Source organism: Culex pipiens, chromosome 3 (genome assembly GCF_016801865.2).
Source record: "Culex pipiens pallens isolate TS chromosome 3, TS_CPP_V2, whole genome shotgun sequence".
NCBI lineage: Eukaryota > Metazoa > Arthropoda > Insecta > Diptera > Culicidae > Culex > Culex pipiens.
In genome coordinates, this window is record NC_068939.1 from 80,421,669 (window position 1) to 80,543,374 (window position 121,706).

Here is a 121,706-nt window from a genome sequence, read left to right on the forward strand (position 1 = left end):
CGCTTTGCTATGGCTTCTGCCTGCGATTTCTGGGCTAAGCAGGTCAAGTGCATGGGTTTTAGCGAAAAGCTTGTCCATTTGCGATGTGCCAAGATGAGCAGTAGCGTAACAAAAGATCTAGAACCACAAAAGGAAAAAGATCGGTGTGATAGTGGAGCTGCCAATTGGAAAACTGCACTACAGATAAAATCGGGAATTTAAAGATCATGTGAAGGGTTTTTGAAATTAAAGCTTGCTGGCATTCTGTTTGTTTGATGAAAACATTTACCAGAGACTCTTTGGGCAAACCATACATGACGTTTTTGAGAGGGGGAAAACATGAAATATACCCAGCATTTCCTCTAAAACGATCGACTCGACATCAATACAATTATCGGAGCAGGCAAATGGCAGTTTTAAGTGATCACTGGTCACTGTGGTTGGTAGGTACTTGATAATTACGTTCGTAAAAGGGAACGCAATGCATGTGCTTTTTCCAAAAAATTCGGATAATCGAATCGCGAAAAAAAACTGTTTGTCGCAGTCTTGTTTTCAGTCTCAACAACTCAAATATGAATCCAAAAATGCTCCAAAATGAACCGATCTTGGATTCGATAATATGTAATCCAGGATTCAATTAATTTGGAACCACATAACTCAAATTTGATCTTAACAATTAAAAGTCAAAAAGCGTGTATAAATAAATGTATACATTTTCAAGATTCGATTATTTTGAAATTTTTTCGAGGACCTTCGAATAATCGAGACTTCGAATGATCGAGTCTGGAATGTTCCGTAAACCGGGGTGACATTGAAAAGATGAAGATTTTTTACAGAATTAAATACGAATGGAATGGTATGAAACTGTGATGTAACTGTACAGAGCCTTGTGTCGAAAAGTTCAAATTTCCTCAAGAAGAAGTTTTCAACAATGAAAGCATTGATAAAAAGGATCATTTTCAAATACTCAAAGCGTAATAATTTTCTCAATAAAAATGAGTTCGATTCGGAAAAAGAACTGCTTAATCGGATTTTATGGGCAATATACACACCAAATTTTTTTGCCGAAATTCAGTAAAGTTTTACTGAATTTTCATCTACTGAAATTTCAGTAAACGATTCAGTAATTTAGATTTTACTGAATTCTCAGTTAACTGATATTTGTCACTTTGACAGATGATTTACTGAAATTTCAGTAAAATGGTTGTCAAAACAACTGAAATTTCAGCAAAAGAAACGTCAAATTATTTTGCTGAAAATTCAGTAATATTCTTGTGGCAGTTTGACAGATCATTTGCTGAAGATTCAGCAATCGTTGCTGGTATAACAGTTATCAAAATTTGTTTTGCTTGTCATTGAAAATGTTTCCAGTACTGTTATTTATACATTTATTTCATCAATCGTCCAAACCTAAAAAACAGGTGGTTAGCATCGAGGCATTTGTTATTAACATTTTTCTTACCTTGGTTTCTAAAGATCACAATACAAAATTAAAAAAACACAACATGTTTGAAAGAGGTTTTCTCTCGGCAGCATCCAAACAATAAGTCATAAGTGACATTTCGGTTTGACGGATATGCAGTTACTGATTTTTTCAGCAATGATTTTGTTAATTACCGAATTTCAGCAAAAGTGATGATTACTGAATCGCATTCAGTTAATTATTTTACTGAAATGGCAATCCAAAATTTGCTGTGTACACGAAGAACAGATAAAATTAAGTTTTTAAATGTAAGTTGATCATTTTCTACCAACTCACAAGAAATCGTAAAAAGTTGCCCCGCCCCTCTTCGATTTGCGTGAAACTTTGTTCTTAGGAGTAATTTTGATCCCTGATCAGTGATCATGAATCTGAGGTTAGTTTTTTGATATCTCGCTACGGCGGTACGACCTCTTTCATTAGTGAACATGGGAAAAAAGACGTGTTCTTCAATAATATGCAGCCAGAAAAGGAGAAGATATGGAAATTTCTTGTCAAAGGGATTTTTATGTAAAATTGGACGCTCGAGTTGATGGCCTACTCAGAATTCTGAAAAACGAATTTTTCATGGAACAAAACTACAAAATAAATTAAAAATTTCCGGCATTTTTCGTTTTGTTTTGAGTTTTGATCATAGACCAAAGTTACCCCTTTAAACATTTTTTCACGCAAATCGATAAGGAGTCGGGGCAAATGCAGTGTGAGTTGACGGAGAATTACACAAGTTTTATGTGTTATTTAGATTGAATTCATCAATATCTTCAAATTTATAGGGCAAATATGGAACATTTTGTTTTTATTTTCTTAACCTTAAATTTATCTACGCGGTTGTCCACGCTCCATATAAAAAAGATTTTATTTTATTTGAGATTTCAAAAAAAGTGTCTAAGTGGTTTGTGGATGGTCCCTATGGCTCGAAAGATGCCCTTTGCAGTACCATAAAATTTTGAAAGTTAAAAATACTTTTTTTGGAAATTCAAGCTAAATTATGTAAATTGTCCAGAGCCGATGTGGAAAGAAAGAGTCTTTCCTGCTCGTTGCTGAAGTAAATATCCACTGACGTAAGTAGGACAGACTGTTTGTTTTCGCTTCGGCTTTGGCCCATTTCACATTATTTTGCTTGAATTCAACTTTTAGTAATAGAAAGCTATAAACCAAAATCGGATTTTTCCATGTATTTTTTCCGAAAGGTTCTAATCATACCCTACAGCAACGGCCTAATTTTGGAATGAAAAATCTCCCTAATAGAATAAACTCTTATTTAACCCTCTAACGCCCATGGTTACTCCAGAGCACCACTTATTTTTGTCTTCAAAATTGAATTTCTCTGCAACCATGCATTTTTTCAGCCTGATTCAACCTATGTTAGTTTATATAGAATGTTAGCTTATAACCATTGAAATTTCATCCAATTTGGTCGATCCAGTTACAAGTAATGGTGAAAAACGTAAAAAAATATCGATTTTGGATTGGGCTGGAAGGGGTTAATGTGTATAGTTTATTTGATCTTTTAAAAAAATAAAAAGCTATTTCCACAAGTTTTTTTTTTTTGCTTTTTGAAGAAACCAATCAGATTAGTTTAGGTCTTGTTAACTTTGCATAACATTTCTACAGAACCTAATAAAAAAGTGGGGCTCTAACTGTTTTCAATTCAGAGTTATGAGTTTTCGTAAAAAAATCGAAGCAAAAAATGTTCGCCTGTAGTGGATCCTTAAAATTTCGTTCTCTTTACGAATACTTACACACTCAGTTATTAAGAAAATGAGAGAACAGGGTTGTTAAAATATCAAAATATCAGCTCTCAGCAACTACAATTATCCCGCCTGAATATTCATGCCTCAAATACAACTGCTCTTCTCTCCTTATTGAAACTCTCAGCGCTGAACATAGCCGAACACGTTTTCGTGTTTACACACTCGCGATTGACATTTTCCTTTTCTCTCTCATGCTACCGCAACAGCGTTTAACCACGAAAGCCGCCACAAAACCAATTTTGCTAACGCAGTTTAACGGGACGTCATGCGTGGTCTCAGAGAGAATTATCTATTATGTATAGAGGGTGACGAGCGGGAATTCCCGGGAAAAATTTCCCGGGAAATTGACCATTTTTGGACCTCTCGATTCCCGGGAAATTCGGTCGAGACTCCCGGGAAATTTAAACTTATAAATATCGAAGCAAAATTATGTGAACTAATCAGAAAAAAAACATTTAAAAAATTCAAAATTGTTTAGAACATTGAATGTCCAATGTTCGATGTTCAAGTTCGAATAAACCAATGTTTCTCTAATCTTCTTATTCAGAAAGTGTAAATTTTAACTTGTCAAAAATTCCAATAACTACAATTTAGAGAAGCCAAAAAAAGGTGGACCCAAAAATTTACCTTAAAAATTATTTAGCAGTTACACCCCAGGTATGAAATCAAATGTTTTATTTTTAAATATTATTTTTTCTAATTATTTGTAAAAGGGAAAAGCTTTTTCAAGTTAAGTTCAATTTCCATATCTTCTCTTGAGCATAGCAATCCAATCTAGTTTTTTGTGAACATTTGGGTTTTCCTGATAACTGTAAATATTTTTTCAATGAATATTTAATGTTGAACTAAAAAATTAAAAAAAAAAACAATTTAATTTGTTGTTTTGAGTCGTTATTTATCATAATGCAAAATTCCCGATAGTGGGAAATTATATATAAGCTATATTAGTTATTTTTTTACAAAAATCTAATAACAAGTTTGTGAACCTTTTGAAAAATCACTCAGTGCGAATTAAGATTCGTAAATATTTTAAACTACAATTTTGAGTCTTAAAAAACTCAAAAAACGATTTAGTTTTTGCAGATTCAGAAAAAAAATAATCAAAAGTTTTATATAGTTCCTCGAGTTCCTCAAAACAATGAGGCTGTTTAAACTAACGTTTCATAGAATTAGTGTGAATTAACAGTAACTGAATTCATTTAAAAGAAACACATTTATTACTTTTTATTTTAAATTTTTTACACTGTTGGCGTAGTAAAAAAAAACTCCCGGGTCCCGGGAATTCCCGGGAAATTGCCAAGTTCAACTCTCGATTCCCGGGAAATTGAAAATCTCGAGATTCGTCACCCTCTAATTATGTATTGGCTTTACTAAAAAAACGGAATCGACGTAACACCTTATAATGTGGCCCTCTTAAACCTTGCGGTTTCGTCAACGGATGTATCGTTCTTTTTGCGACAAGACTCTGGCCTCCCGGGTCTCCTAAGTGTGGAGGTATGGCACGGGGAGAGGGCACCGAATACCTAAGGCTACCAACTCTTGCTGAGCAAAAATCCGTATACTTTACCGACATGACACCATGGTATAACAAAAAATGACAAGGAATAATTTAGATAAATTTGGAATTTGGTAATTAGAAATATTTTTGCTAAACGTTTAAAAGTTTACGAAATATCAAGTTTGCTTTTACGAATAATATCGTTTTTTTTTTTTTTTATTCTATAAGCTTATTTTTATTAGGTCCTTTTAGACATTTACACATCAGGTTGGGACCGAGGGTCAATAATTCAATATTTTTTCCTAAATTCTAACTGTCAAAGCTGATAAACTCCAAGAGGATCGAATTCTCGGCATACTGTTTACCGATTGCTCGAAAGAAAGGTACCAGAGGTTCCACCATTGCTCTGGTCGGTCCGCTCATCGTCGACAGAACCAGCTCCACGATGCTGGAAAACGGAATCCGCATGCCGGCGGACTTGATAGCCTCCTTTTGTGGAAAAGGAACTTTCACTTTGGCCATCTCCTGTTGTTTCCTTGTTGACCCTACCGGAGGGAATGCTTGGTTGAAATCTTCCTTGTCCGCTAGGAGGGAAGTATCCTTCAAAACTTTTCCAGTTTTGTCGAGTTGGTTGCGAGATTGTTCCTTCTTCTTGCGATCTCCTCCTCCAGGGCGGAATGTCAGCTCTACACCGGATGACTCCTGTTCCGGTTCTTCGTCTGAAAGGACAGCGTATCGATTCTCGTTCCTGGTTGTAGCTGCAGCCGATTTGACGATCTCCGCGAAAGATCGCTTTGAGCGCCTCTTCAGTTCCAGCTCCAACTTGTCCGAACGTTCCCTGTACTTGGGACAGGAACGAGTTTCGTGCGGAGCCCCTCCACAGAGCAGACACTTGTTTTCCACTGCCTGACATTGCTCGTCCTGATGCTTCTCCCCACACTTGCCGCAGACCTTCTTGTTGTAGCAAAAAGACTTCGTGTGACCCAATTTCCGGCAATTCGTGCAGCTCATGACCTTGGGGTGGAACATTCGTACTGGTAGTCGGAGTACCTGGTCAATCAGCAGGAAATCCGGCAGTGCTGTTCCGGCAAACGTAACTCGGTACGAACTTGATGGAATGAACCGTTTGTTCGCGCCCTCGCCCTCCGAAGTTGCCATCCGTCTGACTTCGATGATCTGGACTGTCGGCAGGTTCCTTCGCTTGAACTGGCCAACTCCGTTCAGAATCTGTTTCGCTGTCAGTCCTTCCTCGCTCACCACTCCGTCGATTTCTACCGAACGTGCTGGAATCCATGCCCGGTACTCGACGCAGAATCGCGGATCGGAAACGATGTCGTTGGCTTCCTTCACGTTGGTCACTCCGGGGTAATGCTTCCACAGGTCGGCTGAGATCCGCATCGCATTCAACGGTTTACACTTCGGCCGGAAGTAAACAATCCATTCATCCCCTTGGCCGGCCAGGTACTTGCGAACGCGGGGTGTGACATCCGGATCGTCATCCCAGTCATCCTTCTTGTCCGTCGCCGGTTGCTTCTCTGGTTCAAACCCGTCCGGTTTCTCCCACACACTTTTGTTCGTAGCTTTGTTCCAATAGAACAGCCTTCCTTCCTTGGTCTTTTGGACCGTCCAATCACTTCCCGCCTCCGCGGCCGCCGCCATGGCCGTCGGCGAAGGTAAACAAAACACCGCCAGAAATCGCGCTAAAAATCACGACCGCTCACTGCGAGCGCTGACGAGAGAGTGAATAATATCGTTGTCAGTGTTTTCACGAAAACATTTCTAGAGCTTTTATTGGAAAGGTCCTATAAATACAAGCACAAAACAAGTTTTTCACAAGCTTTAGAAAGCTTTTATTTGATAAATATGTTTTGTAAGGAATTTGAAAAGAACAATTATTGACAATTAAGTTTGAACTGAGGAAAACCCGGAAAATTATGCAAGTTATCTCTTTAAAATCAAACTGACAGTTAAATAAAAATGTCTAATTAGCAAAAGTTTGACCCTATCAAAAAAGCCATGAATTTTTTGAAAAGTTGTTAAAATTCCGTACAAATCCGTATTATGCGAAAAATTCCGTGCAAAAATTCCGGCCTGTTTAAATCCGCGGAGAGGCTCGAAAATCCGTACGGTAAGGATAAAATCCGTACAGTTGGTAGCCTTACGAATACCTATATTAACACTTACACCCAGAACTGGGCATCGGCATACGAGAGGATAAAGAGCACGATTCGGTAGTAAAATGGTACTGTGTGCGGACGGAGAGGATAAATCCCGAAATTACCGATAGTACTTTACTCATGGGTTCATCTTTAAAAAAAGTTCATCTATCATAAAAAAAGGATCGGTACCGAGACTCGAACCCAAGACCTTTGGCATATTGAACCGTGCCTTTGCCGTATGGGCCACCATGGTTCGATGTCTAAGTGGCGGTCATTTGTCCATATAAGCCACTCAATAGGATGAACTGTTCCAATGAACGAATGAACACGCGAGAGGACTATACTCTCGCAAAATAGCACTTTCCTCACGTTTCTTTTCGTGAGGACTATCCCCTCGTTCTTTAACTTTGGGTGTAGAATTTTTGCGTCTGCCTCGGGATTCGAACCGGCGACCTCTGGATTGTGAGTCCAGTGCGCTGTCCTATTGATCCACACAGGCAGTTTGGCATTACTAAAGAGTCTCCATAGCAGGCTCAGGAAAAATCGCGCTTATAATCAAAATCACTGTTGTTTGAAGAACCATGAACAGTTTATGCAGACGCATGGTGTTTCTTTTTAATGACTTTGAATGTAGGAATTCATGGAGGCGCATGGTATTTCTTTCTAATAATTCGCAAGTCCGTCTCGATTTCAAAAAAATAATTTATTCACGTTCTACGCCTCCTCCTGCTCCTACCAGCCTCCTTCTAATCAAGCGACATCAACGAGTCCAGGCTGGACGCGCTGCCGTCCCTACTGGAGGCCTGCGAGTTCCTATTGTTCCACCGCGGTCCGCCAAGGTAGCTAATCGGGTTGGCAAACTGGCGCCGGTCCGCGTCCAAAAACACCGGCTGGGGCCTGCGCCACTTGACCTTGGGGACTTGGGTGGTGGAATCGACTACATCGACTTCAGCTACTTCGGGCGGTGGTTCGTCCACCTCTACGATTGTTTGATCTGCAATGTTAGGCTGATATGTATAGTAGGGTGGTCCATTCGCCGAGGACGGATTCGTCGAACCGGAAGTGGTGGCGGCAGCAACAGCTTCTACGGAGGCCAGGCGATCTAATGCGTCCTAAACGGGTGTGGTGAGGGTGGGTGTACGTGGGTTTGTGTGGATTATTTTTAGAGTGTGTGTGTTTGAGGGGAAAGGAGTGTGAGTTTAGAAAAGTACGGCACTACGGGAAGAACTTCAGGGCTTGTGAGGCAGTACAGCAACTCCCAAAAAAAACATTTTAATGAATTTTGTTTTTCATCGAATTCCATTCCTCAGAAAAACAATCGTTCAAACGACATTTATTATAATGAATTTATCAGAAATGTTAAAGATTGTTAAAAGAAGTCGACATTTTTTTAAGCAAAGTCATAAAAACAAATCCTTTCAAACACCAGTGCAACTAATGCTTCTATAAGGGTTTTAGAGGGTTTTATGGTGTTCCATTGCAATAAAATAGAATCGATAAATCGCAAACATTGAAGCTGCCAGGCCTACTGCGTAAAGTTAACTGCAAAAATGATTCGTTGAACATGGTTGAGAATAAGATAGTTTTAAGTTTTTCAGTCTGAGGAATGGAATTCTGCATTTCAACCAAACATTTTATTTTTGGAAAACTTGGCACTCACTTGTCACCGGCATCGAGCTGAGCTGAGCTGAGGTTTTGGTGTTAGTCACAGTTGACGCAAAATGAAACACGCACGTGGTGGATGTTGTTTACAAATCTTCTTTATTTGATGTTTTGTTTTGGTTTTTTTCTAATCCTGGGGCTTTGTATTCATAACGTAACTAAAAACTAAAAGTAAAGCACAAACACAGATGAGCATCAACCACCCCGATGTCTTCATAAAACCATTTTATGACCACGTGCGAAGGCACGCACGTGCCGCCTACTCGGATGGAACTACAAAGAGATCACAGCAACACACAAATACGCGCGCACACACACAACAACCTTACCCAAACATGTACAAATATCTCACTACCACCAGCAAAGCATGTTAGAAATGAGCTTCTACGCCGGTGATTCGGGCGTTTCGTCGATTTTGTACGGCAGCTGGTTCACGCTGGCCATGGCCGGTGGCGGAGGTCCCCAGGACACCTGGCGGGCGCCCCGTGGCCGGAGACCGTTGGTCAGGGGTGTGGATGGGACGGTTGCCGGTTCGTGATTGTTCAGTTGAGTCGGCGAGTCGGCAAACAGAACCAGTTTCGGAGGTTTGCGGGTGCTGGGTTTGGCCGGAGCCGATTCCTTCACCTGTGTTTGCGGATGATTGTGAACCCGTGAGCGATGATGAGCTTGAACGGTGTTGGACGATATGGGTCCAACGGATACTGACCATGCACGTGCTGGATGGCCCACCGCGGGTGGGTATCAATACTGATTAGTTGGTTTTTATTTAAATAAATAGGTTAAAATACAGATGACTAATAGTTTCAGAGTTGTTACGAAAGTTGTAATGTGCGTTTAGAAAAAATATGAATATTTTTAATATTTTTATCATTTGGCAAATCATCACCAAAATTAATCACAATGTGTAGAGCACTTTTTTGAAAATATTGTAGAAGGGTTTTCTAGTGAAATTTTATTGTAGAAGGGTTTTTTGTAAACCCAAATAATGATAAAAAATCGATATTTTGGCACATATGCTCAATTCTGAGGATTCAGATTCAGCGGGCAAAATAACATGGAAAAACATATAGTTGGACAATTTTAGAATTTCGTAAGGGTGGTATAATACCCCTTTGAAAATTTGACATTTTCATATGTAGATATCTCGAGTTTAAAGAAAAATACCGCTGAAATTTTTCAGCCGATCTAGATCTCCCCTTCCGAAAGGAACCTGGTCCTTAAAATTTAAAATTAGACCAAATTTAGAGAAAGCATTTTTGTTCGGAAGCTTGCTCTAAATTTGGTCGTAGAAGGCGTAGATTGTGAGATAAAATGTTGGTGTCTTCGACAAAGTTGTTTGGATTGGAAAGCCCATAAACTTTCTAGAATACAAAAAAACCCCAAAGATATTACTGAAAAGTTTGATTTTCAAATTAATTCTAATCGTGAACCACCCTTTTTTCAACCAAAACCAAAAGTTGCCCCTTTCTATTTGGAACAACTCTTCTGAAGATACTAGCTCCAAAACTTCACCCTTGTTGGAAAATCAATTTTCAACTTAATTTTGCGATTTGAACCACTGCACAGTGGTCCAGATCGCAAAATTAAGTGGAAAATGGATTTTCCGAAAAATGGTGACGTTTTGGAGCTTTATTGTCTTCAGAAGAGTTGTTGCAAATAGAAAGGGGCAACTTTTGGTTTGGTTCAAAATTAGGGTGGTTCACGATTAGGGTGATTTTGAAAATCTAACTTTTCAGGAATATTTTTGGGAATTTTTTTGTCTTCTAGAAAGTTGATGGGCTTGCCAATCCAAGCAACTTTGTCGAAGACACCAAAATTTTATCTCGTAATCTACGCCTTCTATGACCAATTTTATAAAAAGCATCTGAGCAAACCTTCAAAGATCAGTTTTTTTAACGTGGCAATTCAGGGTTAACTTTTAGAGAAAAGTGATATTCGGAGCACTTTTAGAGCTCTACAAAACAAACATTTTCATTTTTTGACATGTCAATTTGGACTTAAGGGTCAAAAGTTACAGCCATTTTAAGGTAAAAAAGATGCAAATTTAAAACTTAAATATCTCAAAATGGCGCAAGCGAAATTTTAAGCACTAGGTTGCATTTGAAAGAAGAGATCTAGCACTACAAACGCTGAAAAAATCTCAGGGGTGTTTTTCTTTAAACTTGAGATATCTTCATTTGAAAAAGTCTAATTTTCAAGGGAAAACCATATGGGACCACCCTAACGAAATTCGAAAATTGTCCAAATATATGTTTTTCCATGTAATTTTGCCCGCTGAATCTGAATCTGCCCTCAGAATTGAGCCAAAATGTCAACAAATCGATTTTTGGTCATATTTTGGGTTTAAATGATAATTTTACATGGAAACCCAAAATATGACCAAAAATCGATTTGTTGACATTTTGGCTCAATTCTGAGGGCAGATTCAGATTCAGCGGGCAAAATTACATGGAAAAACATATATTTGGACAATTTTCGAATTTCGTTAGGGTGGTCCCATATGGTTTTCCCTTGAAAATTAGACTTTTTCAAATGAAGATATCTCAAGTTTAAAGAAAAACACCCCTGAGATTTTTTCAGCGTTTGTAGTGCTAGATCTCTTCTTTCAAATGCAACCTAGTGCTTAAAATTTCGCTTGCGCCATTTTGAGATATTTAAGTTTTAAATTTGCATCTTTTTTACCTTAAAATGGCTGTAACTTTTGACCCTTAAGTCCAAATTGACAAGTCAAAAAATGAAAATGTTTGTTTTGTAGAGCTCTAAAAGTGCTCCGAATATCACTTTTCTCTAAAAGTTAACCCTGAATTGCCACGTTCAAAAAACTGATTTTTGAAGGTTTGCTCAGATGCTTTTTATAAATTTGGTCATAGAAGGCGTAGATTACGAGATAAAATTTTGGTGTCTTCGACAAAGTTGCTTGGATTGGCAAGCCCATCAACTTTCTAGAAGACAAAAAAATTCCCAAAAATATTCCTGAAAAGTTAGATTTTCAAAATCACCCTAATCGTGAACCACCCTAATTTTGAACCAAACCAAAAGTTGCCCCTTTCTATTTGCAACAACTCTTCTGAAGACACCAAAGCTCCAAAACGTCACCATTTTTCGGAAAATCCATTTTCCACTTAATTTTGCGATCTGGACCACTGTGCACTGTTCTAATGGAATTTTCACTTCTAATAGCTGATTCTTAATCGAATGTTATCCGATTTAATTCGGTCATTTGATCCAACAGTAATTCTACATTGATTTCCACCAAAGTAGGTTCAAAATAAATGCTTGTTTCAGAAGTAAAACCACTAAAACAATTTTGTCAGTGAATTCCATTTCCATGCCACAACCTGAATTTTTAAGCAAACTAGAATTCGATTGATTGAAAATTCATTGGAGAGTCCAAAAAACAATTTTACAACGGCATGGATTAAAGTTTTTTATTCACTGTACTAAAAAAATCAATAGGATGAATTGATAAATTAGGGTAGGGTAGTCATCAATGAGACACTTTTGGTTTTCAACTTTCAACGATTTTTAAATTTTTTTCATCAGCATTTTTTAATGAGCTTTTTGTTGCATTTTCTTTCTTTTAATGTGTTCTAACATTGACCAAAATATGAGATCGATCTGACATCTACAGCCAGAGTTATTCAACTGTCTCATTGTAGACGCACTTGGCAGGAACAATGAGACAGCTGGGGAACAATAAGACACTCTGCGAAAATCAAAAAATTTCTAGTAAAACATCATGTTTTTGTATTGTTCCTTTGCAGGTGACTTGCCTTGAACATTTTAGAGCAATTTTTCCAACATGAAACTTTAATTAACAAAAGTTATACTAAGAAGTATTTAAATTTTGTAAAATCCATATATTTATACCAAATAACTTTGTATTTTTGGTTAAATGAAGTTTAAACTCTATAAATATGCCAAAAATCACTTTTAATTTATGTTTTGAAAGATTTGCATAGATTGTGAAAAGTTTAATGAAGAAAAATCAAAGTGTCTCATTGTTACCCATGGGCTGAAATAAGTGGGGAACAATGAGACAGCCCTGGAATCTGGGTATATTCTAAATTTTGGTCAAACCTAATGAATAGACATTGTAGCTCAACTCAATCCCTATGGAACGTCGAAAGAAATTTGAAGAAATGTTAGTTTTGGTGTAAATGGCAGCCTACGAGCGAAAAAGTATTTTTTGTCCATAATTTACTTTAACACCACAGAATCAAACATTTATGAATAACTTTTCAAGGGAGCGTCCATAATTAAAGCCACTATTATGGCGGACGTGTGTCCAATTGACACACCTTTCCCCCAAATCTGAGCCTGATTGGTTGAAACTACGACTTGTGAGAGCCATTTTATCATTGTTCCCCGTGCCTCATTGATGACTACTCTACCCTATTTTTTTATTCTTTCATTGCAAATTTATTTTTTTTGTCCTTCAAAAATTTCACAACAATCAGGGTAAACAAAATATTGATCGCTAAATTTGAAATTTCCATTGAATAAACTTGTACAATTGATTATTATTTATTTCAAATGCATTGCTTAACGTTTATTTTTGTACAAAAGGCATTTTTAGTTTTTTTTAAGATTTTGAATTTTGTGACGAACAGAGACATACAAGTCTATGAAAATGAATTTATTTTTTTAGTTTTAAGTTAGGATTAGTTTTTAGTACCTTATTGGAAATTATTCTTGAGATCTTTTCTGATCAAATGCAACAAGAATCAACGAATTTGTTGTGTTTAAATTTGCATTTTGCCCCCTCATGGCTGCAAGCGTTAATCATCTCAAAATTTTATTTTGGAATCAATCAATTTAGTTTTCTCAATATGTACTTGAAAATAAACGAAATATTTTGGTCTGAATAATTATAAAATGTCAAATTTTCATATGAGACAACTATGCATTTATGGGAAGTATTAAATTGTGCGTTATAATTTTTACTTCAAATATAGAAATGTTAGTACAAAACACAGCCAAAGGTAACCGCAGGTAAAAACAAATCAATTTTAAGTTCTAACCCTAAAATCAATTAGTTCTTCATTCGAATGCTTTTTTAGATAAAAAATTGGCTGAAAATGGATTTTTGAAGATTTTTTAAGATCGAAGCCTGTTGAGGCGGGGTGGGGTTGTAAAGGGTTAACAGACATTCGAAAAAGCAAAATTCAAGTAAGCCAGCTTGCTCTGTTGTTTAAAAAAATATTTAAATTTTCGAATTTTCGAATTAAGGGGATTTCACGATCTGGAATTTAAACGATTCCATAGTCAAAGTTATTTTGTTGATATTTTGGAAAAAAGTTGAACAAGCCGCCGGTTGAAAAACTGTATAATAAGGAATTATAAGAAATTAAAAAAAACTAAAATGTTCAGTTGAATTTTCTTGAAGTACCCAAATCTTCCTAGAACATCGTATTTTTACAAAAACTCAAAAGTTTAGTTAATGCAACACGGGTACAAATGGTTGCAAACATGTAAAAATTTTCGATAGATATTGTTTAATGTTATGAAAACATCCAAAATATGCACGCTGCAAAAAAAAAAAGAAAAAAAAATCCTGTTTTTGATGTGTAGTTTTATGATCATGTTGTGTATTTACAAAAAAAAAAAACTAAAACTGTCAAATTGTTTGATGAAAAACTTGATTAGGATCAATTGTTTTATTTTCAGATGTCAATAAATTATTTAAAAAAAACAATGTTCTAATGATCTTGAAGAATTTAAGCTGTAAAGTCTACATTGAAAATAATTTTTTTGTGATACTTTTTTATCAAGATATGTAAAAATTGGGCTTCCTGACCACGTTCCTATCGTTAAAATTACGTTCAAGTGCATTTTTGACCAGTGCAAACGGCATTTCTGACTAAATTTTTGGGAGAATAAAGCTGTTATTCTCTCATTTCCTTCACAGTATCCTACGTGATTTTTTTCTCTCAGAATGGTGCTGCGTTGCTCTATTGTTGAAAGATCAAGAATGGTTATTTTGCGACTTTCCGTAACAACTCTGACGTGGTCTGATGATACAGATCGATGTGATAAATATCTAATCTCATAGGATCTAATATCGAATAGAAATATAAGTAAGTACATGATAAGATTAAACGAAAAAATACTAAAGTTTGTGAAAAGCTTTTTGTGATTAATGTACGAAATGTGGTTTAGTTGCATAGTTCAAGCATAAACAGATAGTAAACAGAACCAAAAAGACAAGACAACAGAGAAACACAGAGCAGTGGAATGTTTGACTAGAGGCAGAATGGAGTTGCGTGCGGCTATACATCGAACTCGTCGCGATTTAGTTGCAAGTCGCCAAGATCCAGCTTGTTTAGTGTGACCTCGCTGATCGAGCTGAACGGTGCGAGGCTTCGCAGGGTCATGCTTACCGGCTGATCTCCGAGCTCGGCATCACTGTCCGAGTGGTCGTCCGAGTGATGGCCGGTGGTTCCGTTGGTGGTGGTGCCACCGCCGTTGGCCATCGTCGTGGCCGGTACACCGTTCGTGTCGGGGGAATTTGGAACTAGCGCGTCGGTCTCTTCAGCGTTCAGCGATTCCCACTGCGGTTCGTGGTCCATCAGTTGACTGTCTGTTAATCAGAAAGTCAGAATATTTGAGATTTTTGGATTAGCCGATGTAGACGAACCTCGAATTCCACTGAGCAGTTGTAGCTGACTTTCGCTCGGAACCAGCTCCGGACTCTTCTGGACGGTGTCCCCGTTGGCCGGAGGAGTTGCATTACCATTCTTCAAAATGCCGACCAACGGCTTCGTGGAACCGTTTTCCTTTTTCTCATCCAGCGCAACCGCCTTGTAGTTGAAACCCTTGGTAGCGTTGGCGGCGTTCGCCGACTCAAAGTGCATTTTGGCCGCTTGTTCTTTCGACAGGATAATATCTTCGTCGGTTTGTCGCTCCAGTCGCTTCTTGTACTCCCGATCGGAGCGGTACACCTCGATCAGGCAGCACACCACGATAATTACAAAGACCGACGTCAGCGCGATGAACACGACCTGCGTTTTGTCCTCCTCCTTGGACTGGTTGACGTTGATGGCTTCGTACCGAACGCGAACCGGGGCATCTACGACCCATGTTTTGTCGATGGTCTACCGAAAAGTAACCAAAAGTCAAATTAGTAATTACAATCAACGAAATCAAGACCACCCACCGAAGTCATGTTCATGTGCATTGGTTCGTTGAACGCGGTCAGCTTCGGCATCACGTCGAACTGTTTGCACTGGGCCGACCGGACGCCCTGCGAGTTGATCACGTGGATCATCTCCGCCTCGGCCTTCGTGAACAGCATGTACTCCTCCAGTGGTTTCATCGTGTCGTTGTTCACCTGGATGAAGATGTCTGCGGATGGGACGGAATATGAAATCGCAAGCCAATTACATTTTTTCCTACGCAATTTCTATGCAAAAAAAAAAAAACAATTTATGTGATAATAAAACTTCAAACCATAAACATTATGAAAAACTTTTTGTTTTTTTTTTTTTTGGATTACTAAACTGCCGTTGTGCGCATAATTATCTTATTTTAGAAAAATTGCAGCTAAGAAAAACTTGATATTGGTAGCCTATGCAACAAATTGCAAAAAGAGGATTTTTTCAGCACGAGTCGTACATTTATCCATCGAGGATCACCGAGTGGATAAATACGACGAGTGAAAGAAACATCAAGTTTTGCAACGAGTTCCATACAACATTATGTGCAAATCCGAAAAAAAACCCTTTGAACAGAATTATAAGTCAATATCAATATATTTGGTAAATAAACCCCTTATACTATTTGAAATTTTTTTCTTTTCCAAATAAGTGATGAAAAGTTCAACTTTTCAGCATCCATTCCAGTGCTGAAAAGTAGAACTTGTTAGCATTTGTTTTGAAAAGTGTTGATATTTGATTCTGTTATTTTTGGTAGATAAAAGAAGGCTGTTTCGGCGTTCGAGAATGACAGGAAAAGTCATTAGTTTCACGGCGCAATTATGCAAAATGGCGTCTATGGTTCTAACTTTTTTCCTTCGGTAGGTTTACTCGATTTTATAAGCACTCGCAAACTCTGTTCCCAACTTTAAATTAATAAGCTGTTGAAAGGTCCACATCTCAGCTTAGGATAGTAAATTCACACAAGTAATCCTGAAACAACAAATAAATGAAATGAAAAAAAATTAAAAATTTTAAATTTTAAAATTAAGTAAAGGTATCTACAGCTTAATAATTCATAAAAATGTCAAAGCAAAAAAGCAATTAAATTAAAAAAAAAATATTATCATCATTACATTTCTTAAAATCCGATTTATACGAAAAATCCAGCTTGTAAAAAATCAGCAAAGGGTCGAAAATTCGTTAGGTTCGTTAGGTTAAATTTTTAAATTATTTGTATGAGATCAGAGAATTTCTTATTTTTTTCGACATTTTTTCGTTGTCTCAATTTTAATGGTCGAGCCTAAGTATGACCCATAAACTGCCCATGTTCGCATAAATGTCCCATATGCAAAAACAGCATGCTGAGAAAAACGCATTTGAAGTTTGTCCCACACATAAGGCTACGTGTTAAGTTTTCGCGAAAAAACTGGATTTCCTCTAGATTTCTAGAACAAAGTACTTGATGTTGTAGGCTTTTCTGAAAGAGCACACGATTTTGAACCAAACTGCATCATTAACCTAAAATCGATGAAAATGCAAATGGGACATTTATGCGATCAGGGGCAGTAAACTACTCTAAAATGATTTAGAATCCAAGATGGCGGCCAAATACCCAAGATGGCGGCCCGGTGACAACATATTGAAAAAATGCATTTTTTAATTTAAAATGCAATCAAATATTCAAATTTGACTGAATGGGGTCGCAGATCTCGAATTTGATATTAAAGAAAATGAAAAAATACGATTTTTGTTAATTTTTTGGTTATGATTCGATTATCCAAATTCCCATACAAACCTTCGAATAATTGAACTTCGGATAATCGAAATTTTGGATAATCGAGGCTCCGGATAATCAAGTACTGAGTACTGTGGACTGTAATTGTATTTGATTGCAGTAAGCATAAATTTCATTCAATGTATAACTGAAATTCCGCGAGTACACACAAATTTGAAAAATTAAAATTTTAAGTGGCATTACTACATTTTTTTAACTTACTTTGGATTACAAACATTCCTTGACAAAAATAAAAATAAACTCTTCTTGTGGTGCTGTGCATCTTAATTTCAATATTTTGTAAATATTTTAATATGATGTCTATGACAAATTTCAACATTTTTGGAAAAGATTTGTCCCTGTCCCTGATAAATTGGCATATTATTATTATTACTTTATATTTTAAATCTGAAAATTATTCTGAAATTCTTAAAAATCTCAGTTTTATTAAAATTTTCTTAAAAAAAAACAATCACTTCACTTCTTAGAAAACGTAGTAAAACATTTACAAAATTCTATTTAGCATTCTTTTGTTCTTTTTTAGCCAAAAAATCTAAAAAAAATATATTTTTTTCGACTTAATTTATCAATCAAATAATTGATTCCAAAAATATAAGTTTTGAGTTGGTGAGAAAGAAATTAAAACAAAAAAAAATGTTTTTGGTTGGACTAGGTACAATGATATTTAACCACAGTCTGTGATTTAACTTTAGAAAAGCGAAATGAAGTAAAAATAAAACATTGAAATTAGTAACATTTGATTGTTTTGATAAAAATAATCAGGGGTTTGAATGGGAAAATTCTATCTCAAGCTTATTTTTCTGAATTTATCTCATTTTTTTTCAAAACTTTATGAACGGCATTACGGCAATGAGGGCCAGTCATATTATAGGGGGAGAGGGGGTAATATGCACCCCCGGGGCAAAATGCACCCCCTGCTTTTCTCGGTATTTGGAAGAATTTTCCGGGGAAAAAATCATAGAATTTGGAAGCTGAACATTGCTAAACCATGCTGGAAAAATTTGAGCATCGCATTATAGAAACAGCTCAAGTTATTTGCAAAACTTTAAAATGTTGTGTTTTCATCTAATTTTCATTGAACCTTCATCATGGTTTTTAGACAATATAAAAAGCATTTTTTGATATTGTAAGTATATAGTTTTTGCCATAATCTTCATTATTCTGTAAAAACATGAGTCCAAAAACATCAAAAAATGCACTTTTAATTAAATTTTCTGCAAAAAGCGTGGTCGGGGCAAAATGCACTGCTGTGAAGCTCCTTTGTAAAAACAGCGGTGTCATCTAGTGGTGACTAGTGAAAATTGATTTTACCCGGTGCATTTTTCCCCATGTTGTGGTGCATTTTGCCCCGTTGTTGTAGTGCATTTTGCCCCAATGTTGCGGTGCATATTGCCCCGCATGGTTGTTTGAAATGAATCAAAAATGTTTTTAGAAATTTGATATTTTCGAACAATTTCGAGGTTTTTAAGACTTTTTTCACATGGATGACGAAGAATAATAGTTGTTTTAGAACATCGAACAAAATTCTTCCAAAGTAATGCTGTAATGGTTGAGAAATCACAGTTTTCCCTTAGGGGGTGCATATTACCCCTCTCCCCCTAATTTTCAAAAGCTGTCGAGGGCAGGATCCGGCCCGCGGGCCGTAGGTTGGGCACGCCTGTTTTAGTGATAAAAAGTAAAAAAAAAATCGGAATTTTTTTTTCCGTGTGCTTTTTTGTCTTTTAACATCAATCCCTTCCCAACTAACCCCGAGTAGGCCGCGGGTAATCGGCTCCCCTCCCACTAACATTTACATACAAGATCCTCTGTAATTACTCTTAGCTTTAAGAGCGAGTCCACGAACAGGGCATACCCCTTTGTATGGGACGTCGTTTGGATCTAACCAATCTGCCTGAAATTTTCAGGGGTTGTTTGTACATATAAAACTAGCATCTGGCCAAAATATGAGCACTCTAAGTCAACAAGAAGTGGGGCAAATCGGGACACAAAGTTTGAAGGTTCAAAAACGTCAAAAATCTTACAAATGCTAAAACTTTGGCAAAATTCAATATAATTTCTAAATTCAAAATGCATCTGAAAGGGCTTAAAAAATGCAACAAAATGCAGGGAGAAGCATCCCAATTGATTAAATTTAAAGGGAGTTATTGGCATTTTAGTGAAAAAATAGCATAATTTTCAAACTCAAATAAAAAAGTGTTCCATCCAGATATCAACTCGGTTCGACCTGCAGCTTGTAGGGGACATCTGGGACTACCATCTGAGACTGAGAACGCTTTGGGTAAGGCAGTTTAACATATTAAATAGACACTTTTACTTTTTGTGAATTTTTTGGTTGTACATTTTTGCTCGGGGGACCCCTTAGATCCCATTTTCTGGTGATAATTTTATCATATTCGTGTTTCTGAGACAATTTCACAATAGAAACATGCACAAAAATGTTTATTTTCATCCATTTTAACCCTTTAAAAATGAAAGTTAAAAAAAATCTTCGATTCACATTTATTGAAAATCAAGTTCGTTTCCAAGGATACTAGATGACACCAGAAAAAATGCAGCTTCTTAATTTTTTTAACTTTCATTTTTAAAGGGTTAAAATGGATGAAAATAAACATTTTTGTGCATGTTTCTATTGTGAAATTGTCTCAGAAACACGAATATGATAAAATTATCACCAGAAAATGGGATCTAAGGGGTCCCCCGAGCAAAAATGTACAACCAAAAAAATCACAAAAAGTAAAAGTGTCTATTTAATATGTTAAACTGCCTTACCCAAAGCGTTCTCAGTCTCAGATGGTAGTCCCAGATGTCCCCTACAAGCTGCAGGTCGAACCGAGTTGATATCTGGATGGAACACTTTTTTATTTGAGTTTGTAAATTATGCTATTTTTTCACTAAAATGCCAATAACTCCCTTTAAATTTAATCAATTGGGATGCTTCTCCCTGCATTTTGTTGCATTTTTTAAGCCCTTTCAGATGCATTTTGAATTTTGAAATTATATTGAATTTTGCCAAAGTTATAGCATTTTTAAGATTTTTGACGTTTTTGAACCTTCAAACTTTGTGTCCCGATTTGCCCCACTTCTTGTTGACCTAGAGTGCTCATATTTTGGCCAGATGCTAGTTTTATATGTACAAACAACCCCTGAAAATTTCAGGCAGATTGGTGAGGTCGATGCGAGATGGGTATGCTTTGCTCGTGGACTCGCTCTTAAGTGAAATGCAATTACAAAAGCCGACTCGGTCCTTACAAGGTCCCAGCACCGAAAAGGACCTAATAAAAATAATGAATTGCAAAATGCAAATTTTGAAATCGCTCAATAATTCAAAGTTTATGCCCCCCCCCCCTTTCCCTTCAAAATCGGTCCGAAAAATCAGGGGCATTTTTTTTAAACTTCAAAATTTTAATGGAAAAGAAGCCTAATGAACTCAAAACAATCTAAAACTTGATTTGGAATGCATTTTCCTGCGTTTAAAATCATGTTTCATCGGGACTGGCAACACCAGCCAGCAACAGTCAACTGTTCGGAGCTCCTCAAACTTTTCGATTTTTTCGCCGTAATTAACCGTGTTTACCCGCGAGTTTGCTGCTCCAGCATGCCAAGGGCCGGCCGTGGCCGTGGCAGTTCGAGTGCGGCCTCGAAAAACCCGCGAAGCTCATCTACCGGCAGAGTGCAGAAAGGTAAACACACCAACGCTGCATCGACCGCCATCGCGCACGGGAGCGTGCCCAGTGACGTCATCGATGAATCGCTATTACACGTGTCATACCGTTCACGTGAGTCCCCAGTACGGACGAGACAATCCACCCGGGCATCCGGGAGCACTTCCGGCCAGCAGCAGCAGCAGCAGCAGTCCACCAGCACTACGACAACAACCACTTCCAACGTTCCCACCAGCAACGAATTTGAGATGCTGAGTGGAGAAGAAAACAACACCGCCAGTGACAGCAGCAGTACTGGCGACGACGATGATGATGATGAACTTGCGCGCAAGCAAGGAAAGCAGAAAAAGTGTAACTCTCCGAAGGAACGACGTCCACCTCCAATTTTTGTTTTGGATACGTTGGCTGACGATGTTGACGAGTTGCTTGAGGGACTCCAATATTGTCTCAAAATCAGCAAAACTTCTGTGCAAGTGATTACCCACAAGAAGCTGCATTTCGACTTGGTGGTGAAGAAGTTGAAGTTGCGAAACTTCAAATTCTTCACATTTGATCCTGCAGAGAAGGTCCCAGTGAAGATCGTCCTTCAGGGATATCCGGACCGCCCGATCTCCGACCTGGAAGAACACCTGACGGGCGTCAAGGTAAAGCCTCGAGAGATAAAGGTGCTCTCAAAATCGACTACGGTGACAGGTACGTACACCTTGTACCTCCTGTACTTCGATCGCGGGTCCGTCAAAATCCAGGACCTACGGCGGATCAAAGCACTGGACGGCTTCTTTGTGACGTGGCGATTCTATACGAAGAATCCGGCCGACGCAGCTCAATGCCACCGCTGTCAGAAATTCGGACACGGATCCAGAAATTGCAACCTTCCACCCCGGTGCGTAAAGTGCGGTGAGACCCACTTCACCGAAAGGTGCAATCTTCCGCGGAAAGACCAGCTGGGGGAAAACGCCCAGCAGCACAAAGCGCGCGTCAAGTGTGCGAACTGTGGTGGAAACCACACGGCGAATTTCCGTGGCTGTGCCGCGCGGAAAAAGTACCTCGAGGAGCAGGAAAAGAAGAAGAAAGCGCCAGCGTCCCGCCAACCTCCAAAGACATCGAGCTCGAACGCTGCAGCAGCTGGCGGCGGAGCGGTTCCATCGACCAACCCAGCGTTCCCTCCCGGTTGGGGAGGTTCGTACGCTAGAGTAGCCGCTTCTGGGAGTGGTACTTCACCGGGACAAGCAGACGTCACCGGAGATGACCTCTTCACGCTTCCCGAGTTTTTCGCTCTTGCTGGAGAGATGCTCACGCGCTTCCGTGCCTGCCGGAACAAGGCAGAACAATTCCAAGCTCTCAGTGAGCTGATGATGAAGTACATCTACAATGGATAAGCTGCCTTGTGTAGCAAAGTTTTCGACGTCAATGGACAAAACATACTGTGATTTAGTTTTAAGCTTTTCTATTTCTATCCTTTTCCTTAGTAAATCTAGAAGGTTTTTTTTTTTTAATTTTTCCTTCTCTTGCCAAATCCATTGTTAGAATATCCAATTACATCAAAATGAATTATAGTTCAAATCATAGTTGAAAGGAACTCCAAAACTCTATTAGGTTATAAGAATTACGAAATTGTGAATTGATTATTTACTAATAAAAACTAATTGAATTGAAAAAAAATCATGTTTATCATGTCTTGGATCGATCAACACTATATTGAATTTTTGTGAAGTTCCGTTGTACAGTACTGCAAAAAATATTTTTTTGGTGAAGAAAAAAAAATTCATCAATGTTTTGATATTTTGAAAACTAAAGATTGCAAAACGACTGGGCAGGTGTAAAATGCATTTTTGAACACTTTATTCATTGAAATATTGTAACCATTGGGTTGCAATTTCAATTTTTATGTTTTTTTTAATTTCTTTTCCTCCCCCCCTTGACTTTGGACAGAGTCGAGGGACATAAACTTTAAAAAAATATTTGAGACGGTCTTACTGCCGTTCTACGCATAACTGTCCCATGGGCAAAAAGTGCAACTGAGAAAAACGCGCTTTAAATTATTCGACCGTTTTTAGTGTTTCTACGCATTGTCCCGTGTGTCTCTATTCACCCCATAAGTCCCTAATCATCCCAGTTAGCAGTTTATCACTCTTACTAGTTATCTTCTTGGTATACAACAGTTAAACAAGACACAATACTCCGTCAAACTAATGATTTAGTGAAATAAAATACTTGGTGGGACAATTATACGTAGAAGTACAACGATGGGACAAACAGATTTGATATTGTTTTCAATGAGTTTCCGAACAAAGTACTAGATTTTTTGTGTTTATCTTAAAGTATACGTTAAACTAAACTTGAAAATGTCAAAAAGTCAAAATCGTCAAAAAATGACATGGGACAATTATGCGTAGAACGGCAGCTTAATGGACAAAAAAATGAATCATTTTTTTATATTTCGTCAGCTGTGTGCTATCTTGTGACATAGACCATTTTGGTCGAAAATTAGTTAATGATGACGTTTTGCTATACTTAACAAACACTACAAGATGCTTTAACCCGATTTTGGAAACTCGCTTCCGTTTCCCGGATATCGAAATACACACTTGTGACATAGACCAATTTATCATCAAAATGATCGTGCACACTTGTGACACGTCATACATGTTGTTGGAAAATGTGGAAAATTTGTCTTGTTTTTCACAAATTTATTTTGATACACACTTTCTGAAGGCAATGCAATCTTTTATTTTTGAAAATATACTGATTAAGTCGGTTAAACTATTGATTTAAGCTTATTTTAGTTTGTATGGGAATTCTGTGCACACTTGTGACACGTAGTACAATTTTACTTTCGAAACACACTTGTGACACGTGCTTTTCAGATTTTTGATTACATAATTTACTGTATCTTTTAACTGGTGTAACCAAATAAGTTGAAACTTGGAGCGTTTGTTAAGCGATAGTATACGAACCAATTGCTCTAAAAAGTTTGGCTCTATCATTCATAGTTTTGAAAATATGTATCATCAAACTTTAAAAATCGATTTTCTCGAAAAGTGCTAAATGGTCGTTGTCACAAGATAGCACACAGCTGATGATTTGTCAAATTACAAAAATAAAACTCAATAATACCTGTCAGTATAGAACATAATGTTACTCAATTAAGTTAAAGTTTTCAGTGATTCATCTTCGGCGACGATTCGTAACTGCAATCATAATTAAATGCAAAGTTTCCCGCAAAGCCATGCCTTCCAAATCACATGCCCCGCTGGCATTTGATTAAATTTCCCCCAACTTACTCGACAAGCACCCGTCGTAGCTCTTGTACACGGCAAAGCGCGGATCCGTCGTGTTGACCCCACCGACCTGGACGTGGTTCGCCCCGGGGTCCTGCACCTGGACGAGCGCTTTCGACTGCGTCTGTTTGATTGGAATCTCCACGCGGTCAACGAGCAGTGAGCTGTCGTCTCCGTTCCGCGAGTAGTAGATCGAATGCCGAGCGTCGTCCATAAAGTTCTGCTCGATACGGGCCTCGTAGGTGGCGCCCTCGCGGTCCTCCTCGATGTGCAGATGGTTGTCCTGGGTGATGGCCACCATCAGGTAGTAGCTGCGGTCGTTCTTCGACTGGAGCAGCAACATGACCCGGTTCGCCCGGCGCATGTCATTGCTCGAGAAGGCCAGTTGGAGGCGCACCCGGTCAACCCGTTCCGCCAGGACCATCTTCCGCTGCAGGGTCGCCTCGCCGCTGAAGCTGGCACCCTTCTCCTCCGAGCAGAACTCACCGAGGAAGCTGGTGTGCTCGCAGTTGCAGGTGCTCTCCTGTTTGACAAAGTTTTCCGTGCAGATGCCACCGTTCTTGCACGGTTCCGCGTCGCACTTCATCTGGCAGTCGTCCAGCACGCCGTTTGTCACTGTTTGTTGAGTGGGAGAAAGTGGCGAAATTAAAACGTTTTATCTCTTGAATAATAGAGTTCACGAGATGGGAACTTTTTATGAGCTTTGCAACTCACCGTGGGCGTTGTTCTGCAGCGACATGTTCTTGAGCGAAATCAGGTGGTCGCCAATCTTGAGTCCTCGGATGCACCCGATGTAGCCCTGCAGCTCTTCGACGTCCGGGTTGGGGCGGAGCAGGTTCGCCGGGTCGTACCCACCGATGTTGAACTGGAAGTACTCGGTGGGGCGGGCTGGCGGTCGGTGCGGGGACAGGACCTCTGGTGGAGTGGAAAGCATGAAAGTAGAAGAAAAATTTCATTAGCACATTGCAGCAAATTGTTGCATAAGAATTGCATGAACTATTTCATGGAGACGCATGGTGTCTAACAAACCAAATCACTCACCCATCTCCGGATTGGTCCACGGTTTGTTCGAGTACTCATCGAGCAGCAGGAAGCCCCGCTCAATCGTTACGTTCCGCTCGTTCACGTACAGCGTCGTGTTCGTTTCCGTCCGTACGATGGCGACCTGGATGCTGCGCCCGGCATGCAACGCCGGGTGTTCCAGCGTCAGGTTGACGATATCGCTGCCGTGGTTGTACAGATACACCACCTGGTTGGCGTTCGTCAGGTACAGATGGATGAAGTTGTTGTGGTGATCGTTGGCGTACAGCACGAACGCGTGCTTGTCGTAGGTGCGCAGATTTATGAGCAGCGAAGAATTTAATATGCCCAGCAGCTTCTCCCGCTCGACGCGTTCCTCCTCGGTGTCGCTGATGTAGTTGCGCTTCAGGTAGGACTCGCGCGCGATGAACGTCAGCGCGTCCTCGTTGACATCTGCACAGAACAAAAAGTTAATTCATTAAAAAAAATGTCTTTTTAAATTAACTTCAACACGACAATAAAATTCAAGAGGATCAAAATTTCGAATTCAGGAAACATTTCCAACTGTGCGCCAATTGCCAAAGAACACAAGACAAATGACAATCATTAAAGGAGTGCGCTCCGCGGAAGAAACTTCAATTGATTGCGATTCACGACGGCAAGGACGGGGCGAGTTTAGCACAAACAATGAGCTCCAGGATTAAGATTAATTGAGCGTAGCGAAACGTGCGCTGCCGGTGCTGTGTCCTGTTGATGATGATTACGATAAAACTAAATGCTGTTGGATAACTTGCGTGCAGGTGCACAGTAATTTTGATTGCACTTTTGTGAGAAAAGCGGACATTACCTAAATTGTAACAGGAAGTGGAATTTTCTTGCTTGATTTTTGTATATTAAATTTCGTAGAAAAATTTTAAGACGATGGGTCATTTCAGAAAAAAAGGATCAGTACTTGTAATCGAAGGAGATTTTTCAAGAAATTCACAAAAAACTGAAACATTAGGGTAAAGTAAAAAGGGAAAATCTGATTAGATTGTACCAATAGCACCTCTTGGTTTACACTCGATCCAGTTGTACTTTTTTTGCGTAGGATTGAAGTGGAATGATGTATTTTTTTTTGTGGAGACGCATGGTTATTAACTTTTAATAAATGGTGCGCTTCCTTTGGAAAAACTATTTTAAATTAGGCCGTTGTAGATATTTTTTGAAGTTTATGTCCCTCGACTCTGCCCAAAGTCGAGAAGGGGCCGAACAAAAATGAAACTACTAGCCATGATGGCAACATTTTAATCCAAAAAAGTGTTTAAAATGTGTTAGTTGTTCTACAATAATTAGTTTTCAAAGTATCTTAGTATTGTACTCCGAAATTCCACAAAAATTCTAAATGTTGTTTAACGACCCTAAAAATGCCAATTATGTTAATTTACGCAGGAAAAAAATATATTTCAAATTGATTTCAGTTTATTCGACTTAACCATTTCGACCATTAACATTTCGAAGTTTTTTGAAAAACAAAAACAAAAATTTTTTTGCCCCCCGATTTTGCGGACCGTGTTAAAATATAAAAAAATCTCATTTTAAGAATCTGTCCTAATGGTTATGATCAGGAAAACGTAAACTCGTTACTATTCTAAATAAGTATAGTAAAATATCCCCTTTTTCAGTAGTTTTGCTCAAGAAATAAAATATTGAATATTTTTTGGTCATCGTTGGCTACAAAATTATGTATTTGAATTAAAATATTATTTTGAAAATTAAAAATACAGATGATTCTCGTAAAAAAACATGTTACAAATTGACTAGATATTGTTTTCCATGAAAATATATCTAAACGATATTAAATATACATTTTCAGGGTGACCCGAAGGAATGACGAAAGATTAAATACTGTTTAGACTGCTGCAAACATTTTTTTGGGTTTTATCCCTTATCCCCGAATCCCACTTTCCCGAATGTGTTATCCCCGAAAATCATTTTCCCGAAAATTCCATATCCCCGAATGTCATTTACCCGAACTGTCGTTTTCCCGAATTTATATATACCCGAATGGTAACTTCCCCAAAAATTAAATTGTTCCTGATGATAACCTAGATATAAAATTTAATAAACCTTAATATTAAATTCTCCTACGTGTGTTTTTAAATATGAAAAAAAAACAAACAAATAACCGTAGAAGGCAATTTATAAACCACGATAGGTATCCACGTGATAAGGATTCTGGACTGTATTTTGATTTTAAACTAAATGTATTTTTTGTGGAATGATCAATGTATCAAATCGACGCTGTCTTGCTATCTTGTCGTATGTCGTTTTTGACGTTCCGAGAAAAACACGTTTTAATGTTTGACCTTGAATAATCGAAAAATAGAGCACGCAATGAAAACAATAACAAACAGATTGGTTGACCAATCTATGCTTTGTCCTGAACTTTGGTTAAATTTGGTTGCCGAGGTCCCGAGCTATATTCAGGGACCATCCATAAACCACGTGGACACTTTTGGGGTGGGGGCGTATGGCGATTGTCCACGATCCATACGATTTTTTTTTCTGCATGGACAATTGTCCACAGGGATACCAGGTCAAAATTTGAAAAATCTGGCAAAGTATCGAATAAAAATCTGGAAAAATCTGGCAGTCAAAAATCTGACATTTCTGAATGGTGAAGTGGAGGTAGGATATGGTTTGATTCAAAAGTTTGTAGAATTCAGATGATTAAACTGATTTTATGACCTCAAAAATGTTTTACTTACATTTCCTTCAAGAAAACACATTCTATATTTTAAGATTTTCAATTACATTCGTTCATTTTAATCAGAAAGTTGTTCAAAACGGGCATAATCTTAAAAAATCTGACAAAATCTGTCATTATCTGACACAGAGAAAGATGAATCTTTATTCTGGCTGTCACTTGAAAAATCTGGCATTCCCAGGTTTATCTGGCAACCTGGCAACCCTGATTGTCCATGAGGGGGGGGGGGGGGGGGGGTTTGGATTTCCAAAAAAGTGTCCACGTGGTTTGTGGATAGTCCCTTACAAATGTTTACGGTAGTCGAGCTCTTACTTGTGTCAAACGCATTCTGACCTGAAATCCCTTTGGCCAGTTGTCGCACTTACATCAATTTTCCGGGTGTGTCAAGTCGGTTTTTATTGAATATCTCAGGACTGAAATCGAATTTAGGGTTTCTGTGTAGGTCAAAAGATGAGGCATTGTGAGCTGCACAAAATGGCGTTCTTAACTCAATTTGGCTCAAATTCGACGTACGACAAGCGAGCACGACAGCGACGAATTGTGAAAAATAGGCAACTGTATTAAGCGGCACGCTGCCATTTAGATTTGTTCATCATAAATATGTACTCCGTTCAAGATGTTCTCATTCTCTACATCATTTGTCATAGTCGGAGTTTTTGTTGGATTCGGTGGAGTCAGTTCTTTTTGAAAGGCAGTTGGAGTAACTAAATCTCAGAATCCGGAGTTCAAATTCTTTAACTCCGCAAACTCGGAATTTTTTGAACGTTTAATTGTGCATGATACTTCATCGATCGCTACTTCCCCGAACCCGGTCAGGCGCGCGCGGTTCTGGGCAACGGGCATGCCCGCCTGACCGGGTTCGGGGAAGTGGCGTTCGGGGAAATGGCCGTTCGGGGATATGGTCATTCGGGAAAATGATTTTCAGGGATGTGGAAAATTAGGGGAAGTGGCCATTCGGGAAAATGGTTTTTAGGGGAAGTCGCCATTCGGGGATGTGGCCATTCGGGGAAATGGATTGTTCGGGGAAATGATTTTCGGGTAAATGACATTTCGGGAAAGTGTCTTTTCGGAGATGTGACATTCGGGGAAATGTCTTTTCGGGAATGTGGGTTTCGGGGAAATGTCATAGATTCCTATTTTGGGCCTACTAAGCAGAGCGCACTTTTAATTTGATGTATTCTCATAGGCTGCTATTGGCAGCCTAGTTTGTTTTACAAGAATAAGTTGGTTGTTTAATGCTTAAGCTCGTACATTATCAACATTTTGATAAAAATACCTTATATCGCTGTAAAAGCATGAAAAACTAAAACACTTTTGCTCCTATTTTGGGGATATTGCTCCTAGCATACGAACTTCCTTGTGTAGATTTTCGGCCTACCTTCTGATTGGTTGAAATCTCGAAGCACGTGGCGAACTTTTTTGACGTACGGTTCAGCCCCAGCTCGTACAGTACAACCGCACAAATTCGATCGACAAATATGCTAAATCATTGTGATGTTTTAAGCCACAAATAAACATTAGAATGATTGATTTCACTTGCATTAAGTGCATAATTAGCTTGGACATGATTTATATCATTCTTTACGAGTTTTAAACATAATTAAACAATTGTTGCGTAGCCAAACAACAAGCCCGTAATATGCAAGAAATACTGTAACTTGTGAAAAGCGCACACACACTGTCACAATTTGTAGAAGTGTCAAATGGACTGAAAATAGAGACATTCTCTTCGAGAGACTTTAATCAGTTATTATATTGATTTGGTGGCAGTTTAGTGATTGTTTTTGCAACGGGATTGTGCAACCCACCAATAAAAACATATTGCCGGTGGTTGGAGATTCGGGGGACGGCTCTTATTCGTGTGCTGAGCGATGAACGCCTTGACGCTGAGTGTGGTGGACCCAAAATAGGTACTAGGCCCAAAATAGGGACAAATACCCTAATTTAAAAATATTTTAAGTTTTTGTAAATTTTCGATGTATTTTTTTGAAAAAAAAACATGTTAAAACAGAGTTTTTTTTGAAAACTAATGATTGAAACTTTTTGAAAAAATAAAAATAAGATTTTGACCAGTTTTGACCAGTTTGTTGAAGTTTTCAGCCTAAAAACTATATGATGCAAACCCCATATGGGACCATCCATAAACCACGTGGACACTTTTTTGGGAATCTCGAACCCCCCCCCCCCTTCGTGGACAATTGTCCATACAAAAAAAATCTTTTTTGTATGGAGCGTGGACAATCGCCATACCCCCCCCCCCCCCTAAAGTGTCCACGTGGTTTATGGATGGTCCCATATGTCTATGAATCAAAAAATTTCTCTTGCCTTTGTTAAACAAACAACAATTCCCCACGAAAATAGCATGATTCGAAAAAATAATTTGTGCGATCGGGCTCAAAATTGGATTGGGTGTTCCTTGGCCGAAATAATAAAACTCGTATTTTATAGTTTGGCCCTTAGGGTGACCTACACCGTATTAGGGTGGACAAAAAATGGCATTTTTCGACGATTTTCGCTAAACCACATTAAAACCGATTTAAGCTCTCTAGGACGCAAATGGGAGGTAATTAATTGAGCTTTTAGAGAAAAATAGTTTGGAGTATCAAAAAACTAACCAAATATTTGAAAAGGTCGTATGAAAACATAAAATTCGGTTTTAGAGGCCTCTGGATCAAAGAGCCTACGTCTGAAAATATTTTAATTGGAATCCTCGGACAATTTTAAAATGGAATGAAACATGTAATTTTCGTAAAATTTTTCACAAATATATTCGCGAATGATTCCAAATAACATATTTCATCAATATTTGACCACTAACAGTTTGTTTCCAAAACCAAATTTTATGTTTTCATAAATTACATGCCATTCCGTTTAATTAAACGTTCATAAGAGGTTTGACATGGCTCAATGTTCTTGTTCCCCGGGCAGACGGTAATAACAAAATTCATGCCATTTCAATAACAAATACTGTTAAAATAACAAAAAATGTTATGGAATATTCTTACAAAATCCATTTTTGCATAAGAGTTTAATAACAGTTTATGTTATCATAACAAAATTTGTTATTGGTCTGGTATTAGTTAAAAGCCAAAACAACTTGGGAATAACATTTTTTGTTATGGAAAAATAACTCCAACTGTTATTGGGATTAGTTGTTAAAATAACAAAAAATAATAACTAAGATTTGTTCGAAGAATAACTCAAAATGTTATTAGTCTGTTATTACAATAACAATCCAATAACAAAAAAATCATAACGGCGAATAACAAAACTTGTTATAAATAACATAAAATGTTATTGGCCTAGTATTTTCAAATATCAAAAAATGTTATTCCCACGTTATTTCCGTCTGCTCGGGTCAACATATTTTCCATGAAAATGAAGATAATTTCAGACCAGGACAAGGACCAAGACTGGGGGGTGACTATGGGTCAAAAAACGATAAACCTCTCTAAATTTCTTAATAACAAAAACAATTTAAATAACATCGAAAATCTATCAAAGTAGATTTGTTCTTAGATAGTTTACTAGAATTTCCCCAAAATATGGTGGATTTTGATGAACACTACTTTAAATGCCAATAGTTTGAAAATTGACCCAATCTCACCCCTTAGAGGGGGTGACATTGGGTCAAATGAAACTAATATTGAGCATCATACAACGATATGGTAAAAACAAGTCATCCAACAGCGTTTCTTGTTCGAGGGAATCGTATTGACACGCTACAATGTTTGAAGTGGAGATTTTCAAACATTTGGGTAGTTTTCGAGCAATTCTAACAAAAATATTAGAAAAATGATTTTTCGAGAGGTCATTTTTGGCCAAAAACGTACCCCAACTTTAGACATCTGCCAAAATAACAGGATTTATTCTAGGAACGAGATTTTTTCAGCGAAGTCATCTTAAGATGTCCCCTACACAACCCTTTTAACAGAATTCAGTTTCATTGAGAATAACCTGAAAAATGGTAAAATCCGTAAAAAATCACTTTGACCCAATCTCACCCCCCAGACCCAATGTCACCCCCACTGACGGTAAAAGAAAATACGGTACTCACTCGTTTCGCAGTGCTGTCCCAGATGGGCCCACCGGTTCTTGCACACGCACTCAAACGTACTCCACAGCTCCCGGCAGTACGCGCCATTCTTGCATGGATTCGGCACACACGACGGCTTGCAGTCCTTGATGATCTCGGACAGGTGCACCGACATGAAGCTGTAAATGTCCAGGATCTCCCCGTTGACGACCAACCCGCGGAAGCACCCAATCAGGCCCTGCTTGACGGTGTACTTTTTGGAGATTTCACTGAAAAAAGGGAGTCGTTACGTTATGAAAAGTTTGGGTTAGATGATCAAGCCTCACGTGGGTGCTCCTCCAATAAACATACTGCCCTCGAACGGTCCAAACTCCTCCTCCGGCTGCAGGTCCACCATCCGGGTGTCGGTGTTGATCATGAAGCGCACGTGGTGCTCGTTGTAATCGATCCAGATCTTGTGCCACTCGCCGCCGTTCAGTTTGCGGTTGGTGTCGATGACCAGCGTTTTGGGCGTTCCCGTATTGAGGGTAAAGTTGAACGTCAGCTGGTAGTCCCCGGTCAGGGCCACCATGAAGGACGGGTAGTTGGAGCGGATCGGGGGTTGGAACAGGAGGATCGCCTTTTCGCCGGTGGTTCGGAACGAGAACGCGATGTCGCCTTTGCGCCAGCCGGGCACCTCGATGAAGGATTGTGACGTGGTGAAGGTGACGACGTACTTTTGGGTGTCTGAAGGGATCAAGGTTCAATTGTGAAACCTGAAAAGGATGACGAGTACTTACTAGTTTCAACACACTCCAGCGGACCCAGCGTAATACGACCCTGCGATTCTTCGTCCAACATTTCCTTCTGCTGGAGGAAGTACATTTGAGTGATACCGAGGTTTGGAGGTTCCTTGAAGTAACCCTCGTCCGATACCCAACGGTTCACATTAGCATCACAGCTACAGCTGTGCTTGGATCCTTCGCAGCTATCCTTCAACGCACAGGGACAGGTTCCTCTATTAAATGATTCTAGTTAGAATGTTTTACAGCAAACCTACGAGATCTCAACATCCGCCGTTACCTCTTTACCTCCCCTAACGAATCCACGGTATTGTTGTTGCTTGAAGACTTGAACCACGTTGCAGAGTGCAGTTCCAGCGGAGCCTTGATGCAGTCGTACTTGATGTACTGTGTGCAGTACAGAGAGTGCGAAATGAGTTCCTGCAGCATCGCTGCGCTAAACTCCCGATACTGAATGTGGAAGCTGAAGTCCTCATCCTTATACGATCGAACATCCACCTGCGATGGGAGATTGTGCTCCACTATCGTCTTCGTAGCATTAGCCAAACTCTGGAAGTCACACTTGACCCGCGCCGGTGGAAACACCCCATTACCATCAATATCAATCGAGTAGACGTCCGACTTGGAATACCCCAGCAATGCCAACTCCTCGCAAGTCTTCCTGAACTTGGTAAAGTGACAGTTCTTCCCCACATACCCAGTGTCCTTGCACTCACACTGAATCCCATCGTCCTTCACCGAACACTTCCCGCCATGCTCACAAGTATTCGGCTTCTTACAAGGATCCACGTACTTGCAGTTATCCAACGACACATCCCCAACAACCCGCTCACTCTTCACCAAAAACCTCGGCTCGATCTCAACCCCGTTGATCTTCAAGTCCCGCAAACATCCAACCAACCCGGAGGCCGCCGCCTTCAAGCTACTTCCGATGATCAGTTTGTCACCCACGTTGAACGACAACCCGTAAAGCTGCGTCACCTCGTGCCGGAAGTCCACCACGAACTTGATCTCGTTGTGCTCGTACGTCAGGTGGATCGCGTGCCACGACGTCGGGTTGTCGATCCGGATGTACGTGCTGTGGGTGATGTTGCTCGTGACGTCCGGGCACAGCTCGAAGCTGAGCCGGTCCGTGGCGAGGCGAATCTGCGGAGGGGAAATGAACATTTTGAGATTGAGATGAACACAAATTGACACATTTTATATTCGAGGTCCGACAGGAAACTATTTCCATATACAGTGAGTCAAATATTTGTCCGTACACCCCCCTAACGGAAAATGTTTGTGATATAAAAGTACATAAAATTCGACTAAAGTACCATGTTTTATACATCAATCGACGTGGTCAGATAAAGGACAAAAAAACCCACCTCTTGCAATTTGAAGCATCCAATTTCGTCCACTACAGCCCGATTACGAGTCCCTAATCTGAAATTTGAAATTTTCAAATTCCCCAAGCAAAACATTCTGACCCAGGACGGTACAGAAATTCTCGGCACGAAAAGTGAAAATGTCAAATTTCAGACTTGGGACTCGTAATCAGGCTGTAGTGGACGAAATTGGATGCTTCAAATTGCAAGAGGTGGGTTTTTTTGTCCTCTATCTGACCACCACAAAATTTCCCCTCGAGGGGTTAAACCGGTTCCGGGACAATCCGGATTGTTTACCGGTATTGTTCCGAAACAGTAATTCTGGTCGAAAAATATCAATAAAAAAAGATGAAAACAATGTATATTTTGAACAAATATTGTTGAAACTTGTTCAATAGAGACTCTTACAACATAAAATAGCTATTTTATAAAAATAGTTGTTTATAAACTAATTTTTTATAAGTTTTACCTAAAAAAACTAAATTTAAACCAATTTTTAATATAAACTAACTAAACAAAGTTATCAGAAGTTCAAAGTTGTCACAAACTGGCTAGAGGTGCTAGTATTTGACACAGAAACAACATTTCATAAATTAATTCACTTAAATCGATCAGATTTTGTACTTTTATTAGGGGTACGGACAATTATTTGACCTCTTTTTTTGACTTTTTTCAGTAAACTATTTTTGTATTTTTTTAGAAAAAGTTTTTTGCAAATCCAATGACAGTGTCTTAAAGAAGACATTCTGCCGCGTCGATTGATGTATAAAACATGGTACTTTAGTCGAATTTTATGTACTTTTATATCACAAACATTTTCCGTACGGGGGGGTACGGACAAATATTTGACTCACTGTACAATAAAGTTTCAAAAGAGATATCAATTGAATTAAAGCAATTCGACCGCGAACGAAATGTTTATTTTTTTCTGATCGATTTCGAGTCTTTGGTAAAGTTGAAGGATTAGGAATTTGTTGTTGAATGTTTTAGTTTTCGATCCTTTTTTCCAGTTTAGGATACTACAAAATATTTTTGTGCAGCTCACAATGCCTCACCTTCTGACCTTCACAGATTTCCAAAATTCGATTTCAGTCCTGAGATATTCAATAAAAACCGAAAAAACTCCGTGCATTTTTATCACTTTTCATATGAAAAAAGTTTCAATTATGTCGTGCTATCTTGACACAGCCTGAAAATTGATGTAAGTGCGACAAAGGGCAAAGGGATTTCAGGTCAGAACGCGTTTGACACAGGTTTCGACTATTTCGAATACCGTAAACTTTTTTGCCTTCCTCACATCAATGAGGAAAGGCTATGAAATCACTCGAAAAATTAACTTCTTTATTCGACCTTGAAGACCCACCTTCACGTATACCTATCGACTCAGAATCAGATTCTGAACAAATGTCTGTGCGTGTGTATGTCTGTAAGTCCGTGCAGATCTGACAACTCCATCAAAAGTTATGAGCACTTAAGTGTTATTTAAACACTTTTTGAGGCCGGATCTAAAATATTTTGATGAAAAAGTTGTCCGGATCTATCATGCGACACATCGTTGGATAGGTAATCAAAAGACCTTTCCAACAAGCCCAAAAGATTGAAGATCTGACAACCCTATCAAAGGTCATGAGTACTTTAGTGTTTTTGATACACTTTTTTCGAGGCCGGATCTCGAATATTTTGAAAAAAATAAGTGTTATTTATACACTTTTTTGAGGCTGTGTAGTGTTTTCACTATGCGAGGAAGGCACCAACCACCTAAAGGTGGATTAAGTAACGTTTTAATTATAACACGGTACTCCAGCACCCAAATTCAACATAACTTCGGTCAGCAAAACAAAACGTGTTTGTTATTAGTTACATTGCGTGCTCTCGTTTTTGTTTATTTAAGGTCAAACACCAAAACGCGTTTTTCTCGGAACATCAAGCTAGGAAACTTGAAGCACAGTCTTTGATAACAGGCTATCGGTACCGTAAACCGGGGTAACTTTGATAGGATTTCAATTTGTTTTTAGAATATTTTCCAACAGGTATGGTTTTTCTCAAGATTATTATTGTTAAAACATGTACTGGGGTAGATCACACAAAGTCCATGCACTATTTCGGAAAAAAAGTTTTTCACTAATGTTTAGAAAAATAGTTACGTTAAAAATTCTTAGTTTTAATTCCGGGGTGACTTTGATTTGATAGTCATAGTATTTCTTGTTAAAATCATATTTAAGATGTTCAAACTTTATTTGTACGTTAAATGTACCATCACTAAAGTAGCTGATATAGTTTTAAAGAAAAAAAACAATGTTTATATTTAGTTAACTAAGTGTATAAGCTTTTTAGCAAAATACATATAAATTTTAGGTAAAATTGTTAAAAAGTCGGAATTTTGCCTGAAATTTGCTAAAACTAGTTTTGTTTGTAAAATTATCGATTTATATTGCATTTTATACTGAATTTGAAGCACGAATCACAAGTTTTCACATTTTACATGAAATTTGTTCAACTGAAATTGCCTTTTAATTTGGAGATTTTTTTAAATTGTGTTTCAAAAACGCATATTATTTATTATTTACAAACTTTTTTAACCTTCTTCTAGTGGGAAATTGTCCAAAGAATCCGAAAATGCATTCCGTTTTCCGATTAAAAATCATGTTCATTGAGAAAATCAAGACACTTTGAGAAGTTTAAAATAATGACTTTCATCAACATTTTCTCAACTATAGTTAACTAACTTTTTAAACTTGTCAAAATTTTATGAAAAGTTCTTCTTGAGGTACTTTGAACACTTCTCTACCACGGTCAGTATGTCTCTAACCCATTCCTTACGTATTTTAATTGTACTCTTCATTTTGCGGAAAAATCGCAAACCTATCAAAGTCACCCCGGCTATCAAAGTCACCCCGTTTTACGGTTCTAATAAAACAACAAACTACAAGTTTAAATAAAATTGCCTACCATTTTTTACATTGTTGTTGTTGCCTCTTAAAGTTTAAATTTGGTGAAAAGAAAATCTTATGTTCGAAAATGTCAAATATTAGTGCCCTTTTGCCTTCCTCGCTGCGGTAAGGGGTTGTTCAAATATTGCGTCCAGGGATTTTCGGCATTTAGACCTCCATAATGAAGTGTTTTTAATTGTCAAAAAAAATCTGATTTTTTTTCAAGCACCAAAAATTTAAATTTTCTTTTTGAGTGTTTTTGAAAGCTCTAGATTAAAGACTCTCTCTAGTAAACATCAACTGACGTGAGCAGGATAGCAGATAGACGATGTTGATATATTGACTATTTTCATTATTTTGTTTGATTTTTTAAAGAATTTAAACCTAAAATGCCTTAAGCATGAAAACGGACCACCTTATAAAAAAAGAGGTGTTAAGTCATTTTTGACTGCAAATTTGATTTTGCTGATTTGTGTGCTTTCATTTGATAATATTTTCGATATTTAAAAATAAAATCACAACTTCATATCTCCGGTAGCAGATTTAAACCATAAAAATGCGAAAATAAACTTCTTTAAATATTAGTGATTGAAAATCATATCAAAATAATGATATTTTCGGTATATCCTTTTCTCTGAAAATTCCTTATCATAAACTAGCACTTTACTGAAGAATCTATCAGAAAATTACTTCTCAAGATATAGATTTTCTAATATTCACAAGCTCAATTTGTATGACCAACCCGAAAAATTTAATGGAAAAGTCAATGGTGCAAAACGGCCTCTTTTGACATAGGGAATTCATGGATAAAGTTTTATTTTAATTTAAAAAAAATATAAAAAATTAAAAAAGCCAAATTCTAGAGAATTACTCAACTATAAAGCAGCCACAATACCAATTTTACCAACGCAGTTTTACGAGAGGTGAGAGAACAAAAAAATCTTCGATGCGAGCGCGTAGACGAGAAAAAGAGAAGAACTGATAGAAAGAGAATGATCTCGCTGGAAATCAAGATCCATAGAAAGAGAACTCACAATCTACATTGACGGTCGCTATACTCTCCGACATTTTGGAGCAGGAATAATAAAATGATAGTTTGTTGTTTTCAATACTGATTATTTGGAAAATAAATCACATTAAGGACATGTTTGTGAATACGGGGAAGTAAATCAAACACAGCCTAGATGGCAACGTGTTTCAAAACAGAGCATCATTAGTTGCAAACATTCTCCTTCTCAGAGTCTGGTAATAAAATTACTAAAACATGATAAGAGCATTTCCGGACATCCTCGTCACACAGCTGAAAGTTGATTTTATGATGACATTAAAACGAGGAAAGAGTTTCGGTGTGTGTGAAAGAGTGTGTGTGGACCCGGAAGAGGAACGTTAGGTTTGAGCTATTTTATGGTCACAGCGGTGGTTGAATGATTTGTGACACATTTAGACAAGTTTTCTGTGGCTCAAATCATGCAGTCAGCAATGTACTTAGACGAGCATATTGGTTTGGCTGAAACTTTTCTCTTCGACCTCCAACTAGTTTACATGAAGATAAACGAGTGTATGTGGAGGACACAATGGATTAGTTTTTCTGAAGGCTTCCTTCTCTTCATGGTTTACCATATTTTGTGGAAGAGTGACCATGGAATTCCCTGCTGGCACTGCTCGTAGTAAAATATGTAGCATTTCCATTTCAGTGAACAAGCAAGAGCCACAAGCAAGTATGAGACGGAACATATTGATGGTTTGCCCCGAAAAATCTGAGCACGTTTTTGAATGTTTTTATGGTCACGCACGTGGGGATGAATGTGGCTTCCTTTTGGGAAAATAACAAATTTTATTCCTACCTCCCAGAATCCGAGTCCCTCGCTGGTCTTGACCTCACTGTACGCCAGCACCGCCGTAGCCTTGCTGCTCTTGAAGTCGAACTTCAGGTCCAGCGTGTGGACGTTGCTCATGGGCCACCAGATGTGGGACTTGGCGTACGAGAACGTGATTGGGATGACGTTCACCTCGGCCTCGGTGAACTCCTCCTCCAGGACGCCAATGTAGTGCACTTTCGGGTTGCCCTTCTTCAGCTCGAACAGCACCGAAATGTCGTTGTAGAAGACGTACTTGAGCGAGCCGACAAAGTTGTTGTTCGAGGCCAGCCCCTTTCGCTTGGACAGATTTGGGCCACCTCCGAAGTAAATCTCCGGATCGAACAGCAGATTGTGCACCTCCCCGGGGATTTCCATTATCTTCAAGTGGTCGTCCAGAATGGCCGTAACCTGGTTCCGGTCGTGGAAGATGGTCAGGTTGTGCCAGTAGTGCTTGGTCAGGTCCTGCCCGAGGACGGCCGTCATGACGCCGTCGCCAAAGTCCATCTCGATGTAGGCCGAGTGGTTCTTGACCGACGCCGCAATGTACTGCGGCTTGAGCGATTCGCCGCTGGCGTAGAACAGCGCCGAGTCGTCGTAGTTCGTCTTGAACATCATGCTGATCCGGGTGACGGACGAGTGGATGCGGTCCTTCCAGTCGTAGATTCGGTACGACACGTAGCTGGAGCCACGCAGCGTCAATACTGTTGCGGCTGAAATTTTTATGAATTTATATTTGCTATGTTTTTCCTCAAGAAAATAAAGACTCACTGTAGATATCGCAGTGTTCGCCCTCGTACTTGGTCCCGAAGCAGTCGCACGAGATGTCGTAGTAGTGGTTGATGCAGCGCGACCCCTTGAAGCACAGGTTCTGCCGCGTGTGGCACATGTTCCGGCAGCCCTCCTTGACGTTCTCGTGCTTGGTCGCAATCAGCGGCGTAATGGGCAACAGGTCGGACGCGGCCTTGCCCGAGCTCAGCACCACGTTCCGGATGCACCCGACAAAGGACTCGATGATGTACTTGACCCCGTGCAGCTTCTCCTCCGAGCTGAGACCTGGACGGAAAAAAATGGGATAAAAAGTGTGAAATTTAGTGTGTGTGTGTGTGTGTGTGTGTGTGTGTGTTTTGAAACTAAAGGTCCGCCCTTAAATTAGACCCATATTTCTTCCATAGATTGACGGAGGGCTTCCCCAAAATGAATGTTCTACTTTAGAGTTGGCTTATCTGGGTAATTAATTTTCGCCATTTTCCTGAGCCCAACGAACATCCCTTTTTCGTTGTAGCACAGACAGGCAAAAGATACCATCAGCTGAGCTTCGCTGAAAGACAAGGACCATGTTCCGGAAAACTTTCCCACACTCAAAATTTGCTCCATCGTGGAACCGGAGGACAGTCACTGTAATGTAGTCTGGTAGCAGATGTTCCCACGTAATAATAAAATGTAACAACTGTTGACTTTTTTTTTAAATATTCCAGAAATTTGAAAATATAAAATTCAAATATTCTACAGGGTAGGGGAAATATACCCATTTTAAGCCTAATAAGCGGTCGTGTTTGAATGATGCTGGATAATCTGGAGTGTTCCTTGAAATTCACTAAAACCAAGAACACCAACGAGTAGAGCAACTTTTTGTGAACATTTCTGTTTATTTTCACTTTTATTAAAAGTTATGCTATTCCTCTAACAAGCATTTAAAAACAAATTTCCCAAATGCATTCTAAACAGTCGAGTGCATTGCCCCCCCCCCCCCTTTCCTATTTTCAGCTTAGTTCTTTTTTTCTTCCAGCGCTCTTTTGGGTCTGCTTAGTGCTGCCACAATCAATGAAATTTCAAGCGAACACTCACGAAAAGTAGCATTTATAGAGAAAATTTCCTGGCATCACTGGCTCACTCCAACAGGCGCTGCTGGTGGTGTTGGTGGCCACCCTTTGTTCTTCATTTGCCTTCGCTTCTCGTTCGGTTTTCTTCAGCCTTCGATTGGAATGGGTCGTCAAAATTCATACGTCAAAAGACTTAGCGCGTTTGTTTTTTTTTTTGATGGCGCTTGCTAACTATTTACATGTTTCTAACTAATTCCGCAAAAGAACATGTTGCCGGAAGTTGGAAGCAACTTTATATCTGAAGCGCTTTGAAATCGTTAGCGCAAGTTAAAAGATATTGATGGCTACTTTCGTTTAGCAGTTAACCTCTGATCTTGCGTGTAGATGTGTGTGCCACCAAAATGATAAGAAATGGTCTCGCAAAATAGAAATTATGATCAAAAGTGCATTAAATTTGATCTTTTTGGCCAGTAAATGGCATAAATTTGCGTGCTTACTTGAGGCGGTGCTGTTGCTGGTAAGTGTATAGCCTAAAAATTATTTTTGGAGCATTAATCGAGCATCAAACCCTGAGTGTACAAGTGACGGAGCGGAGAAAAGGAAACGGACATACCAGCGGACCGGTGTGCCAAGCCAATTCTTGTACCACAAGTGGCGACAAGGATGAGATTGCTGAATGAGGTCGCGACCGGTGGTTCTCGATTTGCAACTGTTGCCTCGTTTGTTGTAAAATTTTAACTTTTGTGAGTTTTAAATTTGGAAATACCGACGATGCGGCGAAGCAAACATCAAACGAGCTTTTCGAGTACGATGGGTCTTTTGAGGCGATGGAATCGAAAGTTGAGATAGTTTTGCTGGGTCGGACAGGTTTTTAGTTTACGCCAGTCAAAGAATTAACGTTGAGTAGATATTTTGATGCGATACGTATGCCATCTATGCTTTCGCTTTGTAAGCGAATGGTCCTGGGTTCGATTCCCATCTGCTCACAACGAGAAAGTTAAGGAAATATTAATCTCGAAACTCTGAACATGAACGAAAAATCAAAGTCGCTCGATTCGGGGTTCGATCCCCCGTCCTTTGGATTGGTAAGCAAAAATGCTAACCACTAGGCCATCACGGCTTGGTGAGCTGTGACTGGAATTAGGAATACTGTTACTATTAACTATATACGCGCTGGGTCCTTGTCCATTTGATAAGGGTTCGGAAGTTCTAAATAACGTTTGAATCCGATTGATGCAAACGTTCTTTAGGGCGGGGCTTGTCGATAAAGCAGAAGTACCTCGCGCTCGGCTAGCCAGCGTAGAAATGGGTCACGGAAGCTCGGCAGAGCTAACACCTTCCAAATGCCTATGCGAGTTATTTGCATGTATAGAATGTAGATCTAAAAATACATGGAAACAACTCAATTTGTAAGAAGTGGCCGCGTGGTCCCGTTTGGTTGGTTGCACACACACACACACACATTAATCGAGCATCAAACCCTCCATATGACGAAGATAGGTGTTGGATTAGAAAGGGTATATTTTCCCTACTCTCTGGTTGTCGATATTGAAGGGACCGTCGCGTCGAGAGCGGGAGGTATCAAATTATAGAACGTAAAATCAAAGCATGCTACTTCAAGGAACTTTAAAAAAAATGACAACTGGAGCAACATTGATATCGAGAAGATCGACAGGCATAGTGTTGACTGTGAATTCTACTAAAAATGATGACTTTAAAAGTTCCAGAATCTCGATCAAATTGATTCCTTGACCACCCCTGCCCTCGTTCCCTATAACATATGCCCTAAAATTACTTCAATTTCTCGTGCTAATCTTCGAAGCAGAGACAACCCGTCACCTCCGGCAACGACCCCCAGGATTTTATCACGTGCTTATCGTTAGTGTGTGACATGTGTCGTCCCATTGGAACTGCCGTCTTATCGTTCAACTCAACTAGGAGGTATATCATCTTGAAGGAGGACGACGGAGGACACTTCTCAAAAGTCTGAGAAATGTGTCACCTTCTGCGTGTTATTCAGAGTCCAAGTCGAACAGCCGGAAGGATTTCCCATGAAAGACCAGAGAGCCCGTTTCCTTCGGAGAAGCTATACTGTTTGCCTCTTAATTAAGAGCTTATTTGTTTTAAAACGAGTCTGGCTCGCCTCGACTTCTGTGAAGGGAGGACGCTTTCTTCTAGGAGGAGAAAGGACTCAATACTTGCAGCAGCAACAGTCTAGATAAATTAAATGTGATTAGATGAATATAGTCCGGGTGGAGAACCGTCGACGACTCTATCAAACTATACTTAGACAATGTACTTCGAAGCAGGGAAGCAGGGCGTTGTGTCCTGAGAGCTAAAATTGATTGCTGTAAAAGATGGCGCCGTAATGGCTCAGCCGATGAGTTAACTACTACGTGCGATGTACATTTGGAAGGTAAACAAAAGGCTTACGTGGGATCTGGCGAGGATTACACCCCCCGACAACCCGACAACCTTGCTGGGTCAGGTGTTGTTGTTGTTGCTTTGTGATTAAGGATGTTCCATTCGGATGAGCGGGTACTAATCAAAATGGGAGCTTGATTGAATTCTGTGTTCAAGAAGGCTTGTTCAAAAGGCTTGTGTGTGTGTATGAGTGGGGCCTAATTGGATATCTCATGCTAGACAGCAGAGGTGAAATTGAATAGTTGATAATAAATTGTAGGCAATTCGAGGTAATGGTAATTGGGAGGGTGTTGCCAACCACACAACATACATTACAAAAATCAATTTCCAAACATTTAAAGTCGGTTCAATGAATATCGTTATGTTGATATGAAAGTGAATCTATGCCATTTTCAGTTTAAAAATTAATTTGTTAAAAATATTATGTTCGAGCCTGAATCTGTCAGCTCGAAGAAATTTTTGGTTTTGATTTGGCAGCACTGCGCTTGCTGCGACCAAAACGAGAAAGAAAGTGGCAACCCAGCTGGCGTCGTTGCCAACAACAAAGAGAGCGCGCGCAACGAGCTGCGCGAGAAATCAAGCGTGTCAAAGCTGGCAACAACGCGCCGTTGACGACGGCTCGACAACGACATGAGAGAGAGGGAGACCAAACGATGCACGACGAAGGTGGTGCGAGAGGATTTGGCGCGCAACGAAGAGCAGCGAGCAGAAGTGAGCGCGTCGAGACAAGTTTTTCGCAGGCAGCCGAACCGGTCGGACGTCAATTCGAGCGCGTCGCGATCGTCGGAAGAAACAGCTAGAATTCTTTAAATTAGTCGTAAATAGAAAGTAGTGAGAGAAATTCTAGTGTTGTGTTTGTGTTTGCGATACTTCCGACCCTCCCAAGTGGTTCCCCAAGTCCGCCGGAAGTTTAAGTGCAAAATCTACAGTCCGCTCCGAACATATTATGTATGTATTTATACGACATTTTCAAAAATCACACGTAAATAATATTGACAGCGCCTCTGGCGGTGACTTCAGGAAACTGCATGCGTGTTCTTGCATTTGACAGCTCACGTTTTTATTTCAAAATCTTTATTTTGAATTTTAGGTTTTTTTTTTTCATAGAAAACAAAAATGGATTTCTGTATGGTTTTAAATAAATTCTTCTTCAAAAAATTATGGTTAAGAAGATGTTTGATTATTATAGACTATTTCTGAAAAAATAGTTGTACAAAAGTGCACTAAACTGCCAAAAGAATTTGACCATCATGTGTTATAACTTAAAGATGGCATTTTCAGTAATTGAAATCATCAAAAAATGGTAATTTTGCGCAAGCCCGTTTCATGTGCAATATAGAAAAATAACGGGTTTCTTTTTTCATTCTTTATTTTATTATGTTTTCCTTCAATACCTTCACATTTGCCGAATATGCAAAATCGATCAGAAAAAAACGTTTTTAAGATATTGTTTTTTTTTTGCTTTTTTGTATGGAAAGCTGCAAAAATTGTAATTTTTTGGTCAAAGAGAAAGTATTCACACAATTCTTGGATGTGAAGAGTGTTTGCAAGAATTTAGTAAATTATGAATTTAGGATCTTCTCTATCGATATGTTAAATTTTGAATATTAAAACAAGATAATTTTCAAAACGTCCTGAAAACAATTTTGTGATTTACAATCAGTTCAATATTTTGAATAATATTTTTATTCAAAAATATCACATTAAAAGTATTTTGCTACTCACTTGCCAAATAAAAAAAAAAATTTAAAACTTTCCGAGAAAATTTATTTTAGACTCGGGTTGGGTGTCCAATTTTCCGGGTTTGCAAAATTCTCGGGATATGGAAAATTTTCAACAAAATTCCCTAGAAATTTTAAATTTATCGAAAATTTTTCTGATCCTGGTTCTGTAACAAATATGTATAGCACAACAATTAGAATGGTCAAAATAAGTGTGAGGATCAATTATTACCTTGATTACTTGTAAAAAAATATATAACTTCAAAAATATATAGAAATTTTCTGAATCAACCTGTCTTTCAATTCGAACAAAAAATTAAGAAATTCCGAAAATCTTTGGACGCAATATTTGAACAAACACTTAGGGTGCTCCAAAAAATGACGTTTTTCGTCGATTTTTGCAAAAAAAACAACACATTTTCAAAAAATCATATCTCCGGAACGGCTGAACATATTCTAGAGCGCCATAATTCATAAGAATGGTTATTAGTTGGGCATATAGACAAAAAAAAATACGGGTCTTATTGTTTTGACCAAAGAACTCCCATGCCAAAATTCGAAGCAAATGAGAGCACTTTTGATATGGACACTTCCTGTTAGACGTGGAATAGCTGAATTATTATTACACTCAACAACATTTTGTTTCAATGTTCAGTTTGACTTTAGTTTAACTTTAAGGTGTGAATTTATTACCTTAGTCAACATAATTTGAATGCTGTTAGAAATTTCTCTTAACAAACTTCTAACTCTCGGGTGGTTTCATATATTTATAGACTGCAGAAAAAAACAGTTCTCAAAATTCAAGAGGGGAAACTCGCCAAAGCTCTCTATCTCTGGCAAAATTTAATATCCAAATTCTCGTTTCGCAAACAGTTGTCAACGGCAGAACTCCAAAAGCTTATTATGTTCGTCACGGTTGGAAGCGCTTCCGTTTTCTAGTAGCTAAGAAGAGCCTATCATTGCTAAGCTCTAGAAGATAATCCGACGGCGGCATCGTCCTCTTCCGAAGAAAATAACGGCATTTTTGTCATAAAACTGTCGGATTAATTTCCAACGAAATGGGAGCGAACGCTTTCGACGTGGTCCTTGGCAAACAGCAAACTCGAGTCTAGCTTGACCCAAAGTGGGCTTCCGGAGTTGACACCGGTAAATATGATCCCAACTCGGACTCGGAAACACTCATTTGGAAGGGAGGGCGGGGGGATTTAATTAATGAACTTAAACTTTATCCAATCTGCCATCGGCTGCTGCTGCTGCAACCCAAACAAAAAAAAAAAAGAACTTTTAACTCACCTTCTGTTTCCGGTCGCAAGCCAGCGGAAACAAATTTATTTCGTTAGCACCAGATGCTAATGGGTGTAAATTTAATTTCTTGGCAAAGAAGGGACTTCCGCGAACAAAAGCTGCAAGGAAGAAAGCATTTCACTGGGAAAGAGAATAAAAGAGTTGAGCGAACCTGTGATTTTTATTACCCTGTTCCAGGAGGAGCAGTGAGAATCCCAGTCGAATGAGCGGATTTTCCCCGAGAAGAACTTAATAAAAATTTCCCAACCACGGGGTGAGAAGGGTGGGAAAGTCTGTCAGTGCCACGTTTTGCAGCAGGGTTCAAGTTTTTCTCGAGAATCGTTATAGTTTAGTAGTTGGTGCAACGAATTAGCATTATGGGAAAAGTTGTGTTCTCGGGGTCCGTGCCTTTTGTGCACTTTTCAAACTGGATTTCAGGTCCAAATTAATGGAGCCATTGTGTTTTTGGAACAAAGTTTTTCGAGTAGGCGTAACATAATGAGAGATGACAAATTGTGTTTTTATTTTTTTTTTATTTTCAGAATGCATCTTTGAAAGATTATAAAAATATCAATAAGATTATTTTGGAAACGGGATTTAGTAACATTTTGGATAACCTTTGTTCAACAAAAAGCATAGCTTTTTTTTTCAACGCAAAGTATAGGTCCTCAGCTGATGTAGGGCATTCCAATATTGTCGTTTTAATGAAAAAGGTGTAATTATTGTTGAGAAAATGCAACGGTCCTACCACACTTTCCAGCGTCCTTAAAATCGGTCTAAAACGTGATTTTCGAGCAAAAAATACCAGTTTTGAACAAGCTGTATATTTTTTTTTAAGAATTGCAAAAAATAGCCAAAACCTCTATTTTTCAACTTTTATATTTATAAAACCACTGTAATTTCATAAGGATTGGACTTAGGACAGTGGTCAATATGGCGAATTTTAAGTAAAATTGTCTGAAAATCGGTTTTGGAAAAACGTTACTCTTAAAAAAAGAAAAAAAAAGTTGTTGGCTCAACATCAAATTTGACTTTCAAACATCAAAATCAAAAAATCTCATAGAAGTGGCGTGTTTTTTCTTTCAATGTATTTTTTTTCAGAAAGCCCGTAATTTCCTACAAGTTTGTCTTTGACCACTTTTTGATACGATGCAATGGCTACGAATTACAGCAATATTTAAATAACAAAATACAAAAATATTTAAAACACTTACGCCCTTCTCAAATGTCATTCTCGAGTGTCCAGACTCAATTATTCGAAGGTTTGTATAGGACTTGAAATAATCAAATCACGACAAAAAATTTTTTTTTAAATTTTCTCACTTTAAACATCAAATTTGAGTTCTACGACCTTATTTTAGTCAAATTTGAATGGTTGATTGCCTGTAAAACTTAAAAATGCGTTTTTTAAATACTTAATCATCGCCATTTTGACCTTCCATTTAAAAATTCTAAAACATTATAGAGTAGTTTATGAGTCATACTTAAGCTCGCTGTTCGGACATCAAAAATGAGACATCGAATTTTTTTTTATAATTCTATTATCCGAAGTGATTTTTTTCCGAGGCCTTCGGATAATCGAGTCTGGACTGTACACAAAAATGGCTTATATGAGCGTAGGATAACATGTCTACAAAGTTTCATTGAAATCGGAGAGGGTCGAGAAAAAAGTACCTGGAAAATTCCTGTTTTGGGCTGGAATTGCTCTATAACATTCCAATAAAGTATTTGGAAATCTGTATCTCCAGAAGAGATTTTCTGATCGATTTGGTGTCTTTGGCAAAAGTTGCAGGTTATGATAAGGACCTTTTAAAGAAATTGTTAAGGGAAAAAATCTCGATTTTGTAATTTTTACAAGTTTAATTTCCAAAATAATAAATGTGTTTAAGGGGACCTAAAATGGCATCTTTTGCGCTGGAGTACAGAATGGTGCAAAATCTGGTACCAGAGATAACATTTTTGAGAAAATTGTGATTTTTGGAAAAAAAATCTGAAATATTGTCATCGACAAAATTTCAAATATCAATTTAGATTTATTAAGAAATGCAATCGAAAATGACTTAACGTATTTTTTGATGAATTGCACTGTTTCCAAGTTGTAAGAAGGTTTTTTGTGTATAATTTATAGATAATGTTATTTTTTTGCAATTTAAAAAAGAATTAAAAGCAACCGTGCAAAAAATTTGTGATAGATTAGATTAGATTAGACTAAAAGCACCCGTGCATTTTTTTAATCTTATAAATTTCCTTGAATTCAAGTTAATTTTCAATGTTACACAATTGGTCCTCTTCTTTCAACTTGATATATTTTGGAATTAATTGTTTTGATATTAATTGTTGAAAATGAATCTTTTGTGAATGTTTCGTATTTTTTTTAATAATATTTGTTTTATAATAGTAATTTATGAATTTAAAAATCAAATAAAAAATATTTACAATTTGAAAAAAGTGTGCTAAGCCCTTTCAAAAATTAACTCTTGTTTTTAATTTCGAACCAATAGTTTTCGAGATATTGCTTGATGAATAGTGAGGGCATATTATATGACACTAAGAAAAACTATTTTTTTAACAAAATTTAAACGTAAGAAGGCTGTATCTCTGCAACAAGCAGTCTTATCAACAATAAAAAAAAAACAAAATTCTTAAAAATCTCAGATTTTTTGCAAATTTTTGCAGGGATGCTGTTCCTTCAAGATGCATTTTAAAATTGCTAAAAATTGAAATTTTTTATTAAAAACATTACTTTAAAATTTTACCAAAAAAATGTGTCCATTCATATTTGATTCTAAATTTTATTTTGTACTTAAAATGATTTCTGAAATTTGTTTTGACAATACACAGCAAACAAAGTAGTAATCCACCTGCGTGTAAAAGGGTGTAAAATATTTTTTGCATTATTTTATAAAATTCTGTGTAATATTACAACCTGAAATATGCAGCCCATCAGTATGGGAGACCTACTTGACCGAAATGTCAAGCTCACATCTACGTTTATCCTTTCCATTTTTCATCGGTCTGATGGCCGAGCGGGCTAAAGCGGCAGTCCTTACTGTAGGTGCTGGGTTTGAGTTGAGGCCCGTCGGTAGCAGCTTTTTTTGTGTTTACAAAAATTGTACATGCAGAGTGTCTTTTTTGACGAAGGTGATGTGCATGCTTTTGCTTGCGATTTTACCATCGGATTTTTTACTGTGTATTTTAGATTTAAAAAGAAAAATATATAAAAAAAGAAAAGACGATTTTGCGCCATGCTGAATTTAAGTGCAAAATATGCTGTTTAAGTTCCTTAAAATATGATAACCATGAAATAGATAAACGTTGCAGCTTTCTTTAAAATTGCCTTTCGTCAAAATGCTTCGGGTCAATTCCCGCTCTTTAACATCATAAATTTTCTCTCCCACCCAACTCTTCAATTTACATCGATCGCCACCGGAGTGGCAAATGCAGTTTCGTTCCGGGTTAACAGTCAGACGCCGTCGCCGGAGTCTATTGCACATCCGTCCGCTGCTCCTTCAACCCGCTATACCTCCCCACGGGAGCTCTAAAATTAACTCAGATTTCCTTCTCGACTCGGCATCTGACGGGTCGTTCTCAATATGGAACCGACTCCGGACTCATAAATCGTCGCATACACACTGGACCGGAAATTGCCCTCAGTGCAAACTCTCCGGGCAGCGCCAACACGGAGGACGAATTGCTTTATGAATTTCCATCAATATCGTAAATCTTCCGGTGTCTGACCCAATTTGACTGCAAATGTCTGGTGAAGTCGGAGCAGCAGCCGCTTTACAGCTTGCCGTTTCTTGCAAGACCTTTGAAACCGGTGTGGGACAGATTTCACGGAACTGACGTTTCCTGACATGGCCAGCCAGCCAGTCAATTTTCGATAGCATAAAGCGTTGACAAAATATACCCGGGAGAGGGCTTCGGGATTGATGGGACACATGCACACACGTTCGGTTTCATAACCTCGGCGTTTATGGGACAGTTTACCAACCCAGCATCTTGGATGTAGGAGGGGACATTGTCCCGTGAGGAAAGCCGGAAGCGGATGTGTTGGTGTGGTCTTGGAAAATAGGTTACCGAAAGGTGACGACGTTTTTGAAGTGGGGATGGTCGAAATGTAATTTTATACTTTCTCGTGCAATAATATTAATTTCAAGAATTCATTTAATTTACTTTTCAAAAATCTACTGAAATCAATCCAGCCGAATTCGATCATCCCTAGGTCCAACCCAACTAAAAAGACATTCTCGACCACTACATGATAAGCGTTTTAGAATCCCATGCCCTGCGCTTCTTGGTTCGTCGTACTTCCGGGACTATAAAGTAGCGTGTACGACATTGTCAAAATGACGGTTCAATCCCGGCAGACGATAGAGCAGCAGGGAAGATTCCTCCTTCGAGCAGTGCAAACTGTAACCACCATAGTTGACCGTCCATCACTCTGATGCAGAATGAAGACGTCGTCGACGGGACCCAACGACAACAATGACGACGTTGATGATAGTAATAAATTGTAAACATGCACCCAACCGTCCAACCTTAAGGCCGTCGCCACAGAATGGGTTGAGCGTTTTTGGGGCAGAGAAAATTCCCTCCGGAAATTCCTGTGGGATCCGGCCGTGATGGACATGTAGGTATATGCAGAAGCAGGCAGCACTTACCGCCGACCAGCACGACCGACATCAGATTGATCGAGACGCCGTAGTTGGTTTCGTGATTGAGTCCCTTCAGGTACACTTCCTCCTTGTGATTATCGACACGAGCTATCAGCCGGGCGCCGTGGACGTCGATGCGGACCTGGTTTTTGGGAAAGTTGGGATAGAATAAGAAGAAGAAGAAGCGGCAGGTTATGCCATCATCAGGGCTATGAGTAGACTGTTCAGTGTGGTAAAGGGGGGAGATTACCAAATTGGTTTAGGGGGTTTGTCGTTATCTACTTGCATAACAGGACACAATTGCTGGCTTCCGGGGGGTTTAAAGGGCAGGCTTTGTTGGGTGATTTGGCTTGAGCATGGTGGCGATTTATGAGGAAACTTGAAATTTTTCCGAGCCCATCAGCAATTTTATTTTTTTACTTCACCGGGAATTGGGAGGAAATGGCTTTTTATCATCAACAAAAATAACAGTGCTAAAAGGTTCAGTTTGGCACTCATTTGGGTGGCTGAGCACGGTACGGCGGAAGCAATATGTAATAAATCGAGATAACCCATGGGAGATTTATACGAAGATAGTTGTGTTTCACCATCCTGATTAAGAATATGTTCGATTGAAAATATTCTATCAGTGATTGCGTCTTTCCCATATAAGGTACCATGAGAAGAGGCGTATGGTGGCTCAAGTAATTTTTTTATAATTTGTAAATAATCCTTGTTATATGTCGTATTTCAAGATGTTTTGCATTTCTTTTACCTTCAATTAGCGTAAACCTAATATTTACTTTAAAACGCAATTTTCACCGATAGAATATTTGTAATCGAACATATTCCTAATCAGGAAGGTGAAACACAACGTATAAATCTCCCCCCCCTAAATCCCCAATATCTCGATTTATAATATTTTGCTTCCTCCTGCGACTCAGCGATCTCAGCGACTGGGCTGAGATCTGTAAATTTTGTTTTTGGGCTTTCAAAATTGGATTCTTGGTTGCTTGTCTAGCAAAGAATAAAAATTGATAAAATGAGGTTTTTTCTAAGTTTCTTAAAAAAATCAAATTATTCGCTCTACAGCATTGCCTTGGCGTTCTCGATTGCGAGATTCCTACTCGAAACTAAGCGTTCGAAGGCTTGGTTGTTGAGGCAATTGCAGACCTCTTTTTACACCTTAGCTTCCATCCACTCCGGGATTTGAACTGTCGACCTTTGGATTGATCGTCCAACTGCCTACCAGCGACTCCACCGAGACAGGACCCAGGTAGACGACTCCTACACCTGGACTGAGCTAACGACCTAACCTCTAGGTTAGACCGATGCCAACATTTACTTCTCCGTCCGACGGAAGGCGTGATCAGACAAATCTCGTATCGAAAAATGCCACCAGGACCTTCTGGGAACGAACCCAGGCCGACTGGATGAGAGGCAACCGCGCTTACCCCTACACCACGGGTTTCATCCAATTAGGCTTAATTTTTAAAAAGACGATAGCTCGAAAACCATTTGTTAGATGTTCAAAAACGAAACATTTGTATAATTTTAGATATTTCCCAAAAAATATTTTCATAATTTCAAAATATGGCCTTTTGTTTAAGGGACCAACCATAAACCACGTGGACATCTTAGGATCTTAGGGAGAGGGGGGGGGGGGGGGCGATTGTCCACGCTCCATACAAAAAAGATTTTTATGTATGGACAATTGTTCAAGGGGGGGGGAGGGGGGAAGGGGGTTGAGATTTCCAAAAAGTGTCCACGTGGTTTATGGGTGGTCCTTTAAAAAGGTCGAATAATTTATTATTTGGGCTTTTAGATTTTGTTTTTTTTTCAAAGAACTTAATTTTTTACATATAGTATGGCTTCAAAGTTGCGGGTTTTGTCCTCTAAAACACAAAGAAAAAAATAAAAATAAATAAAAATGCACAGTTTAGGTGAAACTTTTGTGAAATTTTGTGATTTTTTCAGTAAACATAATTTTAAAATCCGGCAAATCTTTTGAAAACCCCTACAAATAGTTGAAATTCCCTATTTCATATTTCAGCTCAAATTTTAAAATAATTTTCAGCAATGAGATCAGAAGATTTCACAATCGTTTAATTTTTTAACATTGACATCGAACCAGTAGTTTTCGAGATATCGTCAGTTAAAAATAACAGGCTAACAGGTGACACTTTAAAAAAATCATTATCATCGGTTCAAATTCATTGTGAGGCTATATCTAAGATAACGTACTGTGCGATTTTCTAATTTTTGAGAGAAAATTGTAGAAAATTTTTTCAGCTCCTAAAAAATGTTTTTTTTCAGAGGTGGCTAAAAACTTTAAAAAAAATAAAAAATAAAGTAATAAAGATTGCAAATTTGATTCAGCCTTAAACAGACTGAACACAATTTTTTGAAATTTTTTGAATACATTTCTGATTTTTTTTTTCAGAAATCTTCTTTCTGCTATTCCACAAGAAAACAGCATGATTGGAAAAAAATTCTCCGATCGAGCTCAAAATTTTCCTGAAGGTTTTTTGGCCGAAATAATTAGACCCATATTTGGTTAATAATTAGACGAAAATGGTTATTTTCGTCGATTTTCGCAAAAAAAACACATTTTTCAAAAAATAGTAGCTCCGTGCCATTACAACCGATTTCAGCTGTATTGTACGCAAATGAAAGATGATTAGATAGGCTCTTTACAATTTTTTTTCAAAGTTTCAAAAATCTAGCCTTATATCTGAAAAGGTCGTATGAAAACTTGAAATGCAGTTTTGAAGGTCTCGGGGCCAAAGAGTCTATGTCTGGAAATATTTTTATAATCTTTCAATTACGAAAATTTTGGTACCCAAACATGTATAGGTCATCGCTTAAATTTTAAAGTTATTGCAGTTTGAGTGAAAAAAAAGTAGATTTTCCCCGTTTTCGTAATTTTCCTGTTTTTGCGCGCGGAGCGTCGAAAAACCCAGTTTTTATTTTCAAATAATCATATCTCCAAATCTTGTTAATGAAACTTCACCATTTTTACATATGTTACGTGAAATTGTCCGAGGAATCCGATAGAAATATTTTCAGACAGAGGCTCTTTGGTCCCGAGACCTTGAAAACTGCATTTCAAGTTTTCATACGACCTTTTCAGATATAAGGCTAGATTTTTGAAACTTTAAACTATTTTTTCTTAAATTCTATCTAATCAAAAATCTGTTGAAATTGCAAGGAGTTATAATTTTTTGAAAAATGAGGTTTTTGCGAAAATCGACGAAAACAACATTTTTTTGGTCCACCCTAATACGACGTAGGTCACCCTAATGGCCAAACAACAGGGGGAATCCATCTTTATGTTAACAAAATGTTACATAAATAAATTGGTTATTTTTTTGAGAGTGTAACTATTTTTTCTTTGGTAGTCCTAATTATCACCTACAACTTTGCCAAAGACACCAAATCGATCAAAAAAACTCGTCTCAACAAACAGATTTTTCTATGTTAACGTACCCCTTTTGTATGACCAGCCCGCAAAATGGTATGGAGACTTCTATGGAAAAACTTGTTATGCAAAATTGCTTCTTTTCACATAGGGATGCATGGACAAAATTTCATCCAAATAAAAAAAAATATAAATTTGAAATCGCGAAATAGTTTGCGAAAATCTAAAGAATTAATCAACTTAGTTTTTTACAAACTTTCGTTTGAAATGTTTTTAATAAATATTGTAAAATCCTTTAAAAGTATGGTTCAGAAAGAAAAATGTACAACGAATATTTTTCCCAGAGTACAAAGAGTTGAGAGACATAGTTTCCTAGAAAAATGACTAGAGCGTCCAATTTGCCGGGTTTACAAAATTCCCGGGAAACGGGAAATTTTCAACAAATTTCCCGGGAAATTCCGGGAATCTGAAATTGTTTGAGCTCATGAATAAATAGATAAGCATTGAATTCACATTATGAATCAGCTTTTTCACTAGAAATATTATTTTTATAAAATCACAACTCAAAGTTTAAAAATATTTGGAGCGATATTTTGAAATATGTTTGCATTTTTTGGACACCTTCTATATAATACGAAGTAGTTTTTTTAATGATTCAGCTTAATAAATGACTTCGACTAAAAGAATTTTCATAGCAATAAAAGTAGTTTAGACACTATTTCATAATAAACCTATTACGCCCTTGTTAGCTTAAGTGCTATATAAATTTTCAACATTAAACTGTTAACACTTTTAAACAAATTAACCAAATTCTTCTTGCACAGCCCTCTTTAAGGATATTTTTTTCAATTTTCATCCAATTTGGTCATAGTAAACAAAACGAAAAAAAATATATTTTGACAGAAAGGGGTACCTTATTTTCAAATGATATAACAACAATTTTCGTTTGAAAAACTAATTAGAATTATAACTGTTAATTTTCATTCCAAAATATCGTATTTTTTGTTGCTTAACGAATAAACAAGATCCCAGTTGTGAAAGCATCAGAAACTAATACTTTTTAAAATATACACTAATATGAATTTATCATACGAACTGATAATTTATAAGAACGGTAAATTGAATTGAATAAAATAAAGTGCCAAGAAGTTAGGAAAATGTATACTTCCGCTTGAATTTCGGGAATTCCCGGGAAATTTACAAATTTCCCGGGAAACGGGATATATATTTATCCGGGAAATCCCGGGAATTCCCGGGATTTTTTTCCCGGGACGGGACGCTCTATGACTGAATCAACTCGTCACACGCAAGACATACAAAAATATCTTCATTAACCTTGTTCCTACAAAATGCGGTAACGGGGATGTATATTTCGTCCATGAGTTCTTTAGAAAATTGATACAATCATCATATTCTGGAAAATGAACATGGAACTTTTGTCCTAGGTTGTATGTAACCCGAAAACGGAATCTTTGAAAGTTTTGCGTAGATATTTTTTTCAGATGCAAATCCTTCTTTCGTAAGAATGGCTAAAGTTAATTTTATTCTATCTGTTTTATTAATTTTGTAGCTTTCAATTTCCAAACCTAGTTTCGAACCTAGATTTAATACAACTTTAAAGATTGTTTCGGAGAAATGACATTGACGGAGCCACGCCATCACAACACTGCACCAGAACAGCAAGTCAAAGCCAAACAAACACCCCAATAACTGTGTACGAAAGCAATTATTATGAACTGACAGAGTGTCGTCCGTTCGCTTTGGTCAACAGTCCAAATCCGGGCAACTGCTGAATACTCACCATGACACTGTGCCACTCGTCCCGGTTGAGGCCCTCGCCGACGGTCACGCTGGTCGAGTGATTCCCGAACACGTGCACCACCTTCAGCTGACCCTTCTCGACGATGACGTACAGCGCGTACGGATCGAGCTTGATGCCGGCCGGGGTCTTGACGTTGTGGTACACCAGCAGTCCGTGCGGCAGACGGGTCCGGAATTGGAATGATATTTCACGGCATAATCTGGAAAATTTAATTAAACAAAATTTATGAGATTTCTTGACGGTGCTTTTGTTGATGCGACCGTCGGGACACGGCGAGCGTTGTGTACTCTGGTGAGAGTGTCCTGGGAGCTTTTATGGGCGCACAGAGTAGTTTGGTTGATTGAAGTGGGTACCTGCTTTATATCATGCTTCAATCAATAAGTAGTAGAAATTCATTGACCGGGGTTCATATTGTTAACTGATGAAATATTATTCAGATTTTCTTGATTGAAAAGAATCTACCAAATATCAAACATTTAGATTTAGATTTTTGAGCAAAATGGCTTTGAGGCTTGATATTAAAGGACTAACAAAACTTATAATCTAAATTCTCGAAATTCAAACTTCATCGGATCCTGTATGCTCCAGAAACCCCTTCAGGCTGGCTAGTCTAAAATTAATATGCTTTTGTAGTTTCAACATGGAACAATAGCCACTTAAGTATCAACATTAGCTATTCATAATCGCTTTTCCAAAGCGCCTCGAATAATATTGACCGCCGGCACAAAATTAGTGATGAACGCGGAGTTAACACAACACCCACACGCGCGCACCGGATTTGCATCGCAAATGTGCGTTTAATTGACTTAGCTCCCTACATTATGCAACCCACTATACACAGTCCGACATCAGCACCATCTATAGCCGAGGTCAGTCGACTAAACCGTAAATTTACCTTAGCTGAAACGTTTGGATGGTGTCGCCGTCCATCTGGATGAACGTGTTGTTCTTGGCAAACATGAACGTTTTCTCGTAGCCCGTTTCCTTGAACGTGAGCTCGGACCCCCGCAGCTCGTCCGGCACCGGTGACACCGTGCTGACCGACGAGAACTGCTGCGTGATGCTCTCCTGGGGTGGGGTCGTGCTCGGCGAGGGGCTGGACGTGAGCGTCAGCTGTGGCACCGGGGGTTGGGTTTCTGGAAGGGTGGGGAAGATAAGGATTAGGTGAAGTTGTAATGTACTGGTGCTGTTGGTGGACTAGCTTAGTCGGTAGATCAAACAGCAATGTTACAAAGCTACATGTACGCAGGAGGGTGAGACGCAAAGCTGGACTTTAGTTTTTCCTTGCTTTAGCATCATTTAGTGCTTTTTCAAATAAAGCTTTTTATCGACGACGAAGTTGACGAAGACGAGTTGATACAACATTTTGATAAAAGGTAGTTCAATATTCAGTCCAGACTCGATTATCTGAAGCCTCGATTATCCGAAGGTTTGTATGGGATTTCGGATATCCGAATCAAGAAAACATTTTTTTTCTTATTTTTTAATTTTCTTTTTAATCCGAGGTCCGTTTTTTTGATATCTCGTGACGGAGGGGTGGTACGACCCCTTTCATTTTTGAACATGCGAAAAAAGAGATGTTTTCCAATAATTTGCAGCCAGAAACGGCAATGAGATGAAAATTTGGTGTCAAAGGGACTTTTATGTAAAATTGGACGCCCGATTTGATGGTGTACTAAAAATTTTTCAAAAACGTATTTTTCGTCGAAAAAAAAACACTTTAAAAGTTTTAAAAACTCTGCCATTTTCCGTTACTCAACTGTTAAAATTTTTGAAACATGTCTTTTTAAGGAAAATTTAATGTACTTTTCAAATCTTCATTAACCCAGAAGGGTCATTTTATCATTTAGAACAACATTTTTCGTTTTAAAATTTCGTGTTTTTTTTCTAACTTTGCAGGGTTATTTTTTAGAGTGTAACAATACTCCACAAAGTTGTTGAGCAGACAATCACAAAAAAATGATATATATACATAAGGGATTTGTTTGTAAACATCACAAGTTATTGCAATTTTACAAAAAAAAAGTTTTGAAAAAGTGTCTTAACCCTCTACAACCCAACCCCGCCTCTAGACGGGCTTCGATTTAAAAAATCGCCAAAAATCCATTTTTCAACCAATTTTTGATCTTCAAGAAGCATTGGAAAGAGAAACTTTTAAAATTTTGGAAAATTTTAGGGTTGGAAGTTTGACTTGTTTTATGTGACTTTGCCAATGTTTTAAAAAATGTCATTTTTTTAGGGGTCAACTTTGGCTGTGTTTTTTAATAACATTTCCTATATTTTAAGTAAAAAGAAGTATGCAGTAATTTTTCTAGTGCCCCAGACTATGCCTCTACGCATTTATTTACAATTTAAATGATAATGGTTCCATTGTATAGCAGAAAATGTGAAAAACATGCAAAAAATTGAAAAAGTTACTGTAAAAACATGAAAAAATTAGATAGGCAAAATGTAATGATAGGAGGTGGTAGAGTAGGCCAAATACTACCAAAAACAAACATAAACTAAACAAGATAAATGCAAATGAAAATACTAAAAATGAAACAAGAAAAACATAAAACAAGAGAAGTAAAGTTTTTCGTAGAACAAAAGTTGCTCCTGAACACGGGAAAAATAAAAAAAATCGAAAAAAATTTGGCAGTAGAGGGTTAAACCTAAGGAGTATTAAAAGATTTAAATGATAAAAATGTTAAAAATACATCAATTAGTTAATACAACATTTTGATAAAAAGTAGTTTAATATACAGTCCAGACTCGATTATTCGAAGCCTCAATTATCCGAAGTTCGATTATCCGAAGGTTTGTATGGGATTTCGGATAATCGAATCACGAAAACATTTTTTTTCTCATTTTTTAACTTTCTTGTTTTTAATATCAAATTCGAGTTCTACGATCCCATTTTAGTTGAATGCCTATTAAATTACAAAACGCATTTTTTCAATATTTCATCTCCGTCTTTTAGCGAAATTTTGACACTTTTTGGTTTCATACAAATTAATAAGTCATGTTTTCGTTTTTATAAACATTTCTTATTGGGGTAATTCTCCGCCAACTCACACAGCAGTTGCTCCGACCCCTCTTCGATTTGCGTGAAACTTTGTCCTAAGGGGTAACATTTTTCCCTGATCACGAATCCGAGGTCCGTTTTTTTCATATCTGGTGACGAAGGGGTGGTACGACCCCTTTCATTTTTGAACATGTGAAAAAAGAGGTGTTTTTCAATAATTTGCAGCCAGAAACGGCGTTGAGATGAAAATTTGGTGTCAAAGGGACTTTTATGTAAAATTGGACGTTCGATTTGATGGTGTACTAAAAATTCAGAAAACGTATTTTTCGTCGAAAAAAACACTTAAAAAGTTTGAAAAACTCTGCCATTTTCCGTTATTCAACTGTTGAAATTTTTAAAACATGTCTTTTTAAGGGAAATTTAATGTGCTTTTCGAATCTACATTAACCCAGAAGGGTAATTTTATCATGTAGAACAACATTTTTCGTTTTAAAATTTCGTGTTTTTTCTAACTTTGCAGGGTTATTTTTTAGAGTGTAACAACACTCCACAAAGTTGTTGAGCAGACAATCACAAAAAAATGATATATAAACATGAGGGGTTTGTTTGTAAACATCACGAGTTATTGCAATTTTACGAAAAAAAGTTTTGAAAAAGTGTCTTAAAAGTTAGCAGTAGTTTTAGATATAAAATAAAACCCCTGACACAAATTATTAATTTGAAAAAAAAAGGATTATTGGATTAATCTTGGGAAATTTTGAAGAATCTCCGTCAGTTGAATTCTAAATATTTTTATAAGGTCTTACAAACAAATCTAGAGTTTTTTTTTATCTGGTCCTATAAACATATGAAAGACAATAGTTTATTGGTCCTTTTCAAAAAAGCTCTGGAAATGTAAACATTGAGTGTATCCCGCTTACTCCAATGAACAGTGATAAAGGTGTTGAAGGGATACACTCAATGTTATCATTTGTTCTAGGGCATAATTAAAAAAAGTCAAGAATTTATTTTTCAACTGTTATAATTTTATAGAGATTTTATAAAATTTATTTGATTAAATACCCCCAAAACGAAGCAAGGCCTGATCCTCTTATTCATCAACACTAGAATCATTAAAATAAGTGCAATAAAGATTTTTTTTGCTTTCCCTAATTTCAGCAATAGGGAAATTTTAGTATTTTAATAAATATCAGGAAAAACTTCATTAAAAGCAGTTATTGCATTTATTGATAATTCAAGAAAAATATAATATATTGCAAAACAAATAACAAATATTTTTTTCAATTTGTGTTATTTTACTAATCAATTGAATTAATACACATAAATTATTTTCAAAACATTTAAATGCAATTTGTTGATCGTTGTTTAATATCGTTATAATTAAAGTTAATTAGAATTTAATTTCAACAAAAATTTAAAAATAAAAAAGCTATTTTTTGCGTTTTCTTTCAAAAAAGTGTTGATTAATTTTTTTTTAAATCTTTTTGGAATTTTGTGGAATAAAGAAACTATCTGCATTTTGTTGATTATTCTAAGGAACGATATCTTCAAAAAATAGTTGTAGATTTGATATGAAACACTTTTTAATTAGTCAACTGCTTTCAAAATGCTTGTTAAAAATCTTTTAAAATGTTTGAAATAAAAAAATAAGGCTTGAATGCACTGAGTAGCGATTACTCAAGTGAATATTTCAAACTTGGTGGCATATCACGGTATTTCCCAAATTTCACGACCAGGGGCGAATTTTACGGATTACGCGGCTTCCGTGAAATCGCGAAAAATCACTAGCCCTAATCATGGCCGTTAATCGTCACCCGCGACAGACAAGGACGACGAAACAAAGAGAAACGCAAAAAGTAACTTTTTCAAAACATTTTTTTCGTAAAGTCGCAATAACTCGTTATGTTTATATGCCAATTTGTTTGTAATTGTCTGCTCTACAACTTTGTAGAACATTGTTACACTTTAAAAAATAACCCTGCAAAGTTAGAAAAAACACGAATTTTTAAAATGAAAAATTTTGTTCTAAATGAAATAATTACCCTTCTGGGTCAATGTAGATTCGAAAAGTACAATAAATTTCCCATGAAATGACATGTTCCAAAAATGTTTACAGTCAAGTAACGGAAAATGGGAGATTTTTTAAAACTTTTTAAGTGTTTTTTCGATGAAAAATACTTTTTTCGGAATTCTGAGTACGCCATTAAATCGGGCGTCTAATTTTACATAAAAGTCCCTTTGACACCAAATTTCTATCTCATCACCGTTGCAGGCTGCAAATTATTGAAAAACACCTCTTTTTTCGCATGCTCAAATATTGAAGGGGTCGTACCGCCCCTCCGTCACGAGATATCAAAAAAACGGACCTCGGATTCGTGATCAGGGACAAAAGTTACCCCTTAGGACAAAATTTCACGCAAATCGAAGAGGGGTCGCGGCAACTTTTCCCGATTTCGTGTGAGCTGGTAGAAAATCACCCAATTAAAAAATCCTTAAATATTTAAATAACATATGCCCTTTTTGAATGTCATTCTCGAGTGCAACTGGCTCCATATACATAAAAATGGCTTATGTAAGCCTAGGATAACATGTCTACAAAGTTTCATTGAAATCGGAGAGGGTCGGGTACAAAATTGCCAGAAAAATTCCTGATTAGAGCTGGAATTGCTCTTAAGTGAATATTTATCAATTGCCTAAGATGAACTATCTGTTGTTCCATCTATCGCACATTCCAGCTTTAACCACGTCCATGAGCTCTGAGTCCCACTCTTCCACGTACATATATAGCATTGCGTCAGGTGCAGGCCCGACTGTACTCACGTGTCTCATTAGTGCACTGTTGCATGCACTGCTCGTACGTTTCAAAGTTGTTCTGCAGATTGCCCCCGCAGCCACCCCAGATGAAGACGGTGCAGTTGTTGATCGTCTGGTCGTACCGGTACCGGTCCCCGAAGCCCTGGCACGGTCCCGGCAGTCCCGGCCCGGTGCATTTCTCCGTTTTGTTCTTCGGCTCTGTGGGATGGATGAAATGAAGTTTTATTTATGGGAAACTCTGCTTAGAAATCAAATGAAGGTTATAAAAAAATGAGTAATACTGAAAACTTCATACGGTACACTATTCCATCCTTGGCCGGTTCCAGGTTGGTCGGGATGGCCGATGCCTCCGGGAGAAGCAGGCACAGGCACTCGGTGATGCAGACGACGGCGACGATGGCTTTGTAGATGATGGCCCCGGCATGGTTATGGTGCATTATTCGCCACGGTGGAGGAGGTTCCTGGAAAGAAAATGAAAAACAAATTTAAACTAGGTTCTACACGAAATGCCATATATGACAAAATCCAGCAATCACAATACAGAAAGAAGTTCTTATTTGCCCAAATTTCAATCAACTGTGCCATAACATTTAATCTTCGACACCCCGGAAACGACCTTTCCAACAAACAACAACTGTGTGACATTGGCCTCTCCAGAACGTCTGCCAATCTTTCGAGTCCGAGTTCAGTTCCTCCCCTCCTCCCGAGAAAACCGATTCACGGCACGTGTTACAACACCATTTCAACCAGGCTTGCTGTCGGTATCTCCGGCGGACAGCTTCTGGCTGTCAATGCACAGAGTTGTTCTCAAAGTGCCTCACTCCACGCCGCTGACGCGACACCTGTTCCACAGTTTGGTCACGTCGTCGACTGCTTTTAGATTAACTTTATCGAAATCTAAAAGCTGAAATTTTCCGGCTCGTATCGCGCTCGGTTCTTACTGTCTGTTTCACTCGAAGTTCTGGGCGGGAAAATAAGGAAGAACCTTGAAGAAAAACACAGACAGTTGGACCCCAGCAAATAAATCAATTATAATTCCTTCGAATTCCGGTGTCGAAATATTTCTTCCCATAAGAGTCCAACATAGAGCCAGAATTCGATCCGGGCACAGATTTATTGCTTCTGACTCTTTGACCGTGTCTCGCCAAAGCGCTTCGCTTCGCCCACCTCCCCTCGCAGCAGACAATTTTCCGGAAGTCGTGTACACTGCTGAGCCTATCGTCCCAAAGACAGCTCAGACAGGCCACGTACCGCACCACACCCTCTGGCAAGACAATTCGAATTGGCTCTTGTCTTGTTGTTGCTCGGGTCCCCCCCCTCACGTACTGCGAGGAAAAACATGGCACTTGTGTTGTGGATTTATTGCAATCGAAACGAAATCGAATGGGGCAAAAAGCGGCTTTTCATGGGCAGGACTGGTGAGAAAAACATGGTATGGAGTGGCCCATTTGTGGGAATTTCGGCGAAAAGAAAGCTTATACCCATCTTCACCGGTGAGGTAATGGATGTTTTGGGGAATCGAGACTTGCGGGGCGGAGATGGTAATGTAAACGACTTTTTCGGTGTGGGCACTGGCTCTGTGACTTCTGATGTAAATGGAAATCGGATTTCGATGGGGAGGATCATGGATTACGGACAGTTAGCCGATTGGTATCACTAAGGATAGTAAAATATTTCCCAGGAATAATTAAATAAAAATATTTTTCTTAATCAATTTCATAAAGGGCAGCGATAAATCCAGTCGTTTAAAGCTTAATTAAGGCTCTGGAAGGCATAATTTCCGATCGGCCATTTGGCAGCCATGTCTGATTTAGAAGAATATTCAAATCTTGATTCAGAATGTATCAATCCAAAAATGGGTATCTTTGTGTTGTTTGTAGAAGCGATTTACATATCGTGATTTTTTTTTTCATTTCAATTTACTATTTCTGGACTCTGATTTCAGAACCATCATTAACAGTAATTGCCTCAAAAGTGAAGGACACCTTCTATCACCTTAACCCCATAACACCCATGGATACTCTTGAGCACCACTCTATTGTTACTTCAAAATTCAGTGGTTAGTTTTTGGCAAAAATGTAAAAAATCTCGATTTTGCATTGAATAAAATATTTTCTAGTTTAAATAACATAAAATAACCAACCTAATTCAGTTCTAGATTGGAATAAGTGTAAACAAAAATTATCGAATCGACATTGTCGTGTTATCTAGTCGCACGTCGCTTTTGACGTTCCGGAAAACGAGTTTTAATGTTTGACCTTGCATAAAAAAAAAAAAGCGCAGGCAATGTAAACAATAATAAAAAAGATTTCTGGAGTTTTTTTTAAAAGGTCCAATAAACCAAATTTTCAGTGTTTGCTTTTTGGGTGTTCTTTGATACCTCTGATTCAAGGCCGTTTCAAAAACACCCAAAAAGCAAAAACTGGAAATTTGGTTTATTGGACCTATTCAAAAAAAAAAAATACAAAAAAAGAAAACTCCAGATTTGTTTGGCGGACCATTCTTTGCATTGTTTGAGTGAATTTGGTTGCAGGAGACCCGAGTTGTAATTACGAATGTTTACGGTACTCGAGCAAGGACGTGTGTCAAACGCGTTCTGATCTGAAATCCATGTGGAAAGTTGTCGCAGTTACCGCGACTTTCAGGGTGTGTCAAGATAGCACGACAGGGTTGAAACTTTTTCCATATGAAGAGTGCAAACAATGCACGGATTTTTTTTTGTATTTGTTGAATATCTCAGGGTTGAAATCCAATTTTGGGGAGCTGCACAAAATGGCGTTCTTAACTCAATTTGACCCAAAATGCCCGTGTGACAAGATAGCATGAAAATGATGCAATTTTAGGCTTAATTAAAACATATTATTGAATGTGTTCTGTGTTGATGAATTCTTTTTTTTTGCGTCTTGTTCTACAAAAGATAAGTTAAAATTTGATTTTTTCCACTCTCACTATTCGATACGATTATTTCTGAGGAACAAAAACTTAAAATCGATTAATGTACCGAAATCCTTTAGTTTTTTTTAAATAAAATAAATCTCAGAATCCTGTTAATGATTATTTACCATTTTTGAAAATGTTTTAAATGCTGAAAATTTGACTTTTCATCATACAATTTTGTTCAACAATGTTTCGAATTTTTCTTTTTTTTCCAGAAGCTCTGGGGCCAGACTTTGCACCATTTTAAACTCTAGCGCAAAAGTGGCCTTTTTTGTCATGCAAAACATTTCAAAAAATCTCGAAAGTAAAAAAATACGCATCTCAAAAAGTGTGAAGTAATATCAAATCATTTGAATTATTTTCGTGTTCCTGATTTTTTTTCTTATAAAGCCCTAACGTACCTGACCTTGTGTGGACAATTTAATGATTCTGATTGGCTACTTTTGACACAGAGAATGCATGGACAAAGTTTCATTCGAATAAGAAAACAAAAAAACAAGATAGAATTAAAATAATCTCAAAAAAAAAGTTTTAGCCAATCGAAGCACTTTTCATTTGGATCCTGCTAGTTTGATGTGAATTTGGCGTTATATCGTCGTTTGTGTACTATCTTGAGAAACAACATATCTTTTTATAGCACACATAATAACGATAAGAAATCAGGATCAGATGTTTGTTTTTTTTTCAGAAGATATAACGAATTTATAACAGAAAAAATGCAAATCTATATTTTTATATTATTTCAAATTGTTGAAGTTTCGAAACATCTAAAAAATTTTTAAAACATTTGAATTTATTTAAAACAATCCTTCCACCCATTTCGACTATATTTATGAGTGTATAACATCGACAAATCAAAAATAATGAAAAAAGAGGATAAATCCCGAGATTGGCAAGAGCGCTTTATTTATGAGTTTATTTTCAAAAATTAGGTTAAAGTCACGTTAATAAAATCAACAACAACATTTTCAAAAAAGTTCACCTGTAAAAGAGTGCTGATATCGAGAATCGAAACCAAGAACTTTGACATTTAGCATCCGCATCGTTGCCGTATCGACCACCAAGCTTCGATGAACTTAATTTGGTCATTTTCCAATATCAGCCACTCAATGGGATGAGCTGTTTCAATTAACAAACGAATACTTTTTCGTGGTGGTACCATTTGATTCTCGAATTTTTAATGTAGGTGCATGGAATTTGAACATAAATTGAGGCTAAATGCATGAAATATCAAAAAAATAAAGATCCTACATTCAAGAAATTGTTAGGATCGGATGACCATACGGGTTCCACAAGTAAAAATTGAAATAGGTTGGTTTTCTTCATACATTTTGATTTTTTTTCCATGCAAATTTCCCTGTTCGCATAAATGTCCCATAAGCATTTTCATCTTTATGAGTTATTAATGCAGTTTGGTTCAAAATCGTGTGCCCTTTTAGTAAAATCAAAAGTACCGTCATCAGGGTTGACAATGGGTCTGGGGTGAGATTGAGTGCCCAATTTCTGAATTTTTTGTATGACCCAATCCACCTCTCAGACCCAATGTCACTCCTGATGACGGTATGCAGTTTTTGCGTATGGGGCATTTATGTGAAGAAGGGCGTCTGTCCTTGGAACATGTTATACATCAATAACATTTCCATTAAAATCAAACTTTGTCAATTTTAAGATTTGTCACACGTTATTTTCGATAAAATAATTTAAAAATTGTTTTTCATCATCCAAAAATTTCAAGCCATTATGTTGTCTGATTCTTCTAATATTGGACCAGAAGTAAATTTGGAAATCAAGAAAAAGTTTTTATTCTGTTTTCAAAACTAAGCTTCAAGAAAAAATGATTCAGGAATTTGAAAAATATTAATATTACTTGTAAAAAAACTAATTTCTTGCACCACGTTTTCGACCTCTGAGGTATACTATCGTATCTTTCTATAAGCTAGCAATGTTTGAACTTGATTAGAACATGACCTTCATTCAAAATGCCACCACGGGTTCTGCTGTCCCCTGACCACACACACGATTCGTTGCGTTTTAATTTGATTTTGTTTAGGGGAAGGTGGGGCAAGACGACCATATGGGGCAAGAGTAACAATCGCTCGTAAGGCCGTATTTTTTACAATTTTGATTATTTCCAGTATGAGGAATTGTTGCTAGCAATGCAATTAGCTGGATTCTACTACCACATTACCGCCAAAACGACGTAAACGCCACGGGGCATAAGATTGAATGAAGTTTTTTTCAATACCTTTGTTTCATTATAATATTTGGAAAGTACAAAATAAGGCTTAGGGTTCGTTTTAAGGCTCATTTTTTCAAAATGCTATTTTTCCTAGGTCAGTAGTGTCCCTACCAATGACTTGCACCTATTATAAAGTAGGATTTAACTTTTGGTTATTTTTGTTGAGAGCTTTTAAAAAATCTTGTTCAGGTGGGGCAAGTGTACCATATGGATTTTAAGTATGGAAAAAATTACGAATTGCTGCAACAACATATTTTATTGGGAAATAAATATATAAAAGTTCTTAAAAACTGAGTAACAATTGTTTAAAAAATTGTCCATACACGATATAATAATGTCATGAAATTTACTATTTATCATCTAAGTAACTTTTTTTTTTTCGTAAAAACGGTCAAATTTTTAGTAAAATATTATTTTTTAATCTAAAAATGAAAGAAACGTTTCAAGTACATTCTAATCTGATGTATCTAAGTGATAATAGTTCAATTGTTGGTAAATAAGCATGTTTTTTAATGCATTGTTCCTCTTGCCCCAACGGGTTGTTCGTCTTGCCCCACTAGTTGAGTAGAACGTACGAAAAATCAAAAATTTTAAAATCAATTTTTTACATTAAAAAACAGATTTTTTTAAAAACTTTTTCTATCAAAGTCTCAGTCAAGACCTGGAATAAGATGATTCTAAAAAATCCGACAGATTTTTTAACGTTTTTAATGGGTTATAACGAGCATTTCCTTAGCTTGTTACACTTGCCCCACTTTCCCCTATTGTTCTCTCGGGGACGACACTCCTTACCACCGCAAGAGAACCATTTTCATCGTCGTCATCGTCGTTGCAGTTCAGCACATTTTCCAACACAGATTGTGGATCACACCCAACCCTCGTAATGTGGGAAATGCGTTAGGGGTGATTGGTCAAATTTTGATAGATTTAAGTTTTATTTAAATTTTTGTAGTAGTTGTTGTTGTTCATGATGATGAAAACATGATTCAAGTCAAATCTTCGACCCTCTCCCCTAACCGGTAATACCACTGGGAACTGGGGGCGTGTGCGGTGGCCTAGTCCCTATACCGGTGCTAGCCGGGTCTCCCTTAATGGTCAGTGAGTCAACAAATTGGATGCCCGCCACCGTGTTGCCGTCGAAATGTCCAGCGAGAGATATGTGGGCCATCCCCTTGCGGATCGCGTGAGTTCACTACTGAACTGATATTTGCGGTGTGACACACACACGTTGATTGCCTGTACGGAACGTTAAATTAAGCTCAATTAGGCAAGGTCAGTAACGTGGAGACGCATGATAGGTCGATGTTTGTCTGATCAAATGAGCTCAACTTGATCTGGCGTTTTGTCTTTTCTAATCGCATTATTTTGGGATGATTTATTTTTGATTCAGTATTATATTTCTCTTATTCCAATAATTTTCTTTTAATGAAAACTGTTTTTGTGTGTTTTCATTTTACAGGTATTTTCCTTTGTTTGCATGTTGTTGTTTTGTCCATCATTTATTAATAAGATTATTTAATCCGTAAAAGCCCTATTAAATATATTATTAGTTTTAAATATCTTATCGTCAAGTTTTTATTTTATCTTTTTAATATGATTAATATTTTTAATATGATTTTGTAATGTACCGTTTTTATTTGGCTGTGTAAGCGCCAATGTATATTATTTGTTTTTTAAAAGCAACGATATTAAAGTATTACAACAACTGCTAATAATGTTTCAGAGATGGCGAAAAAGATTCCACTTGGTGCAGGTGGGATTTGAACCCACAACTGATCAACGGTACTGATCCGCGTTACCAATTATGCTACTGCGACCGGTGACAAATTTGTTGTCTATTGGTGTACAGCACAATCGAATGTCGCGTATTGGATTTCAAAGCTTTCCCATACCAATTGTTTCTCTTTCTATCCTTCTCTTCCACACTACCGTCGTTGCTATTGTATCTCAAATTCTCGCTGAGAAGAGTCTATTTATAGAACTAACTTTGTATTCTACCCCTATGTCCTCCTGTCGAAGGGGTAGAATACAAAGTTAGTTCTATAAATAGACTCTTCTCAGCGAGAATTTGAGATACAATAGCAACGACGGTAGTGTGGAAGAGAAGGATAGAAAGAGAAACAATTGGTATGGGAAAGCTTTGAAATCCAATACGCGACATTCGATTGTGCTGTACACCAATAGACAACAAATTTGTCACCGGTCGCAGTAGCATAATTGGTAACGCGGATCAGTACCGTTGATCAGTTGTGGGTTCAAATCCCACCTGCACCAAGTGGAATCTTTTTCGCCATCTCTGAAACATTATTAGCAGTTGTTGTAATACTTTAATATCGTTGCTTTTAAAAAACATATGATTTTGTAGTAAAATAAAGCACATATTTCAAAAATGCATAAATTTAAGTATACTTCCAGGGCAAACAAGAACTTCATGTCAAGTAAATTAAACCCGGTTGAACTTGTTCAGCGAGTTGTGAGCTCTACTTTATTACCGCGATTGTCGCCGATTTATGTCACGGGGTGGCGCGTGGAACTCACTTGTGGGTGGGTGTTGGGTTGATAAGAGGGAAAATAAAAAGTGAAGTAATTTTCACGCGGTGGTGTTCATACACATGGCTGTTGTTTGCTACACTCAAACAAGGTGAACTACGTACGTAACGCCCAGAGCAGCTTCTGGTTGGCGGCGGTGGAGCTTTTTCCCGCGCCAAGTGTGAGCTAATTTATTTGCCCTGTGAATTATTAATGATACGGCAAGTGTGCGGGTAAATATTGGATTAGAGCTGGGATTACGAAAAGATGACGCGGTGTCGGTGTGGTTTTGAATCTTTATGTTTGTATTAAATATTCTTACAAAACAAAAAAGTCTTCACAGATCCCAAAAACTTGATTTCTTAACTGAGATATTCAACAAAATTCCGTACATTGTTGTCACTCTTCATATAAAAGAAGTTTCAATCTTGCCGTGCCCTCTTGACACACCCTGAAAATTGCTTTAATTGCGACAACTGGCCATAGGGATTTTAGGTCAGAACGCGTTTGTCACACGTGCATGCCCGACTACTGTAAACATTTGTAATTACAACTTTTATTACAACCTTCGGACTTTGGGTCAGTCAAACAAATCGTGTGTATTGTTGTTTACATTGCGTGCTCTTATTTTTGTTTATTTAAGGTCAAACATTAAGACGCGTTATTCTCGGAATGTCAAAAAGCTTGCACTTCAAAAATATTAGAACTGTTTCACAGTTGAATTTTATGGCAATTTTTTTTGGTTAGTTACTTTCAATCAAATAACCTTTCCAACGCATTTCCATTCAAATTTCCCTCCAATTGTGAATTGGTTTGCTTTCGCACTTATTTTCACAAACACGTCACTAATAATACTTATTCAGTAGTGTGTACAATGCCTACCAACGCCACTAGTAGCAGGGTATGCAAATTTGCGTTCCAATCCAACCATATCGAAGCGAAACACACCACCACCATCATCGTCATCAGTGATAATGTGTATTGTCACCAGCACTACCTATCCGGGGAGGGTGGGCCAGGTTTTGTCGGAACAACCGACCGACAACGGATCTGAGCTGGAACCACATATTTGACAACAACAACGGCACAACGATTTGACAGGTTTGGACCCGGGACCGGGGACAAGTGGACCTGGGCAGGCAGGCACCGTAATAATGTTGTCTAGTGAAATTTGTTTGCCTTTGCCTGCTGTGTGTGTGTGTGCGTCAAGTGTGTAGTACATGATGTCGATAGAATCACTCTCTCGCCGGCATCATCCGTCTACATGGGGAGAGAGTGGCAGCTTCCAATCACCAAATAGGTCACTGGCGTGATATCTTGTCTCATGATGCTTTCAAAAAATGACATAAATAACGCTAAGATCTTTCAATGCTTCTCATTTTTTGTTCTGTTTAGCTTTACAAATCTACAAATTCGTGCTATCTTGACACACTTGCTGCTAGTACGACAAAGGGAATTTAGTCAGAAAACGTTTAGTCACAAGTACAGTACATACATGCTGGATAATAGTGAATTTCACAATATGGCGTCATTTTAATAATTTTAATATTAAATATTAAAATTGGAATTAATTATAAAACGTGACTCCGGCAACCAAATTCAACAAAATTATTAGCCAAACAGAACGTGTTTGTTTTTTTATTCTTAACTTATTTTTATTAGGTCCTTTTAGGTGATGTGACCAGGTTAGGACCGAGGATCGGTAAACAACTAATAATAATATAAAAATAACAAAAATAACTCCTTAAACTCCGTACTTCGAGATCATGTAACTGACGAGGGTTACTTGGTCCAAGCGGGTCTTGCAAGTCTTGAACCTGCCGATGAAAATGCCCCACAGCTCAGCCAAACTGTAAAGCACCTCCCCGGCTTCCTCCTCCGTGGCTCCACCGTCTCGGGAGCCACTGCTTCCTGCGGGTCGAGGGCGATCCTATAATTTTCCATCTGGAACTGCTCCCGGCAGCGGAGGGAACTCGGCCGGCGTGAACGCCGGAACTGCTGGGCTCTGCTTCTCCGCCTTCCGTACCGGCGACTTTGGTTTTGACGCCTGCTGTCGCCGCTGGATGAAATCCGCACGTGGGCTCCAGAGCAGTTGGCACACCGCTTTGGCTCGGCTTCTTGGACTTTGCATTCGTCCATCTTGTGGGGACCCCCACAGTTGTTGTACCTCCCCTTCAGGTGGCAGCTCCTGGTTCCTTGACCCAGCTGCAAGCAGTTCCTGCCGGCTGGGTTACCATTGTTGTTTTTGTTCTCCGCCAGCGGACTGAACTTGTTGTTGTTGAGAAGATTCTCCTCTTGGTCATTCCCGACAACGGCTCCGTCGCTGGTCTTCTTCCGCTTCCGCGTTCCGTTTACGGAACGAAACTCGTCCCCATCGGAGGATTCTTCCACCTCCATCCGTTAAGCACGAAAATAGCAGAAAAAAACAACCGCTGTCTTCGGCTGTCAGACGAAAACTGTGAACGTGTTTATATAGAGTGCTCTAGTTTTTTGTTCAAGGTCAAACATAAAAAAGCCTCGGAAAGCCAAACCGCGACATACGATTTTGATCATGTTGAAATTTGAAATTGGCCTGGCCTTAAAAACGTTATTAAATTTTTATTTTTAAAGACCTTTGAAAAGTCACAGGCTATCAAAAATAAGGCTTTGTTGCAAATATCAATGTTTTGAAAGGGCTTAGCAATAAACATGTGACCATATTGAGATAGACATTGAATAAATTAGAAACCATCATTCATAATCAATTAAAATTGTTTCTTTCTTGGATCGATTTAAAAAATGTGGCCAAGAACTGAATAAAAAAATGTTGTGTTAGTATGTAAAATTTCGCATTTATTTAATAATTTGAATATGAAATTTTTATTTCAGATGAAACTTTGTTCATGCATTTTCTTTGTCCAACAAAGCCATTTTGCATTATTGGGGTTTCCATTCCAATTTGATGGCTGGTTTTACAGAATGGGCATGTGAATATTCGAAATCTATCTTGAGAAGGGATTTTCTGATTGATTTGGTGTCTTCTGCAATATTGTAGGTTATAACTAGACATTTTCTGAGAAAAAAGCACATGAAAAAAATCTTGACATTTTTTATATAACTTTTTTTTAAACTTAAACTGAAATGCTCAATCTACATATTTTAAAAAAAATTCTGAAATTTTTTTATATCTGTATAACTGTAAAATTAAAAAAAAACATGAATATGGAAAAATAAATCTTTAATCATTTTTTTTTTTTTTTTTTTCATAAAATTATTTTTTATTAGGTCCTTTTCGGTACTGGGACCTGGTTAGGACCGAGTCGGCTTTTGTATTTACATTTGACTTAATAATTACAGAGGATCTTGTGTGTAAATGTTAGTGGGAGGGGAGCCGATTACCCGCGGCCTACTCGGGGTTAGTAGGGAAGGAATTGATGTTAAAGACAAGGCGAGGGAAGGGAAGGGGGATTGTGTAGGGGTCTTGGTTGGCTCTGCTGGCCTTTGCGTTTTGTCCTCAGCCGCAACTCGGTGTCCAGCTGCTGGGGCGTTCTTGCTTTGCTTCCGGTGCAACCAGAAACGACGGCTTTGTGCGAAGGCGAGTTATACTAACAGAAGGAAAACTAACTGAAGGAAAACTAACTGGAAGAAAAACTAAATAGATATTTTGGAATCTAAGAGGAACTGATAGATCGGATAGAGAACATCAAGGTCTAGTTGAGATAACGCGTCTCGCATCGGAATTTCTGGTGGTCTTCCTCGGGCCCTGAGGGTATCTTTCAACTTAATTCTGTGAACATGGTGATCTGGACACGCCCATACGAGATGGTCGATGTCCTGATAACCCTGCCCACAGTCGCATAAGTTCGTATCACTCATGTTGATACGGTAAAGATGAGCCTTGGACGAGTAATGGTTCGACATAAGGCGGGACATCGTTCTGATGAATCCACGCGTCAAGTCCATTCCCTTGAACCAGGCTTTTCTTTGCACCTTAGGTCGTATGGAATACATCCAACGTCATTTGGTGTCGTCGTCCCATTGATTTTGCCAATCCTGAAGCGCACGCTGCCTCGGAAAACCGTAGCATTCTTGTAGGCTAATTGGCCTTTCAAAAATGTCTCCACTCTCAGCACCCTTCTTGGCGAGCAAGTCCGCTTTTTCATTACCCGGAATCAAGCAATGAGCGCGGACCCATACCACCGTGATGCTGAAGGACTGAGCCGCCAGGTTGTTTAAAGTCTTGCGTATTTCCGTGAGGAAAAACGCAGACTCCCTGGTCGGCTTCAGAGACCGGATAGCCTCAACAGAGCTAAAGCTATCGGTGAAGATGAAGTAGTGATCAGGTGGCATGGTCTCGATGATTCGCAGTGCGCAGTAAACTGCGGCTAACTCTGCGACGTAAACCGAACTCGGGTCCTTCAGCTTAAAGAACAGCTGATAAGATTCATGATAAACACCGAAGCCCGTACAGCCGTCGAGCTTGGAGCCATCGGTGAAGAATCTGTTGTTTGGAGGAACATGGTTGTACTTTGATGCGAAGATCGACGGTACAACCCCCCGCAGAAGATGGTTTGGGATACCGCGAGTATCGGCTTTCATGGACGTGTCGAAGCCAATCAGGGTGCTGCTGGTTAACGGAGGCGTGCGCTGTACCGTTGTGCTCGGGCTCCATTCCCACGATGACATAAAGTCATAATATAGAAGCATGCGCCGAGACTCAACGTGAAGGTTCAGCAACGTTTCAAAGTTGTCAATTACCAGTTTATTCCTGTAATCACACCGGATCAGGAACCGGTAAGACAGTTCGTAGTAACGAGTTCGCAGAGGCAACACTCCCGCCAAGACCTCGAGGGTCATGTTGTGAGTTGAGTGCATGCATCCCAAGACAATGCGAAGACTTCGGTACTGTATCCGCTGGAGAACCAACAAGCGTGATTTCGCAGCTGTTTGGAAGCAGAAACTGCCATATTCCAGCACCGAGAGTATCGTTGTCTTGTACAGTCGAAGCAGGTCAGAAGGATGAGCACCCCACCGGTTTCCAGAGACGCTGCGCAGAAAATTAGTTCTTTGCAGGCACTTTTGCTTCAGGTAGTTAATGTGCTTCCCCCATGTTCCCTTTTGATCGAAGATGGTACCCATGTACATGAAGTGGTCCGACTGCTCGATAGTCTTTTCCGAGAGAGAAAGATTGAGCTGCGGCGGTTCATGCTTCCCCGTAAAAACGACCAGTTCCGTCTTCTCCGGAGAGAATTCAATACCCTTTCCAACTGCCCAATGGGCCAAGTTGTTCAGGGTATCTTGCAAGGGTTCTAGCAGATCGACTTCCTTCTTGGCAGCGATTGAAACCACTGCGTCATCTGCGTACTGTATAAGGGAGCAGTCTCCGGTCAAGCAATCATCGATATCGCTGACGTAGAAGTTATACATGGATGGACTTAGGCGTGAGCCTTGTGCCAAACCCATGTAACTTATCCGGGTGATTGCCAGATCACCTTGCACAAAGTGCATGTGTTTTTCTGACAACAGGTTGATGAGGAAGTTGCACATCGTCGGATTGAGACCGCTCCGCCGCAGCTTTACTCCCAACACCTCGATGGAGACTGAATCAAATGCACCCTTGATGTCTAGGAAGACAGAAGCCATTTGCTGTTTTTTACCACGGGCTATGTCGATTCCTGTGGCCAGCAAGGCTAGACAGTCGCTTGTTCCCTTGCCTCTCCGGAAGCCATACTGCGTGTCTGACAGCAAGTGCTCTCGTTCCATCCATGGTTCGAGGCGGTCGAGGATCATCTTCTCCAGCAACTTGCGTAGACACGACAGCAAGCTGATTGGACGATACGAGTTGTGGTCGGACGCCGGCTTACCGGGCTTTTGAATGGCAACCACCCGGACCTGTCGCCATTCGTGTGGAATTATGTTCTGCTCCACCAACGTGTTGAACAGATTCAACAGACGCTGCTTGGCGACGTCCGGAAGATTCTTCAGCAAGCTGAACTTGATCTTGTCCGGACCAGGAGCAGTGTTGTTGCCCGTCAATAGTGCTATGGAGAGCTCTACCATCGAGAAGGGAGGATTAGAATCGCTCCCATCAACAACGTCGAATGATGGTTGTGTCGGCACCGAGTCCGGGCACACCTTCTTGGCGAAATCCAATATCCACTTGTCCGATTTTTCCACACTCTCGTTCGGAACGGAACCTCTACGCATGGCCCTCGCAACGCGCCACAGAGTGCTCATGGACGTATCTGCTGGTAGTCCTTCAACGAACTCCCGCCAGTACATTCGCTTCTTCCGCTTCAGAGTATTACTGTACCTGCGATCAAGAGCTCTGTACTTTTGGAAGTTCGCTCGGATTCCACACTTGCAGAAGTCCACATAAGCTTCAGACCTGGCCGCCGAGAGATCCGTACACTCCTTGTCCCACCAGGGAAGTGGAGGGCGCGTTCGGATGTACGGTCCCGGGACAGGTTTCGTCTGAGCTTGTAACGCACTGTCATAGATCATATTAGCCAGAAACGCATATTCTTCAAGCGGTGCCAACCCAGCTCGCAATTCAACTCCAATAGAGACTGCCTCCGCGTACTGTTTCCAGTCGATATTTCGCGTCAGATCGTAAGGCATCTCCACCGTTGTCGATTGCTGTGGGCCATGGCTAACCAGAATAGCGATCGGCAAATGATCACTGCCACGAGGATCTTGGAGCACGTTCCAGTCACAGAGAACTGCCAAACTGTTGGAACAGAGCGACAAGTCGATGGCACTCGCCTTCGTACCGGACGTGGTTGGAGTTGGTGGAGTTGCAATCCGCGTAACTTGCTTGTCCCTGTTTAGGAGGGTCATCTGGAAGTCGTCGCACAGTTCATGAATCAGATATGCTTGAGGGTCTGTTTTGTGACTTCCCCACTCGGTGCTGTGAAGATTAAAGTCACCCAGAACCAGTCGCGGTGCCTGCAACAGCTCAAGCATACCCCACAACTTTTGTCGAGTTAACGACACCTGTGGGGGAACGTAGACGGACACAATGCAAATGTCCAGTCCTCTGATCCTGGCCTGTACTGCGACTGCTTCGATTCCTCCTAGCTTCGGGAGCGTGACCTTTCTAAAAGTGTGGCATTTCCTGACCCCAATCAGTACGCCTCCACCTCTATTTGGTCCTGCCCTGCTCTCTGTGATGATGTTGTACCCCCGGAAAGCTGGCGTCTCATCTCCGATAAGAAACGTTTCGCTCAGCGCAAACACATCACAGTCCCGTTCGAATGCGAATTGTTGAAAATCGTTTAACTTGGGGGTTAAACTTCTACAATTCCATTGTAGAAAGGAGATGCCGTTTTTCGTTTTTGGTGTATTACCCATCAAAGGAAATGAACGACAAGAGGGGCATCGTGCTAGCAAGCTGTTTCCCGATGTGTCTAGCGAGAGGCTCAAACCGCTTTATGATTAAACGCGTCGGTTCACTCACAAAAGAGCACAGCCATTCCACGATTGTGGAAAAAGGAAGGACTCCTTTGAAGGCATCGGTGATCGGATTCGGTTGAGGAACCGGTTTCAGGGGGATCTTTGGCAGCTTGGGAACGGGCTTCAGCGGCTTGGGAACTGGCTTCGGTACCGGCTTCGGAGCGGGCTTACCCGACGGACCGAAAGGAAAATCCTCCTCGAAGTTCAACGAGTCACTTTCCTTACCCTTGCCGCCAGCGGCTTTTTTGGACTTGGAAGCCTTGTTGCGCTTCGGGTTCGGCCCGGAAGAGTCACTTTCCTCGTCTCTCTGGAAGAGGACCTCCACATCGGAATCTTCGTCCCCCGAATCTTCGTCCGCCAAAGGAGCGAAGCGATTGGGGTGGGTCACCTGAATCAGGATTTCCGCGAAGGACTTCTTGGAGCGTTCCCTCAAGGATCGCTTCATCTTGTCCTCGCGCTCCTTGTACTTTGGGCACTGCCGAGTTTTGTGCGGTTCCCCGCCACAAAGCAGGCATTTTTCAGCCTGCTTTTGGCAATCCACGTCCTTGTGGGGGCCGGCGCACTTTGAGCACTTGCTCTTGTTGCTGCAGTAGGTCTTGGTGTGTCCCAACTGCTGGCAGTTTTCGCAGCTCATCACTCGCGGAACGTACAATCGAACTGGAAGCCGAAGCTTGTACAGCTCAATGTAGTCCGGCAGAGCTGACCCTGCAAAAGTCACCCGGAACGAGGCAGAAGGAATGAACTTCTTCTGGCCACCCTCGGTGGTGACGTTGCCCAGTTGCCGGCACTCGAGTACCTCCACAGCTGGAAGTTTAGGGTTCTTGAAGCGTCCAACCGCCCTTGAGAGGTCGACAAGCGACAGACTGTCATCGGTCACCACGCCATCGATTTCGACTTTGTGGGCCGGAATCCAAACACGGTACTCAATGCTGAACCGCAGATCAGTTACGATCTGATTCGCTTGCACCGCGGAGTTCACGATCACGCGAAGCTTGCTCTTGTTCAGCTTGGTACATTCGACCACCCCAGGATAGTGCTTCTGCAAATCCTTGGTGATCTGTACAAAGTTTAACGGCTTCTGTTTGGGCCGGAAGAAGACCACCCATTCCGTTTGCGATCCCTCTTGATACTGACGAGGACGTGGAATCGGTTTTTGAGAATGAGGATTCAGGGGCGGGGGGGGATTTGGATCCGGATTCGGCACTGGTGTTTTAGGAGGAATTGGATCTGGATTGGGAGGAATTGGATCTGGATTGGGAGGAATCGGGTCTGGAGTCAAGGGAGGAATCGGTGGTTGAGGGGGAACCGGATTCGGAACTGATTTAGGACGCTTTCGCTTCTTCGTCTTAGACCCGTTCGAGGATCCCCCTTTACCGCCAACATCCTTATCCTTCAGGAAGAGGTCCCTGTTGGTGGTGTTTGAAGGAACTCCTAAAACGGAGTCCGCCATTTCCACGTCCTCATCATCCTCAAGGGTTGAATCGAATTCAGATTCTTCATGTTCCGACTCGGTCGGATCCATGATTGCGGAAAAACGGAAGAAAACTAATCAAAACTAAAAATAATGAGACTAAAATAACGCAAAAGAAATGAGAAAAAAAAACTAACAGGAAAAAAAAAACTATGAGAAAAAAAAATAAAAGCAAACAAAAAACTCGCCTTTCGCACTCACCGCCGAACTGGCCGCACTGGCTGCCGCCCGCAGCGGGATGCGCGGGAAGCTCGTTTTCGCGCGCTTGTTGTTGTTGTTGTGCTGCCTGCTGCCAGCCACACACAAACACCGGGGTTGTCTCCGACCTGGCCTGGCCGGAAACTGGTCCGTCGACTGCAGTCGACTCTCCGGGGCCGCCTCCTGCGACCACCGCTCGTTTGCGTCTGCCGCCGCCTTCTCCTGCTGCCGCCTCACGGGAGCGGGAACTCGGGAAGCTGCCTTGGGGAACTGCCGCTTCTGCGCCGTCGCCGTGTCCACTTCTTCCGGAACGTGGTCCGCACCACCTGCAACCGCCGGAACGGGAAATCGCCGTCGAAGACGCCGAAAAATCGCACAAAAAACTCGCGTGTAAGAGACTCGCTAAACACGACCGACTCGCACCGAGTTAGACAGGGCAATGAATCTTTAATCATCTACAGCCCAAATTTTTTTTTTCGAAAATATTTTTTTCCCGTGTTCAGGATCAGGAGGTCTTTTTGAGCAACTTTTGTTCTACAAAAAACTATACTTCTCTTGTTTTATGTTTTTCTTGTTTTATTTTTAGTATTTTAATTTGCATTTATCTTGTTTACTTTATGTTTGTTATTGGTAGTATTTGGCCTATTCTACCACCTAATATAATTACATTTTGCTTATCTAATTTTTTCACGTTTTTACAGTCACTTTTTCAATTGTTTGCATGTTTTTCACATTTTCTGCTATAGAATGGCACCATCATCATTTAAATTGCAAAAAATGCGTAGAGGCATAGTCTGGAACACTACAAAAATTGCTGCATACTTCTTTTTACTGAAAATTTAGGAAATGTTGGTTAAAAAACACAGCCAAAGTTGACCTTTAAAAAAATGACATTTTTAAAAACATTGGCAAAGTCACATTAAACAAGTTAAACTTCCAACCCTGATATTTTCTAAAATTTTAAGAGTTCTTCTTTCCAATGCATTTGAAAGATCAAAAATTGGTTGGAAAATTGATTTTTGGCGATTTTTTAGATCGAAGCCCGTCTAAAGGCGGGGTTAAAGTTAAGTTTTAGATGCAAAAACAAATTTGTAATTGATGATGATTTTAATTATTAAATTTTTATGCATTTTAAGATGAAAACATTCAAAAATGTCCTTTTTTTGGAATTTAAAAATGTTTTATAGCAAGGGACTTGAACAAAATTTGTGAGGAAAATCAAAAAAAAGTCCACAATTTTCATTTTTTGACATTGCTGTTGACTTCTTAGATATAGCCTTTTAGAATAAAAATTAGGGTAGTTGTCACTATTTCAGGTCTAGTGAATATTTTGAGTCTACCAAACTTAATCCAACGAAATTGTGCATTTCACCAAATCTGGCTGAAATCTGCAACTTGAGAATGATACGTACTTTCATTGTCTTCATTTTGGTGGGCAAGAATAATTCACTTTTCCCTCTTAAATTAGAAATAAAGCAATAATTATATCACTCTGCATTTTTTTCTTCGCAAATTGCTAGTTGCCCATTAGGTCCACCACAATGATTTAGCATGTTTGTCGACCGAATTTGTGAGCTGGGGCTGAACCGTACGTCAAAAAAGTTCGCCACGTGATTCGAAATTTCAACCAATCAGGTAGGTTCAAAATAGGCATAAAGAAGGGTCCAAAATAGGGACAATAAATGTTTTATATGTTTGGGATTATACAGCGATATTAAGTATTTTTATAAAAAAATAGTGATTAAGTACGAGCATTAGAATTAGAAAAACCAACTTATAACTAATAACTTTTTCTAAGTGTCACCTAATAATGAGCCTAAAGAGAAAAAAATCCACAAAAGTTGAATTTTTTAACATTGAACAATTCAGATATTCGAGGCTACGGAAAATCGAGTCTGGACTGTATCTCGGCTCTGTAGTGTCGAATTTGCGTTATCACCTAGAGAAATATGTTTGTGGTGAAATTTCATACAAGATTCATTCATTGGTTTTCTTGGAAAAATGGTCTACCCTTAACTAAATAAGCATTTATAGAAAAAAAAAACTTTATAAAAAAAAAAACATTTTTTTACATAAATCCGCTTGGAGATGCCAAATACTGTAATTTTAGCCATATATTGATAGTGAACCTTGATCCTTGGGCAAACTCATTATTTATATTTTTTAGACTTTTCTCGGAAAAATCATAATGGCGAATTTGCCAATATTGAACGACCACCTCGCTTTGCTGTTGGTTGATCCCTAGCGCTCCTGGAAGCCGAACTTAACAAAACGGGTACGGGTACGTACACGTATCCTTGGCAGCAGCAGCAGCACGCTGAACAACCACCCGACACCGGTACCATGATTAATTCCGGGATGTATCACAGATTGGGATCAATTTTGCAGTCTGTCATTCAGGGGGTCGGGGCGTTCGTTTTTAGAGCCCCAAACCGACACTATTTATAACGGCCAGCGATGGTACAGGTCAGGGCTCTCGGATCGGGTTTGTTTGCTCCGCTGCTCATACTTGTCCAAATTACGGACGAATGAACATTTGAACAGTGATTGGATGTGATTAATATTGAGTGCCAGTTCGGGAGGGGGAGGTGCTGCATCCCGGAACGATGATAGTGGAGAGTCTCTAGGTAAATTTGGATACTCGATGGCTGTAATAATTGGCAAATATTGCAGTGAGATGGATATGACGTGTTTCATCACTGTTTGGCACGTTGCAATTACTGTTATGGAATGAAGATAGCATTCTGGTGAAAATTTTGTTATATCATATAACTTATATGAAAATAGGAAAACTTCATTCGAGTAAACTTCACTCATACGTTATTAATGAATCAGTCAACATTTGAACAGCTACATATTTGAGAGCTTTTCAAGTAAAAAACGAGTATTTATTTGCAATTATAAGTAAAAAATCGGCAAAAATTTCATTTCATTGTGTCAAATCCTACAAAAACCCGCGAAAACACAACGGAAACCACTCAAGGAATCATACCAGCATCCCCACTTGTATAAACATGCCGTAAATATGTCTATACCGGCGGAGGCTCATAATTGTCATCGTGCGTGGCAGATGTAAGTGACAGTCACCTTCTGTAACACACACGCCAACGTTGGCCCTGGCACGACGCCGCGTCTGGCCGTGCGTGGGTTGAACAAGCGTGGATTTATGCACGAGTTGAAACTATTCCACAAATAAATACAACTCTTGTGTTCCAGTCTGGAAGATGTGTTCGGTTGTGAAGTGGGGTAAAATTGTTAAAATAGTCGAATTTATGTATTTTTAACAAAAGTTAAATATTAATACACGGAGAGACTGTGCCCAGAAATTTTAACAATTAAAATTGTTGATTTTACTTTCGTAAATTTTAACAAAAACGTACTTGTTACTGCCAATTTTCAGTTAAAATAGCCAAAATTCAGTATTAATTTAATAACCTGTTTGTTGAAAATGCTAAAGGCAAAAAGCTAACAGATTTCCCGAACTCGAATGAACGTGCTCGACTGTTAGCTTTGGTTTTAGAAAAATCAAGAATTTTGTTGGTTGAATATAATTAACAATTGGTTGAATATTTAAAAGATGAACTTGGGTTTGTTTACGTCTGTCATTTGAAGTCAGGATTCGAACAAGAGCGGTCGATTTGTTGAGTCTGTGTTGTTAATTATGAAGTGAGAGGATGTGAAAGGTGCAAATCAAACTATTTGGTTAATGTTAAAGGGAGCAACATCAAAGTAAACACTGTTGCAACTGTGGAGGTGCAATTGGTGAGTAAGCTTGTTGATGATTTATTTGCAGGTGATAAACTATAAAGAGCAAGACGAGGACATTCGCAATGAGGACCTCTGATGCGAGGGGACTTCATGACAATGTTTGAAGGAAAGGGAAGGGCAGTGAAAGGAAGAGGCGGGCGAACTCATGCACGGGAAAATTTAACAAAATGTTGGTTAATCTAAGTAAGTATGGGTTTATTTTTACATAACAATTTATCTATTGTGATTTTAATTGGAAAACTGAATCATCAAAAACCTTCGTGCTTACGATGGATACAATTTTAATGAACCATTATTTTTTCAGAATCATCAACCATAAAAAACATAGAAATGCGTACAAATAATATCAAAATAAAAATTCGATGATGGGAAATGTCTAAAAACTAAAATTTATAAAAGATATACAAAAGAAGATATTAATATTTTAAAAATGCTGTTTAAAGAAGACTGCTCAATAAACTGGTAAGTAAAACTCAAAATGTTGTTTTCAGGAATCGGAGTACGTTGAATAAATTGAATCAAATGCAATGAAAGTGTGTTGCCAAAAGTAGTTGTTAAATTAATGCAAGCTTGGTAAGTAGCATTATTCATATTTATTCTTTCCTCATTATAATTACATTTATTTTCGTTCCTTTTTCAGATTATAGCCGAAATTAAGAATTTTGTATAAAATTACTAATAAATTTCATATGTCTTTTTGCAGCAAATAGTTCCCTTTGGTGTGAATTCTGTGTCCAACCACAAGAAAAATAACCAAACCTGAGACCGTTGTAGATGATGATGACTTATCGGATAATTTCACAGTGATGGTAAGTGAATACAACACTTAATTTTATACAACATAATAAAATTATAAGCTTTGGTGAAAATTTTGCTCGGTTTCTATTTTTAAGGAATTCACGAGAAATTAAACATCTTTTTTAAATATGTTTAACAAAATTTGTAAAATCCTTTCATTATTATAATTTTTTTAAACATTAATTAAACTTTACATGTTTTATAATAGTTTTGTTTTTATGCTTTTTAACAATAATTTAATAACTTCATGCAAAAAAAAAAACAAATCAGTAAAAAAGTTAAAATTTTTGGCAGAATAAATGCGAATTTAAAAACACCCAGCATTAATTTGTGAGGCATTGTTATAAAATTTACTGCAAATTTAATAAAAATATTGCTAACAACAGCTAATTACTGACTACATGTACGAATATTTTTCTGTATTTAAGTAAGACATTAGTTAAAATATAGCTAGAAATTCGGCACAGCGTATCTCGTTAGATAATTAAAGAAAATATATATCAACACTTACATAAATTTTGTCTAATTAAGAAATGTTTTGTTATAAACCACTAATAATTTGCTGCATGCAAAAATATTTCGGTTGTTACAACGAAAAAAAATTGTTGAAAAGTATGTCCCAGCCAGTTTTTAACAGAATATTCCACAATATTTCAGCTGAAAACAAGAAATTTTTAGTTAATTTTCTGAAAAAAATATTCTAGCAGTCGACTGCTAGAAATTCTTTTCGGCCATTTAACCAACAAAAATGGCAATTCTAACTATTTTTTTAGTTAATTTTAGTTACAGGTGGTCAGCAATTTCGGGTTAACAAAATCAACAATCGATTGTTGAAAAAAAGCTGTGTAAAAAATTAACCCATACTTTTAGTTAAATTAACCAAGATTTTCTTAGATTTGCCCTGGCCGGTCTCTCCGTGTAGTAAACCTGAATCTAAAATAAATAAAAAATAAAGTCGTAAATCCTTTTATCCCCTATATCTTGAGAAGGTGTGAGACTAGCAAACAATAACTACGGGAGCAAATCGTGGGTGGGCTTGTGTGTGTGTGTGCGCCTATGCCTTTCATTCTGCGTGGTGTATGTTGTGGGAGGAAACAGTTGAGATTGCGCTTGCCACCTTTCATCGTTGGCGTTGTCGTCGCTGCTCTAGTTGTTATTGCCATTTGTCTACACCTGCAAGCTTCCAGAAAATCTCCGCAACTTTCCACCTCTTGAATGAGGAAAGTGCGGAAGCTGGTGTCAGTAATGTGAAAATGACTCATTTTTGCTAAAGAATTTTCGAAATAAACCGTGTCTTTCACACCTCTGCCCACGTATTTGTGTGTGCACACACTCGCAGGATTTATTGACTTGGCAATATGTGTGTCGCACGTGCTTTCCTCAGTATCAGCGCCAACAACAAAACGCGCTCAAGCCAGCAGCTTAAGCCTGTACATATTTGCTACGCCCCCACACACACCGCACTGAATGAACCTTATTTGTGGCGTAGAAGCTGGTTGATTTTCTATCCTTCTGAGCGCTGTGAAAGTAGAGTAGGTATTTGCTCGACTGATTTACTTTCCTGTTTTCACACACTAAGCAAGCACACGCCACACCACGAATCGAACGAGCTTTCGCGCGAAGAAAGCTCACGGAATGGGAGTGTAGTGCTTTCTAAAGCACCCTGCGGCTCCATTCAGGCAAGCTGTGGCATACAGTTGTTGACTACCTGGAGAAAGCGACCAAGTCAACAAACGACAATGTTGTATTGCAAAGCAGCAAGTGTAAATTGTTGGTTATGGTTATGCGAGCGCAACGGAAAGGAAGTGTTGGAAGGCTTGAACAGAGATTGAAAGTGTTCTAGCAAATAAGTGACTAATGGTGCATATTTGTATTTTTTTAAAGTGCGAAAATTCTTATTTTTTTAAATTTCCGAAAGATGTAGGATTCTGCCTCACACGTGTCAGCACTCCAAATCACTTTTAATTATTAAACTCAAATTTGACGGGGAAGTCTGTACTTTCAAAACAAGCCAGAGGTATATTTTAAATTTGCACTTTTTTTGTACCATTGATACCATTGATGGTGGAATGACTTAAGTCCAATTTCATTCGTTTGCTGCTTCTAACCCCCATTTTAGGTGGGGTTGTTTTTTTTCACGGAATATCCCAAAAAAAAAAAACCGTCCAACTCCAAGCGAAACTTACTTGAGGATACCGTGGAGATTTTCCCTTAATACTCTGAAAAAAGTGGAGCATCAACACTTCCCGTCTTCCAAATCCCCTTCCTTGTCCCTGGTGCGCGGTGGAGATGGGAGCGGCCGGCAATGGACGGCTGCCATGGTGGTGAGAATCTGGTTCAGGTGGAATTGGTTCTATTCCCAATTATCGATTCCTAGGCAACTTGGGCTTAGACAATCATCACATCACATGGCGAAAATCCAGTCTGCAATCCGCTAAAATCACCGTCTCCTAGCGAAGCGAAGCGAATGTTTTTTTTTCACGGAATATCATTTTATGATTTTTTTTATTTGACTTTTTAAAATTAAAATCCGATTTTTTTAATTTTTGATAAGCCTTAATTTATCAATTAACGTTATCTCGGAAACTATTGTTTTGAATTTAAATGTAAAATAATTGAAAGCTTGTCAAATTTATATTTTGAACTTATTTTTAGAATTATTTCATAAAATTTGGATTTTTTCCATTGGTAAATTTCAAGAATGTTTCTGATGAATTCTTCAGATTTGTTTGTGCTGTAAGCGAATCTACATGCTGAGGACAAAAGTGAAGCTCTGCGTGATTTTTTTTTTGTGTGGGGTAACGGAACGGATTTCCGTTTGGTTCCAGCCGTTCCGGCAAGGCCAGAAGCTGTTGACAACCTGCGGATGCCTGGATTCGATGATGTTCTAGTGAAGCAACAGCATCGTATTCGATGTATTTTCGGTTTGTCGAATGCTTTGAAGGACCTTGGTGAGATCTTTCCATACTTTTTTTTGCTAGATAATTTATATTATATTCTATTTATCAAATGAAATATCCTTCCTACCCCACCCCATCTTCGATGTCCTTAATCCAAATTCCACCCCATCTTCGCTCTTCCCCCTGCTAAAAAAAATAATAATCAAATTTACACTTACACAACCAACCACAACTCATTCGGAGCGTTTGGTACGGTATGTCCACGCATCCTTCCTTCATTCTGTGAAATGTGATCCATTCTCAGAATCAGTCTCTGCGATTAATGCAACGCTAGAGCGTCCAATTTCCCGTCCCGGGAAAAGATTTCCCGGGAATTCCCGGGATTTCCCGGAAAAAAATATTTCCCGTTTCCCGGGAAATTAGTAAATTTTCCCGGGAATTCCCGAAACACAAGCAGAAGTTTACATTAGCCTACCTTTTTGGCACAAATGTTTTTAAATTATACAAAAAATAATAATCTGAAATTATACAAAAAATAAAAACTGATTTGATTTCATTTATTTCAATCTACTGTTCATATTGTCTGTAAATTTCATGTGAAGGTTTAATTTGTCTGTGGTTTCATTCAGATAATAATTATTTCTGAAGCATTCATCACTAGAAATATTGTTTGCTTATATGTTGGACAACAAAAATTACGCTGTTATCGAATGAATATAAACTATTTTATGTTTGACAACCTTTTTTAACGATTTTTTTTGTAATATCATTTGAAAATAAGATATTTACATCTTCCTGCCAAGATCAACATTGAGATTTGTTTAACTTTTTTTACCTTGAACAAGTTGGATGAAAATTGAACTGATATAATTAAATTTTTAATACAGGTTTGTGTGAGAAGAATTTGTTTCTAAGTATTCGATAAATTACAGGTACCAAGGGCGTAAAAGGGTTAAAATGAAAAAATATCGTTTAGTTTCAACCACTTTCAAATAATCAACATTATTTTAATGTAATTAATTTATTACCATATAATTAAAATCATATCATAAAACCAAGAAAAACCATTAAAAAACAACTTCGTATCATATGAAATTTACCTAAAGAATGCAACTATATTTCAAAAACTCGCTCCAAATATTTGAAAACTTTGAGTTGTGATTTCATAAAATAGTGTTTCATGTTAAAGACGCAAGAAATTAGATTTTCAAGGTAAATTCAATGATTATTTATTTATTCACAAGTTGAAAATACTTGTTCTGAGATAAGTTATTTGCCATGACAAACAAAATTTTTGCATGATTTTTTTATTTTAACTTTATGGTCACAGAGACAATTTTAAAAGCAATTTTATGGTTGTGGACTATAGATTTTCACTGTCCAAACAATTTTATTTAAAAAAAATCCTTCTCAACAAAAATACTAATAATATCCAGAGTTTTTTTTTTAAAAGGTCCTATAACCTATTGTCTTTCATATGTTTATAGGACCTAATAAAAAAAGTCAAGATATTTTCTTTTATTTGGCACGATTTGAAAGACAGCATAACAAATTAGAAAGTTTATATATTTTCACAAAGTTGCATGATTTTTTAAAAGCAGTCAAGCCATTAATTGATCCTCACACTCATTTTGACCATTGAAGTTGCTGTTCTATACAATTCTGTTGCAAAATATTAATCAAAAACAGGATCAGAATAATTTTCGTTAAATTTCAAAATTCCCGGGAATTCCCGGGATTTCCCGGGAAATTTGTTGAAAATTTCCCGTTTCCCGGGAATTTTGTAACCCCGGGAAATTGGACGCTCTATGCAACGCAGTAGGCCTGGCCGCTTTAATTTTTGCAATACATGTTTGGGGTTACTCGGATGTAATGCAATCATTAATATTGACAAGAAAGGACTTGGGGCGTAATCTAACCACAAGTTCTTCCAGGATGCATTCTTCGGACTGGCTGCGCTTGTGTTTGATTAGATTAGCTTAAATTATAATAATTTTACAAAATTTTCCTTTTCAACACTGAAAATCAAACCAATAGATTCCGTGATATCACGAGTTGTAAAATAACTGGTTGCAATTGAAAAAAAAACATGTTTTACAAATTTTAACTTCAAGCGTCGGAATCTAGTGCGTTCATACCGGTAATGTTTATATTTTGACCCGGGTATTCCCGAAATTGAAAAAAATCAAATTTTTGGTCTGGAAACTCAGATTTGGTTGTGGAAATATATGAAAAGATGAATACTTAGTAATCGATAACAATTTTAAGGCATTAAAATTTGTATTCGGCATACAGTCCAGACTCGATTATCTGAAAGCCTCGGAAAAATTTCACTTTGGTTAATCAAAACTTCGGATAATCGAATCACGATAAAACAATTTTCATTGTCTAATTTTTTATTGTCGAGCCCCTGAACTACGCTAATGTGATGTAATATTGAAAAAAGCATTTTATTTTTTAATAGGCAATCGATAATTCAAAATTCACTGCAATGAGGTCGCAGAACTCAAATTTTATGTTAAAAATTAGAAAATGAAAAAATACGAAAAAAATTTTTTTGTTCGTGATTTGATTATTCGATGTTCCATACAAACCTTCGGATAATCGAACTTCGGATAATCAAAACTTCGGATAATCGAGTAAGTAAATCTTTCCCAGTTCCTGAGGGGAACACCCTTGAAGAGTATCGGGGCCGGCACTACAAAGCGGATTCAGTGGCAGTTTCATTTTCAACTTAATGTTAACATGTTAAGGTTAACGTTAACATTCCATAGGTCGCCTCACTAAGGTGTCGTGATAAGGTCCAGTTTGTGATTATACACTACCTTCCCTTTACTAAGCAATCGATTCCAGAAGGGAAAAGATCACCAGTTGTGTTGGTCCGAGCCGGGATTTGAACCCCGATCTACCGCTTACGAGGCGGAAGCGTTACCATTGGGCTACGAGGCTTCGGATAATCGAGTCTGGACTGTATATCAGAATTGATTTGGCTTATTAGGTAAAATTGCTATAATTTTAGTTTACAGATCCGTAAAATGTCTAGCGCATTAAATATTTTCTATTTAATATTATACATTTTTAAAAAAGATTTGGTATTATTTTTACGTATATTTATAATTTGTCCCGCCCGTGTGGATCAATTGGACCGCGCACTGGACTCACAATCCAGAGGTCGCCGGTTCGTATCCCGCGGCGGGCGCCAGTTCGAATCCCGCGGCGGGCGCTCTAAAATTGTTTGTGTAAATATGGGTATTCGGCGCCGTCGCTCCGTGCCATACTTTCATACACTTAGGAGCCCAGGGCGGCGAAGTCCTTGAAGATAAAAAGGAAGACACTAGTGGTTGGTACTAGCAATGGTGGCCGACAGCTATAAAGTCAACTTCGTTTTATATTTATAATTTTGAACTTGAAAAAATATCATACGGTCAGTTGGGGTGCCTTTGGGTCTGGGAGGGGTGAGATTGGGTCAAAGTGATTTTTTACGGATTTTACCATTTCTAAGGTTCTTTTCAATGAAACTAAATTCTGTTAAAAGGGTTGTGAACGGGACATCTTAAGATGACTTTGCTGAAAAAATCTCGACTTGTTGAGGTACGTTGTAGGCCAAAAATGACCTCCCGAAAAAAAATTGTTTTTATATTTTTGTTGGATTGCTCAAAAAGTACCTAAATGTTTGAAAATCTCTAGTTCAAACATTGTAGCATATCAATACGATTCCCTCGAACAAGAAACACTTTTGGATGACTTGTTTTTACCAAATCTTTCAATTTTCAATTTCAATTTTTGTCCCGCCCGTGTGGATCAATCGGACCGCTCACTGGACTCACAATCCAGAGGTCGCCGGTTCGTATCCCGCGGCGGGCGCTCTAAAATTCTTTGTATAAATATAGGTAGGCCGTCGCTCCTTGCCATACTTTCATACACTTAGGGCGGCGAAGTCCTTGTAGATAAAAGGAAGACACTAGTGGTTGGTACTAGCAATGGTGGCCGACAGCTATAAAGCCAACTTCGTTTTTCAATTTTCAAAAGATTGGCATTTAAGGCATTTATGGTTCTCAAGATATTGCAGTTTGAAAATTGAGATTTGTCACGATATACATTGCCCCTGATCGCATAAATGTCCCATATGCATTTTCATCGATTTCGAGTTATTGATGCAGTTTGGTTCAAAATTGTGTGCTCTTTCGAAAGAGCCTATAACATCCAGTACTTTGTTCTAGAAATCAGGAGGAAATCCAGTTTTTTTGTGAAAACTTAACACGTAGCCTTATGTATGGGACAAACTTCAAATGCTTGCTGTTTTTGCATATGGGACATTTATGCGAACATGGGCAGTACACTAAATAGAAAAAAAAATTTGAGCTTGATCAAATCTAATAGGTTAATAATTAAACAGAAAGATCTTTCAAAATATCAAACGAGCTTTAATTGTAATTGAATGTTTATTTGTGACGAGAGCCTGTTAGTTTACAACTTTTTATCAGGTTAAGGAGGATTTGATATGATGGATTTGATCACCCTGTTTTATAAATAATTGCCTACATTCGACCATGAAAAACTTAGTAACTTTTTGGTAGGTTAAGAATCTGGTCCTAATCCCATCCAATTTGCTATTTTTCACTATTCAAAAAATAATTTTGCAGGAATTTCAATGGAAACTTGCTTGCCCACTTTCTGCTGAGCTATTTATAAATAGATTTAGTTAAAAACGCATTTTCGAAGCTGTAACTATACGCTCAAGTGCTGATATGCCAACATTAGGTGCTCAAATGAAATACACGTTGTTTTCTTATGATAAATCTGGCGTGAAGTTATTTGATAAAGACGGGTTTGGATGAATTTTCATTTTAATTTTAGATGTTCAGTTTTGCAGTTTTTTATCAATTATAATTTATGTTTTCTAATGTGTTTTCTTAGTTGAAATGCTCATGCTATTGCATTAAAAATCATATTATTTCTATTTTCAGTGAATAGCCCAGATATTTTATTTTCCTATCGGTGTGTTCCATTCTAATAATAATAGAAGCGCTAAGCTAGCGTGAAGTTCTCATCTAATCACCTGACAAAGTACAACTCGCCCGAAGATATCGCTAAAAGTTTCCCTTTTCTCATTCAGTTGCAGAAAATTGGTTTTGTGGTTCGAACAAAACACAGAAACTTTTCCATCCTGAAGGGGATGAGCCCTGTCGACAGCACAATACGAGAGAACCCACTCGAGCTAAAAAACAGAACAATTATCGTCTCTAAAGCGTAAACAATTGCGAATAATTTTGTGGCTGCACCGAGTTGACTCGAGCCAAATCCCCCTCAGGAGGAAAATCCTCCCAGGTGGGATGAAAAACTGAGCTGAACCGAGAAAAACGGGGGAGTTTCCCTCCTCCGAGCAAAACCGAAAAAACCAACAAACAACTTAAGCCCTTTGTTGATACACTTGAATGGATGGGAAAGACGATCGGACCGAAGGACTAAATGGAAACTTTCAAGTTTGGACTCACCCCCCGCCCATCGCAAATTTTATCTGAAAGCTAAATAAGAAAACACTCCACCAGGTACTTGCTTCCGTTTCTTTTCTTCATTGTATGTATGTTTTGTTGAGGAAAAGACACTCGGCCGGGGAAATGAGTGAGTTTTTTTTTCAGAAAAAACAGCTCGAGCTACCCATTGAGTATGGCTTAAGGTGACTTCTGGAGCCTGTGGTGAGAAGGGTGCGCTTGATGAGTAAATTGAGATTGAGAAAAAAAAGACAGAAAACAAGTTGGAAAGGAGGGTGGGATATTGAAAATGACGAACGACAAGTGGGTGATCAAGAGGGTGAGGAAATTGTTTTAACCCGGTAAAGCCTGTTCAAGAGGAAATAATCGTTTAAGATTTGGCAACTTGTGGGATGTTTTCTGGAAATGAGAGGAACAAAATTGGGTTTTGGTTGAAAAAAGATATCTACATTCAAAATGGAAAGAATTTTTGGCATTACTGTATACTGAAAATTCCCAAAAATTCAAATGATTTTTGAATTTTCCCGAACATGCTAAAAATGACTCAAAACGCAGAGGAATGCATTTTAAATTTGTTGCTGCTAATTGCACTTAAAATTCCATTAAAATTGAAGTTTGCTGTAATTTGTTTGCTTCATAATTTTTCGAGTCGAGATTGAAGGGGTAAAAAACAAAGAAAACAAATGGTACAGAAAAAAACAAGTTTTAAAAAACTGTTCATTTGATTGAAACTATTAAGATTGCATGTGTGTATTGATCCTTTTAACTTTGATTTTGCCCGCAACTTTTCTCTCGCTCTATTGGGAACAAGAATTCGGAAAACTAGGCAACCGTTGTTTGCTTATTTACATTTACAGTCGCATTTTTCAACAAACTGGACTTTTGCACATTAAAATTGCGATTGCTAAAGAACATGCTTGGGTTTGCTAGAAAAATGAATTTTTAAAAATTCTGCCGCAAAAAGTTTTTTTGGATAAAATTTACATTTTTGTCAAATTTTACATTTTTTGAAAATTAATGATTGCAAAACAACTGGGCAGGTGAAAATTGCATTTTAAAATATTTTTTCATCCAAATGTTCAGACTATGGCTTGTTATTTCCGGCCAGAACCGAGGGACAAAAACTTTGAAAAATATTTGCATCGGCCTAAAGCAAGATCTAAAAATTGTTTTTTTTTCGGGGTATTGCTCTTGTTTTGATAAGAATGCATAATCAAAATATTCGGGTCGGATAATAGAGCCGTACATAGTTTAGGCATCATTCCCTATCGGCCATTTGGCGGCCATGTTTGTTTTAGAAAAACATTCATAGCTTGAATCATAATGTTTCAATCAAAAAATGGGTTTCTTTGTGTTGTTAATAGGAGCATTGTACATATACAGCAATTCCCCACGAAAACAGCATGGAAAAAAACAAAAGTGCTCGGATAGGGCTCAAAAATTTTCTGAGGGTTCCCTCGCCGAAATAATTAGACGCGTATTTTCATGTTTGGCCATTAGGGTGACCTACGCCGTGTTAGGGTGGTCTGAAAAATTGCCATTTTCGTCGATTTTCGCAAAAACCACTTTTTCCGAAAAATCATAACTCCTCGCCATTTTAACCGATTTCAATTGTCTTATACGCAAATGAAAGGTGATAAGTTGACCTTTCAAAGAAAAATAGTAAGAAGTTTCAAAAATCTAGCCTAACATATGAAAAGGGCGTATGAAACTTAAAAATGCCGTTTTGACGGTGTCTGGACCAAAGAGCCTATGTCTGGAAATATTTTTATCGGATTCCCCGGACATTTTTACGTGACATATCAAAAAATGGGAGGAGTTCATTAACAGGATTCCGAGATATGATTTTTTGAAAATAAAATCCGTGTTTTTCGACGTGCCGCGCGCAAAAACCGGAGAATGACGAAATCAGCAAAATCAACTTTTTTCACTAAAACTGCGATAACTTCAAAATTTCAGCGATGACTTATACATGTCTGGGTACCAAAAGTTGCGTCTTTTAATTACAAAAAATGTTAATGGTACTGAAAGTTATCAATTTAATTTGCAAAATTTTTTACTTTAGTTTGTACGAATCAAAGAGACTATCAGAGTCTCGCCGGATGTTAATATTGGGTAATTCTCTACCAACTCACACGAAATCGGGAAAAGTTGCCCCGACCCGTCTTCAATTTGCGTGAAACTTTGTCCTAAGGGGTAACTTTTGTCCCTGATCACGAATCCGAGGTCCGTTTTTCGATATCTCGTGACGGAGGGGCGGTACGACCCCTTCCATTTTTGAACATGCGAAAAAAAAGGTGTTTTTCAAAAATTTGCAGCCTGAAACGGTGATGAGATAGAAATTTGGTGTCAAAGGGACTTTTATGTAAAATTAGACGCCCGATTTGATGGCGTACTCAGAATTTCGAAAAAACGTAGTTTTCATCGAAAAAAACACTAAAAAAGTTTTAAAAATTCTCCCACTTTCCGTTACTCGACTGTAAAAAATTTTGGAACATGTCATTTTATGGGAAATTTAATGTTCTTTTCGAATCTACATTGACCCAGAAGGGTCATTTTTTCATTTAGAACAAAATTTTTCATTTTAAAATTTCATGTTTTTTCTAACTTTGCAGGGTTATTTTTTAGAGTGTAACAATGTGCTACAAAGTTTTAGAGCAGACAATTACAAATTTTTTCATATATAGACATAAGGGGTTTGCTTATAAACATCACGAGTTATCACGATTTTACGAAAAAAAGTTTTGAAAAAGTTGGTCGTCATCGATCATGGCCGTTCATGGTCACCCGCGACAGACACGGACGACGAAACAAAGAGAAACGCAAAAAGTAACTTTTTCAAAACTTTTTTTCGTAAAATCGCGATAACTCGTAATGTTTATAAGCAAACCCCTTATGTCTATATATCAAAAATTTTGTAATTGTCTGCTCTACAACTTTGTAGAACATTGTTACACTCTAAAAAATAACCCTGCAAAGTTAGAAAAAACACGAAATTTTAAAATGAAAATTTTTGTTCTAAATGAAAAAATGACCCTTCTGGGTCAATGTAGATTCGAAAAGTACATTAAATTTCCCATAAAATGACATGTTCCAAAATTTTTTACTGTCAAGTAACGGAAAATGGGAGAATTTTTAAAACTTTTTAAGTGTTTTTTTCGATGAAAACTACGTTTTTTCGAAATTCTGAGTACGCCATCAAATCGGGCGTCTAATTTTACATAAAAGTCCCTTTGACACCAAATTTCTATCTCATCACCGTTTCAGGCTGCAAATTATTGAAAAACACCTCTTTTTTCGCATGTTCAAAAATGGAAGGGGTCGTACCGCCCCTCCGTCACGAGATATCAAAAAACGGACCTCGGATTCGTGATCAGGGACAAAAGTTACCCCTTAGGACAAAGTTTCACGCAAATCGAAGAGGGGTCGGGGCAACTGCTGTGTGAGTTGGCGGAGAATTACCCTATTACAATTTGCAACAAAACTATTTTTTTGAAGAAATATTGAAAAAAACGTTTTTTTGAAAAAACGAACATTGTGACGTTGTGTGGCCTACCCCAGAATTTTTTTAAAAAATATTTATCTTGGGAAAATTTATACCGGTTGAATAATATTTGAAATTTACATTGAAGTCCTATCAATGTCACCCCGGTTTACGGTATTTGAATGTATATTAGAAGCGAATAAGAAGTATGTTAGAGGCTTGTAAGAAATGTTGTTTCAACCAGAAAGATAAACAAACATCAGGAAAAAAATCGAATCGTTTAACACTCTATGAAAAAGTTGAATAGCATTGAATTTCCTATGAGAATTTCACCACACTGCTATTTTTTTCAAATAATGACGAATTGTTTTCATGGTGCACAATTTATTCCAATTAAAGCTACATCAATTTGAATGGTCTGTGGTTTGGACGACTCGTTATAGATACAATTCAATTCGTCAATCATGCATGATTGGAAGCAGGATTGCATCTTAGCCACCAACACGTTTGCATCGAATTTATCGCCCATTATTCAATCGATTCCGTATCTCTGCCCAAGTTATGCCAGCTTGTGTAATTTCCCTAATTAACCACCACATCCCGCAATCATCTCATGACTGAAGCAGCAGCACTCACGTCGATGCAATTTGCATCATTCTAACCCGATCTGATCGCAATCGCAATCTGATGGGTATCGTTTACCGCATTCAATTTATAATAACCTATCGGGAAAACGGAATTAGACCCGGGATCCCTCTTGCTGACCATAGAACTCGGCATCTGAATGTGCAATCATAAGGGGTCGTGCATAAACCACGTGGCCTCCTTAGGGGGGGGGGTCGAGAATCTGACCGAAAAAAAACCCACAAAAAGCCATGGGGGGGAGGGGGGGGTCGACGGCTGACCACGTGGCCTATCAAAAAAATATTTTCTATAAAAAAACAACAAAAACTGTGCTAATTAAATTTTATGACATGCATACACTTCAATCTCAAGATACCTTGTATTGTCTTGTGCATACGAAGCATCAAATTGGCGCCCCTCCCAAATTTACAAACATTTAGATAAATTGATATTAATTTTCAATGATTGCTTCAACATGATTTTTGATTTAATAATTGCAATTGGAGACCTTAATATGGTTAAATTCAGAAACACAGTTATTTTATGTTTTATTTTTCAAATTAAATGAAAATTTATTAAAGGAGTTTAGTTGGCTGAATATTTTCTCAGATTTCATAAAATCGATAATGATAGCAGGTTTTTGTTTTTTTTTTTTATTTATTTTTCAGATTAATGCACAGAATTAAATGCTTCATTTTTAAATTCTGTTATAACTTTGCTATAACTAAGCCTGCATAATTTGATCTGATCTAGTATTAATTTGATTGTATAAGCAAAGAACTTTTCCGGTTTCGTAAAATATTTAGCTGATTTCATTTTATTTCGTTAATTAGGGGAAATATGCCCATTTTAATCACTCTAAGCCGTTCGACCAATTCTCATCACTTTTGCCGTTTTCCGCTATTAAATCAACATTTTCAGATGTATCAAAAATGGAGAGTTGCTTGCTCACTTTTGTTTGAGCTATTTATTACTTTGGAACAGTCAAAAACACTTTATGAAAGCTGTAATTCATGATCAAAGTGCTGATAGGCCGATAATAGAAAAAGACTGAGAAAGGGCTTAGTTCCCCTACAACGAGAAAAAAAAAGAAAAAATCTTCTTCAAAATTGAAAAAATAATAATTCGATGCCAGTATGCTTTCTTGTTCTATCTAGAAAGGAATCCCAGCAAGCTTAGTTCAAAAGAGCACACCTGCATCGAAGCATAATTTTGTCAACATGCAGCGGCAGAACAAAATTTCGTCAAAATCAATTTAGGCCTTTGCAAATATTTTTTGAAGTTTATGTCCCTCGACTCTGACCAAAAAAATAAGAAAGTTAAAAAAATTAAATTACAGGCCAATCATAAGCTTCCAAAATTTTTAAGTATTGACGAATTTTTTTTTGTCAGAATAAAAAGTTACAAAAATATATAAAGATAAGAAATTCTTATTAATTTTGAGTGATTTTCCCATACGATGCTTGAGAATATATTTCATAAATTTATATTTTTAATTATGTTTTGCACTGATTTTTATTTTCATTGGCAAATATTTATTTATTTATTTTTAATTCGTAAAATTAAATTTTATTTTCTAGAAAAATATTCTTTACGCAAAACTCTATAAATGTTTTCAACCCTTGATAAAATATAATGTTTTTGTTTTTAACTGATTTTTATTTTTTTTGTTACCAAAGTTTTTCAGAAGATTTAAAAAGTAAACAACACAGCCGAACCTTTTTAAAAGAATGGAAAAAATCACAAAAACATTACGACAGTCAAGAATAAGGGTCATTCCAGGTCAACTGAGTACACTTTTGGACTCGACCTTCACCGATTTGGTCCAAACTTGGAGGGAACGTTTATCTATCGATAGTTAACAGAAATCCCAAGTTTGGTGCTGATTGGACCAGCCCTCTATTTTTGGCACCGCCCTCTTTTTTGGCGATTTTCTAAAAAACTTTTTTTTCTTTTAATCATAACTTTGCAACTATTTGAGCAAAAAACTTTCTACTGGTTGCATTTTATAGAATATTGTCCAAGGAATTCGATAAAAATAAAATTTTAACCCTTAAATGCCCACTAATATTATATTTTAACGTTTTAAGTATAAAAATTTAGTTTTGACCAATTGCTTATATTTTTATTTGTTTTATTTTATCACCATCGTGTTCCCTGGACAATTTTACATAATAATCAATGTAGACTTCAAACTAAAATGAACTATTGGCGAGATACAGCGATTTTACTGAAAAAAGTTTGATTTTGCGCAGCACTCGGTAGTTCATGGTGTACTTTTCAACAAAAAGGAATGAATCTCGCATAATTCGGTTTTTACTTATTTCGGATTTGAATTCATAGGACAGAGTGCAGTGCAAAATCAAACTTTTTTCAGTAAAATCGCTGTATCTCGCCAATAGTACATTTTAGTTTGAAGTCTACATTGATTATTATGTAAAATTGTCCAGGGAACACGATGATGATAAAATAAAACAAATAAAAATATAAGCAATTGGTCAAAACTGAATTTTTATACTTAAAACGTTAAAATATAATATTAGTGGGCATTTAAGGGTTAAAATTTTATTTTTATCGAATTCCTTGGACAATTTTCTATAAAATGCAACCAGTAGAAAGTCTTTTGCTCAAATAGTTGCAAAGTTATGATTAAAAGAAAAAAAAGTTTTTCAGAAAATCGCCAAAAAAAGAGGGCGGTGCCTAAAATAGAGGGATGGTCCAATCAGCACCAAACTTGGGATTTCTGTTAACTATCGATAGATAAACGTTCCATCCAAGTTTGGTCCAAATCGGTGAAGGTCGAGTCCAAAAGTGTACTCAGTTGACCTGGAATGACCCATAAGCTGTTTAATAAAAATATAAAACTATTTTAGAAGTCAACCTTTTTTTTAAGAACTGCTCATGTTTGAAAGAATGAAAAAACTCACAAAAATATCATGACAATCAAGAAAAGGTTGTTGTTAGAAATAAAAATAAATTTCCATCATATTTCAGAAGCGAACTTTTTTTTTCAAATAATCATGTTTGAAAGAATGGAAAAATTCACAAAAATATTATGACAATCAAGAATAGGTTGTTTTTAGAATAAAAAAAAAATGGAGAAGTCACCTTTATTTCAAAGAACTGCACATGTTTGAAAGAATTATCCCATTCTCATACTCACAATATCTCACTCACAGAAAAAATCGGATTTGTTAGTAAGAAAATGTGTTTTTCAGGAATATTTAAGAAGTTTATAATTATTATTATTTGTTTCATTTTTTCACATTCGACCTTTTATCCTTACGACGTTTTGTCCAGTCGACCTTTTGTCCATTTTCGTCCTTTTGTTTATTCGGCCTTATGTCTTTCGACCTTATGTCTTTCGACATTTTGGCATTCGACCTTTGGTCCATTTGACCTTTTGTCGCACATCCGAGAAATAATGGTACAAAATTACTTTTTTGGACACATGGAATCAATGCTCACTTGTTTATGTAATATTTTTTCTCCGTTTATTTGGTTTGATTTTTTGAGCACAATTCATAGTCTAAAAGCATTTATATTTTAGATGCATTCCATTGCTTGCAACTAAATAATTTTGGTTTTCAGTTTGTAATCGAACTACTGGTAGGAGACAAACTTTTTCTCAAATTTCTTGTTGATAGGGTTAACAGAAAAAAAAACTGAGTTTTGATAATCTTTTTTTTTCTGTAACATTACAATTAAATTGTATACTGTAAAATAAATGTATTTAGTGAAAAAAGGAGGTCAGATTGATGCCGACAAATGCATTGTAAATTAAATTTTTGAATCCAGCAAGTTTTTTTTCTGATTTTTCAGAGAAATAAGCCACGTGGCCATAAGGGGGGGGGGGGGGGTTGGCGAGAAACCACGAAAAACCATGGGGGGGTAGGGGGGGGGTCAAAAATTCCCAAAAAAAAGGCCACGTGGTTTATGCACGACCCCTAAGGGCGAGGCGTGATGGGGCAAGGCCCGGATTGACCACCGAAATGGGTGCGCTGATAAAAGGATTTACTGCCAGCATTCCGCGGTGGGTGCCCTCCCCCTACTAATTGTGCATAATTACTTACACGCACTCGCATGGTTTTGCTATGTATGGTTACCGTGTAGGACTTTGTTCTAAATATAGATGGCTACACGGATGAAAATTACATGATAAAAAATTTAAAATCAGCGAAATATTACCATAAAAACAAATCAATCCATTTTCAACTGGCTAAATCTCGAAATTGAGTCTCGTTTAAAATTGTTTTGGCTAGGAAATTCTACACCAATAATGCTCAAACTTGTGATTTCAATTCAGTAATTGACGAAAATTGGTCAGTTTTTTTCTTAATTGATGAGTATACGGATAGGTGGGAAGTGAGGCCAAATAAAGTTGGTACTTTTTCGAGTGATCTCACAGCCTTTTTCTCAATGAAAAAAGCATAAGCTCAATATTTGTCATTCTTTCCATATAAAACCCATGAATTTTCACAGCGCGTAAAAGTCGGCAGTGATTACAGTGTGTTCAATCTGCTCTCCCCTGGCCGAGAGTCAGTGTTGCCAGCAGAGTGGTGTAATCTAAGCCGATTTATTGCGCACGCCACACTGGGCACGGTATTTGAGTAAAATGCATCTCTCCCAGGCTTCCAACGATGATGAGGAAAGGGAAGGTTACGATGGTGCAAGTGCACACGTGGCTCGACTGGCACAACTGGCGCTCACGTGAATGGAGGTTTAAATATTTCAACGGATATTTATGGAATTGAATTAATCGACGCAGCAGGTCCGGCAGCTGGCCGGTTAAGCGAGAGTAGCGTGCAGGATTCGAACCGCCCACATATGGCGGGGTTGTTTCAGTAACGGATATTTAGTAATCCTGGTAAGTAGTGGAACAATTTGCGCGCTGATTTGAATCGTGGAAATTGGAGTGTAATTTAGATTAATTGAGCATTCCGCGTGTGGTCATGTGGAAATGAATGATTTCCTAGCACACTCACGTAATGTGGCAGGTTGAAATGCTGGTGCTGATGATTGCTGAAATTGGAGGAATATAATTCACTCAACTTGTAAGGAATTCGAGTGTATTCATTGCTGGAATGGTAAATTGTAGATTTGAAAGTAGCTGCAAATTTAAATGCTTCCTGCATTATATCAGATATTGCAGCTCAAATTTTCGTACATTTTGCTTTTGCCACCATTTTATGATAATTATGTGAGTATAGTTTATATCAATGTGCCCGACCGACGTTCGATTCTTTAAACGTGATGGTAATCCGTATATTGGTTTCTTTATATGGTTTCCAGCAACCAACAATCTGTCAAAAAAAATATTGGTTTTGTTTCAAACCGATTAGAATTGACAATTTTCTTTTATTTATTCTTTCTGGGTAATTCTCTACCAACCCACACGCAATCGGAAAAAGTTGCCCCGACCCCTCTTCGATTTGCGTGAAACTTTGTCCTAAGGGGTAACTTTTGTCCCTGATCACGAATCCGAGGTCCGTTTTTTGATATCTCGTGACAGAGGGGTGGTACGATCCCTTCAATTTTTGAACATGCGAAAAAAGAGGTGTTTTTCAATAATTTGCAGCCTGAAACGGTGATGAGATAGAAATTTGGTGTCAAAGGGACTTTTATGTAAAATTAGACGCCCGATTTGATGGCGTACTCAGAATTTCGAAAAAACGTAGTTTTCATCGAAAAAAACACTTAAAAAGTTTTAAAAATTCTCCCATTTTCCGTTACTTGACAGTAAAAAATTTTGGAACATGTCATTTTATGGGAAATTTAATGTACTTTTCGAATCTACATTGACCCAGAAGGGTCATTTTTTCATTTAGAACAAAAAAATTCATTTTAAAATTTCGTGTTTTTTCTAACTTTGCAGGGTTGTTTTTTAGAGTGTAACAATGTTCCCGAAGGTGTAGAGCAGACAATTACAAAAATTTTGATATATAAACATAAGGGGTTTGCTTATAAACATCACGAGTTATGGCAATTTTACGAAAAAAAAGTTTTGAAAAAGTTGGTCGTCGTCGATCATGGCCGTTCATCGTCACCCGCGACAGACACGGACGAGAAACGCAAAAAGTAACTTTTTCAAAATTTTTTTTCGTAAAATCGCGATAACTCGTGATTTGTATAAGCAAATCCCTTATATTATACATCAAAAAATTTCAAATTGTCTGCCCTATAACTTTGTAGAACATTGTTACACTCTAAATAATAACCCTGCAAAGTTAGAAAAAACACGAAATTTTAAAATGAAAATTTTTGTTCTAAATGAAAAAGTGACCCTTCTGGGTCAATGTAGATTCGAAATAGGGCGTCCAATTTTCACGGATTTTGAATTTCCCGGGAAACGGGAAAAATATTTTTTGAATCCCGGGAATTCCCGGGATCCCGAGAAATTTTTGCAGCAGTCAAAAAATTTATTTTTTCATTATATTTGTTACGTTTTTCTTGCTTAAATCATACAATTAGCTCAAAACTGTTAATGGTGATAAGCTACACTTCAATCTGAACAAGGACAGCAGTCTTTAGATAGTTTAAAACTCATTAAAAAAATGTGTTCTTTGATGTGCTTTGGAATTTAATTGAACCAGAATTTTGAATATATTTCTTTTATTTTTTTAGTTATATAATATAACTACAAAAGCTTATACAATTTCAATTAAAGTGTCTAAAACAACAAGAAATAAAATTATACCAGACAATGTAACACTTTGGATAAGTTTGGAATTTTATGTTTTATATTTAAAAACATATTTTAAAAATTATCTTTAAGTCACTACCAATCAACTACCAACTGGGGATAATCGGGACTGCAGTCTGAATAGGTACAGGAGATTTTAGAGCAATAAATTTGGAAATCGGTGTACGAATTGTTTTGATCTGTTCCTGTTGTAATCGAAATCAATCAAAATAATCAGAACATTATTCAAAAACAAATTAGCTTAAACAGCTGTCTAAATTCGTTACTTTTGTCCTGGTTTGCTCCAGATGCCGGTTTATGATGAATAGCTAAATAATTTTTAAAATATTATGCTTTTTTTCATATTTAAAGTCATATACATGAATATAACAATAAGTCTTTTTTAAATAAATAAAATTTAGTAGAAAATATCTAAGGTGCAAAGCATTTTGCGGATCTGTAAACAAAAATTTGAACAATTTTCCCTGTCAAATTAATGCTGTTATATGCCGAATACTAATTTTAATGCTTTAAAATGTTTATCGATTACTAATTTCCACAACCAAATCTGAATTCCTAGACCGAAATTTGATATGTTTTCAATTTCGGGAATTCCCGGGACAAAATATGAAAAATCCCGGGATTCGGGAATTCTCGGTTTTGGAAAAATCCCGGGATTTTTGTCCGGGAAATTCCCGGGATGGACGCACTAATTCGAATAGTACATTAAATTTCCTTTAAAATAAATGTTCCAATATTTTTTACTTGGGTGGTTCGGGTTTCGCTTTGTAAGTGAAAGGTCGATGGCTTGAAACCCATCTGGCGAGGCAAAAAGGGTAAGTGGCAGTCGAGAGAAGATTCCAGCTGCTGCGAAAATTGACATTCTCAAGTCCCAAAACTCTTCCAATCTCTTGGACGATCTGTTGGTGACTGAGTCTGAGCGTTTAAGAACATTGTAGTAGTACACAGAGAAGAGCTTCAAATGCTACATTCGAAAACTGCTTAAATAATTCGACAATACAACTAACAAAATATTTCCCATATTTTAATTTACTTTGAACTCTTTTAGAATTTAGTTTCTTTTTAATATGTTTAGGGTATCCAAAAAGTATCTTTTAAATTGTAGAAAAGTATGGGCAAAAACGTAGCTACCGAGTAATTTTTTTTGCCTTTCTTACTAAAGAAAGGTATAGGTTTTACTTTATGACTGGACGTCATTTCCATCTTCGTAAATATTACGATTCAGCATGAATTTTCATCGGAAAAATCGCCAAAAAATCACACTGTATCGATTTTCGACGCTCTATCGATTCACCTTGACAGAACTCGTCTCCCTCAAACCCTCGAATTTTGAGAAAATAAATTCCGTGGAGGCCGAGAAATGTTCGTGTGTGGTAAAATTTTGAAAAAAAATTGTGTCGCGTCGTTCTCAGCTCCCATATATCCGATTTTTTTTCTTCTGAATGCAGATAAAAGCTAGTGTGCTGAACCTGGGCGAGTTGCCGCTCAAATTTTGAAATATCCATCTGTTTCAAATGAAAATATGGTAATTTTTTTTCATTTTCATATCTTTTATCAATCACAGAAATTGCATTTTTAGAGCTCTGCAACCTCCCAAATTTTCATCGGGATTCATAATTTGGTTCTGGAGTAAGAGCCGTTCGATTAACCTACCATAAGTTAAAAAAAATCACTAAAAAAAGGTAAAAGCCCACCTGGTGACCTTCGCCAACATTTTTCGTTTCTAATTTTATCCGAAATTTCTTTCTTCATTCATAGAACAGACATGAGTGAGCATCTGAAACAAATTTGACATCTATCGGCAATCCCGATCAATTTTTAAAACGATTTACTTTTTGCCTTTCTTACTAATGAAAAGTTTAGGTTTTACTTAATGGCTGGACGTCATTTCCATCTTCGTAAATATTACGATTCAGCATGAATTTTCATCGGAAAAATCGCCAAAAATCACACTGCATCGATTGCTTCGTCGCTAAGTCGACAAGTTGTCAAGTTGAGCTTCGAATACTGGCGCGAGAATGCTGGCGCATTTTTTTTTGAAAAAAACAATTGACAATGATTTGTTTTTTTTTTATAAGATCGGTGCAGATATATATCAAAATTTAAGTTCAAAATTTGGCCTAAAAATTCAAGAGATTTTTTTTTCAGAAAACTTCAAAATTTTAATAAGAATAGAAGTTTGAACAACTAAAAACAATTTGTAATACATTAGGCTGCGTCGATCATAATATTTAGCATGTTCAAAATATTCAGATTTCTTGTGAAATTCTGATGTACAATACTGCAACAAGTTTTTGCTATCGCGAAATAAAATTTTGTTATTGCATAGAATTTTTTAAACTAAAAAAAACAACTGAAGTGGTGTAAAATGCATTTTAAAACACCTTTTACAATTAAATGTTGAAACTATAACTTGTAATTTCAGTTTTTATATTTTCTTATATTTAAAAATTTACAAATCAGCTGTTGAAAGGTAGTCCATATCTCAGCTCAGGATAACAACTGCACCAGTGTATTTGTTAAAGCAACCAAATAAATGAAATGAAATTATATTTCAAAATTTAGCGCAAATTGGCGCAATTTTCGTAAAAAAATGTTGGTCTTTTTTCGTTTTGCGCGCGGCGCATCGAAAAATCTATTTTTTGTTTTCAAAAATTCTTATTCTTATCCTGTTAATGGATCTTCTACATTTTAAGATATACTATGCAAAATTGCCCGAGGAATCCTATAAAAATATTTTCAGACGTAGGCTCTTTGGTCCCGAGACCTTCAAACCCACATTTCTAGTTTTCATGCGACCATTTCAAATATAAGGCTAGATTTTTGAAACTTTAAACTATTTTTCTCTTAAAGCCTAATCAACCACCTTTCGTTTTCATCCAAGAGAGCTTAAATCGGTTGAAATGGCGCAGAAATTTACGAAAATGGCAATTTTTTGGACCACCCTAACACGGCGTAGGTCACCCTAAGGGCTAAACAAAAAAATACGGGTCTAATTATTTCCAAGGATCTCCCAGTCCAATTTTGAGCTCTATCGGAGATTTTTTTGTTTCGATGCTGTTTTCGTGGGGAATTGTTGTATAAATATTTTTGTTGTAAATCATGCTTATTTTATAAAATAAGTAGTTATGTATAAACAAACGAGGATCAAGAAGCTCTTACTAAGAAGTAATTTTTTTGAGTGATTTCATAGCCTTTCATTACTTAGATCTTTTTGTAAACTAATAATTGCAAAATATCTGTGCAGGTGTTAAATGAAATGAGGACCACGGCTTGTTTTATTAAATTATCTAATCCAAAATATGAAGAAAGAAAAGAAAAATAAGAGAGTCTGTCAATGCGAATGAAAAAAATCCCCGCACATGGACATAAAAGAAACAGATGATATTTAGAGCAAAAGAAGGACATAAAATCAGGAATTTAAGTAATAGTCAATGCATATGGAGAGCAAATTGAACTCAGTATTATCTGACAAGACTGACAGTAAAAGCGATGAAATCCATAAATGCGAGAAAATTAATGCGGATGGATAGCAAACGTCACTAAGTTGAAATTATCAGAAAAATTGAAATCTGGTAAAATCGTTTAAGTTTAAAATTTATTCAATGCAAAATAACCTTTACAAATTTCAAATTTTATCAGCGAAAGCTACGCAAACATCCCAAGTCAACCCTCAAACGACTAACGCCCACTGGTTCCGGACTGGTAAACGAGACAATTTTCCACTTTGCCAAAAACCAAAGAAAAAGCCCCAAAACTACATGCAATCAACGTGTGGTTGGTTCTTTTTGAAGGGGGCGTGAAAACACAGCAAAAGGACTATTTTCCACACTCTGAAGAACAAAATGGGAAACCATCGAGATTTCCCATCAAACGGAGGGAGACAATCCTGGGCAAAAGGCTTTTCACTTTATTCCGGGTGGTTTTCGCTTTCCCCCAGAGCGCTTTCCTGTTGTGGTTTTGCAGCAAATCTCATGTGTGATTTTGCGTCTTTTGAGCGTCGTTGCTGTTTCTCTCTCTCTCAAACGAACTGTGAATCTTTCATTTCGAGGCAAGGAAGGATGCAGCTTGGAATTTGAAAGTTCACATTCCACAAAACTCCCACGCCGGAAAATTCTCCATCTGCAGTTAAATTATTCAGAGTGGTTTTTTCTTCATTTCATGAAAAAGAATAAAAAAAACTATTCCGCACGTTTGCCCCCAAACGAATGGTTTCATTTAATTAAACTTCAATTGGAATCAGCCCGGAACGGGATTGTCCTGCGCTGCTGGGTTGGAAAAGTCACAACCACGAGGTGACAATCGAATTGGGCCATCTCGTGCGGTGTGGAGTCTGGGGAACATTTCACAGGGTGAAAAACCACCAGCAAAGTGACGCTTGAACTGTGTCGGCACAAACGATGTCAAGATTAAAACAATTCCCTTTTGTGGAACTGGGGAAGTGACTTTGTGTGCTGTCACGGTGGGAAGAATGGTTTTGGTACCGGGGTTGGAAAAGGACCATCGTTTTTTTTTGTGTCTGGGAAATTGGCATGTTATCTCGATTTCATTGTTGTGTAATGGTTTGATTGCACTGTATCGGTAGAATCTTGGTCCTCTCTTATTGGAATTTGGGATGTTCGTAATAGTTTTATTTCAAAGATTAAAATCGGCCCAAAAACTCATTGGACAAAAACAATAATTTTTCTGGAAAAAAAATCTTATTTCTAATTATTCCGCCAACTCACAAAAAATTGGAAAAAGTTGTCCCGAACTCTCTTTGATTTGCGTGAAACTTTGTCCTAGTAACTTTTGTCCCTGATCATGATTTCAAGCTCAATTTTTCAATGTCTGGTGACGGAGGGGCGGAACGACCCCTTCCATTTTTGAACATTCGAAAAAAGGCGTTTATATCAGCCTAAAATGGCGATGATTTGGAAATTTTGTGACTTTTATGAAAAATTTGACGCCTAATTTAATGGAGTGCTCAGATAAAGAAAACAACGTATTAATTATTGAAAAAAAAAAACTGAAACATTTATTTTCAAAAATTCTGCCCTTTTTCTTAACTTGATTGTGCAAATTTTATAAACAAATTATAGGAAATTTAATTTACTTATCGAATCTTCAATAGCATAGAAGGGTGTTTTTTTCACCTTAAACTATTTTTAATATTTTAAAATTTCGTGTTTTGTAACTTTGCAGCTTTATTTATTAGGGTTCTATTCCATTCCTCAGAATGATTCATTCCCCAAAATGACTCATTCCCCAGAAATATTTAGGACCTTGAAAAACATGTTATGTTTCCCATTTGACTTAAAGCTACACAGCAAAAAATTCGATGGTAAAATCGCATGCACATCACCTTCGTCAAAATAAACACTTAATTTTACACACTGCATGGATATTTTTGGCAAACACAAAAAAAAGTTGCAACCGACGGGATTCAAACCCAGCACCATCAGTAAAGACTGGCGCCTTAGCCCACTCGGCCATCAGACCGATGAAAATCTGTATGGATAAACGCATATATCAGCTTGACATTTCCGTCAAGTAGGTTTCCCATACTGATGGGCTACATATTTCAGGGTGTAAAATCACATAAAATTGCATAAAATAATGCAATTTTTATTTTACACCCAAGCTTTTTACACGCAGCTGGATTACTACTTTTTTAGCTGTGTATTTAGTATAACGCCGTTTGGCATAACTTAATTTGTCATAATGAAACATACTGGTCAATTGGCATAATGATATTAAATTTTCCACATTAATTCAATATTAGTGTGTATCACTTAAAAGACTTGTAATAACTGTTAACACTAATTGATTTTTTCCTCCTTTAAGAAGGGAAAACTGCTGAAGGAAAATTTAACTTGTCAGCAATTATCACAAGTCAAGAGCGTTTCCCCTCCTTTAAAGATAAAAAAACTGAACTTTAAAGGGAAAATTCAACTAGTGTCAGCAATTATCACAATAAAAGCGAAATTTAAACACTTCACACTTTAAAATTGATCACTTTTAAAAATAAAGCACATTACGAAATAAAAAAAAACTTTTCTAGAGAATGAGTCACTCTGGGGAATTCTTCGAAATGGAATTCCGGGGAATGGGATAGAACCTTTCTTAGAGAGTAATAGTGTTCTAGAAAATTGTAGAGCAGACAAATACGAAATATGTATATTTTTTTTTATTTTCGATAAGTTTTTGAATGTTTTTAATTTATAACCGCATCATTTCGGAAAAAAATACCGTCAAATATTTTTTTTTAATAATTCTTGGAAGTAAAATCAAATTTGGCAATCGAAAATGTCATGCCCCCTTTTTTGATAAAATTCACTGTTTTCAAGTCAAGTTCAAGTATTTTAAGGTACGTTTTCCTGTTCAGTTTTCCCTTTCAAAGATATACGTTTGTTTATGTATTTAGAAATTATAATTATAGAAAAAGAACAAAAAAATCTCAATTGTTTAACGTTTTTAACGTTGAAAATTGAATTTATAGTTTTGAAATACGGCGACATTGAAATTTTTTGAAATTTTTCCAGTACTCCAAAAATATTTTTTCTGGGATCATATTAAATAATAAAGCATTTTTAAATATCCAAAAGATGTTTTTTTCAATTTCGCCTTGAAACACAAATAACATTATAGCAAAAGTAATTTTAAGATTTTTTTAATTTTTTTTTATACGCCCTTTTATACTTATCAAAAAGTGTATAATTAATGAGTACAATTTTCTCATATTCTTATTTTAAAATAATCATATCCTTAATTTTCAATAGCTTATATTTCGTTTGTTTTATTATATTGACACCACGACTGAAATTCTTTCAAAGCAGTTTTAAGGCAAATGCCATAACTTAGATAAGTTTTGTGTGATGTAGACAATAAAAATAATGAAAGTAAGCAATAAAGAGTTCAGGAATTGATCAAAGTTTAACAGAAATTGTCATAAAAGTGGCATCCCGTTTCATCTTAACCTATTTTTTTTTTAATTTCAAAAATTGTAATAAAAAAAGGCAACAAAAAAGTTTGTGTCACCCATCCCCTCTCCTTCTCCTTCAATACTTAATACTTAATTTTAAATGAAATTGACATGCAACGAACTGATTATTTTTGTTAAAACCAGTGTCAATGAATTATCTGTTGATAACAATCATTTTGATCCAAAACGAGTGAATGATGACGTTCTGTAACACAAAAAAAAACACACACACACAATTGTCTGCACGGAGAAACATTCCCACTACTGCCCAAGTTTGTTTTTCTAAATTTTACTCCACTTGTTTTATGTTTTTCTTGTTTCATTTTTAGTATTTGCATTTGCATTTGCATTTATCTTGTTTTGTTTATGTTTGATTTTGGTAGTATTTCACGGCGTGTTTTCTGGGCAACCTTAAGGAGAAAAAATAGTCATCACTACTTTCAAAAGTGTCTTATAGGAAATTTTCTCAGCTTTCCAATGCTTCTAAGAGCGAAATGTTTCATCGAGAAATTTCTGAGATATCTCTATTTTAAGGTTTTTCTTTTAAAATCCTTAATCATTTATTGGACACTTTTAAATAATAGTCCAGGAAACTTGTCAAATGATGTGTTTCATGTGTCTTTTACTCATCAAAATGTGCAAAATGAGACAAGAAACAAATTTGTAGAAGGTTGCAAACCGCTAAACATTTTGAAAATTAAGTTTTAGCCGAATTTTGGAATATGTGAGATTTATTTAAATATTAAAATAATAAAACCGTATTGAATTTTTTTTAAGAAGAAAAAGATTATTACATAATTGTTGTGTACAAATAACACCGGTCTGCTCTGATTCAGCTTGGAATTAGCTGATACAACCGAAATTTCTACAGGTTTGAGATTGATAGGGTATTACAAGATTTTTATGAATAAATAGCATATTTCCTTAATCAAACACTAACTAGTCGCATGGATACAAAACATGTTCAGTACTCGAAATTAAACTGCAAATTACTGTAACTAGCTTTAGGAGAAATACTTTTCATTAGTATGAAATGATTTTTTTTTTTTTCGCATTAAATGATCAAGGAATTAGCAATATTTTAGAAGTATATATTTAAGACTCTCATCTTCAATCTCATCTTTAAAAAAATATATATGTCTTGATTTTTGTTCAAATAGTTTGGAAAGAAAGTTTCTGTTTGATTTTTTTTTTGTTAAAATATTATTTAATTTTTGTTCAAACAAAAAAAAAAGTTTGTGACGGTGTTTTCAGCATTCTGAATTGGAAAACTCGAGTTTTATTGCTACTTTTAAATGCATTTTCAACAGAAAACATTTAATAAAATTTTATCTTTATTCTATACTCCTGAAAATATGACTTTTGAAGCTTGCTACAGTAATATGTAGTACATTTTCGATTTGAAATCATATTTGTATTTATGTTCCTGGTTAATGTTTGCTTAAGAAAATATCAAATTTATTCATTAAAATTCAATAATACCATTAACAATCACAAACCTGCCAAAGTTTCGGTTGAACAAGCTAAATCAGAGTAGACACGTGATATTTGTACACAAAAAATATGTAATTATCAAATAATTCTTGTAAAAAATATATTTTTACACTGTTTTATGATTTTAATATCTGAATAAATCACATATATTCAAAAACTTGAACAAAACATAATTTTCAAAATGTTTAGCGGTTTGCAACCTTCTAAAAAATTGTTTCTTGTCTTACTCATCAAAATGTGCAAATATTTTGATGAGTAAATGACTCATGAAAAACATCATTTAATAAGTTTTCTGAACTGTAAGTATAAAGTTTCCAAAAATAATAAAGGAATTTAAAACCAAAAATCTTAAAATAGAGATATCTCAGAAATTTCCCGATGAAACATTTCGCTCTTAGAAGCATTGGAAAGCTGAGAAAATTTCCTATAAGACACATTTGAAAGTAGCGATGACTATTTTTTCCTGATAAGGTTGTTCTAGAAAACACGCCGTGATTTGGCATATTCTATCACCTGCTATCATTATCTTTTGCCAATCAAATTTTTTCATGTTTTTACAGTCACTTTTTCAATTGTTTGCTTGTTTTTCACATTTTTTGCTATAGAATGGCACCATTATCATTTTAGCTGTAAAAAACTGCGTAGAGGCATAGTCTGGGGCACTACCAAAATTACTGCATACTTCTTTTTAATTAAAATATAGGAAATGTTAGTAAAAAGCACAGCCAAAGTTGACCCTTAAAAAATCATTTTTAAAAACATTGGCAAAGTCACCTTAAACAAGTAAAACTTCCAACCCTTAAGTTTTCCAAAATTTTAAGAGTTCTTCTCTTCAATGCTTCTTAAAGATCAAAAATTATATTTTGGCGTTTTTTTTTTTAAATCGAGGCCCGTCTTGAGGCGGGGTTGGGTTGTGAAGGGTTAACGCTTGTTCACAATTTTGAGAACTCATTTTACTCCGTATAAATTTGAGGAAACAATACAGTTTGATCATTGGGATAATGACAAAACTTTAGAGAATGTACAATTTTGTGATACTCAAATGTTTATAACAAATATTTGTGCACCCTACTTTACTTTTAGTCCACCGCTGATTGTTAACTTTAGGATTGTGGGTCGGTATGTGCAAAAATGAATCTAAGACAACTTAGTAAAAAATCAGTTTTTTACTATTTAAACACTTTTCCTCAGTAAGAAAGCCAAACGAATTTTAAGTTACGCTCCTCAATTGAAATTTATTCCTTCCAAGCTTTAAAACCCCAGCTAAATCTTACAAATAGCCCACCCAATTCCCCCACTCCCACAAATCGCCCACCTGTCGAGTCGACTCACCTTAGGGTGCCGTTGACCGGCGTCGTTTGTTTGTCCGTAACTACTCTCTCTCTCTCTCTTTCCTTCAGGAGCACTTTTTTTTCTCGTTCCAGCTGAGTTGAGTTCTGCTGCCTCAACCCTCCTGGTACTTTTGTGGTGATTTTCCTTTATGACCGGCCACCGGCAACTTGTTTGAGCTACTATACTAGTGTGTAGTATGGCTTGTCAAAACGATTTTTCTTCTCAACGACCTCCCACTGACTCCGTGTGTGTGAGTGTGATTCTTCTTCGGAAGGGGGAAGTTATGACCGGAAGTAATCCTTTGACAAGATGTGGCAGATTACTCTCCCACAAACGACGACGAGTACGATGCTTGTGCAAACACTTGTTCACAGCCACACGTGGAAGTGGATTTTGCTCTCATTCAATTTTTCTTCTTTTATCTTTTTTTATGCCTTCCTTTGACCGCTGAACTACTTTTTTCCTCTGTTTGTTTTTCGTTTTCCTTTTTTTTATTTCTTTTCTTTTTGCGATCTGACACTTTTGTCAGTGGCACACTTCCCTCACCTTATCGTACCACTTTTATCTTTCCATTAATATTTTCTGCCTTATCAACCAACTCAAACCACTTTCAGACAGTGATATTCGTACACTTCTTCTCACTCACAAAACTCACACAAGCAAACAATTTCAATTGTCAGCACTTAAGACCTTTGCAGCTTCTTGCCGGGTTGGATCATATGCATCACTACCAACACCACAATGCGCACTTGTTCGGATATAATATCTTCTGCGTTGTGTGTCTCCGTCGTCGAGCTATTCAATTCTATGAAATTTCAACGACTGCTTCTTCTTCTCCTCTCACTGGTAGTGGTGTTTTCTCCGCACAATAAAGCACACACAATTGAATGATGAGAACAATTTTCAATTTGAACTCATCAACGGGCGCACACACTGGTAATCCCTCGGAGAACCTTTGGCCTTTGTGCGCGCACCTTCTTAGCCAGAACGGTTGACGAACTGATGACCGCGGAGAGTTCTGCTGAGATCACGTCGCTGCTGGTTTGATGTGAACGAACGGGTTCTGCGCTGGAAAGTACCGGAAAAGACACGAACGTCAGTCTCTTTAGTTGGAATACAGACAGTTATAATAATCATGCGGGATTGCTAAATCTGTGTGCTTTTCAAGTGTGCACTGTAGGAAATTGTGGCGAATCGGTTGACTGTGACGATTGGTGGCGGGTTTCTCAATGAAATAAGAAGCTGCGATCAATTGTTAGAATTGGTAAGATTTGCAAACTGTTTGAAACAATGATATATTTTATTTTTATAATTTATTTCATCTCAGTTTCCCATACAAAAACGTTCAAAGTAATCAATGATTTTATAATTCGATGCCTAGGTGCTCTCTTATGCAAACTAGATACGAAACCAAGCAAACTAGTACAAGAGAGCAACGAGGCATCGATTTGTATACCTCGATTATCGTGATTTTATGAAACAAAGTTTTGATAAAGTTGGCTCTGTCAATCATGGCCGTTCATCGTCATTCGTGACAGACACGAACTTTGGTTACAAGCAAACCCTTCATGTTTATGTATATATTAGGGAGCCTAGAAAAAATGACCCCCTGCTCCACAAGCGGAAAACGGTTTATTGGGTTATTTTAAGCTTCTGTGCAAATTTTGAGCGAAATTGGTTGAGATTATCCCATTGATACCCGAGCCTAAAGTTGAGAAAAAAAAGTTTTTCATACAATAATGACTGTTTTAAATCGCTAATCCCTTTTTCGGATCGAGTTTTACAGCTTTGATATGTTCTACAAAGTTGTAGAGCATTAAATTTTCAAAAAGAATCTCACGTTTGAGAATATTTGGATGGAGGTAGCGCACCCTGCAGACCAAACAGTAAGAAAATTGGGTTTTCCATACATTTTTTTCGATTTTTCCCATACAAACTTCACCTTCGAGTATCAATGGGTAAATGTTGACCGATTTCGCTCATATTTGGCTCAGAAAAAATCCTCCTAAAATAGCTCAAGGAACAATATCCAGCTTGTGGAGCGAGGTTTTGAGTAAAAGTCCCATATTCTGGGCACCCTAGTTTATATATATTTGTAATTGTCTGCTCTACAACTTTGTAGAATATTGTTACACTCTAAAAAATAAACCTGCAAAGTTAGAAAAAAAACACGAAATTTTTAAATGTAAAATTATATTCTAAATGAAAAATTTACCCTTCTGGATTATTGCAGATTCGAAAAAAAATTTAATTTACCGTAAAATTACACGTTCCAAAAAAAAATTACAGTTAAGTAACAAAAAATGGCAGAGTTTTCGAAAAAATCATCAAACCGGGCATCAAATTTTACATAAAAGTCTCTTTGACAAGATGTATTTTTTTGCATGTTCAAAAATTTCACGCAAATCGAAGTGGGTCGGGGCAACTTTTTCCCGATTTCGTGTGAGTTGGTAGATAACCCATATATTGTTTAATTATTTAGCTTATTCCGCTTTTTTAATTTAATAATGACAAGTTATTTATATTCAAACTTCAATTATTTTGTAAGAAAGACGTAATAATTAAATTAATTGCTATTTTGAAAACTTTCAATTCTACCACAACTGTAATGATGTATAACATATTATGTGATACTTTTAGTCTAAATTTGTTGAAACCCAGCTTGAAATTTCTATTTTACTTTTTTTACATTCTTGATTATATGTAGTTTTCATGTTTTGGACGATGTCTATTGATTTTGAATTGTTTGAAGAACACAAATCAACACGTTTTTTTTTGTTACTCATGAGCTGAAAAGAAAAAGGAACGATGAGATTGTATTTAATTAGGCTAAATATTTTGAAATAACATTGATATTAGTTAATTAAAACCAAGTTAAAACATTTCAGCAAAGTTTTACAATTTTGTTAAAAGAAGACAACAAGTTTTCTGGTATATGTGTAATTTTTCAATTTGAATTTTGATCGATCCATCTTTTAAATATACCTCTTTTTCACATTTTGTCACAAGTGGAAATGGAAAACTGCTACTTTCATATCACTTTCATGTTTTATATGAAATTTTCTTAGCTTTCATGATACTTGAAAGAGCGAAATGTTTCATCGAGTAATTGCAGTAATATTTTTTAAAGTTTTTTTTGTTTTAAATTTCTTCATAAATTATTGAAAACTTTTTAACAACAGTTCAGGAAACTTGTCAATTAATGAGTATTATGTGTGATTTAGTTATCAAAATGTGCAAAATAAGATTAGAAACAACTTCGTAGAAAATTACAATTCGCTAAACATTTTGAAAATATAGTTTCAACTGAGTTTTTGGAAATGTTAAATTTGTTTAGTAAAAATAGCGTATTGGTTACCCGGGCAGACGGTAACAACAAAATTCATGCTATTTCAAAAACAAATACTGTTAAAATAGCAGAAAGTGTTATGGAATCTTCTTGAAAAATCTATTTTTCATAAGGGTTTAAAAACAGTTTATGTTATCATAACAAAATTTGTTTTTGGTCTGATATTGGTTGAAAGCCAAAACAACTTTGGAATATTTTTTTTTTGTTATGGAACAATACTTCCAACTGTCATTGGGATGATCGGATTAGTTGTTAAAATAACAAAAAATAATAACAAAGATTTGTTCGAAGAAATCTTGTTATAAATAACATAAATTGTTATTGGCCTAGTATTTTCAAATATGGGTCATTCCATCTGAAGCGGAACAGTGTTTGAAAATTACCATCTCCGATTCTGCTCAAATTTAGCAGAGCTGTTGAGACTATCAAAACATGCAAAAATCCCGAATTTCATCCAAATCGCACCCCCCCCTCCAGTTTTGTACCCTCCCAATCTTAGAGGGTCGGTCTTAGACTCAATTTTGAAGGAAATTGGACGCAGAATTCATTTCCGTGATCAAAATTTGGATTAAAATATTTGTCCTACCTGTATTGCGCAATTGAAAACTTTAAACGGCCGTATCTCAAAACAGCCCTATTTATTTTTTAAATTTGACCTCACCATCGTATTCCCCGTCCAATTTTACATAAGAATCACTTATCGACAGAAAGGTTTCGTTCCAGAGATATCGATTTTTAAAGTTTTGAGTATTTGAAATCACCTAAATAAGCTACACTCGCCACATATGCTAGAAGCACTCAGTCATGCTGATCAATAATTACTACCTGGTGTTCTGTAAGATGAATTATTATTATAATTTTATACGATTTTGAGATAATCAATACCTTGAACAATCTATTTTTTGTTTAAGGAATATTTATTGGATAATTTTGTATGCACTGTTTTTCCTGATCTCAGTGTCATTGAACCATATTAGGTAAAATTTGAACTTTTAATATTTATTTGCAAATGCTACAACGTTTTTACAACACAATCAAAAAAATAACCTTTTTCTATTGTTTCCATATTATTCCTAATTCCTCATTTCTTCCCACTTTATCAAATTATTTCTTTTATTTGAAGCAAGAACAAATGTAAAGCTGACTTTAGTAGATAAAATAATTCTCATGGGTTCTAGAGCTTTTGCCATGTGCGGTAGCAAAATAGTGCCATTCAGCAAAAACCCCAAAATCTGCCTTACGGTTTGAAAGATTGATCATATTAACATTCCAACGCCCAAGGCTCCAAAAAAGTTGGAACGGTAACTTCAACTCTCTGGTTCTCGGGCATAACTCAACAAATCAAGATGATTTTTCTTTCCAGTGATTTGTTAGGATGTCTAGATGATTCTAGAACTTTGCAGAACTTAATTTGATCAAAGATTTGATCTAGAACTTTGCAGAACTTAATTGCGATCAAAAACATCGTTCCAACTTTTTTTTTCGCGTGTAAAAAAAATCGCCAAAAATTCCGCGGAGGCAGTCGTTTTAAAAAAGGTGGAACGATGTTTTTGATCGCTAAAACTACAGATTTGATCAAATTAAGTTCTGCAAAGTTCTAGAATCATCTAGACATTCTTACAAATCGCTGGAAACAAGAATCACCCCGATTGGTTGAGTTATGCCCGAGAACCAGCGAGTTGAAGTTACCGTTCCACCTTTTTTGGGAGGCTTGGGCGTCCGTGTAAGTTGGACATGCGTTGGGCGTTCCAGTGTTAAACTGATTTTTATATTGTGAAACAGTTTCATCTGAATGATTGATGTTTTTTTTCAATTCTGGTACACTTAATTTCAAAAACAAAACCATATACTTTTGATACATGTGGACAGCAGCTGTATCGTTTTCCAAGAATTCGAAATGAATGACAAACAAAAAAAGATTATTGTTCGGACGGTGTCGAAATCAACACCACTGAAGTTGATCTTCATCAGGTAATAAATCAGATTAATCTTTGTGATTTTCTTACATTTTTTAGTTTTATACTTTCCAGAAGTCCTCTTGCTTAATCATGATTCACGAGAGTTTTATTCATGTTAATTCATAATTTTTAACACGATAATGTTTCGTACACTTTTTCTTAAGTGTTACTTACAATTTCAATTTCCTGCTAGCTTAGCGGGAATTCCATTCTGCCCTGTATTGCGTGTCGTTCTTGCTCTGTCCTGTGAGCTAGCACATAAATTCCCCGTATACTATTTTTTAATTAAAGATTAATACAGCAGTTTCTACAATTTTTGCCTAATTTGCTAATGATTAATTGGGATGAAATCTTATTTCAATAAATAACCAGGTAGCAGTTATTGATCAGCGCGCCCGAGTGCTTAAAGCATATGCGGCGAGTGTAGCTGATTTAGGTAATCTCAAATACTCAAAACTTTAAAATTCGATATCTCTGGAACGAAACATATTTCTTCTCTGGAACGAAACATATTCCTTTCTAAATAGGGCTATTTAGAGATACGGCCATTTAATGTTTTCAATTGCACAACACAGGTAGAAAAAAAATTAATCCAAATTTTGATCACGGAAATGGATTCTACGTCCAATTTCCTTCAAAATTGAGTTCAAGACCGACCCTCTAAGATTTGTGGTTCCTGAGTTATCGTCGTTTGAAGATAGGGATTTTGCTCAAAAATCGCCAAAAAGTCGATTTTTTGGGAGGATACAAAACTGGAGGGGGAGGTCCGATTTGGATGAAATTCGGGATTTTTGCATGTTTTGATAGGCTCAACAGCTCTGCCAAATTTGAGCAGAATCGGAGATGGTAATTTTCAAATTTGCATTTTTTCTTGCACACTTCAGGTGGAATGACCCATATCCAAAAATGTTATTCTTAAGTTATTTTCGTCTGCTCGGGTATACAAAAATCATTCTTAGATGTCAAATTGAAAAGAAATCATATAAAATTTTGAAAAGGTACACCGTTTTTATGTTAAAGTCATTTGTAGGTTAAATTTGTTGCATAAGTTAACCTATAAATAGTTAATTGTTGAAATGTTCAGATAATTCTCTTAAAGTAACTGAGATGTAACCTTGCAAAATTGAAAATACCAATAATGAGGATTTAATGCTCTATCCACTCGACCGTCAAATTTCAATCAAATATCAAATTTAATCTTGGAAACCGAGCTCATCAGATTTTAATGTGAAACTTTTTTGAAATTTGTCTCAACCTTTCGAAAAAATATTTTCAGATTCTTGAAATGACGGATAACTTCCCGAGCAGACGGAAATAACTTGGGAATAACATTTTTTGATATTTGAAAATACTAGACCAATAACATTTTATGTTATTTATAACAAGATTTGTTATTCGTCGTTATGATTTTTTTGTTATTGGATTGTTATTGTAATAACAGACTGTAACATTTTTAGTTATTCTTCGAACAAATCTTTGTTATTATTTTTTGTTATTTTAACAACTAATCCGATCATCCCAATAACAGTTGGAGGTATTCTTCCATAACAAAAAATGTTATTCCAAAGTTGTTTTGGCTTTCAACCAATATCAGACCAATAACAAATGTTGTTATGATAACATAAGCTGTTATTAAACCCTTATGAAAAATTGATTTTTCAAGAAGATTCAGTAACACTTTCTGTTATTTTAACAGTATTTGTTATTGAAATGGCATGAATTTTGCCCGGGTTTCCAAATCAAATAATTTTATCCCTCGAGCCTAGATTAGGATCCATTCTCTCTGATTATTAATTTTGCACATTTTGTATGGACAGCACTCAAAATTCTTCAAGGATCTTTATGGACCTTAATGCATAATGTTTATTTATGATAAAAGGAATATAGTCTGATAAAAATTAAGCTGATAGATTAAAAATGCGAACAAAATGACTGAGATATTGTTATGACCTTTTTTAAATTGTGCTATGGTTCACACATTACATTTGTTCAAGGGGGGAAGAACCTGATTCAAAAGGATAAATTTTAGGACAATCATAAGCCAGAATTTCAACTTTTAAATGATTTTTTTTAAGGTGCATCACACCCGTACAGATGAGGAAATCTTTGAAAAATATTTACAGAAGCATTAAAAATTTATGGAAATTATTTTCGATTTTGCAAAATGTTGATTGTTTGTAAATGTTTGAAAATTGCATTATAATTGATTTGGCACAAATTTTGGATTTTGCAGTCAACTGTCTCGATAGCATCCATGTGTTTCACCGAGCACATTTTCAACAACAAAAAAAAAAAATCAATTGTAAACATGTTGACTTTTAATTTTCCACTGCTCGGAAGTAAACCGATTACGATCATGGCTTTCTACTCAACAACTGGTAAAATATTGACTTTCCGTGACGTCCTTGGAGGACCAAAATTCGATAAAATTCAACAAAACGCAAACTTTATTACTGAAGCATATTGCGGCTCTTTAGAGCAAACGCGCTTATCTAAAGATAAACTCTTCGTCGTCGCGAGGCTTCCTTTTTTGTACTTTATTACGACCTTCTGCTGCCACGCGTGCGGGGGTGGCGAGATAATTGGAAAACGTCTATATTCTTTTCTGACTTTGTCTTAGATAAGAAACTGGCGGGCTTTTATCTGATTGTATTTCGGCTCTGTTTGCGGAGGTTTTTGACACTTTGGAATTTTTCAGTTTTTGACGTTTTACAATAATTTGAGTTTTTAAACCACTGAACGTTCAGCAGTCATCCTCCTAAGTCTCGTTCAACCTTGAGTCAAAATTAGCTCTCCACAGACGGAAACTCATAATTAACTGTCTCAGTGTCAGCCTCGTTGAATTTATCATTTCTCGACCATCCACGACCACCACGCGTCCCCGTATCAGTTGCCCTCATCGCGCCGCCCAGGTCATTCATCTAAGTGCATCTTACTCATCAATTAACTAAGTTCCGCCCGAGATGACTCTGTCAAGATGAGCAAATGCGCCGCAAATTTTTGCTTTGCTCTTCGTTTTTAAAATTTAAAAAAAATCACTTTAACTTCCAACGGCAGCCATTTTGATTTTTCCCCCTTCAGACACTTACTTTCACAAAACTTGCACCACCCAGGAAGTCTGGTTTGGACCAGATTTTTCTCAAAACTAGACTTTTCACCCGCGACGATCACGAATTTGGTCACGACGATCTGGAGACCCCGGCGGACAGCTTCTGACTGACCTGGGCGGGCGCGGATCTGCTCCGCGAACGGCGGCACTTATCTGGAGAGATGAGTTCGAGATGTGGTCGCTAATTTAATCAGGACTCGTGGTGATTGTCGTGGTGGTGGTGGAGAAGACTGAGTCGCTTGGACCATCTCTGGGCCACTTGATTCACTTTACTCCACGGTGACTTACGTTTGTGACAATATGCTATGAACTTCTGAGAAGAGAGTAGAGCGATGACTTGGGAGGGAAATTTGTGAACTACATTCAAAAAGATGTTAAATTATAAAATGTGTATATATTTAGAACAACCCCAACATTTAAAAACATTAATTATCTGGGTTTTCTGGAAAATTTTCAATGTATTCTTTGGACCAGTCTATTTTTATTTCTGAGGGAGACGCATGGTCCTCTGAACTTCCATTCTCTCTGACGGTTTAAAATTTTGCTCGGAGATGAATATCTGGCTCAAACTGAAATCTCAAGCTCAAGTCAAAGGCCACACTCATACTTTTCCATGAACACACACACAAAGACGACTCAGGCCAACGTGCAGTGCTCCTCTCTTGGCCAGTGTCATTTATCCGTTTGATTTAATATGCACAATTACGGCTCGTTAAGAAAATCACTTATCCAATGATTCGTCGAGAGAGAAGCCGGCCAGCCAGCAGCTGTTTCAAGGAGCATAAGTTGAACTTTACCTTTTTTTGAAGCTAAAATTC

At 37.3% G+C, this 121,706-nt stretch overlaps 1 protein-coding gene across 7 annotated transcripts; it reads right to left on the bottom strand.

Moving 5' to 3' along the window:
* Window positions 1–7,559: 7,559 nt before the first annotated feature.
* On the bottom strand, window positions 7,560–113,540 carry LOC120414214 (axotactin). Of its 7 annotated transcripts, none has more exons than XM_039575315.2 (20): window positions 112,473–113,540; window positions 62,401–62,566; window positions 62,112–62,303; window positions 57,180–57,420; window positions 56,264–56,483; window positions 51,069–51,204; window positions 39,924–40,208; window positions 39,141–39,865; window positions 33,277–34,142; window positions 32,994–33,211; window positions 32,541–32,940; window positions 32,236–32,483; window positions 25,451–25,882; window positions 25,124–25,324; window positions 24,413–25,024; window positions 15,692–15,879; window positions 15,173–15,629; window positions 14,916–15,115; window positions 7,928–7,982; window positions 7,560–7,864 (listed from the first exon to the last, which is right to left on the bottom strand). In XM_039575315.2, exons 2-20 carry the CDS (start codon window positions 62,540–62,542, stop codon window positions 7,617–7,619), a joined length of 6,066 nt encoding a protein of 2,021 aa, XP_039431249.1. In that variant the 5' UTR covers window positions 62,543–62,566; window positions 112,473–113,540; the 3' UTR covers window positions 7,560–7,616. The 7 variants fall into 7 exon arrangements, with proteins under 7 accessions (XP_039431249.1, XP_039431247.1, XP_039431251.1 ...); XM_039575319.2 differs by having other exon boundaries at window positions 7,710–7,864; window positions 7,928–7,972; XM_039575313.2 differs by having other exon boundaries at window positions 7,560–7,982.
* Between the last annotated feature and the right edge of the window lie 8,166 nt (window positions 113,541–121,706).

What these genes read in the sequence shown, in the direction of transcription:
- LOC120414214 (XM_039575313.2), bottom strand. Translation starts at nt 62,542, where the DNA reads ATGCACCATAACCATGCCGGGGCCATCATCTACAAAGCCATCGTCGCC. An exon ending in GCTGGAGTGTGTTGAAACTA is followed by an intron (nt 32,941 to 32,993) that starts GTAAGTACTCGT and finishes TGATCCCTTCAG; the next exon opens with ACACCCAAAAGTACGTCGTC. An exon ending in TTTATTGGAGGAGCACCCAC is followed by an intron (nt 32,484 to 32,540) that starts GTGAGGCTTGAT and finishes CCCTTTTTTCAG; the next exon opens with TGAAATCTCCAAAAAGTACA.